Source organism: Crocodylus siamensis, chromosome 1, assembly GCF_052110815.1.
Source record: "Crocodylus siamensis isolate JL-2025a chromosome 1, ASM5211081v1, whole genome shotgun sequence".
NCBI lineage: Eukaryota > Metazoa > Chordata > Crocodylia > Crocodylidae > Crocodylus > Crocodylus siamensis.
Window position 1 is genome coordinate 351,810,771 of NC_143395.1, and position 144,179 is coordinate 351,954,949.

The following is a 144,179-nucleotide window of genomic DNA, read 5'->3' on the forward strand; positions in this document are numbered from 1 at the left end:
CCGCCTTCTTGGGGGGGGAGAGGTCATCTCGCTCCCGAGGTCTCTTGCGACACTCAGAAAGTTGGATCTCCATCTCACAAGCTTCCTCACCCAATTCGGTGGCCTGAGACGTGACCAAGATGTCAGCAGACTCCTCTGCTGCTCCCTGGGTTGGATCTCCAGAGGCGACACATTGTGCATATGTCTTCTTCCCCCCCGTCTCTGAGAGCTGGGACATGGGTGAGGCGTTAATGACCCCTGTCTCCCCCACCTCCAAACTGCCCTCATCCCCAGTCAGAAGGGTTGCTGACGTGACAGCCGGAGCAGGGCTGGGCTCTCCAGCAGGGACATCCCCAGCACCAGCTGCGGAAGGCCTCAGTGGGGACGGGGCGTCCTGAGGGGTCCCTTTCACTTTCCTCTCCTTGTTGCCCTTCTTCTTCTTCTGCTTTGTGGCAGATGACCCCTCCTTCATCAGAGGATGGGCCAGACTGTGCCTGGCCTGTCTCCCCAGAGCCAGCCACCTCAGCCAAAGCCGTGGTAGAGAGCAACTTGCAGGAGGTCTGAGCCCCGTCATCCGATGAGGCCTCGGTACCACAATCGCTGACTGCCCTGGCCTCGATCGGGGGGGTCAGAGCAGGCGGGGCGGAAGCGGAGGCATCCGCCTCTCCCCCCGGTGCCATCTCTGCACTGGTAGGAGTGGGCACCGTAGGTGGAATGGGGGGAAGGTGCTGGGGCCTAGCCCCAGCCCCTCCGCCGGACGACTCTCCCACGCCAGAGACTTGAGCCCCCTCAAATGGAACAGGGGCAGGAGGAGGTTGGGAAAGACTCCCCGCCTCACTGGGTGGGGCCTGCGTCCCGGAAGTGGATGGGCCGTCCGTCTGCGTCGCTGTAGTTGCCGACGCTTTGGCCGATCCCCCCCGTGGGCACTGGGCCGCTAGGTGGGACAAGCTCCCACACTGAAAGCACGTGGTCTCCCCACAAGAAAAATAAATCACATACCTCCGCCCGTTGGCCGAGAGGCTCAAGGACTGAGGCAGAGACCGTGAGCCCTCCCTAAAGAGCATGAACACCTGCCTTCGAAAAGACAGGACATGCCTCAGTTTGGGGTTTTTGCTCCCTATGGTCAACCGGCGAAAGGGACTCGTAAGCACCCCATAGGGCTCGAGTACCCCGGCCAGGTCTCGGTCGGTCACGTGCGGGGACACATTGGAGATCACCACCCTCACCGCTAGGGTATCCAGGGGGGTGACAAAGTAATGCGCGCCCGCAATGTCCAGGCCCTCTACGCACACCCTATGGACTAGGGTGGGGTCGCTCAGGTAGACCATCGGGACCGTGTTGACACGACCTGCGTAACGGATGGTCTGCTGTCCCAAGAGACTAGCCAGAGCATCCACGCAGACCTCAACCCCAACAAAGGGAGGGGTGTGCACCCTCAACCCACAGGTAATGGGGAGGTTCTGGGAGGCATCCTCGTGCCAGCTGCTGGCTGTAGGAGCAGCCATTCCTGACAGGACAGGGTTAATTCCCAACTCTAACTAAGCAGAGCAACAACAAAAAAAGTTTATAGTGACTAAAAAAGATAAGTGTCCGGGAAAGCGGCCACAAAAACTCCAGATGGGAGGAGGGAAGAGGGTGGGGAAAAAAAAGGGTCTGGGGTTTGAAAAAGCGAGAAAAAAAAAGACAAAAACAAAAGGGAGGGGGGAAAAGAGGAAATTTAAAGCACACCACGGAAGGCAAGCTAATGGAAGATAACTCCCCGCTACAAGCAAGCAGAAAAGAAAGAAAGAGAGAAAAAGAGAGAAAGAGCGAGAAAGAGACGGTAAGAAGGAAGGCTGCGAAGACAAGAGACCGGAAGTACGGGGGGATGGGACAAAGAGGAGAGAAAAGGGGGAAAAAAAGCTGCAAAACAGCAAGAAAAGAGAGAGAAAGCGAGATAAACAGAGGCTAGAGACCTTTAGACAGGTGGGAGTGGGAAAAGAAAAGAGATAGGAAGCCGGGGAGTCTTACGCTCGGGATCGCCCCACGCAGCTCCAAGCGAGCCTGGTCCGGTGCGTCCAAAGCGGAAGGATTTGATTTTTTAAATACTTTATTCAGGGGTTCAGGGCTACAACAATGGTGGCCGCTTGCAAGCGAAAGCACCAACTTACTACCAACCCAAAACCGAGATCGGACAAGTCTCTTTGTCCTCGGATCCAGAACCCAAATTGGGCAAGGGAATTCATGCCCACCCAAGTATTACAAAGAGATCCGAGCCACAGCCCGTCCGCAAGACTGCGTCCCACGCACCGCAAATCCCGGGCCAAAAGAAAAACCCCCGGGCCAACCAAACCACCCACACATCACACCGTGACAGACACCTTTGCTGCATTTCACGTCGTGTCTCACATGCTACGCGGTAGACGTGCCGGCCACACAGTCCTAAGCGATTCAGACCCTGCTCCATCCCCTCATACACGTCCCAAAGCCTTCAACTTCCACCCAAAAGACAGCAAAAAGGCAGCCTGGCGAGGGCCCAGGACGTTGCAGACCTGGAAGTCGCAGTTCAACCCCGAACCAGCCCGGTCGCCCAGACCGGTCATGACATCAGAGCGCGTATTTGAGACGGCCGTCCTCCACCCGGCACAGCGCGCCCTCCAGGGCCCAGTGCGCCTCAAAGGCGGGCACCGCCCGCCGGAGCACAGCGTGCTCGAACTCCAGCGAGAGGCGCGCCCGCACCAGGAGGCAGAAGAGCCGCAGGGCATCATCTGAGCCGGTCCTGGCCAGCCGGTTCCGGCGGCTCTTGAGGACGGCCAACTTGGCCTGACCCAGCACGAAGTTGGCCAGGCAGACGGGGCCCCTCTCAGCCGCCCGGTACGGGCAGGAGCACACGTAGGTGGTCTCCGAAAAGCTCCTGCCCAGAGCCCGCAGCAGCAGGCTGAGGGTGACAAAGAGCGGCTGCAGGCGGGGGCAGTCCAGGAAAGCGTGAAAAAGGGTCTCCTCGACATCCCCCGGGCAGAAAGGGCAGGCTGTCGAGGCGGCTGGGTCCAAGTGGGACGCAAACGTGCCGGTGGCTAGGATGCCGTGCAGCAACCGCCACTGCAGGTCGCCAGTTTTCTTGGCGCTTGGCGGCTTATACAATGTGCGCCACGCCGGGTGGGCCGGTGGGGAACCTGGCAGCCCCAGGCGCCGTGGCCATGGTATTTCGGGGCGGCCCGCCAGCACTTGGGAGTGGCGGACGTGGATCACCCAGGCGTATAAACCTCTACGCGACAGAGAAGCAAAAGAACAACCCGTGTCACTGTCAGGAGGCACAGGGAGCGTCAGTAGGGTGCCAGGGCCGCCGGCCAGATCGTCGGCCACGGCTGGGGTAACTGGTAACGCAGGGAACGCCTCGCTCGGGGCGTCTTCAGTGCAGGGGGCCTGGCCCGCCCGGAGATGGGCCTCCAGGGCGGCTGCCGCCTCCAAAGGGAGGGCGGCCCGGATGTCGCACAGGAAACGGCCCACGCTGCGAACGGAGCGCCTGCCCAGCCGGCTGCTCGAGGCCTCGGGCGAGAGCCAGGCCGACCGAGCGGGGTCCAGGAGGTGGCCCAGGCGGAGAACACGCGCCTGAATGAGAGCGGCCGTGAGACTGGCAGAGGCCAGGCTCGGCACGGGGCGCCTCAGCGCCGGGTTGTGCACCAGGGGTTCCCCCAGCACCCGCGGGAACTGAAGGCGCCGGGCCTGGGACTGGAGGTGGAACGTGGCTTGCCAGGCTCGCACCACGCTACGGTAAAAGGCTGGCAGCACGGCCCAGTTCAAGAGCGTGAGGTCCAGCAGGAAGAGCTCCCGGTCAAAGCCGAGGGCCCCCACCCTCTGCAGAAACCGGCATGCCAGGTGTTGCCAAGCTGGGCGCTCCTCGCTGTACAGGAGTCGCTGGAGGGCCTGGAGGCAGAAGGAGACCACCCTGCTCGCCAGATCCACCAAACTCTGGCCCCCCTCAGTCACAGGGAGGTAAAGGACAGGTTGTGGGAGCCAGTGGCGCCCGTCCCAGAAGAAGTCAACCAGGAGGCGCTGGAGTCTCTCGAGCAGGTCCTACGGTGGGTCGAGTTCGGCGCACCGATGCCACAGGCTCGCCGCCACTAGGTTGTTCACGATGAGGACGCGTCCACGGTAGGAGAGGCTGGGCAGACGCCAGTGCCACCTTTGCAGGCGGGCCTTCACTCCTTCCTCGAGGCCGTCCCAGTTGCTCGCCATGAAGGCCGGTGGCCCCAGGAGCACGCCCAGGATCTTGAGGCCCTCGCGGCGCCAGCTGAGGCCCCCGGGCAAGGCCGGCGGGGTCGTGGCGATCCACTCTCCAAGCAGCAGGGTATCACTCTTGGCCCAGTTGATACGGGCCGAAGAGGCGCGCTCATAGGCTCGCTGGCAGGCTGTCAGGGCCTCCACGTCCTCCTGGGTGTTAAGGAAGACGGTCACGTCGTCTGCGTATGCCGAGAGCCGCAGCGGAGGGGCAAGGGACGGGCCCACGGCTGGTGGCAGGGCCACACCGCTCAGGCGGCGCCGCAGCGCATGCAACAGCGGCTCAATGGCCAGGGCATAGAGCATGCCCGACAGGGGGCAGCCCTGACGGATGCCTCTTCACGCGGGGAACGGGGCACAGAGCACACCGTTCACCTTGAGCAGGCTGGAAGTGTCTCGATACAAGACCCGGAGGGCGCCGACGAACAGGGGCCCAAAGCCAAAGGCCTCTAGGGTCCGAAAGAGGTAGGCGTGGTCCACCCGGTCAAAGGCTTTCTCCTGGTCCAGGGAGAGAAGACCAACATCCAGGCCAAAGAGGTCGCTGGCTGTGAGTAGGTCGCGCAGCAGAAACAAGTTGTCTTGGATGGTTCTGCCCGGCACGCAGTAGCTCTGCTCAGGCCCAGTGACGGGGGCCATGACAGTGCGGAGGCGGGTGGCCAGCGCCTTGGCCAGGATCTTGTAATCCGCGCACAGCAGGGAGACCGGCCGCCAGTTCTTAATGCAGCCAAGGTCTCCCTTCTTGGGCAGCAGCGTGAGTACTGCACGGCGGCAACTGATCGGCAAGAGCTTGTCGGCAAGACTCTCCTGGAAAACGCGCAGGAGGCCGGGGCCGAGAAGAGGCCAGAAAGCCTTGTAGAACTCCGCAGGCAGCCCGTCGAGGCCCGGGGCCCTGCCGGAGGCGAGGCCAGCGGCGGCCGCCGCCAGCTCCGCCAGAGACAACTCCTGCTCAAGCTCGCCAGCCTCCGAGGCACCAAGGCGCGGCAGGCCCGCATGAAGTTACCGCGCGGCGTCGGGGCAGGATGGCTCAGCCGCAAACAGGTCGCGATAGAAAGCCACAGCATGCTCGCGTACTTCACCTGGGTCAGTGATGACCTGGCCCTCAGAGGTCTTGAGGTGATCTAAGACTTTGCTCGCTGCCCGCCGTCGCTCCAGGTGGAAAAAGAAGCGGGTCGGGGCATCCGTTTCGGCCAGCTCCTGGCAGCGGGCGCGGATCCGCGCTCCACGGGCCGCGCTCTCCGCGAAGTCGCGCAGGCACTTCTTCCGGAACCGGAGGGTCTTGCGCAGCACCACAACGCTGCCGGCTGCCAACAGGGCAGCCTCGAGCTTCACCACGTCCTCCTCCAGCTCTCTGACACGGCGGCGCAGTTCATTGGTGGCCAGCTGCGTGTACTGCTGGCAAAAGGCCCGGATCTGTACCTTGCCCACATCCCACCACAGCTTCCAGGAGGAATACTTTGGCCTTGTGGCCTCCCAGCCCCGCCAAAAGTTGGCAAAGAAGTCCCGGAAGTACGAGTCTTGAAGCAGGCTGACGTTGAAGCACCAATAGGGCGCTCGTGCACAGGTTCTCCCTGGCAGGCTCAGTTCACAAAAAGCTAGGCCGTGGTCTGACAGGCCCGAGGGAACGATGCGGCCGCTACGTAGGAGTGGCAGGTGGTGCCTGGTGACATAGATGCGGTCGAGGTGAGCCATAGTGAGACCCCCGGCACTTATCCTGGCCCAGGTGTACTGGCGCGCGTCGGGGTGCAGGACTCGCCAGACGTCGACGAGGCCTGCGGTCTCCAAGACGGACTGCAGCCTGCGGGCGGAGGGCAGGTGAGGCTCGGGCCCCGTACGGTCAAGCAGGGTATCGGTGGTACAATTAAAGTCCCCGCCTACAAGAACCAGGTCATCGTCCTCGCCGACCTGGCGCAAGAGACCAGCCAAGGTCTCAAAGAAAGTGACCCTCTCCTGGCCATCGGAAGGTGCATAGATGTTGACGAGCAGCAGATGGTGTTGCGCTAGGGTGACCCGAACCGTCAACAGGCGGCCGGGGACCACCTCTCGTGCCACCGCCGTGTCAGGCTGCAGCTGTGATGATAGGAGAGTCGCGAACCCGCCACTAAGGTTGGTGCTGTGACTCAAGAACACCTGGCCTTGCCAGGCGGCACGCCAGGCCAACTGGTTGTGCCTGTCGGATTGCGTCTCCTGGAGGAAGGCGACAGCCAGCCGCTTCTGGCGCAGGAGCTCCAGCACGGCCTCTCGCTTCACCGGGTCTCGACAGCCGTTGATGTTAAAAGTGCCGATGGTTGTGGCTGTCATGGGTGTGAGTTTGGGAGAAGAAGAGCGAGGCAAGGCGTAGATAAAAAGCCCCCAAAAGCTGAGCAAAGGCAGAGACAGGTCGAAGAGAAAAGGCCTATCGTGCCCTACTCTAGTCCAGGGACCCCACCAGGCCCCATTCATCTCTCACCCGCTGGGCGAGCTTCTCCAGACGATAGGCCATCTGCCTAGTGCCCAGATCCCGCTGCATGAGCTTGGCCGCCGCCCTGGTAGCCTTGACGAACACTTTAGGGTCCTCACACCACTGGGTGATGCGCACCGCTATGTTCTTTTGCCCTTTCGTCTGCTTGAGAAAGGTCAGGAGCCCCCCATAGTCAGGAGTGACCCGGGGGGGGCTGCCAACATGGGCTGCACATTTCCCACAGAGGAGCGGCGAGGGCGCACACTGGTTGGGAGCGCTACATCCACACCCTCGATATCCAAGCCCATCAACTTCCTCTGATCGTCCAGGTCGAGGTCTGGCTCTTGAGGAGCAAGCCCCGCCTTCTTGGGGGGGGAGAGGTCATCTCGCTCTCGAGGTCGCTTGCGACACTCAGAAAGCTGGATCTCCATCTCACAAGCTTCCTCACCCGATTCAGTGGCCTGGGACGTGACCAAGAGGTCAGCAGACTCTTCTGCTGCTCCCTGGGTCAGACCCCCAGAGGCGACGCATTGTGCATACGTCTTCTTGCCCCCCATCTCCAAGAGCTGGGAGACAGGCGAGGCGTTAATGACCCCTGTCTCCCCTACCTCCAAACCGCCCTCCCCCCCAGTCAGCGGAGCTGCTGACGTGACAGCCGGAGCAGGGCCAGGCTCCCCATCGGGGGCCTCCCCAGCACCGGCTGCAGAAGGCCTCAGTGGGGACGGGGCGTCCTGAGGGGTCCCTTTTGCTTTCCTCTCCTTGTTGCCCTTCTTCTTCTTCTGTTTTGTGGCAGATGACCCCTCCTTCACAGAGGATGGGCCAGACTGTGCCTGGCCTGTCTCCTCAGAGCCAGCCACCTCAGCGAAAGCCATGGTAGAGAGCAACTTGCAGGGGGTCTGAGCCCCATCGTCCGATGGGGCCTCGGTGCCACAGTCGCTGACTGCCCCGGCCTCGATCGGGGGGGTCAGAGCAGGTGGGGCGGAAGCGGAAGCATCCGCCTCTCCCCCCGGTGCCGTCTCTGCGCTGGTGGGAGTGGGCACCGTAGGTGGAATGTGGGGGGGCTGGGGCCTAGCCCCAGCCCCTCCGCCGGACGACGCTCCCACGCCAGAGACTTGAGCCCCCTCAGATGGAACAGGGGCAGGAGGAGGTCGGGAAAGACTCCCGGCCTCACTGGGTGGGGCCTGCGTCCCGGAAGTGGATGGGCCATCCGTCGGCGTCGCTGTAGTTGCCGACGCTTTGGCCGATCCCCCCCGTGGGCACTGGGCCGCTAGGTGGGACGAGCTCCCACACTGAAAGCACGTGGTTTCCCCACAAGAAAAATAAATCACATACCTCCGCCCGTTGGCCGAGAGGCTCAAGGACTGAGGCAGAGACCGTGAGCCCTCCCTAAAGAGCATGAACACCTGCCTTCGAAAAGACAGGACATGCCTCAGTTTGGGGTTTTTGCTCCCTATGGTCAACCGGCGAAAGGGACTCGTAAGCACCCCATAGGGCTCGAGTACCCCGGCCAGGTCTCGGTCGGTCACGTGCGGGGGCACATTGGAGATCACCACCCTCACCGCTAGGGTATCCAGGGGGGTGACAAAGTAATGCGCGCCCGCAATGTCCAGGCCCTCTACGCACACCCTATGGACTAGGGTGGGGTCGCTCAGGTAGACCATCGGGACCGTGTTGACACGACCTGCGTAACGGATGGTCTGCTGTCCCAAGAGACTAGCCAGAGCGTCCACGCAGACCTCAACCCCAACAAAGGGAGGGGTGTGCACCCTCAACCCACAGGTAATGGGAAGGTTCTGGGAGGCATCCTCGTGCCAGCTGCTGGCTGTAGGAGCAGCCATTCCTGACAGGACAGGGTTAATCCCCAACTCTAACTAAGCAAGGCAACAACAAAAAAAGTTTATAGTAACTAAAAAAGATAAGTGTCCGGGAAAGCGGCCACAAAAACTCCAGATGGGACGGGGGAAGTGGGTGGAAAAAAAAGCGGCTGGGGTTTGAAAAAGCGAGGAGGAAAAAAAAAAAGACAAAAAAAAAAGGAAGGGGGGAAAAGGGGGAATTTAGAGCACCCCGCGGAAGGCAAGCTAGTGGAAGGTAACTCCCCGCTACAAGCAAGCAGAAAAGAAGAAAAGAGAGAAAGAGCGAGAAAGAGACAATAAGAAGGAAGTCTGCGAAGACAAAGAGACCGGAAGTACGGGGGGATGGGACAAAGAGGAGAGAAAAGGGGGAAAAAAAAGCTGCAAAAAAGCAAGAAAAGAGAGAGAAAGCGAGATAAGCCGAGGCTAGAGACCTTTAGACAGGTGGGAGTGAAAAAAGGAAAGAGATAGGAAGCCGGGGAGTCTTACGCTCGGGATCGCCCCACGCAGCTCCAAGCGAGCCTGGTCCGGTGCGTCCAAAGCGGAAGGAAGGAAGGAAAGAATTTCCCTTTCTATTCAACATTGGTGATAGCACAATGGCGAACCTGAAATACTTGGTATTACAACTATTTTACCCATTATACACACTGACTAAATGTAAATGATCCTATAGGGAACATATATGTAGTTCTGTGGAACTTAAGATATTTAGAAATAATAATTAATCACAGTTGACTAAAAATAGAATTGGAATAGAATATAAAATTATTTTTAAAATATTGCAATAAAAATCTGGTATCAAATGCTACAGAAAATACCATTTTCAACCTGCACAAAAAGTACCTTCTCTCTTCATATCTCAGAGAAAGATTTTAACAATGCTACAGAAGTGTGGGCATTTCCTAGGCCATAATGTCATGAGCACTAAAAGCTCAGACCTTTATAAGTGGATAGTAGTAGTGTGTATTTTCCTTTTTCATCTGAAACTTCTTCTCTTTATACTACAGTACCGATAAAAGGAAGGCAGTTAAAAACCTTTCCCCCTTTACTTGCTGTATTAGTTTCTTCTTGTTCTTTTATCTTGTCACAATTGGCTCATTATTTTTGATCCAATGCTGAACTATAAAAGCGTAATACTTGAACACTCTACGAACCTTAGCTATTCATGTCTTTGTAACATTTGTACTTCAACCATATCTTCTGATGTTTAGAATGCATTCTGCAAAGATGAGTTAATGTCCAAGCAGGTTAGACAATAGAAGGCCTTCTGACTATGATACAAAGAGTAACATTGTCAACTTTTAAGTAGTCCTTATTATATTCTGTCAGAAATAGTCAATATAGATATGTGCACTGTTCAAAACCCATACCTAATTAGGATTTCAGATCTGAAAGGGCTTTCCTGGGTTACTAAGTTCAATCCCCTGCTGTTGCACATCATATAAGCTCTTTCATAAACATATTGAACTAGGTTTTAAAACTAGTTCTGTTTCTTGCCCCAAGTGATCGTACAGAAAGCTATACCAACCCTTACTTCTCTGATGGCTAGAAACCTTTTTCTAATTTCTAGACTAAATACATAAATTGTCATCTTATACTTGCTCCATGCATGTTTTAATCTTTGGTTTAGCTCTCCCTGGGACTGAAACAGAAATTTATACAGTGTATTTGGAGGTGGCTATTATTCAGTGCAATTCTTCTTGATAATTTACAGACAAAAAATGGAGACATCTATAAGCTGGTGAACAGAAACAGCAGCTGGGTGAGTTAAAATAAAAATGTAAAGATTCTAGAACTGAATTAAATAAGAGAACTGTTAGTAACAAACATGTTTTTAGTAACAATGAAGAGTAAAGACATTCCAGCTACACAACCTACTTTGTAGTAGTCTGCATTTCCTTATAAACAAAAACCTCAAATAAGTCATCACAAGCAGTTTAAAGATCACCTGTAGACCTTGTCTCATCCTTTCCCAGTAAGTGGTTGGCAGTGTGGTCATGGGCACTCTGTCAGCCAAAAATCAAAAGCACAGAGGTAATAATTATATTAAAGAGGTTCATCTTTCCCATCAATTCACTTTTAACTCTCATTAAGATGAGTTCAGACCTGCTAAAAAGAGAATGAGAAGAGTTTCATGAAATCTGGAACTTGCTTATTGATGCTACTTGTGACAATAACATTAAGCACAAAACTTGACAGCTATTGAATATCAAATGCAATTCAGAAATTCTGACACTGCAATACCTCATTCTTCAGTTCAGTTTCCAATAAAAGTCCTATAATTACCAACAAATACTTTTGCTCTGTTTGGTTTACTTTGTTTTTAAAAAGAAAGATTTTCTGACTTTCTAACTTCACAAATTAAAGCAAGGAAGAAATATATAATGTCATATATAATAGCTTTGATTTTTGGGGGGAGGGGAATGCGTGGCGGGGTGTTCATTTTTCTAGAGAAAGCAATTATAATTAAAATGAATCAACTCTTTTAGCATGTGAGGAACTTTGAGTACATAAATCAATTATCTCAATTGAGTTGGTTCAATTAATTGTTTTATACCTATGAAAAGTGACATTATGGTAAATTTTAACGTCTTTTTGGAAAGTTTGTGCAGATTCCTTCCTGAAGATTTTTTGAAGTCTCCTTGTGTCTTTTGTGTGCCCATTTTGTACCAGTTGCAACAAAGGTTGCATATAAGTGTTACATTTAGATTGGTAGAATCCTATTAGTCTAATAGAAGTGCTTGGTGTAAGCAATCACAACGTGTAGTCTGGTTTAAAAATGGACAGCACAGTATAGTTAGACTTCATCTGATGTGGTCTAATTCTAGACTGATAGGTGTCTACCTGGGTGGCATCTAAAACCCAAAATACTAAGCTCTGGCCGTGGCAGCAGGGTTTCCTGTGTCTGAAGCCCCAGCAGTACTGTGAGCAAAGGCCCTATGGCCAGAACCCTAGCTCTGGCTTCAGTGGCCTGAGTGCAGCCCCAGATGCCCACAGGGACAGTTGCCCACCTTGGCCAGAGCCCTAGCTGCAAAAGATAGCAGACCCAAAGACAGATAGCTGTCTGACAGCTTGACAGCTGGGAGGGAGAGGAGGGGTGTTGTGAGGACAGGGCTTGACCGCCAGCCAATCAACACTGTCCTGTTTCCTCTATGTTCTACCTGTCTCCAGGCAGGTGAGAACTGTCGAGCCTGCAAAGTATGCTGGGATGCATGCTCTGAGCCCACCCTATCTGGATGTATTCTGCCCTGTGGTCTATCTGTCAAGCAGGCTGCCAGCCAATGAACTCTTGCATGACCTTGAACTGGCAGGGTTTTCAATCACAATGTCCAAACTGTTTTAACTTCTACTAATCTAGTTGAATTCTTGCACGTACCCAAATTGCACAAAGTATTCAAAAAGGGCCATAATCCAAACATACCAGCTTACTTGTGATTTTTCCTTGCAGACAAAGTCATAAGCAGCCTAAGACCCAAATTCTGCCAGAGATAGTTATATGTAGCCTGTTACAATTACTGCATATGCATGATTGAGGAGCTAATTTTGCCTTCTGGGAGTAAGCCTGCACAGAATTCTGACATTCCATTGTATTAAGTGGCTGTTTCCCCAGAGCTTGAATTTTAAGTGTTTCTTTGGTAAATAAGGATATAAACTATAGAGCTGCTGTAGCTTTAACATTGAAAACAACCAAACTCCTTTTTTTTAAAATGCAAAACAGAATAGTAGAGTCATATACTTTATAGTGAATAAGACTAAAACAATCAAAATCTGTAGCAACTTCCGTACAACATCTAATTTGCTTTGTAATTAATTTTCTTAATGAATCTAGTTAGTCTTTAATTTTCAATAATGAATAACAAATTCTCAAACCTTTTGCCTGTAATGAAGAATATTCCCCTGAGCTCACAACTTCCACATGAAAGCATCATTATCTGTCTAAATCATACTCAGACAATAGCAAGTAGTCAATCTCATGGGAATAAGATTTTCTATGCGAACTGCTGTATCATGACAAAATTTAATTCCCAGTGTAAAAATTGGCTTATACATTTCTAGCTGATCCAGACAGATATTATGATATTATCATAAGACAAAAAGTTCCAGTGGATTTAGCTACAATGTCTACCAGTTCTCAGTTTGAAAATCTTAGTCACTTAAGTGACAAAATCCTCTGCACTTTGACATATATAGGAATCTGCTTTAAGGACCCTATATGAAAACTGCTTTATTTGATTCTTTTTATTGAAATAAGAGGACTGACTTTTACATTTTTTTTCATTCTCAATTATATAACTTCTTCTGATTTTAGGGGAGGTAAGACCCCCAGAAAGTGTATGTGTAGATTACAGTTAACAAAGAAAACTTCACATTTTAATTTTGACCTCATTGCTTGCAATGAAAAAAAATATTTTGACTTCTGTGGGGCCAAAATTTCACCCCAGTGGTTTATTCTAAAAATTTCCAAAATAATGGAAGACTCTATGAGTAGAAACAGACCTCACCAGGCCAAAGCCGATTAGTGGTGGCCAGAAATGTTGCCTGCTGTCCTGCATCAGGCCCCTACCAGATATGGAACAACAGGTAATATGTTCACCTTGCTCGTATGCCCCACATGTGTCCTGTATTGATGTGAATCACATAGAGGAATATGGTATGCTAAATCTCAGCACAGGGTAGTGCAGAGATTCAGGAAGGTGCAAAAACTGAGGAATTCCTAGCTCCTTATGCCTCCACTGACTCAAGCCTCCACATTAAGTGCTGGCTTGCATAAGACTTGGCCAGGATTCCCCAGCTCTTAAGCCACTCCATGCTAGAACCGACACTGACCCTGCTGAAAAATCTGAAAATTGAGGATTCTTTTTTATCAGAGAAAACCAGGATCAGTATGGGAGTCAGTGTGAGTACCAGCATGGAGTTTCAGGGTCATGCAGGTCCCAGTATAGTGGCTCTCGTATCTCCATACTAGGACCCACACAGGCTTTACCCACTTGTAGAGATGTAGTCCTCGAAATCCTGGGGTGGCTCTGCACAAGAGGTGAACTCTGACCTCCCCAACTTACAGATATCTCTCCCTGCCCCCCCTGCCCCTGGCATCTCTGTCAATGGAGAAAGTCAGGCAGGTGCTACAGCTGCTTGAGAAGTCCTATCTTTAAGTCTAGGATTGGGATCCTCAAGTTCCTGGAGCATCCGCTCCGTTTGGCAGGAGAGTGTGGGCAGCTGTGGGCTGTCCACACTCTACCACCATGGAGCAAATAGACAACCTTTGCAATGAACTGGCACACTTTATTCATGGGTTTTTTTCACACCACTGATATGGCATAACAAAGGGTAGGGATGTCTAGTTACTTACTATTTTGATGCCATTTATGCTGCCATAAAAGCTATTATGGCAGTACAAATGCAACATCAGGTGACTTCTGTTTCGACTCTATGAGCTGTTTTCTACATTTTCCATCATTAAAGCAATAACAAATCACTCTGCTTTAGTATGTTAAGCTTTTTACTCATATTAAAACAATATGGTTACATCTATTACATGTATAACATAACATTTTCACATGAGTGCCGTTTAAATTCATAATCTCTAATTTGGAATTGCCTGTATGTCACAATAAATGTGAACCAATCTCTAAACTCCAATTTCTTGTTGAAGCTCAAAATGGTGTGGTATATCAGTGCCTGTGTACCTCTGAAAACTGTTTTGAAAAATTTCAGACTTAATATTAGTTGAAGCATAGCACTGATCAAATTAAAACTGTAAATAGATTCTTAATACATTACAATTGTAGACCAAAACTTGCAAAACAGTGAAACACAAAACCAAAATCAGTTTATTTGAAATATATAGATATAATATATCAGGGTCACATTAATTCCATCATATTGATTATCAAATCACATTAGGGTCTATTATATATTAATGATGTTTCCAGATATTCAGAAACAGAATCAACGAAAAGAGCTTAAATACTGATAAGATATTTTTTCTTTGCCTGGTGAAATTAGAGATATCCAGGGAAAACAATACGGTGAATTAAAATATCTTAAAATACTTTTACATTTAGTTAAATAGAGATGAAAGCCATTTTTATGTTACATTACATCGAACATGTATAGTGTTAATTAAAGGGCTAGATGCAGGTGGCAGATAATATAACCTGTTTAATATGAAACTCTTTTCCTTCTTTTCTTCAAGTCATTTTTTCTTTGTTCTACATGTTTCGTAATGTGTTTGACTGTATGCCGACTATGAATGCAAATATGATAATTATGTATGCAATGTAAGGTAATGGGTTGTCTTTATTTCAATGTAGTATAAAGAACTCAGGATTACATATAAACAGAAATAGCAACAATGGAGTGATTTCAGAACCTCCCCTATGTGCATCTAAAATTATCACTCACTTTTCTTCGAAAGTTTGCATTTATTTGTATGGTTGTGAGTGGCAGCTTATTGCTATTTATTTTACATTAGGTAATGTAGGACCTGGCTTAGAGACCATGTAAACTATAAGACACATAAGATTTCAAGCTCAAATGTCTTTCCTATACAAAGGAGCTTCCCCAAAAAATCAAGTCAGTTTTAAAACCAATTAGAGTTGGTCAAGTTTGTGGAAGCCAGACCCTTTCAAAATCATTGGTTTATCTATTGATGTTCTTAGATTGGGACCACAGGAAGCCTGCAAGTGCAAAAAGGAAACTCATTCTTCCGAATTTATCAGTGACTCTTTACAAACTCTTATGCAAGGTATACTTCTTAAATTCAGCACTTGTTGTCAGGCAGCAGCACATTGTTTGAATTCAGGAAGTGCAATCCACTCATGGTAGATGCATGATATTTCCTCTTTTCGGTTCATTTTCTTCCCTTTGTTCTTTCTTTCCTTCTAGCACTGAAATCATTCACTCCTGACGCAGTAAGGTCTTATTCCAAGTTTTTATTTTCATTATTATTCTGATGTAGTCAACACCAAGAGGCCCAGAGAAGCATGATTACAGGTCTGTGAAACATGACTTATGAGGGAAGTCTGAAAGAGCTAAGATTATTTAGTCTGGAGAAGAAAAGACAAAAGGGGTATCTGATAAAACTTTTCAAATGCCTGAAGGGTGAAAAGAAAGTGGATGGAGAAAGACTATTTTTTGTGGCTACAGGGGACAGGACAAGAAGAAATGGTCTTAAATTGTGGGAAGGGAAATTTAGGTTGGATATTAGGAAGAATTTTCTCACTATAAAGGTTGCTAAGAATGGAAACAGGCTATCCAGAAAGACTGTGGAATCTCCACCAAAGGAGAATTTTAAGATCAGGTTAGATAAACAACTGACTGCGATTGGTTTACTTGGGGATGATCCTGCCTTGAGTACAGAGATAGATTAGATGACATTTTGAGGTCCTTTTCAGGGCAACTTTCCTATGGTTGCATGATACTATTGTTTGTAGTTACTACAAAGGTAAATTTCCTTTTTAGAAGTTCAATAATTTGGTAACAATCCATGTCACCAAATTCACGTTTGTTCTTGTGAGTAGAGAACCTTCAATATTTACTTCACATGTCTCTAATTCTGCAAAAGATGGCACATGGTCAGAAGTCAATAGATTTTCACAAAGGAAAAAGGGCCCAACACTATAGACCCCTATTCAAAAATCAGGGGATAAATTGGCTTCCCACACAAGGACTTATACATGGCATTGATCTTTATATAGGCTCCCTATACCATCTTATTTTAGGATATGAGAACCATGACTGAAGAAAGTATCAGAGTTACTATAGTTTAGTCATGGTTTTTTTTAAGAATTTAAATATTTAGTTAGATATCATTTTTGATTAAACTGGTGTTTACTTTGTATTCAGGGCTGAAGAAAAGTAGAGTCCTTGTATTTGTGTAAATAATTATAGTTTGTAGTTACAAATTTAATTAGGTAGGATTATTTACAGAGCATTTCATTTGCATAATGTAATATATTTCACACCAGTTCAAATTCTCCTGGTATAAAACAAAACAGAACAATCTTCTTTTATTACAGTATTTTTATCTGTTAATCAACACAATGCTCCAGTTACAAGACAGCAAACAGAATATCGAAGCAAACATATATTTGCACTAAAACTAACATTTATTTTAAAAAATCAACCCAAAACCTTAAAATATGTAATGGGAATAAAGTCTCTCCATGGATAGCAGTAATTAATAGATTTGTGCCAGTATTACCCATATGTTCCGACACAATAATAACCTTGATTCAAAAGCTCAACTGTAATGCATGTTCTTCATTAATATTAGTCTGCTTCCATAAAAAACCCTTTAAAATTAAGAATTATGCCTCTTTTATATAGAGTTACTTGCTTCAATAATTACCAGAAGCACAACTTAAAGTTCCATACTAACTATCATTCAGAGCTTGTATTAAAATGAGATAATATGAAGTATTTTATGGAAGTTACCATTACATATTCAGTTCACAACTTTATATCCTTCTTGAATAAAATTATCTATAGAAACTGAACTGCAGTTTTGTTTGGAACATTGATCATAGGACAAAATGCTTCTTACTGTGGGCATGTGCTATCTGTGGCAGTCTGCCTTGTCTCCTAAATACTTTAAATATATATGTGATAAGTTTGGACCTTTCTGGTTTTGAACAGAACTTGTCCTGTTGTGATTTATTTTGAGAAGTCAACTCAGAGTGATATTTCACATAACTATTTCATATAACAATGGAGCACATGTTTGGGGATTTGTACTGTGAAAACAGGAGACAAAATTTGCTTTTTTGGTCAGATTTTACTGGTTTTTTCATATTTTGTAGAGCTTAACTTTGATCAGCAGGGATCCTAATTTTCTCTGATTCAAAAATTTTTCCAATTTTTGGACTAAAAAAAGTAACTCAAAATCCCCATTTTTCCTTGATCAAAATATATCTATACTATTACGTGTACTATGGGCCATCTCCGTTAGTAAGTATGAAGCCTAACTGTGATATATAGAGATCTATAGAGATATATAGTGTTAGAGATAAACATAGAAACATATAGAGAGGGAGACAGAGAGAGAGAGAGAGAGATAAAGGTTGAGGTATATGGAGACAGAGATAAAGATAGAGATATATAAAGAAAGAGGTAGAGATAGATATAGAAAGAGAGCAAGGTAGAGCTATATAGAAATATATAAAGATATAGAGAAAAATATAGAGGTAAATGTGATGTTCAAGACAGCAGGAATGTCAACAGGAGCAGCAGCGAACTGCAGAGGCAATGAGACAATATCGTGTTCAACTTGATGAGGCAACATGACATCAGCAGCGACAGCAAGCTGCAGAAGCCAGGCAATGTCAGTATAGAGCGCAAGATGAATCAACTCATGTTCTGCAGCAGAAGCAGCGAGCTGCACATGAACATGCCTGCTTTAGCTAGCTTAGTGATCAGAGCAACCAGAAATAAAACAATTCCAAGAGTAGGAGTGTTCCTTCAGGATCCTGTCTTCACCCATGGACAACTATATGTGGCTGCTTCCAGAATTTCCTACCCAGAAAACATCCAATTTGCCGTGACTGCTGACTTGAGTAACAAAACCAGGAATGTTGTGTATACGGAAGTGTTGTAAAGCTCTTACAGTAAGAAAGTGTGATATGTTTCAGGATTTTGTGTATGTGAAAGTATTGTGAAGCTGGTGCAGTGCAATGAAATGTGATCTCAAGCAAAAATTGGCTCATTGGACTTTCATGCAAGCAATGCTGCACAGGGCATTTAGTATATATAATGTGTGTGTGTATTAGTGGCATTTCATATTATTAATGGAAAAATGTAGATTTTGGGGTTAGTTTTTTAAATTAAAAAATTGGGTGGGTTTTTTTTAATCGGAAAAAAACAGGATCCCTGTTGTTCAGACATTCAGGTAGCTGTAATGGAGGTATAAAGATGTATTTTAAAGCAGCAGTTTCCAGTTTTACCACATTTACATAATAGCTCCCTCTACTTCAAATTCCAGGAGTTATAGTCTCAGGCTGAAAAACCTCTTTCTTCATTACCAGTAAATCAGAGTTGACCTGTGCTAAATCCTGGAATATTCCCCTTCTCTCAGTGTGTTATAAATAGACGTGTTTCCTCGATCCACATGTTTTAAAGCTCCTAAGACTGGGTTTTGGATTGTCTCCAGCCATTCCCAGATGAAGACCCTATGTGTGACATCCTTGGGCAGTAAAACCATGTTGTCTGGAAACAGTGTCATAGACAACCTGCGCCAGGCAGACTGAGAGAGCTCTGGTTTCTTGTTAAATCTTTTGGGAACAACACAGCAAGAAAAAGAAGTTTAGTGAAGGAATTTCTTAACCATGAATATTTTACTTTTAAGCAGCATTAGTTTATACATATTTAAAAACAAAAGTCAGCAAGCAGTTCCTGTAAGCTTCATTTAATTTTTTGATAAGTTTTCTGTTTGGTCAGTAACGTGACCCAGGCAGTCCATTGGGGTCTTTTGGCCAGATCTCTATAAGCAATCTTGGTCTGGCTTCCGGTTTAGTGAATTCAGATACTCTCCCCTTCTTAACTGTATTCTCCAGATGGAGGACCTGCAGACTCTTCCTCCAGGTAACAGAGTTTTCTATTCTTGTGAATAGGGTGGCAGAAAGAATCAGCACAGATTGCCTTTGATAGGTCTCATGTTGTTAGCCTTTTTTGAAGACTAACGTAAGGACATATCAAGAATAGAAAGTTATGGTTGTTTTTTTTTCCTAACACAACCTGAGGGTTTTCCATCCAAAATGAAAATTAGGTGAAGAAAATGCAAGGTGAAGGTTGCAGTAACAACATTCTGCTCACAAAATGGGGAACTGTGGAGACAAGTCCCCAATATGTCAAAGCTCTGGGACTAGGGTGCCCTGGTTTAGTGGAGACAGTCTTGGATTTCAGAGTCTGGTCCTGGCCAGCTGCTGAGAATTATAATGTGTGTCCCAGAAACGCAGGGTTGCAGGGAACAGTCTGGATGGGAATCAGAGTGGTGCAGAGCATCTTGCAGGCAGGCAGGCAGGTACAGCCCCAGCAGGTACAACCCCTGCTGATTTATGAGAGTGTGGGGTGGCGGGGGAGAGAGATGGGGGAGAGGAGGAAGAGCAGTATCCCAGATTACCCAGGTGCTGTCCCAGATTTCTGAGATTTCCATGTGGTCAGCCTATCAAGGAGTCACTATACCTCTGAATCCTGTCCGCCACTACTTACTAGGAAGAATAAGGCAACTTCAGTCTGTGAAGACATAAGGTTCCTATTTCTGTATATAAGATAATTAGATCTAGCAACCACATCTTGGGTTTCATTCATGTTCACAAAAGGAACATGTACTACAAAAGGAAAGATGAAGCAGCAATAACAGTAAGATGACCAAGGGAACAGAGAAAGATCTTCTTCCCCCGCTCCATGTACTCTATGTACTTTAAGTCAATAATCACTGAACACACCAGTAAAAAACTGTGGTTTGACTGGGTTCATAAGGACCTAGTCATTAGAACGTCCTGATGATCTAACCAAATTCTCTTCTTACCCTGATTTCACTAAGATAGGGAATACAGAACAATTACTTAATACAGTGTAGTGTCCTTGTGTTTGATACTTTACTGCTATTGTACAAATAAAATATACAGTAGAAGGTGAAAATATTCACATTGACATTTATTCAATGAAATATTATGTAGGAAGAGATATAATTTCCAATCCACTTGTTTATGTTCAAATTTGTGACCATTTAACATTATCCCTATTTAGTATTTGCCCTCAATAAATTTTTCTGTGATGTTAATTTCTCCCTTTGCAGTAAGATATTTTTTCCCCATGACTATCTCTACAGAATAATTGATGATGTTAAGTACAATGGATGAAGAGTGCCCACTAGTGTCAGTTTCTGTTTATCAAAGCCTTTTGATGCATTTCCAAAAATTGATTCCAAGAAAAATAACCCATTGGTGGAGGAAACACAATAAAGAACACATTAAAGTTTATGGAAAAGTATAATTTTAAATAAATATCAAACTAGCTTTCTCTTAACATATCTGTGAAGAGTATGCATTTTAAATAATGATTTAAGTTTATAAGTCTACTCTCTATCTAATAATTGCATTTCTGTCTTTAGGGATCTGAAGATAAATGAAGTTGTGAGTTATGGGTGATCCCTTGCCTTTATTGATATCCAAATCATAAGATCTGGCTTACATGCACAAGAAAAAATATCTCAAAACAATTAAAGTGGGACACTTTCACATGTACATTGGCAGTTATAACAAGCTTTAGAAAGTACAGAAATTGATCAAGCAGGGTTTTTTTTGTTTTTATTTTCCATTTGTTACTGAGAAGTAAAGCTCATTGTTGGATACAATCTATTGTTGTAATTTGAAAACCATAATTTAGTACTTGTGCTAGAAAAAATGCAATCCTTCTATAAACTGTTTACTATTAAAGTATCCCCAAAAGGATTGAGCAATAAAAATAAATTACTCATTTATACTAATATACCATCATCTTAAAGTAAAAGATTAGAAAGATCTTCAATAGAGTTTGGTTTTCTAAATATGGGAAATTATTAAACTCTAAAATAGGGAGCAAATAGAGAGATTTGTGGCTATTCTATACTTTCCCAACATGTGTACATATCTTCCAGTTACTTCAATGGCAGTTACATAAAGATATTTAAGACCAGGAACCAGCCCTGTACTGCATTATCTACCAAATATGGTTCTGCTGACTAGAAAACATTTTTATTCAAGCAAAATTCCTATTGAAGATCTGTAGGATTGGCTGTGTGTTTAAGCTACTACTTTAGGAGAGTGGACATACTTTTCTAGTGTTCTAGAAAAATATTCTAGCACTATTTAGAAGGAAAATAAGTCTAAATTATTGTACCTGCATATGAACCTAAATTTACTATGTTCACAAGGCACAAAAAGGTGGTCTATAGACTTGCTTTTTGTTTTGAAATATATGCCATCATTCTGTATAAGCCAGGGCAAAAGAAACTATGCCTAAGAGATAGCAAATAACTTGTAAAAGTTCAGGCAAATATCTTTAAGGATTATTTGATTGTAAACTGCCCTATACCTGAATTTAACTAAAGCAGTTAATTTCAGAGACATAAATAAATGAATGAATGAATGAAAAATATTTAAAGAAATGTGTCTCTTGCAAACTCATTTTCTCTTCCTCATGGTTATGTCTATGCATGGGCATTTAATGTGCATCAGCCCAATATAAGGTGCATTAAGGGCAGGCATCTATACGTGTGTGGTTTGCTGGTCCCATCCTTTCTTGTTTCCTGGTGGGCCAGCTTCAAATGGAGGTCTGGAGAATATTCTGGACAATTCCTATCCCATGACCTGAGGATGAGAACCATATTACCAAAACCAGAGGAAATCTAGGGTCAGAGTCCACAACACAGTCCAGTCACAGTTTAGGCCAAAGTCTTGAAAAAGAAGAGAGTACTCTCTGGCAACAAACACCCAGTTTTTTAGCCACAAAAGTTTCAAGACGTTATTTTTAAAAATGGGCAAGAAGAATAATACAGCCATCTAACACATCCATGGCACATCTAGAAATGTTGCTGTGAAGAAAGCCCCACCCACCCATTCCTGATTTGTCTGGCAATCCCAGAAACAAGGCAATGTAGCCATTTTAGAACAGCCTACAGTACATGACAAAATGCACACACAAAAGAGATGTCTTAAGAGCATTTCTTAGTGGTGAGGACTGCTCTAGCATAGCTACATTTCCAGGAGTTGGTGTGTTACGAGTGGGAGTGTGGCAGGGCACTGTTTGTGCCTGCCACTTTAAAACCTGAGCCAAGCATCCAGCAGGTGCTTGATTGTGCCAGCCATTTTAGATCCCTGGCTACCTATATAAACAGATCTGTTCACTGCTGGCAGCCCAGGCAGCAACATTGCCTGGCTGTGAGGCTTCATGTATCAACCCTGCAAGGGTTGTAGGGGATGGCTAGGAGGCTTCTGGTTCTGGGCATTACCTAAAACTGCACCCTGCCAGGAGTGGGTGGCCTGGTGGGGCTCTCAGAGGTGTGGGAGCCCCCAGGCAATGCCAGGCCAGTTATCACCCCAGTTAAAGGTGCGTCAGGACACCTTAACCCCAGCTCTGACAACTGGGTGGGCCACCTGCTAGTAGGGTCCAGAGTGCAGACCAAAGAGAGAGAGCGGGCTAGAGGCTCAAAGGCCTGACATTAAGTACCCTTGACTGGTCAATGCTGGGGCCAGGACCAGAATGGTCAAAAGGGCCAGGGATCCACTGTGAGGTACACCCAGATCTGGAGGCCTGGGGTTCCAACTGGCTTGGAGGCAAGGCCAGAGCCTGTGTGGCCAAAGGTCCTAGAGGGGGACCACACCCAAGAGGGGAAATAATTTCAGGGAACTAGGCAGCCCCGAATGAGGGCAGGGTAGATGACCTGAGTGGTGGGATCCAGTTGTGGTCTGAACTGGAGGGTTCTGGGGCCCAGTGTGGTACTCGTGGAATTAACATCAGTGGATGCTCTCTGCGAGGCTTTGGCTGTGGTGTAGGGAAGGAATGGAGCTGCAGAATGGGGTAAGGGGAAAGAGGAAAGAATTGCATTTGTTATGTGGGAAATGAGTATAAATTCATAGAATTATAGAAAATTAGGGGTGGAAAGGACCTCCAGAAGTCATCTAGCCCCTGCTTGAGACAGAATCATCCCTATCCAAACTATCGTACACTTGTCCATGTGTAAGCTCTGCCCGTAAGGGGGCATGTCTTCTTGTGTCCCTATAGCACTGTTGTTATTGCACCATTATTTAGTACTTCCTTTTGAAAAGACTACTGATAAGATAGCAGCAAAAGCTGAAGCAACCTAAGTACTGGAGGAATTACTGGCAATGGTAACTTAACACTATGAGTGGAAGGGCCATGATACAGCAAGAAGGAAATTTTTAAAGTGATAGTATTCCTTTACTTTAATTCTGCTTGGACTTGTCAGTTGTTAGCCCAAATATGGGTAAGGAAGTTTTACTGGAGGTGGATGCTGATATTCCTTTGGATACTTTCATTTTTAGAGTTAAATAGTGAAGCTGGAACTCAGAAACCAGGACTGAAGGGGCTGAGTTTGGACAGAGAGGACCCAGCCAGAAAAGAGGATGGAAGCCAGATAAAATGGGATGGAAACTCTGCCATGTGTTTGACTGTCAGGAGACTCCTGGTAACATATTAGGACCAGGCATAGAAATACCAAGGAGGGAACAGCCCTGTATCCACAGATGCAGAACTTGAGAATTCTGAAAGTACTATTAAGTCATGGCAGGAATGAGTTCAGAGGCACTATAGGTACAGGGAAGTGTAGTCATGACCCACCATGTCTGAAGTAGCCCCATATTCTTGTGGCTGGAGAAGTGGAGTGGTTACAAGCCTGTATTGAGCAAACATACTGATGGGAACCTGCTGCAAGAATAGGTTAGTGTAGCCCATTGAAATGAGATATATGGTAGAGCCCATTGTGCTCAGTCCCCATTGTTGGGCTGCGGGGGTGCAACTTCAGGGTCACCACCGCCTCCCCGCACCGGGACTGCTTCCCGTTTGCCAAAGGGTCGCTCACCTGTAGCTTGCACGCGCCCGCCTTTCCTGCCATGACTTTGATGATAATCTGGTTCAGCTTAGATTGTCCGGTGCGCGTCAGTCCAAAGGTGAGATTCCTTAAGTTCTCGGCCATCCCCGACCCCATCTGACTGTCGAGGAACTCTGGGCCCTTAGCAGACCTTGGTTGAAAACCCTGAGGGCAGTTCCTGGCGATATGTCCTCTTCGCCCACATAAGAAGCATGTTAGGTCGGGAGGGCTTCCTTTTCTATTTCCCTTGCTCTCTTTGTCTTGCTTCACAGTTGTGGCCTGTCCCTTCATACCTCTGGCTTGGCGGCGATCTCCTTGGGCCATATTGAACTGTTCCACCAGCTGCAGGGCCTCTCAAGAAGAAGAGGGGCAGTGGCACCGCACCCACTTCTGTGTGTCCTCGTCTAGGTCGGTTATAAATTGTTCTAAGAAGATCTGATCACAGATTTCCTCTTTCAAGACCACCTCTGGTCTGAGCCACTTGTTCATTAGGTCAGCAAGGTTCTGCCATAATATACGAGGGGCCCTCGCTTCACTCGATTTCTCCTTTCGGAAGGCCTGGCAGTGCCTCTCTGACATAATGTCTAGCCTCCTCAATACTTCGGCCTTAACCTTGTCATAGTCCTGAGCATCCAGCCGGGTCATAGCCCTGTACACTGCTTGCGTCTGCCCAATTAGCAGGACTCCCAGATGGCCAGCCCGTTTTGCTCTCTCCTGCTGCCAGGGTCGCCTTCTCAAATGTCTCCAGAAAGGCCTCTGGGTCATCTTCCTTGGACATTTTAGGCATCCAGAAATCCCATGGACCCCTCTGTGCCCACACCTGATGCTGGAGCAAATGCTTCTGTAGGCTTGTTTGTCTCATGGCCTGCTGCTGTTGTTGCTGCAGCACTTGGGCCATCAAGTTCATTGCTTGTTGTAATGATTCTGTTCCTGTTAGTCCAGGCTGGTGCTCCATCTGGATCCTTTAGTATGGCCTGAGAGGCTCCTGTTGCTTCCCGGCCAATGCACCAGTGTTGGGGGGTGGGGGTACGACTTCGGGGTCACCACCGCCTCCCCGCACCGGGACTGCTTCCCGTTTGCCAAAGGGTCGCTCACCTGTAGCTTGCACGCGCCCGCCTTTCCTGCCATGACTTTGATGATAATCCGGTTCAGCTTAGATTGTCCGGTGCGCGTCAGTCCAAAGGTGAGATTCCTTAAGTTCTCGGCCATCCCCGACCCCATCTGACTGTCGAGGAACTCTGGGCCCTTAGCAGACCTTGGTTGAAAACCCTGAGGGCAGTTCCTGGCGATATGTCCTCTTCGCCCACATAAGAAGCATGTTAGGTCGGGAGGGCTTCCTTTTCTATTTCCCTTGCTCTCTTTGTCTTGCTTCACAGTTGTGGCCTGTCCCTTCATACCTCTGGCTTGGCGGCGATCTCCTTGGGCCATATTGAACTGTTCCACCAGCTGCAGGGCCTCTCAAGAAGAAGAGGGGCAGTGGCACCGCACCCACTTCTGTGTGTCCTCGTCTAGGTCGGTTATAAATTGTTCTAAGAAGATCTGATCACAGATTTCCTCTTTCAAGACCACCTCTGGTCTGAGCCACTTGTTCATTAGGTCAGCAAGGTTCTGCCATAATATACGAGGGGCCCTCGCTTCACTCGATTTCTCCTTTCGGAAGGCCTGGCAGTGCCTCTCTGACATAATGTCTAGCCTCCTCAATACTTCAGCCTTAACCTTGTCATAGTCCTGAGCATCCAGCCGGGTCATAGCCCTGTACACTGCTTGCGTCTGCCCAATTAGCAGGACTCCCAGATGGCCAGCCCGTTTTGCTCTCTCCTGCTGCCAGGGTCGCCTTCTCAAATGTCTCCAGAAAGGCCTCTGGGTCATCTTCCTTGGACATTTTAGGCATCCAGAAATCCCATGGACCCCTCTGTGCCCACACCTGATGCTGGAGCAAATGCTTCTGTAGGCTTGTTTGTCTCATGGCCTGCTGCTGTTGTTGCTGCAGCACTTGGGCCATCAAGTTCATTGCTTGTTGCAATGATTCTGTTCCTGTTAGTCCAGGCTGGTGCTCCATCTGGATCCTTTAGTATGGCCTGAGAGGCTCCTGTTGCTTCCCGGCCAATGCACCAGTGTTGGGGGGTGGGGGTACGACTTCGGGGTCACCACCGCCTCCCCGCATTGGGACTGCTTCCCATTTGCCAAAGGGTCGCTTACCTGTAGCTTGCACGTGCACACCTCACCTGCCACGACTTTGATGATAATCCGGTTCAGTTTAGATTGTCCAGTGCGCGTCAGTCCAAAGATGAGACTGCTTAAGTTCTCGGAGATCCCATGTTGATGAGGACTCTGCCACCCCTACACCCTCACCCAGTCACCGCCTATCTTGGCAGGCCAAGTGTTAGGATATCCCTCACAACGTCCAAGAAAGAAATGTAAAAGGTGAATGTAAAGGTTGCAGCCAGGGATTCACTAGGGCGAGTAGGCTGCTTTAATCCTCAGCAGACCTCCCTGATATTCCCCTGTATGCTGTGGGATTAGCACCCTTTCTCTAGCCCCTGATGAGCTCTTCAGCCTTCCCTAAGGCTCCCTGAGGCTACTCAGTCCTCTCGATTACGGGCGCAGTGGTTTCACCGTCGGTAACTGCCTCCGTATTACAGTCTATACGGTACACGGCTCTTGCCGGGTCCCTGCCGCTCCTGGTGGCGTCAAAGCATTAGCGGCCTCACTGCACCGCTTGCCTGGGCTCCCAAACCCCACTGGGGTTTTACCCTTACCCCAGAAGGTCTGGCCGCGTCTCAGAACAGCTCGCATCCACTCAAGGGTGCTCCCACTGACATTGGCTCCTCTGCGCCCTTCTTCCAGTTCCGCTGCCCCTCTGGCCATCTCTGGCATCTCTTTTATGCCGGACCTGGCCAGCTCTTCTCCTCCCTCCTCCGTGCACCTGTAAGAGGTGAGTTCTCACCCAGCGTTTTGGGTCGGTGTGCACGGGATTAGTGTGATTGCGTCTGGGCGAGGAGCCTCGGGGCCCATCGACTCCTTTTCTCCCTCACACTCACCAACGCCAACTCTTCTTCAAGTCATGGTTTATGCCTGCATTGAATACATTTCAACTTCCTCTTCACATCCTGAGATGCACCTTTCCCATTTCCAATTATTCTGTTTTTTCACCAGCCTTAAAAGTCTAACAAACATCACCAAATGAGGGTAGGGGGAGGAGGTTAAACAGCTTTCCCACAATCCCTTTCACTCACCAGTCCTGGATGAACTAAATCTATGACTACTCATAGTAATTTGTCTATATGCATGTTTATTGCATATTTATGCATTTTAAATGCATATTTATATGTCATTGTTTTCAAATTTGCTCTTTACTACCATGTGCTCAGGGATAGCAGGATGTGACAATAGGCAGGGAAAGAGGGTCACCTGCCCCCCCTCAGATTTATTTTCCTTGCTGCAGCAGTGGTGGGGGGACAAATTCAAGGAAAAACACCAATAAATAGATTATATGTCTGGAAAATTATAACAAACTTTTACATTTTCATATTTTGAATATAATTATTGGTGGGTTGTCTTATATTCCAGTAAATATGGTGTGTGTGGTATATGGTATGTGTATATATATTCTAGTGACAAAAGAAAGTTCTGAGGTTTGAAATTTGGATCAATGAAATTTGTATAGGAAAATTAACAATGTAAAGATGCTTATCTGAATTATTTTAGTTAATGATGGTCCTTCCAGCTTTTTATCCTAACAGGATCCTTCTAGGTTTCTATCCTCACATTCCTCTTTTATCAGATTCCTTCTTATAGAACTGCTTATATCTACTATGAAACGCAGGTGTCTTTTGAAGTTTGGTGACAGGCCCAAGTGGTTGTCCCACATATGGCCCCTCAAGTTTGGACCTTAGCTTCACAACACAATCCTTCCTCAACTTCTTGTGATAAAATTTTATGTGGCCACTCAAGTTGTCCTTTAAACTAGTCCAGCCTACTTCCTCATCATCATATATCAAGCCTAATTTTCAACTCATCATCTTCCCACTTCCTTCCTGTCACTCCCCTCCCCACTGGAAAGGCAGGTAGAGGGTCACTCCTTTACTAAATCTATAATAGTTTACTGACTAAAGATCCATGCTCTTCCTTAAGTATAGAAACTGGTATTGTGAGTGATACTGACATGGAGATGACAGGAGTTGTCTCTTAAATTTTGTGAACCATCATTTGGACTTTTCACAATATAGCTCTTACTTGTTGAAGACATACCTAGAAAGACTTCTGACTTAAGGGTAAAAGTTCACTTTTGCTGTAGTTTATGAAACAGAGCAATCTATCAAAAAGTAAATTAAAATATGATATCACCACCCAGGACAAACTACAAACAGCTTCTATACTGAAGTTGACTATAATTTACTCCTCTCCATCCTACAGCAAATTTGTTATCCCGAAAATTTTTATGTTCTTGTTTTTTAACATAATTATTCTATTGACTACTATTTGAATGAGTAGAGTATTGCAGAAATATTTGATGCCATGGCTCCTTGGGAGCCAGGAGCATCAGGGAGAGGAGGGATCCAGGCACACATGGCCCGCATGCACATGTGCCCCCTTACCAGACATGAGGTGGATGCAGACACAGCAGCAGCGGAGCCAGCAGCCAGTAATGGGGGCAGCAGGAGCTGATTCCCCAAAGTTAAGTGGGCAGAGGGACTGGACACAATTGAGCTGGATCCGGAGAGGAAGCCTCCCGTATCCCTCTTATAGAGTCGGCAGGCAAGCAGAAACAGCCAGGAGGGAGACTCCTACTAGGACAAGACGAAGGCAGTGCACTAAGCTAAAAACAAGCAGCAACACCTATGATGGTGTTGATGTGGAGTGCTGCCAGGGCCCCTGCCTGGTTGGAGCAGCCTAACCGGGGCTTGCCTGAGGCCTCCACCCAGAGAGAGACAATGGAGGAGCTGGTGTCCCCCCACCCCATGGCTTGTGGGGGTTACCCAGAAAGGCCCAGGGGGGTAGGGATTGTGGACCCCCACACCTGTCCTGCAGGCGCCTGACTTAGGGCCCTGGAGGCACAGGTCAGGGAGCTCCAGGAGGAGGTTAGCAGGCTTAGGGGAATCAGGGAGGTGGAGGAAGAACTTGACGGCTATTTCCTGTCCTTGCAGGGCCACACACCCAAGAAAGAAGCACCTCGGGAAGTGTCCTCCACTGCAGAGTAGCAGACAGTCACCTCCAGAACCAGGGCTGATCATAACACAGAAGTGCCAGTTCCTCCAGTCCATCTGGAGAACAGATATGAGGCCCTGGCAACACTGGAAGAGAAGGAGGGAGAGGAAGGAACTCCACACTCTCCACACTCCGAACAAGCCAAAGGAGCTAAGCAGTCCAGGAGGAGAAAGTGTTGAGTGATCATCATAGCCGACTCTATCCTGAGAGGTACAGAGGGCCCCATCTGTCGCCAGGACCCTTCGACACGTGAGGTCTACTGCCTACCCGGAGCAAAGATTCATGATGTGATGAGGATGATCCAGGCCATGATCCAGCTCACCGATTACCCATGGTTCTAATCCACTTGGGTATTAATAATGTGGCCGGGAGAAGCCCTGATCACCTGATGGCAGAATACCATGCTCTGGGGGGTGTGCTGAAGGAGATAGGTGCACAGGTGGTATTCTCTTCTGTTCCACCAGTGAGAGGACATGGAAGATGGCATGAGATGTACATCACAGAGACCAACTAGTGACCTCGGGAATGGAGTCTTGAGGCAGGCTTTGGCTTCCTTGACAATGACCCGCACATCATGATGAGAGACATGCTCACGTGGGATGGGCTCCACCTTTCCCCTAAAGGTAAGTGTGTATTTTCTTTTAGGTTGGTGGATCTCCTCTGGTGGGCTTTAAACTAGGCTTGTCAGAGGGGAAGGGGAAGATGAGGGAGGAGGAAGCTTTGGACTGCTAAACCAAGCAGCACTCACAAGTACAGCCCAGTCTAGACCGACGAGCAGAACATATACACAGGTAAGCAACAGGGGCCAGGGCAATGCTGTGATTAGGGGGCCAGTGCACACATCCACAGGAGGCCTCAAATGCCTCTACACAAATGCTCGTAGTATGGGAAAAAAGCAGAAGCAACTTACCCTCCTGCTAGCTGACACCAACCCAGACATAGTGGGGCTCACTGAAATGTGATGGGACCCAACGCATGACTGGGAAGTGAATATCAAGGAGCTGTAGGCTCTACAGGAGGGACAGGACAGGGAGGAAAGTCGGGTAGGTGGTGCTTTACATTAAGGAGGTATACACATCCTCATCAGGTAGCACAGAGTCAGAGGAGGGGCACTTGAAAGTGCTCTGGGTTAAAATACAAGGCAGTTGAGGAGAAAGAGACTTAACAGTGGGGTTCTACTACAGACCACCCAACCAAGGGGAAGAGCTAGACCAGGAATTCTTAAGTTAGCTCACAGAGGTAGTTAGGTCAATGGATGTGATCATTATGGGTGACCTGAACTTTCTAGACATCTGCTGGGAAAAGCAGTCAGCCAGGTCTGACCACTCACATAGGTTCCTGGCCCAAATGCAGGACCTCCATCTAAACCAGGAGGTGCACAGCCCCACCAGGGGAGATGCCTTGTTGGACCTGGTGCTGGCCACGGGTGATGACCTGGTGAGGGGGCTGCAGGTGCTCGACCACCTGGGTGACAGCAATCATCGCCTGCTGGAATTCACCATCCAGTGCAAGGTGGCAAAGGCAGAACAGCAGCCCTAGATTTCAGGAGGGTGGACTTCAATGAGCTAAGGAGAACAGTCAGGGAAGCACTGAGGTCCCGGAGGGGAGGGGAGCCAGGTGTCCAAGAAGAGTGGCTGCTCCTAAGGAAACGATCCTCCAATCCCAAAGGGGAGTAATCCCAACATGGGTCAAAGGGAGCAGGAAGGCACAAAAGCCCCCATGGCTCACCAAAAACATCCAGGAATGTCTCCTAGCTAAAAGGGAGGCGCATGCCCAATGGAAGGGAGGATCACCTCATCACCAGGGAGGATTATACTTTGGTTGTTCGGGGATGCAGGGGGGCAGTGAGGAAGGCCAAGGCAGAGATGGAACTGGGACTAGCTTCCCAGATCAAAGAAAACAAGAAGTCCTTTTTTAAATACATAGGGGGCAAAAAGAAGGTACCAGGTAACGTGAGGCCCCTGCAAGACACGCTAGGAAATTTGGACTTCACACCAGATGACAAAGCTAACATATTTAATGACTTCTTTGCCTCCATTTTCCTGAGCAGGGACCAGATCAGCGCCCCCCCACTGAGCCTCCCTCGGGCCCTAGGGGAGGCGCACCTAGGCCATTGGTCAGGGAGGATCTAGTCAGGGAAATTCTGGAGGGGCTGGGTGTATTTAAATCAGCTGGTCCGGATGATCTCCCCCACAGAATGCTGAGGGAATTAGCTGAGGTCACTGCGGAACCCCTGGCACGGCTTTACGAGCACTCATGGTGCTCTGGTGTGGTGCCAGAGGACTGGAAGAGGGCCAATGTGGTTCCCATCTTCAAAAAAGGGAGGAAGGAGGACCCAGGGAACTATAGGCCAGTTAGTCATACCTAGATCTTGGGTAAGCTTTTTGAGAGAAATATTCTGGCACGAGGGGCCAGCAGGAGAGATTATGCTTAGGGGCAACCAATATGTGTTCATTAGAGGTAGGTCCTGTCAGACCAACCTGGTGGCCTTCTACGACCAGGTCACCAAATCCTTAGATGCAGGGGTAGCTGTGGATATAGTCTTTCTGGACTTTCGGAAGGTCTTCGGCACTGTCTCTCACCCTATTCTCATTAAGAAACTGGAGGACTGTGGTGTCAACACCGACACAGTCAAATGGGTCACCAACTGGCTGGAGGGCTTCATCCAGAGACTGGTGGTGGATGAGTCATTTTTGACCTGGAGGAATGTGGGTAGTGGGGTTCGCAGGGCTTGGTCCTCGAGCTTGCACTGTTCAACATCTTCATCAGTGACTTGCACGAGGGGGTAAAAAGCTCAAATTTTCTGATGACGCTAAGATGAGTGGGGATTTGAGCACATTAGAAGAAAGGAATAGGCTACAATCTGATCTAGACAGGTTACAGGGGTGGGCGGATGAGAATAGGATGGGATTCAACACTGACAAGTGCAAGGTGATGCACCTCGGGACGAAGAACCAACAGCATACCTACAGGCTGGGGAACTCCCTTCTTGTCAGTACAGAGGCAGAAAAGGATCTTGGAGTCATCATTGATGCCAAAATGAACATGGGGCGGCAGTGTGGGGATGCAGTCAGGAAGGCCAACCGCACCTTGTCATGCATCCACAGATGCATCTCAAGCAGGTCCAAGGAGGTGATCCTTCCCCTCTATGCGGCACTAGTCAGGCCGCAGTTGGAGTACTGCATCCAGTTCTGGGTGCCGCACTTCAAGAGGGATGTGGACAGCATGGAGAGGGTCCAGAGGAGGGCCACCCACATGATCAAGAGGCAGCAGGGCAGGCCCTATGAGGACAGGCTACTGGACCTGAATCTGTCCAGCCTCCATAAGAGAAGGATGAGGGGGGATCTAGTGTCCTGTTACAAACTAGTCAGAGGGGACCAGCAGGTATTGGGGGAGTCTCTGTTTCCCCGAGCATTACCAGGAGTGACTAGAAATAATGGTCACAAGCTGGCAGAGGGTAAATTCAGACAAGGCATCAGGAGGCGCTAATTCACTGTCAGGGCAGCTAGGATCTGGAACCAACTTCCAAGCAAAGTGGTGCTGGCTCCTAGCCTTGGGGTTTCATAGTTTCATAGTTTGTAGGGTCGGAAGGGACCTGAGCAGATCATCTAGTCTGACCCCCTGCCATGGCAGGAAAGAGTACTGGGGTCAAATGACCCCAGCAAGATGTTCACCTAACCTTCTCTTAAACAACCCCAGGGTAGGAGCCTGCACCACTTCTCTTGGAAGCTGGTTCCAGACCCTAGCTGCCCTGACCGTGAAGTAGCGCCTCCTGATATCTAACCTAAACCTACCCTCTGCCAGCTTGTGACCGTTATTCCTGGTCACTCCTGGCGGTGCTCGGGGCAACAGTGACTTTCCCAATGCCTGCTGATCCCCCCGGACTAGTTTATAACAGGCCACAAGATGCCCCCTCAGCCTTCTCTTTTGGAGGCTGAACAGGTTCAGGTCCCACAGCCTGTCCTCATAGGGCCTGCCCTGTTGTCCCCTGATCATACAAGTGGCCCTCCTCTGGACCCTCTCCATGCTGTCAACATCCCTCTTGAAGTGTGGTGCCCAGAATTGGATGCAATACTCCAGCTGCGGCCTGACCAGTGTCGCATAGAGGGGGAGGATCACCTCTTTGGACCTGCTGGAGATGCATCTGTGGATGCATGACAAGGTGCGGTTGGCCTTCCATACTGCCTCTCCACACTGCCGGCCCATGTTCATCTTGGAGTCAATGATGACCCCCAGATCCCTTTCCGCCTCTGTGCTGACAAGAGCGGAGTTCCCCAACCTGTAGGTATGGTGCCGGTTGTTCCTCCCGAGGTGCATCACCTTGCCCTTGTCTGTGTTGAAACCCATCCTATTCTCATCCGCCCACCCTTGTAACCTGTCTAGGTCTGATTGTAGCCTGTTGCATCCTTCCAGTGTGCCCACGTCCCCCCACATCTTATTGTCATCAGCAAATTTGAACAGGGTGCTTTTTACCCGCTCATCCAAATCGCTGATGAAGATGTTGAACAGTGCGGGCCCGAGGACCGAGCCCTGCGGAACCCCACTGCCCACGTCCTTCCATGTTGAGAAGGACCCATCCACTACCACCCTCTGGGTGCGGCCTTCCAGCCAGTTGGCAACCCATTTGACTGTGTGGGTGCCTACACCACAGCCCCCCCAGTTTCTTAATGAGAACAGGGTGAGAGACAGTGTCAAAAGCCTTCCGGAAGTCCAGGAAGATTATATCCACTGCTACCCCTGCGTCTAATGATCTGGTGATCTGATTGTAAAAGGACAGCAGGTTGGTCTGACAGGACCTTCCACTGATGAACCCATGTTGGTTGCCCCTAAGCATGCAGTCCCCTGCTGGCCCCTCCTGGATGTGTGCCAGCATAATTTTCTCGAACAGCTTGCCTAGGATCGAGGTGAGACTAACCGGCCTATAGTTTCCCGGGTCCTCCTTCCTGCCTTTTTTGAAGATAGGAACCACGTTGGCTCTCTTCCAGTCCTCCGGTACCTCACCAGAGCACCACAAGTGCTCATAAAGTTGTGCCAGGGGACTTGCAATGACCTCGGCCAGCTCCTTTAGAACTCTAGGGTGGAGATCATCTGGGCCGGCTGACTTGAATACATCCAACCCCTCCAGAAGCTCCCTAACTAAATCCTCGCTAACCCGTGGCCCAGGTGTGCATCCCCCGGGGCCCGAGGGGGCCCAGCAGGGAGGTGGCTGTTCTGGTCCCTACTTAGGAAGATGGAGGCAAAGAAATCGTTAAACATGTTAGCTTTGCCATCTGGTGTGACGACCAAGTTACCCATGTCATCCTGCAAGGGCCCCACATTACCCGGGACCTTCTCTTTACCCCCTACATATTTAAAAAAAGACTTCTTATTGTCCTTAATCTGGGAAGCCAGTCCCACTTCCATCTCTGCCTTGGCCTTCCTAACTGCCCCCCTACATCCCCGAACAACTACAGAATAGCCCTCTCTGGTGATGACCCCTTCTTTCCACTGGGTATAAGCATCCTTTTTAGCAAGGAGACATTCCCGGATTCTTTTGGTGAGCCACAGAGGCTTGTGTGGTCTCCTGCTCCCTTTGATCCTCATTGGGATTACCTTCCTTTGGGCTTGGAGGATCGTCTCCTTAAGGAGCGACCACTCTCCTTGGACACCTGGCTCCCCTCCCCGCCGGGACCTCAGCGCTTCTCCAACTATCCTCCTTAGCTCGAAGTCTGCCCTCCTAAAATCTAGGGCCACTGCCTTACTGCATGCCTTTGCCACCATGCGCTGGATGGTGAATTCCAGCAGGCTATGATCGCTGTCACCCAGGTGGTCAAGCAGTCACAGCCCCCTCACCAGGTCATCACCCGTGGCCAGCACAAGGTCCAACAAGGTGTGGACCCTGGTGGGGCTGTGCACCTCCTGGGTTAGATGGAGGTCCTGCACTCTGGCCAAGAACCTAGGTGAGCGTTCAGACCTGGCTGACTGCTCTTCCCAGCAGATGTCCGGGAAATTCAGGTCCCCCATGACAACCACATCCTTAGCCTTCACTACCTCTGTGAGCTGACCTAAGAATTCTTGGTCAAGCTCTTCTTCCTGGTTGGGAGGTCTGTAGTAGACTCCCACCATTAAGTCCCTTTCCCCTTGACTGCCTTGTACTCTAACCCAAAGCACTTCAGAGTGCCCCTCCCCTGGCTCCTTGCTAATTAATGAGGATGTGTATTCCTCCTTAATATAGAGCGCCACGCCCCCACCCCTCTTTCCTACCCTGTCCCTCCTGTACAGCCTATAGCCTTTGAGATTGACTGCCCAATCATGCATTTCATCCCACCATGTTTCCGTAATCCCCACTATGTCCGGGCTGGTGTTAGCCAGCAGGAGGGTGAGTTCCTCCTGCTTGTTGCCCATACTACGAGCATTTGTGTAGAGGCATTTGAGGCCTCCTATGGGTGTGTGTACTGACCCCCTAGTCCCAACGTTACCCTGGCCCCACTCTCTTACCTGTTCGATTGCTTCTCTCATCGGTCTGGGCTGGGCTGTAGTTGTGGGTGCTGTTTGGTCTGGCAGTCTGATATTTCCTCCGCCTTCATCTTCCCCTTCCCCCGCCGAGCCTAGTTTAAAGCCCACGGGAGGAGGTCCACCAACCTAGAAGAGAACACACGCTTACCTTTAGGGGAAAGGTGGATCCCGTCCCACCCCAGCATGTCCCTCGTCGTGATGTGCCGGTCGTGGCTGAGGAACTCAAAGCCCTCCTCGAAGCACCATTCCTGTAGCCGCCAGTTGGTCTTAATCACCTTGACAATCACCTTGATGGGGTCGTTTGACCCCAGCACTCCTTCCTGCCATGGCAGGGGGTCGGACTTGATGATCTGCTCAGGTCCCTTCTGACCCTACTAACTATGAAATTATGAAACTATACCAATAGCAATATATTTTAGAAACATCTGATTTCATTTCCCCCACAGGGATAATGGACTACTGCTGCAAATTACATTGAATACAAATAGTATTAATGATTATATCTTGAACTGAGTGAATCTATTTCTTAATGAGACGTTTTTCATTAGTCATGATGATCTGATACACAATGGTGCAATGTCAAATAAGGGCAAGTGGTTTCATTTTTAAACTTTCCTCATTTTGAACTATATAATTAAAACACTAATTATTTGTTTAAATAAATAAAGGGAAATTGTTATTTGACTATAGCTTTTTTTTTAACAAATGTGATAAAATAGGGATAGTAATATATGCATTGTTCTATAATATCCACCACTGACTGTGAAGCGTGTTACTTTTGCAGCTAGTCCTTACAGCTAGTAGGTGTGTACGTGGAATAGAGGAATATTAATGCCCTCCAGAAGTGCACAAATACCACCTTATTTCAATAATGGTTTGCTTAGGTTTAATAGATTACATAGACATTAGGACTGGAAGGGACCTCAAGAGATCGAGTCCAACCCCCTGCCCAAAGGCAAGAAGTCAGATAGGGTCAGAGGATCCCAGCAAGATGAGCATCCAAATGCTTCTTAAAGGAGTCCAGAGTAGGTCCTTGCACCACCTCTGGAGAGAGCCTATCCCAGGCCTTGGGGGCTTCGGCAGGAAAGAAGTTTTTCTTTATATCCACTCTAAAATGGTCTTGGAGGATTTTGTGACCATTGGACCCTGTCATCCCGTGGGGCACTCTGGTGAACAGAGGTTCCCCCAGATCCCAGATCTTGATGCCACCAGGTCACCCCTGAGCCTACACTTTTCAAGGCTGAAGAGTCAGAAGGGGTAACAGAATTACTCCTACATTTTAATTGTACTCAGAGTTATTTTCAAACCTTACCTTGGTCATCCACTAGGTGATACAATACTTAACAATACTTTGTTTGGGGCTGGCATTAGACACATGACATTATGAAACAGTGCACTATAAGCAATCATTTTGGTTTGTGAGCTTCTATACCGATCTATGCATTTTACCAGATGTCTAAAGGAGTAGTCTATCTCATGTTCTGATGTATTTATTTTTAGCCTTCATTATGTTTGCACTTAGTAATCTTTAATGTATTTATTCTTACAACAGTCAACTAAGATGAGTCAGCACTGTATTAATGAAAAACATCCATTAAAATATGTGTAAAGACAAAGTTGCTCATTAAAAATGCATTTATTTAGCTTCTTGCCTTTCAAGAAGATTCCAGAGGAACACCTGGAAAAATATATTAGAGGAGGTTTGTGGGAGAAATAAAAATATTTTCTAATGTTAATCAATACTTTGTTGATCAGCTTGTTTTAAAAGACAAAACCAGTTCTTGGGAGGTAAAGAACCTAGGAGAGACATGAACTAGAGAATGATAAAAGAAGTAAATAAAAAGTGAAAAGGAAAAAAAGATGAATTTAAGACAAACAAAGTGAGAGAGAGAAATTAGGACAAACAACGTTATTTCCTTCTCTTGCTTTTTCTATCGGTAAATTTACTTTTTTACCATTTTTCATGTACTCTGTACTCCCTAGTGTGAATTGCTGCATTTTTTGTTGTCAGCTGCAGTTCTCCCTCTCACAATCCCAGGCTGTCAGTAATAGACAATTAGGGTCCCATATTTCAGTTTGGAGACATTTTCTTTTACAGTTTGGCTACTTTACAACTTCTTTCTATCTTTTCAACATTATTTTTATCACCACTACTAATAATAGCTGTATAGGTGTCTCCTTGAAAAGAGAGCAAAAGCCATTCATTGGCTGAATAACTACAGAAAAACAAAGTGAATTTTCAAGGAATTAAGGGGGAAATAATGATAAAAGTATGCCTAAAGTTAAACGTAAAGATTAAGCTCTTGGCACATAAAACGATAAATGCTTTTTAGAAGAGCCAAGGTCCTAGAAGTACCTAATTCATTCCCATTTGGCTTTTTACATTGTCACGCTGAACACCTATGTATGTGCCGGATGTCAGCTCTGACGTGGTAATTAGCATGCTCCAGAGCAGACTCAATTAATTGATCAAGCAGCCTCTGCATCACATGTATTCCACACTCAAAAATGGCAGTGAGCATGCTTTAACTAAAACACAACAAGCTTTAGTTAAAGAGGTACCACTGCCATTTTCAAGTGTGGGATGCTGAATACCTGTGACACTGTGACACTAGGGGGACTTTAATTAGAGAGGCTCTTGGAGTTGCTGTAATGAAAGTGCCCCCCCACCCCAGACCATGTGTAAAGATGCCCTCTATTTCCAGTCAGTCATCTAAGTTGGCACTGGGCACAGGGGTAAATACACTGAGTAAATACTAAAAATGCCCTATAGATGACTAAAAAATCACCATTTAGATGAACATGGAAGAATAGAATATCACCCATAGCTTACCTACAGCTGCTTACTATGACATCTTGTCCATATGAACCTAAAAGTCAAGCACTAGATTCCTTCAGTGTATACCTTGGTTTTGACATTTTCCCTCTTACTTGTAAGCGTAAAGATTTTTTAAGTAACAGTATCATCAAAGGCTTTTTCCCCCTATAAATTGAGCTGCTATGTATAGTTACATAATTCTGTAAGGCTTTGGAAAGAAAGCCTTATAATTATAATCTTATAACTATAATGTTATAGTTATATTCTACTGCCTTCAATATTCTTTTACAATATTTAATAATGCTCGATAATGCATTTCCCTTATTAAACTAGTTACTACAAAGTATGCTCTTGTACCTTGCATTTCCTTTTTAGTAGTTTTGATCTGTGCCAGACTGTTACCAGTAGATTAAAAGATTATAAATTGCTACCTCTTAGCATGGAGAAAAATCCATGTGATGGCTTTTTTAGATCAAAACTAAGTCGGTTTCGTTACTTATTTTGTTGCTGTCTGACTATGTATGAAATGGCACTGACAGAAAACAAGCTAGTTTCCATAGTCCAGTAAAAAATTCTTGCTTTGCTAAATGCAGTTGCTTGAAGTGTTCATGGTACTTACAGCAGAATGTAATATGATGTATCCTTTTCAAAAAGCCACTATGTAAGGTAAAATATTAATGCTAGTCCAAATCATAGTATGGAGATAATATGTATCAAGATTATATATAGCCTAAAGGGAACTTCTTGTAGATGAAAAGGAAGATAAGAGATATGAAATTTATGTTTATGACAGGAAAAATAGAGGTACAAACAGAACAACTCAAAACAGAAATAAGCATATTTTAAAAGTGGGATTCACTTCAAAGGATCTTATCAAAGTGGTTCAAAATGTATTTGACCTTAAATATATACATAATGTATGTTTGGATTTAACTTCAGCTTATTGATACTTTTCCAATGCTGTTTATTACTGCTAGTAAATTTATGTTTCAATTAGAATTGACCTGATCTGACACTCCTCTCTGCTTTGGCTTCCGGACTCTGGACCCATGCCTAGTACCTTTCTAATTCGAATCATTCTTCTCTAATAGGGCAACTAATACTTTGGTTTCTTTTATGGTAAAACCATTTATGTCTTCAGTCAAAGTAGAAGTCTTCCCCTTCTATATAAATCAAAAAGATAGTAAAAAAACAGACAATAAACATTTCCTTTCTCAATATTTTGTCAATTAAGCAGTTTTCCAGCCCTTTCATACCTACCAATGACACCTCACTCCCTTCTCCCTAGCCTAAATCACTTACTGTATTGATACAGGCCCAAACATTTCCATAGGGTGACTTTACATATGTTCCAGTGGGGGAGAGGCACTTTAATTAGAGTGTCTCCAAGAGCTGTTCTAATTAAAACACCCACGGTGCCTTGTATATAATCAGCATCCCAAGTTTCAAAATGGCAGTGGAGGTGATTTAACTAAAGTTTGTTCATTGAAGTTTAGTTAAAGCACCACTGCTGCTATTTTGAAGCACGGGGACACTGAATACACAGGATGTCGAGGCTACTGGAGTGCGCTAATTAGTATACTTCAGCAGACTCAATTAATTGAATCTGTTCTGATGCACTGTAATTACAGCGCATTGTAGGGGTATTCCTACTAATCTACAGGCATCCTGTGTTTTTGGATCTCAGTTTATGCACGTGAGCTGCTTTGCATGCGGTTATATAAGCAGAGAAATGCATATCAATGGGCAGAAAATGGTGGTAGTGATCTTTTAAACTAAAGCACCTCTGATGTAGTTTACTTCAAAAGCATGTCACTGCCATTTTCTCAGGGCTGATGTGTCTTTTACTGCTTATACAACTGCATGTGTCGCAGTGCTTTTAAAAGTCTTCAGAAGTTGGAGCTGTGGTGCAAGCATGTGTACAAATGCCCACTAGGACAGGACCGGCCAATGATTTTCCTTCCCCAAACTGAAAAGGAACACTGTAGTCTGCACTATAGTTTTCTAGACCAGGATTGGATTTTCCACCCACTTCGGTAAGTCCTCCACCCTCTGTGTTCTCAACAGATTAGTATCTACACCAGTGCTCTGCATCTTTTCTTACCTTGCTTCTTTCCACATTTGTCTCTCTTCCCCCCCCCACCCCCCACTGGTTTGCTGCTAGGCCTCTTCCCAGATCTTTTACCTCAGACTTAGCCTCCCCACACAGTGCTGCTTGTTTTTTTGTTCTGAAGCAAAGGGAGTTTTACATAAAGACCTGCTCACTTCTTCCTAGCATAACTTGCTTTGGAAACATTTGTTTTAGTCTCTGAGGGACCATTTTCCCAGGAATTTTTTGCTGGTAAGGGCCAGGCCCTAGTTACAGGTAGGTCTGCTTTGTTATACTGGTCTTAGAGATCAGTGTAACAATATGTCTTGCTTAGAAACTGTTCTGTCTTGTGGGCCTCCTGGTAGTTACCATGCTTCAGCAGCTTCACACATCGCATGTATCATGTCCCTATGCTTCAAAATAGAGGCATTGGCATTTGAAATAAAGCTTCTCAAATGGCACCCCTGCCACCATTTTGAAGTGTGGGGACACTGATACAGAAGATGCTGTGGCACCTTAGTTACAGCAGTTTTTGGAGCTGCTCTAATTAAAACACCACCCCTTAATCACCAGAGAATGTGCAAAAGTGCTCATACAACTGACACCTCAGATTGCCCCCTGTGCTGCATGCAGTATGTAACAGGGTCTCCATTGCTGCCCTGTTGCTAAGAGAATGGGGGAAGCTGGAAATAATTACCATGCGGGGGGTGGGCCCCTGCACTTAAGGAGCCAATGGTGACTAGTCTAAGAGGATAAGAAGAAAAGGTGAAGGAGGGACACCTTCGGGTACTGCAGAAGACAGAGAGAGAGAGAGTGAAGAGAGATTTCCAGAAGAGGAGAATCAGGGAAGGGAGAGCCTGGAACCCAGATCCTGTTGTGATGTACCTGGAGTCAGTAGGAAAGATGGAGAGTGTGGGGAGAGATGGAGCCGAGCCGTGGAGCCTGCACACTAGTCCAGTGGAGAGAGAGAGATGCAGGCAGCAGATGGCCCTTGCTCTGACCCTAAAGTGTCCAGGTGAGTCCAGAACCCCGGGAGGGGAGAGAGATGCCCGGGACTGAGAGGGCAAGACAGGCTGAGAAAGAACCGTGGAGCCTGCATGCCGGCCCTGCCCGAGAGGAATGCAGGTGACAACTGTAACAAGCCACTAATGATATAATTAGCGGCGGGTGCCACACAGGCATCGGTTGTAACAAACTGTTAATAGAATAATTGACTGCGGAGACCAGGACTGTGTGCAACCTCATTATTATTGTATTATCAAAGTGGAACCAGTCAGGAAACCTAGGGGGTCCCCAAGACCAATCTTTGGGACTGCAATCTCCCACAAGGGGAGTTTCCTGTAAAATAACAGAGACTAACTGAATAAAAGAACTGAGAAATAGATCTAAATCAGCGTGGTAATTCCCACAGGTAACCCTTAGTATACCAACCACTTCCTCCCTATTTCATTAAGATCCAAGCCGTGGCAGGCGGTAATTACGAGGATAAGAGGAAGTACTTGGCGGACCTGCTGACACAGTACATGCATCTGATTCAGCCCTGCACACTCAGGCAGCACACTCTGGCCTCAGTCTTGGGTTCATGCTGCAAGAATGGTCTGTAGGTTACAGTTCAGCCCCACAGTCCAGCCCTGGACATCACATATAGTGTGCACTCAGTTCAACTTGGTGAGCCACGTGCAGCCCATACTGGCCTAGTCCAGGGCTAGCTCACTCTGCAGCACAGTCTATGGCTCTGATCTGGATTAACCATGGTCCAGTCCCATGGTCCGGTCCCATGTATTACATTTAGCATGTGCCAGACCAGCTCTGTGCATGGGGCCAAAGTGTGCCTCATGTAGTATATGGAGTTGGTCCAAAACCTAGGGACCAGATCCAACTCATGGGACCAATCTTTAAAACCCTTGATTTATGGGATCTCCCCAGTAGATGTCACTTTTAAAGAATATTTCAGAGTAAGAAGCAGCAGAAGTTTCATCTCATGAATGTAAACATTTAGAGGCAGCATTTAATAGATCTATAGATACAGTAAAATGTTTCCTTTTCTCCCTGAGGTACTGATCACATCTATAGCAACAGGTGTGACAGACTGTGGTTTTGTTATAATATTTCCTGTCTTAAAAGTTTTCTTGTTGTAACAAGGTCTCACTTTCCTTGACTAGGTTGTACAAAGGGAAAGAAGAGTTAACAAGGTCCTTGTATGCCAGGACAGGATGAACATCCAACAGTGAAGAGGCTTTGTTGATTCTGTATATTTTAAAGGTTTCTTTGTCCCAGTGAGACTACACATGAAGCAACAGGGCAACCATATTTATTGAATAAAACAAAAGGCTCAATTAATTGTTCTTTAAGCGTAAGAGCAAGCAGCAATGAGAGACAAATACAACATGGAATATTCCCACTTGCTGGTGGGACTGCAAATATACACATAACACTCAGTGCTAATACCCATGCCCCCCTGAATAAGATAGTCTTTAAGTACTTAAGCCAACATAAAGAAAATTTAACTGCCTCCAAACAGCGCTTGCTAAGATTAAAGTTAGGATGCAGTACTCCAAGGAGTGAGAATACTTTAAGGATATAAACACCATGTGCAAATGTGGAGGAAACTTTCAGGGTATAGCATACCTACTGGCCTGTCAATGTGTGGGGGAACTTTCTACCAATGAGGAGCCCACTAAGGTTAAAAACCAAACAGTAATATGTCCCCAGTTCTGGACTCAAATTCAAACATGGTGATAAGACACAGGAATAAGTATGTATGCCAGCTAGTGACTCTCCTTGAGTAGTCCCTCTCAAGGATTGGAGTTGTCTTATCAGAAATGACAGCAGACTGTTTTTGTTTCTCTTGAGTCAATTAAGCATCAGGAAGATTTGACTGGCTGATTGACTCATACAAGCTAGTTCTGCTGGTGGTTCAATGAATTTTAGATCTATAGACAGTACGTTATCATTTAGCTTTATGAAGGATACAATGGGAATGGACCATGACAATCTTATTTTACTACAGACACCTGATTTTATACAACAGTTGATCTCTGTATCCATTGTTGGATAGAAGGCAAAAACAACATGATGAGGCTTCATTCCTATTAGTGCTATGGTTGGATTCAATGTAAATGAAAGTGGTGGGCCTTTGTACACTAAGCCTTGATTTTAAAATGTCACTGAATTTTTATGACATCTAAAATGGTGTTTGCCATAATGCTCTGCACTACACCTAATTTGATGCCTAGTGACTTGAAACATTCTCTGTCTAGAAAGATTGCTCACTGTCCCTTGAAGAATGAATTATGAGGAAAAGGACCTCTATATTCTCCCTGTAGTAGATGTTGGATGTGACATTCCCCCTTCAACTCGGGTATTTATTTATTGTCATTGACAAGTCTTACTTAATATGGAACCAGAGGAAGATAGTTTTGAGGCCACAGGAATTCCTAAAACTGACACATCTGTAACACTAACACAACATTCAGTTGTCACAATTGACACATCATGTGGACTACAATCAACAAACCTTGGAAGAGATGTTGTGTATAGGGTGGAAGGGAGGTTAGAGAAGGAAAATAGTGGAGAGAGAGCCTGAAAAGAAAGGAGTTTGCATGAGAGCAGGAGAGACTGAAAAGAGGACAGCTGAGCTAACTTTGGGAGGCTCAGACACTATGCAGTCTGTACTGAGGAGAGAAAGACTGCTTAACTCTTTGGAAGGAATAAGGACTATTTCCTGTACTGCATTGGTCCAATAAATGCTTATGTTGAAGAGAAGATGTCTGCTTTGCTGCTTGGAACATTTTCTGTCATGTTGCTGAGAATTCAGGGCTAAACACATCGAGCAAAGACTGACTAGCTCCTTTGGGCTGTAAGGATTTGGAGCTGCAGACACTTCCAGTGAGTAAAGTAACATTTGGGAGGAGTGTGAGCAGGAACCTTGGGTAGTCTTTGTGGAAATCTGACTTTCTTTGTACCTATTTTCTTTCGGGTTGAAACTTGTTTGCCTGCCAAATCAATGTTGAATTTAATTTTTCAGCAAAGTTTTTATTTTTTTTTAAAGTCATGATCAGGAGGAAAAATATGTCGCTTACTTTAAAAATCTATCAGTAGGATTGAAAGGGAGTGTTATCCGTTAATTACTCATGTCCAGGGATCCAGATTTTCTCTGATTTTAAAACAAATCCCCAATTTTCAGTTTAAAAAAAGTAATCCCAAATGCACATTTTTCCCTGATTAAAATGAAACACCATTAAATACATACATATCTATCTATATAAATCTATATAGATAGATATGTATATATCTATATATTTAATGGTGTTTCGTTTTAATCAGGGGAAAATGTGGACTTGGGGTTAGTTTTTTTTAACTGAATTTTGGGGATTTTTTTTTTTAATCAGAGAAACCAGGTTCCCTGGTCATTGCACTTGAATGAAGAACTTTTAGAATCATTGCTATTGCTAATATCATTTGACTACAACTGAAGTCAGTGATATTTGAAGTTCTGATATAAGATGGACTCCCAGTGGAAGGCTGGCCCTCTTCATTATCTTCATAGTTAATTCTCGTCTGAAAATGGCCACCAACAGTCATTGGCCTGTGATCTTTTTCATAGAACTGAATATATGTTAAAGTAAGAAATTTCTTTGCTAGTAAGGCTGGGAGCTTTTGTTGAACTAGGAGATTAACTCACAAAGAAGTGTGGGTTTGGATGTGTTTTACTCTTTCTCTCTCATTTAGGATGGTAATGGAACTGCCTTGTCCACTGTTCCTTTCCCATGTAGAAAAGCGGTTCCACTTTTTCTCTGGACTTTGGAGCCTGTATAGCTCCATATCAGGATGCGATAATGGACAGACTAGGGCCATAGCATACTTTGAGAAGTATGATAGAGATTTCCTTGCATTAATGGTATCATTTTGTGTCTGTTTTTTGTGCTCGCAGCAGGTGATCATGTAACTATATCAAGTGACTTTTCCTCTCATAGTTTCATAGTTTCATACATGGTAGGGTCGTAAGGGACCTAAGCAGATCATCAAGTGCAACCCCCTGCCATGGCAGGAAAAAGTATTGGGGTCAACAAACCCAGCGAGGTGTTCATCTAGCCTCCTCTTAAATACCCCCAGGGTAGGAGCCAGCACCACTTTGCTTGGAAGTTGGTTCCAGATCCTAGCCACCCTGAAGTAGCACCTCCTGATGTCTAGTCTGAATCTACCCTCTGCCAGCTTGTGACTGTTATTTCTAGCAACTCCTGGTAGTGCTCAGGGGAAGAGGGACCCTGTCAAGAATGGGAGGCAGCAGGGTCCCCTCAGACTAGTTTGTAACAGGCCACTAGATCCCCCCTCAGCCTTCCCTTGTGGGGGCTGAACAGGTTCAGGTCCCTGAGCCTCTCCTCATAGGACCTGCCCTGTTGCCCTCTGATCATGCGAGTGGCCCTCCTCTGGACCCTCTCCATGTTGTCCACTTCCCTCTTGAAGTGTGGCACCCAGAACTGGACGCAGTACTCCAGCTGTGGCCTGACCAGTGTCGCATAGAGGGGGAGTATCACCTCCTTGGACCTGCTCAAGATGCATCTGTGGATGCATGAGAAGGTATGGTTAGTCTTCCTGACCACGTCCCCACACTGCCGGCCCATGTTCATTTTGGCATCAATAATGATTCCATGATCCTTTTCTGCCTCTTCACTGACGAGAAGGCTGTTCCCCAGCTTGTAGGTATGCTGCTGGTTCTTCCTCCCCAGGTGCAGCACCTTGCACTTGTCAGTGTTGAATCCCATCCTGTTCTATTCCACCCACCCCTGTAACTTGTCTAGGTCTGATTGCAGCTTATTCCTCCCTTTTATCATGCCCACATCCCCCCACATCTTAGTGTCATCTGCGAGTTTGAACAGGGTGCTTTTTACCCCCTTGTCCAAGTCGTTGATAAAGATGTTGAACAGTGTGGGCCCGAGGACGGAGCCCTGTGGAACCCCACTGCCCACTTCCTTCCAGGTCAAAAATGGGAACCACATTGGCCTTTTTCAGGTTCAGAGGGCTATGGTGGCAGTCATAATAGTGGAGTAAACAACTGATGCACAGCCAGCACTTATCCTCCTGCCACTGAGGGCCCTGTCTAATGGGGCTTTGGTTCCCAAGATTTTGAAGCAGCCTGTAAACCTGCTGGACCCCCTGCCCTTGCCCAAAATTCCCTGGGCCACTAAGAGCCCCAGAAGCTGGATGGGGCACATCTGTGGGCTGGATCCTGCCCCTAGGCCATATATTTGACACCTTCATTTTGAATGATATTTTTTCAACATGTTAGCTTTTTGCTGGACTTTGTACCGCAGAGGAGCTACTCAGCTTCCATTTATATAAAAAGAGGTACAGCTTGCAAAAATATGCTCCCTATCTAATTTTAATGGCAGGTAACATGCTCAAGACGTAATTGATCTGCTTGCATCTATGAATCCAGTTTAAGGTCAAGGGAGATTGTAGGCAAGGGGAAAGGAAAGGAGTGTGAATATACAGAGACAACAATGTGGCATTCTGAACAAAACAAGATTGGATATTGAAGATTATATCAATTAAGATTAACTCTTTTACAGTGATCTGTTTCATGCTACCTGATTTTACATATTCTACTAAAAATCCAAGTTTAAAAGGACAGACTCATACCTTGCATTAGAAAATAATTGTCTGATGTTTTTGTTACTGATGTTTTTGTTTTCATTGTTGTTTTATGTCTCCTAAGGAAGTTTCTGTGATCCCTTGAAAATGAGAATAAAACACGGTTACTTCTGAAAGAATGTTTCTTTTATATCTTTTACTGTTTTAGACTGGTTAATTTTAAACTTTCCAAGCATTTGAATTCAATAAAGAAAGAAAAAACTATTTTTCTTTCTGCAAATGCTGCAGTTTTGTTTTTAAAAAGCAATCTACCCAGGGGGAAAAAAGAGGATGGTATTGTGACCCTTTTCTCACACAGCTGGCTTGAAATTAGTGTAAATGCATACACATTAGGGTCACAGCAATTCGCAAAGGTTCATCTTTCTCTAAGCTTTTGCTGTTACAGCTAATATTTTCTCAGCCCACATCAAACATTTCTGGTAATGCAGAATAACCGTCCATGCTTTATTGGATGGTTTAAAGAAGACATACAAAATAAGCAAGTTCAATTGTTTGGAAAACCAATTCCATCATATATATCAATATAAATATATTACAAGACCATTCTGGACTTCATAATTCTTTGAAATGCAGTTTAACATAATGATAAATTCCTGCATCTAGCTTCTGTCACCTGGCTACTTCAGTTTTTACCAAGCATCTCAGCTTCAAGAAGACATTCTAATGAGAGTACATGCTGGGACAATCTGCTAGGTAAGCTACTATATACAGAGCAATTTCATTATTTTTAATATGCGTGCCCTACCCATGAGTACTAGATGCTTCTTTTTTACCCTTATCTCATCAAATTCAGGTAAAGACTCATGAAAAAGTAACTAAGAAACACTCTGAATGATATAAACTTCTTCTTAGCTTTGGATTTATAAGGCACTTTTCTTAGTGTAATTGAATTTGCTGATAAGCACCTGGGACTTTTTTTTTTTATCCTTAGATTAGCAAAGCCTTCTCTTAACATAATGCACCACAGCAATTTTTGTCCATTATCCATCCCTTAGCTGGTAAAATAATCTACAACATAATACACTTTTTGCTTGCTCTATACTACAAAGTGGCAGCTTAGCATGAACAGGAAACACAGGAATCAATCAGCTTGATCGACTTGCTATAATTAGGAAGGGTAAAACACTATAAGCCACATATAAATTAATCTCACCAGGGCCCACGCGTGCATTTCACAATCTTAGGCATCTTGCCCTAGAACAGTGGGGGCCAACCTTTTAGGTAGGTATGCCACAAATTAGCTCTACCCCCTCCCTGAGTGCCACTCCCACCCCCTGTCCTTGCCTGATCTGCTGCTCCACTTTCTGCTCCCTGCCTAACCTGCTGCTGTTCTGCCCGTCCCTTCCCCAATCTGCCAGATGCCAGATACAGAGGCTACCTACTACCACTTGTGACATGCAGATTGAACAACATTGTCCTATAAAGGTGATCATACTTGACAGGCTTAGGTACACGTTATATGTGGAATGGGAATACCTATAAGCCTCTCAAGGTTGGTCCAGGCCGCTTAGATAATAAGCTGGCAAATATAAAATGTGAGGAACAGGGATACAAATTGCTATCTAAAGTAAAATGCATAAACTGTTCTGAGATCAGGTTTTCCCTTCACCCCTCTTCAATGGAATACATTTTCACCAGTCTTCTCTTCTGGCTCTAGCAATCTTTTAGTCTTGGTGGTTCAGCAGCCAAGCTTCAACAGAGATAGGGGATGCAGTTAGTCATCCAACCCAAGCCTATAGTTTGGTGATCAGGTAATTTTTGGTAAGTGCACTAGGTCTGATCAGAGTATGGGGACTTAGTAAGTGGATTTAGACATTTAAGTGTAGTCTTTTCTTGAATGTTCAAAACATGTTAATACAGCATGTGGGTGTGTACTTTTCCTCTTAGTTTGTTGCGACTCAGAGTTAAGGGTAAGATGTCATAACAGCAGATGTGTGTGTGTGTGTGTATACTGTGTTGCTTTGTAATATTTTTTAGCAGATTTTACTGGGATATTTTATATTTCTCTTTTAATTTCATAGAACTTGTAGAAATCATAGAAAATTAGGGTTGGAAAGGACCTCAGGAAGTCATCTTAGCAAACGTCTAAGCAAACGTCTTGCTTAGAGCAGCTCAAATTGTCCTTCCTTTACAAAGGGATATATATATATATTTTAAACAAACTATAGATATATAAAATAAAGATAATAATAAAGTATAGGATGATAATAAAAAGGGCATGACCTTTGTCATGTGAAAAGTAAACTTTAGCCTGTCAGTACAGACATGTAGTTTAGAGTGTTTGTTTTGAACTACTCACCATATTTGTTCAACACAGCTACTTTCTATTGTCTTAATGTGTAAGACATTATTCTGCTCCAAATGAAGTTAAAAGCAAATGATCCTATTAATTTTGGAGACATAACAATCCCATGATTTTTAAAAAATGAACAGAGATATAAGTACTATGTTGTATGCAGTTTCAGGTAATATTTCTAACTAGTGCTTCTCAACCACCCAGATAACTTCATACAGCTCTGTAAAGAGAAATATTGTGAGAAAAGTTTTCATGAGGTATGGCACCCTTGGAATGATTTTACTATTTTATTGATACTACTGTTTAACAAGAATATGTATTATTACATTCATTTTAAAAATTTTTTCCACTTACTAATTTCCTCCATGTGATTATGCCAAAATCATCTAAAAGAAAAACACCCAAATGCACTGTGCAAAATCTAAATCTTCTACAGGTCTTGATACAATGCTCACTGAAATTAATAGGTTCTTTCCCAATCTTTTTACTGAAAAATAATTTGTTCAAAGGACCGTCTTAGCTAGTCTATCCAATTTATTTTTTCATAAGTAATTAAAAAAAATTCTAAAATAGCCTCAGGCTAACAATTTTATACTGTGAAATGTATTAGCTGCATATTCATTTATTGACTGGTTTAAATAAGTATTCATTAAAATATTTATTAAAAATATTCATTGGCATTAGTATGAAGATGAAAACTAGAGGTGCACGAATACATCAGTTCGATATCGGATCAGCACTGATATAAAGAAAATTGACTGTTTCAGAAATCTCCTTTTTTTGTTTGATGTGCCCGATAATGTGGTTGGTAAATGTCCTGTGCATGTGTGCAGCCACAGTGCAGCACATAAGTGGTGAGGAGCACAGCCCAGCAGCTTGAAGAGGAAGGGTGGAAGGTGAGGGGGTGCTCACAGTAGTGACAGCCCCCTCCCCTCCCTGTGATCCCCAGATGAGCTGCAGCTCCATCCCATGCCTTGTTTCACTTTGGCTGGGCAGCTTGTTCCTGCCCCAGCCCCAGCCCCAGCCCCAGCCCCACTCCATCCCTCACCATAGGGCCCTCAATCTTCCCTTCCCCTTCCCTTTCCCCTTCCCCTTCCCCTTCCCCTTCCACCACAACAGACTTATCAGCCAGACACTACTCTTCAAGCTGCCAGGCTGCATATCAGAAATTGGATGGGTATTGGTGATATGCTTCCTTTAAAATTGGCTATCACTATCAGACCCAAAAATCATTATCTTTGCACCCCTAATGAAAAATATTCCAAGACCACCAGAACTAAAGCTTTTTTTAGCTAGACATTCAACTGCCTCACCTTAATCTCCCTCAAAAAAAAAAAAAAAAAAAAGCTATGCATAGTTAAGAAATATGTTCTGGGCTGATCAATGTCAGAAAAAAAAATTATCAATTAAGGTCTCCTTTAGGAAAATTCCTGGTTTTGATCCTCTTCTAATCGAAATAATATCTCAAATTCCCCAGATGATTTGATCTGCAATGATATGTTACAAGGACATATTGGGACTGTCTACACATGAGTAAAGCCACCTAGAGTAAAGCCACCCTGGGCAGGGGTCTACATGTGCAGAGAAGCAGGAGCAAATTTGCTGTTCATAGCAGCAGTTTACTCCTGCCCCAATGGCCTGACACCCTCCTCCCTACACCCCCCACAACAACCAGGGAGAGCTCTAGGCTCCCCCTGGATGCTACTCTAGTTGCTGGCAGGGAGCATGAGGCCAGGGGACATCTCTCTTTCGGTGGGGGCTGGAAAATTGTTCCCTACTCCCAGCAGCTGCCTACTGCCAGGGCGGGCTGTGCCACCAGAGTCTGTGTGGGGTCAATGTTCCCATCCATAGCAGCAGGAAGCTCCTGGGGGCAGGGAACAATCTCCCACTCCCTATTGCATGGGCGACCAGGAGCAATTTTTCTTCCAGTCAGCTGTTTACATGTGTCATACTGCTCAGTAATTACTCCCAAGTAAATGTGCTACTTGTATTTACAAGTAACAAATTTCCTTATAATTAGAGACAATTACTATACTGGAAGTGTCTTCACGTGTAGATGTAGATGCTTACTGCACAGTAATTAACTCTACTGTGCAGTAAAACATCTTGTGTAGACAGTCGCAGTAAGCATCTGCATATGTTGATGATTATGCTTACTGCACAATAATTTGCTCTAATCTTCAGTAAAGCATTTTATGTAGATGCACACATTAAGTAATTGAGACTTTGGTTAGATTTGGGGGGTTTTTTGGTTGAAACAGCTCAAATTGCCTCCAAAGCTAATTGGACATTGGATATTTTCACCCAGTGACTCTTTACATGCCAAATGCGTATCATAAATTGATGTATATTTGGAATAAGGCCACTCTAAGATATGTCACCTTACTAGGTCGCATTTAGCAAAAAGGGACAGGATCTGGTGCAGTAGATTTTAATCAATGTGGATATAATGGGCTGAAAAAACTGAGCATTGTACTTCTGTGAGAAATGTGGGTTTTCTTTTACTCTAAGGAAGGTTGAATATCTTGAGATTTTTTATTACTCACCACCAGGACTTATCTTGAACTTTCTAACCATAGGCACAATGCTCCTTCCTGTTAGGGATCTGTCTTGTAAAAGACCCTTCTTATATAAAGAGATACTGTGGTGAGGTTTTCCAGTAGGGGTACGTAAATGAATTCAAGGAGGTTAAAGGGAAATTAGATTGAGTTAAAAATAACCACCCATTCTAAGGTAAGTTAGGATAGGATGGGCTAGCAGAGGGGGCTTGTGGGGGATTGGGGAGGCTAGTGGAGTCTGCAGAGGGGTTGGTGAGAACTTGGAGGGTTTGATAGGCTAGTAGGGGGCTAGTAGGGTCCATGAGAGGGTTTGCAGGAATGGAAGGGCTGTTTCCCCCCATACTAGGGGCTATTTTTAGTATCCACATCAATCTTACTGTCAGATAATCCCCCAAGTGAACATATTCCCCTGATCCCACCTGCCACTCCCCCCAACCCCACCTTACTTCGTCAGCTCTCAGAACAAGTGAAAACTGGTATTGCTTGGATGTGGGGGAACTGGCTAGTCCATGGAGCAGGGGTGTGGGGGAACTGGCTAGTCCACGGAGCAGGGGCTGTTCTGAGGGTGGTGTGAGGGATTGGATAGAGGTAAAACTAGCTCAGTGATTGAGTGGGGGTAGGAAAAGCATAGCTCTGGGGCTGAGGCCCATAATTGGGCTTCTCCAGACCTGGAGCTATGCTGGGAAGTGAACAGAAGTTCAGTTAGATCAGTCTTGCCAGACCTAAGTTAGCCCAGCTCCAAGGTAACATTAACTTAGATGGGGTCATCCATTTTTAGACTGATCTAACATTCCTGAATATCTGTACAGTTTGCACTTACATAGACCTAACTAGGGATCTAAATGTAGGGTGTACACCTGGGAAAACTAAGTTAGATCAGGTGGCCATTTTAACATGCTCTAACCTCTCCCTAACCTTCCTGAACATCTGTATGTACCCTAGCAGATTCTGAAATATTCTAATTTGGGCATTTGAACCAGATGCATTGAATGAGCAGTTTCAAGCAGGCAGAACACTATCTGAAGAAGCCTGCTTTCTGCCCTGAATGTTTAATGTTAATTTTTACTGATAATTTTTTAATGCAAAACACAAACAACTTTAAAACAAAGAGCTTATTTTCCACTACAAGAGTAGTGGCCGCCTTTCTGAACCATAGACTCATTTGATATTTCCCTCTTGGTCATCCAAAGTAATAACTTTAGTAAGTTCTGTCTGGTCTGCAGCCTAGAGTTTAGGAGACTGCTCTGTGATATGATAGTTCAAATACTCTGGCAGAGGATGGCTTAGTTAGGGTTTCTTATACTATGGGCACAAGATGGACACTGCCTGCATAATAGAACTGTCTCTGGCCATGGTTTTTTGCTTGATAATAATTTAAACGATTTCATAGATTTCATAGACATTAGGGCTGGAACAGACCTCGGAAGATCATTGAGTGCAGCCCTCTGCCCCAGGGCAGGAAGTCAGCAGGGGTAGCAGTTGGCCAGTTTTCCCAAGAGGTGACCATGGGATACCAGATTGAGGCTTTTTTAAAGTCAATTGTGATGAAGTGGGGCCCTGCAAAGAGTGGATTTCCTCACTTGCCCTTGAGTACACCACCCACATGACTCATCTGCCATGCCTTGTTTTTAATTAATTACGATGTTAATTAAGGTGAGAGGCTGCCTATTCTTGCCCCGATGCCCGGGGATGCAATCTGCATCTCTGATCCTCCCCTACACCACAGCCCAACCCTCACAGATGGCATCCACTGATGTCAATCTCACCAGCCCCACACTGGGCCCCTGAATCCTCCAGATTGGACCCCAACTGGATTCCCCCACTCAGGCAGTCTACCTTGCCCTCATTTGGGCTACCTAGCTCCCTGAAATTATTTCCCCTCTTGGGCATGTTCCCCCCAGGACTTTTGGCCACATAGGCCCTGGCCTCACCTCCAAGACCAGTCAGAAACCCAGACCCTCAGCTCTGGGTGTCCCTCGTGATGGGCCCCTGGTCCTTTTGACCATTCTGATCCTGGCCCCAGCATTGACCAGTTGAGGGCACTCTATATCAGGCCTCTGAGCCTCTAGCCCCACTGTCTCTCTGGGTCTGCTTTCTGGACCCTACTAGCAGGTGAACAGTCATTCACACCATGACTGGTGTTCCAGGGTTTCACAGGGATTCTCACTCCCTGCCCCCTCCAGAGTAGCAGGTCATTGTGTTCTATTATAGCTCTCCTTTTCAACCCCACTCGCCCTCCCAGTGATGGAGGACTTACCAGGGTCATGACTCACCCCTATCTTTTGGACGGGGCCCCTTCACTCAGCCTCTGGCCCAAACTACAGTCTCAGGCATCCAAAAACTTACCTTGGCCTGCTCCCTCCACATGGGGCTATCCCCTCACTTGGGGCTTCACACCACCTCCTCACTTGGGGCGATGGGGATTCTCTTCCCAGTAGGCTCAGGTGGCTGCAGCCTTGCCTGGCCCCAACTCTCACTCCTTGGGGTCTTGTACCCCACCAGGCTCAGGTGGCAACAGCTGTGCCTGGCCCCAATTCTCCCTCTTTGGGGTCTTGCACCCCACAGGGCTCAGGTGGCTGTAACCATGCCAGGCTCCCACTCTTCCCCCTTACAGTATTGCACCCCACAGGGCTGAGGTGACTGCAGCCTTGCCTTGCCCCAACTCTCACTCCTCAGGCTCTTGTACTCCACAAGGCTCAGATGGGCACAGCTGTGCCTGGCTCCCACTACCTCTGATGTTATCAGACCCACCCAAAGGTGAGGTCTAGGGTTAAGGCACCCCTACCCACCTTTTACCAGGGTGATGACTGGCTTGGCATTTCCGGGGGGCTCTTGTGCCACTGAGAGCCCCAACAGGCCACCCACTCCCAGCAGGATGCAGTTTTAGGTTATGCTTAGGAACAGGAGACTTCCAGTCATTCCCTGTAGCTCCTCCCTTATGTCCAGGGTGTTCCAAGCAGACTTGCAGCCAGGTAAGGTTGCTGCCTCCCTGCCATCAGCAAACTGCCCTGTTTATATGGGCAGCCAGAGATCTAAAATGGCCACTGCAATTAAGCAACTGCTGGCTGCTTGACTCCACTCTTAAAGTGGCAGGCACCCTGCCAATACACCTTCCCCATTAAAATAGTTCCTGGGGGAGGCTTCCCTTGCTGCTCCTCCAAAGCAGGTTCCCCTTAGAGCCAGTGAGCACCCTCAAATGGCGAGCACCCCAGAAGTGCTCTGCCAGACACCTCCCCCCTTAAAGTGACATTTGGGGCCTTCACTTGGCTGCCTTCCCTGCTGGCTTTGCCCTAGCCTACTGTAGTCCCTACCACATGGTGAGCACCCCAAAGGTGCTCCGCCACATCAAGATATACAACACCAATCTCCTCTCCCTTGTCTAGGTAATAGGTCAGCTGGTCATAAAAGGAAACAAGATTGGTCAAGCAAGACCTACCCACAAGAAACCTGTGCTGGCTATCCCTCAGGATGTTGCCATCAGCCAATGTGTTAAAAATGGCCTCTTTGATAATTTTTTCTAAGACCTTCCCTTAGAAGTTCAGGCTGATGGGCCTGTAGTTTGCTGGATCCACTTTCCTCCCTTTCTTGAAGATAGGCATCACATTGGCCTTCTTCCAATTTTCAGGTACTTCACCAGAGCACCAGGAGCTCTCAAAGATCTGTGCCAGGAGCTGAGCTATGATGCTAGCCAGCTTCTTCATACTCTAGGGTTTAGACTGTCAGGGCTGGCTGACTTGAAGGTGTCCAGCCTCTCAAGGTGTTCCTTCACAAGCACAGCATTGATAGAGGGTAATGAATCTCCCTCACCCGGCCCTCCCTGTCCCATAATGGGCAGGGTCCTCCCATGGGACTGGTGAAAGACCAACTGAAAGTTGGCTTTTTCTTGGGTGTCAGTTATCAGCTGTCCCATCTGGTTTATCAGGGGTCCAATGTTGCCCTTGCTTTTTCTATGGCTCCCCACATATCTAAAAAAGGACTTTTTATTGTCCTTGATACTTGTAGTCAGCTGGAGTTCTGTCACAGCCTTGTCTTTCCCGGTTTGCTCCCTGAAGGTCTGGACCAGTGCAAAATATTCCTCCTTGGAGGTGGATCCCATCCTCCATCCTTGTAGGTCTTTCTTTTTATATGCAGGAGGTCTGCTAGTTCCCTGCAGAGCCAAGGAGGCTGCTGTGCCCTTTTGCTGCCTTTCCTCCAAGATGGAATAGACTTAGCTTGTGCATCCAGGATCGCTCCCTTGAGATGTAACCAATCTTCCTGAACTCCCCTCCCCTTTGGGTCGTGGTCTCTTAGGGTCTCACTGACAAGCCTCCTGAGCTTGTCAAAGTCAGCTTTCCTGAAGTTGAAAACTTCTTTATTGCTGACTGACTTGCCAGCTTTACAGCGGATGGTGATTTATCTGACATCTCTTTACATCCATGGAAGAGCTGACTCATATTGGAAAGAAAATGGATTTAGATGTCTTTGGAGCAGTAGCAAATCATTTCTTAGAAATCAAATAGGGAAAAATGAGCTGCATATAACAAAAAAAGAAGCTGCATAAGGAATTTAGACATCTTAGCCTAATTCAGGACTTTATGCAAGACGAAGTAGAATGTTACTAAAAATGGCACAAGTGTTATTAAGGTACCATATCAAGGAAATAAAATTCTGCCCATGGTGCTTCCCATGAAATAAGACTATAAATCTGGATGACTTCTGCATCACAACTATTCCCCTACAGTTACAGTATATAAAATGTATTTTTATGGAGTGCCAATACAAAGATTTATTACATCTCAATATACAACCAAACCAAAATTTTTCAATGCCTAACTCAAGGGATAAGCTTAGTGTGCTTGACATTTGTAAAAATTAGTCTGAGATTGTAGGTTATAGTGCTTGTCTATCATTACAGTAGTAAAGATTCTATAATTTGAGTCCACTAAATTATTCTGCTGAAAAACGAAGATACACAAATTTTTTAGAACTACTAGGAAAACTGGGGTGGAAAGGATGAACTGTTTTAGTTAAAAATATTCTGATACATAAGAGAAAGTACTAATACTGAAAATAAAAATACCATTTATTTCTAGCATTACTATTTGAAAAGTATTTTTAAATAAAAGTTTCACTTTCCAGAGCATATTCAATGGTATTGTGTCTGCTTAGATGGTTCTTCAACCTCTTATCTTCCAGGAAGTATCTAGAATAACAAGAAGGGTGGTTACAAACAGGATAGCGATAGACAATTTTCTGCAGCACCAGAGGACAAGATAAGAAGTAATGACAACAAGGGAATTTTAGTTTGGGTATTAGGAAGAACTTTCTCCATATGAGGTTGGTTAAGCATTGAAATTTTTTTAACCAGACACATGCTTGTCTGGGATAGTTTAGATAGTGGTGATCTTCCTTTAATCAGGCTGGGGTTGGACCAGATAATCTCCTAAGGTTCCTTCCAGACCTATTTATGATCCTATGACTAAAATAAAGTCTAAAAAAGGAAGATTTGTGTTAATGATGTTAACTTGTTTTGAGATTTCTGAATTGCTATGAGCACTAACAAACAAAAGCCAAACAGGACCAACAAACAAAAGGAAAATATGTAATGTAAATGGCAATTCACAGCTTGGATAGCATGTCAAAACCCTACCCTTTTCTTTCTGTTGCAGATATTTTCTTTAGTAATGAAAATTTTGTCAACAAAGTGAAATAAAGCATTTTGTGCAATTCCTTATGTAAATTTAATATCTACAATACAAATCCCTAATGATGGGAAAATGAGAGAGATTTCCAAACACTTCTTCTATCCTAACTTGATACAAAGGTAAAGATATTCAATATATTTTTGTGAACATAAAACTAAAACAAAGTTCAGTGACACACTAAATGTTTTGCTTGGGGAATTTCTATATGTTTTGTTTTATTTTAACTATTTTTAATAATGTAAATATACATTTCTAAATTCAAAGTAATCTTGAACAGGAAAACCAGAATTTCTAAATTTGATTTTTTTAAACTAGGATTATGTGACAATTTCAAAACTTTTCTCAATGTCTTGAGTTGATAACTTGTTGAAAGTAACCTTATACTGTAAAATTGTTGTGATTTTAAAAGGAAAAATAACATTTTTATAAGCAAATGCTTTCCTGAAAATTTTCCAGCAAGCTGTAGAAATCTTGACACAAGCCTCAGAGTGTTGTTTAGACTAGTCATATATGAGAGGTTTTTTTGTCCTGTTTCATTTTTAGATGGCACACTATATACTCTACACACATGAAGTCTCTGCCAATGTCTGACCATTCACTATTACTCCTTTTTTATAGACTTGAGACTCTCCTGAGCAGCACTTGCTGATCAGGTCAAATTGTATCGTGGTTCTGTGTTATGGAATAATGTCTACTAGGAATCAGGATATATAAATAAATGAACCTCTTGATTGTGGTGTTTGGGAATTTTGATATATAGATTGCATTATACCTGACAGTATGTCCCAGATGTTTGAGCTAACAAATGGAGTTGAAGATTGCTGGATTTTGTTGCCAACTCTCTTGTTCTTCCCACTGTGTACTTGGCTAACTTGTACTCATTAACAGGGATCCTGTTTTTTTCTGATAAAAAAAAAATCCCCAGTGGTATACACTGGGTTTTGATCAATTATACTGGTAAAAGTATAACATCTCTTCCTGGCTTAAGTCATTTTCCAAATAGTGGAACTATATGCAATGCAATAACTATAGGGAATGACTATCAATCTCTATCTGAAAATGTGTATAATCTTCATTATTATAGTATCTAAGAATCTCAAAACACCCCTTTGTGACAGGGTAGTACTATTACCACATCCTCTGAATGGAAAGTTGACACCCAGGTTAAATGGGAGGTAGATACCTAACTATTTTTTAGGATCTGCATCTAAGTCATTTGCTCAAAGTCTCTAGTAAATCGATGATTAAGCACAGATTTTAACCCAGCTTTCTAAATGTTCCAGTTTCCTAACTAGTGAACTATCTGGCTTCTGAAAACACGCATTTGTTTTTTCCAAGTCTCATGTTACATGACTCATGTTAGTCCAATTTTCTTGTCATACACATTGCTGCCCAACAACAATTCCCAAGTTTTCTATAGAAAATGCATATCCTATAATTTCTTTGTTATGGGAAATGAGTAACAGGTTATAAAAGGTCCTGAAGCCTTCCCTGAATGGTCAGTTTACCCTATTTGTATTACTATAATTGCTTCTGTTTTTTCAGAAGTCTGATATAATGACAGTTGGACCAGTGCTGTGCAACATCTTCATCAGTGACTTGGATGAGGTTGTGGAAAGCATTGTGTCCAAATTCATGGATGGCACCAAATTATGGGGCAAAGTAAACACACTGGAAGGCAGGGATTAGATTCAGGTGGATTTGGGCAGATTGGAAAAGTGGGCAGATCAGAATAGGATGCAGTTTAACAAAGTAAAAAGTGTTACATCTAGGGAGAAAGAATCACCAACACACCTACAGGCTGGGAGGTGACTTTCTAAGCAGCACAGGAACAGAAAGGGAACTTGGAGTCATAGTCGACTCCAAAATGAACATCAGTCATCAATGTAACACAGTGATAAGTAAAGCCAACCACACTCATTCTTGCATTAGAAGGTGCATCACTAACAGATCTCAGGAGGTGATACTTCCCATCTATGTGGCATTGATAAGACTGAAGCTGGAGTACTACCTCCGGTTCTGGGCACCACACTGTTAGAGGAATGTGGATAAGCTTGAGAGGGTCCAAAGGAGGGCCAGTTGTATGGTTAAGGGCCTGCAGATAAGATCCTATGAGGAGAGATTGAGGGACCTGAATCTCTTCAGCCTCAGCAAAAGGAGGCTAAAAGAGGATCTTGTGACCATTTATAAATTCATCGGGGGGAGTGGGGGCAGCAAGGAATATGGACACTCTGTGTATCAGGCTGCCCCTCGGGGTTACTAGGAACAATGACCATAAACTGATGGAGAGCAGATATAGATTAGACATTAGGAAAAATTCTTTATGGTGAGGGTTGCCAAAATGGGCTTCCAAAGGAGGTAGAATGGGCTTCCAAGGGAGGTGGTGGTTTCCCCTACCTTAGAGGTCTTTAAGAGGAAACTAGACAAGCAGCTTTCCTGCCCAGTGCTCTTTCCTGCCTGGGGGTCTTTCCTGCCCGGGGCAGGGGTTGGACTTATTGATCTACTAAGGTCCCTTCCAACCCTAAAAATCTATTAAGTCTATGAAATCTATGATACAAAAAAATGAATGAGTTATCCAAGTAACATACTATAGGTTTTCTGAAACTGCAAGTAGTATACTTTTTATGAAGATTATGGTAAATTTTAGCATATCTCTTCAAAATTGCTAATAAAATAAGTAGAGTAAGGAATTAAGGCCCTTAGATTATTATTACAAAGAATATTGGGTTGCCATTACTTAAATGATGACTAGATGATTCCTCGTGTTTTATTTCTTAGATAGTTAATACCAAACTTCATTTAATGTAGCTTCAACATGAAAGTTTATTTGGGAAATTTAACATTCTACATTACCTCTAAATAGCTGGTTGAATGTATGTCCTAAAATCTTAGAAATGCCAATACATTGCTGCTGTGCTTTGCATTATGTCTGGTGAATTAATCCTCACCAAATGAATGATAGTGGTTGCTTTATGTCTAAATCTTTGTTAATAAGTGTGAACATTTAGATGGATCAGAGGACTGCATTAATTATTTGGTTAGCCTATACCAAGATTTATGCTAATTCCAAACATGATCCTGTCACATAATACTAGAATTTAATTTCAGGAAGGATTATACATAGATTATCTGTCCTACACAATCCTAACTTTATGTATGATATACCACATTATGAAACCATCTTTCTTTATTAACATTGCCTGTGATGTCCTATAAGATGTAGGAATTAGATACAATATATTTAAAAATCACCGAAATATGTCTGTAATTTGTTAAAGGGATTTCTACTTGCATGGGTTACAGAAAACTAATAAAATTAGAACCAGGTATAAATGTGGAGAATAATGCAAGAAGAACAAGTATACGTTATGACATGTTGATCTGTAGGGTTAGTGATAGCAACAAAAGCAGATTAATATATGCTTTATTATGAAATTCTAAAACATTCATCCATTGTACTACCACAGAATTAACAAGATTAATCTCAGATTTGAACATAAGTGTGGGTGTAGGGATGATTCTACCTTTCTGCTAAAATGTTTCCATACTGGATATTACACTATACAGAGGTTGGGTAAACGGGTTAATTTTTAATAGCTCACATCCTTTAATACACCCTCTTATCTTTACGGGAAGTCCAATGGCTTGGACATGGCTCTGTGCAATGAGCTAATTATTCTTCAGGTATAGCAAACCTTCTGAACTTCCATTGACTTCTTTGGCCACTAAAAAAGAGAGAGAGAGAGAGAGAACAAAACCTGTCAAGAACTGCTTTTCTGGGTGCAATTTTCAGAAGCAATCAGAACTATCTTAAATCCACTCCCATTAACATAATTGGGAATTTCTGGGTATTTCACCATTGACTTATATGGAAGAAAAATTAGATTAATGCTGAATATTCTTCAAAACCCCACATTTATATATATATCTTTACTTCTGCAACCCAAGGCTTTTAATATATTGTTCACCATGAATTTAGGAGGATTGCAGAGATAGCTTCTTGTAAACTGGTTTATCACTTTATATTTCTGACAATTTTGTAAGGCAAATAAATCATACTTTATGCTGTGTATATATTTTCTATGTTTATCTGTTTTTAGCTTATTTTATGACAAATACCTAGAAAACCATTAATGAATAAGAACACAAGTTAAAAGATTAGTAGTGGGATAGTAATAATATTTATTATTGAAGTGTATGGAGAAAACAGCTTGTATGACCATGTAGAAATAAAATATAGATCTTTAATAACAAAATACAAATCTATACTGAATTTTTTCCTAGAATAAAAATCCCAATAATTTTCTTAATGGTTGTTTATAATCTCTTGTAGGTGAATACTTTCAGGATTCTAACCTTAAAAACTTATTATTACAGTATATAGGCAGTGTATGTTTGGAGGGAATAGTCTGTAACTCTAAGTCTATGACCAAGAAGTGAAGTAAGTTAGATGTCCTGTTGCATCCACAATTTTATCTTAATGTTTTCAAAATTAATGTTCTATTGTTTCTTAGTTATAGAAAGGAATATGCTGGTTGAGCCAGAAGCTTCAAACTTGATTCTAAATAGATTCATAGATTCATAGATTCATAGATGCTAGGGTCGGAAGGGACCTCAATAGATCATCGAGTCCGACCCCCTGCATAAATGTACAGTCAATGAGTTTTTCCACTAAATTCAGTGGGTATAAGATCTCAGTCTTCATGTGTAGTCATAAAAGACAGTATGAGAAGAGAAGGTAGTAATGGAACTGGTGTGCTAGTGAGATAAGCAGTGACTTCTGTGAGTATTTTACCTAAATGACCACAGAACTGGATCCTATAGCCTTTTTATTTCTTAAAGAGACAAGTGTTAGCAAATTTACATGTACTACAAAATGAAGAATGAAATGGCAGTTTTACTTTCAATGTCTCATAAGTTTAAACATTTTTTGCTTTCATTTTTATAATAGAGAGTGTACATTTTTTGTATATTTTATTTTCCTAGCCACCTCTGCATTGTTTGTATGCACCGTGGAAGCAGTGTTTGTGGCTAAAAACTGAATGATGGATTTCTATTGAATGGCAAAAGTGGTAACTGGAACCTCATCCCTAATCTCAAAAATAATGCAACTAAACTGTTAAACCCCAGTTATATATATATATATATATGACAACATGTACCTGTATTACAATCAAATGTTCAATTCCCATGTAGCTATATCCATGAGCAGTGATTCTATTAGTGATCACCAGGGATTCTGGTTTTCTCTAATAAAAAATCCCCAATTTTCAGATTATATATATTGCAGATTATACACACACACACAGAGGCATATATATATATATATATTTATGTATGTGTGTCTGTATATATATGTGTATATATGTGTGCACACATATATATAGGCTTCAGTCCACAATTCAGCTTGGAGAAGATATGGCCCAATTTGGAGGCTGAATCTCCAAAAACTAATTGAATTCGGAGAAGACAAAAAATACAAAACCCAAATCAATTCAGAGGCTCCAAATTGATACAGAAAAGATTCAGAACTTTGGAGGTGGTCTTTCAGGGAAACAGAAACTGAGAAGAAGGAGGGGGAGCAGGTGGGGAAGGACTTACATCTCTAGCTGGCCAGGGACTGTGATCTCTCTCTGAGTCACCTTCCAATCACAGTGCTCTGGGACATAGCAACAACATATAAATCTCTGTCTGCAGCCTTTCTGTGCCTTTTGTGAGCTGTTTCTGCCTGAGCAACAGTGTCTGAAAGGTACTGGACTGGGTTGGCTTCCTAATCAGTATCCTGCTACTTTTTGTTCTTGGAAAGGATTGAATATAGCTTAGCTTACTAACTAGAACCCTTCTACTTATCCTTATCCAATCCATTTCTTTCAATTTATAATTGTTCTTGGGTTTTTTTTCAAAAACTCTAAAAAAAGAAAGCTGTGTTTTCCCTGGCAGTGTGGTTGTCGCAGAGCACTTCAGTGCTCTGCTCCTATAAAGAGGGAAGGTGTGTAACAGGGTACTGAGACACCTGCTACTTAGGAAGCAGTAAGTAAGGAGCCCAGCTGTGGGTTGCCAGGGCAACCAGTAGAAGTCAGCTGACAGGAAGGGTCAGTGCCTGGCCCCTATATAATTCCGAGGCTGAGGCCATAGAGGAAGGAGCTCTGCCAGACTGAATAATGTGGAGAGGCTAGACTGCAGGTATAGCTTTGAGGCTGGGGAAAGGATAGAGCACCCCTGATGCAGTGGGACTGAGGTTATAGCCAAGCAGCTTGAATTTATGTTGTAGCCAAGAGGCTTGAGTTTCTGTTTACTTTTTACCACCAGAGGACCAGGTAAGGCTATTAGGGGTTGGAGGAGGCCTCATAGGGGCTCCACAGTAGTGTGGGGATCCCGGTGCCAGAGAGGACATAGCATTTGGGGGTGCACTGACCTCAGCCCCTAGGAGGGGAGCAGAGAATTGGAGGCCAGGTAAGGCTGAGGCTGCCTGAGCCCTGAAGGAGGTTCAAGACACCAAGGAGGAGATATAGGATCAGGCACAGCTACAGCCACCTGAGCCCAAAGGACCCTGCTCCGTGACAGTGATCCATCACTGTGCAGGGAAGCATACGTTACACACACTCACACACATACATCATAGAAGAATTCAGATATTATTACAACACAAAAGAAGTCAGACATTCATATAAGAAGAAGGAGATATAGTATATAGTTATTAATATTGTTAGTTATAGTTGCATACAGACTAAAACAACAGTAAAGAAGAAGTCAGGTAGAGATTCAGATTAAAAAAGCTTCTGAAACTTTTTGGATGATTTAATCAGAAACAAAAAATTAAATGATGAATTTAAAGCAAACAAACAAAGAAAACCCCACTGAGGTTGGCATATGCTATTTATTTCATTTTGCTAGTAAATAAATAAAATTTAAATAAAATAATAAAATTAAATAAAAAGATTTTTTTTAATACACAGTGAAACCTGAATATCAGCTTTCCCTTACCTTTATTTCAGCTCACTGAGTAGTTATGGCAGAGACATAAGAACAAGGTTAAAGCCCTTTCTCTGAATCAGGAGAGAGGAAATGTGTACCTATATCTTTTGCACCACAGGTGAATACTTTATAATGGCTAGCTATAGGTGAATACTTTATAATAAGGAGCAATGCCCATTAACCAGCTGGCCAAATGTCACCAAGGTCCAATTGTGACTCTAGTTCTTTGTTTGCCAATTGTATTAAAGAGGTATGAAAATGTCCCAAACTGGATGTCTGGAAGGCAAAAAGGAAAGAAAGAAAATAATTGTTTTGTGTCAAGGGTCAAATGAAATATTTCACCTTTTTCTATCATTTTTTCACATTTTCACATTTCTTCAATTTTCTAGGGGAAAAAAGCATTTAGACCAATTTAAAACATCATTTATTTGCATAGTTCTAGCTTGGGAAATGTTATCAGTGGGCTTCAAAGTGAATTTTACTTTGGCTGAAAAATATATATTGAAATGGCATGCCTTATAATATTTTTCTGAATTGAATGTGAATACAACATATATATATAAAGCAAACAAAATGTCCAGGATCACTGATGTATTTACTGTAGTATTTTACCTAAGGAACTCCAGTCAGGTTTTGGCTTTTTAATTCATATAATATACATTTGAGTCATATTTTACTTTTTCATTTCTGTGTGCTAGAGAACACAAGTGAAAACATTTAAAAAAAAAAGAAAAAGAAAAAAAGATTTAATGTCTAGCATTCAGGATTTTTTAAATTTCCTACATAAAACAGCTTATACTGTGATCTCATAGCCATCACGTTTATGTTACCTCCTGTCCCAGGAACATGTCCAAATCTGACAGAAATGCAGAGACTTTATTTATGTTTCCCTTCAGTGTAATTGGTTTCAACAATACATCTTCATCTTCAAACCTAGTTTGTTGTGTATTGTTTCTTCAGGAAAAAAATACCTTTCTTCCTTAGAGATAGTGTTGTTTGTTATGCAGACTTTTATCGACTCTAAATGAAAGGTCATGCTTTTATTGTCTGTTGTTGAAAGCTTCAGTATAGAAAATCCATTTTCTCTTTTCAGTTAGTATTAGTTGTAATTTACAGTTAAGACTTTGGGAAAATTCCAAAATATGAATGATCTCTTCCTTAAAAAACTAACTTAAAAATAAATTGTGTTTAACAATGCACTTGTTTTTTGAGGCTTACTATTCAGGTTAAATTTCAGCAACTTGTGGTACAGAGCAGAATTCTCTGACTCTTAGGATGTACCACTACTTTTATTCATAGATTTATGTTTCTGCCAAAACGGCATCTATTTTTTCTGTTAGATTTTTTCCTCACATGTTTGGTGTAAATGAAAATAGACAGTTAAGATGTTCTGCCATTTTGATGAATAACTTCCTACAAACTAAGACAAGAATAAAATTTTGGGGAATAAAATTTGGGGCATTAAGCATGTTATGAGAGAGACAACTAAGTGGCAATATTTTACATAGCCATATGAGAGATAAATTTATTATTAGGAATGATCTCTGCTTATAACAGAGATAGAGGAACAGATATCCCACATCAAGATCTTCTGCTGGCTATTTTAGGAGTGTCATCTGGTCTTTTCAGAAACTGGTGAAATTTTGTGTAGTCTAGATAGGGGAATATATTTGGTTGAATGTGTAAAGAGATCTTGGTTCTTTTGATGGAAGAGTAAAAAGAGGACAAAGTGAAGGGCATGATAAAACCTACAGGCCACAGTCAGATGAATGAGCATGTGCCTGTTGCGCTGTCTCAAAAAGGTTTGAGATGCCACAGGAGACAGGCCACAAATGAAAAAATGTTAATGCAGCAAGGAATCTAAATTTGATACTAGGAAATCCTGGTATTAAAAAAAAAAAACCCTGGGAAAAAACACAGGGTGCACTCTGGGAGTATGCCCTGAAGCAACCAGAGGTGGGTCCTCTAAGGAGATTATCTAGCAACCACCAGAGCATCTCTATGGCTGGTCCATGCCCCTGCTGTTCCAGTACACTATATCAGCATGCTGAAGCAAATAGAAGTTGGGCAAGGCTGCAACAACAGCTTAGACCCAGGCTCTGTACCCAGTAATCAGGGACATGGGAGTGGAGGGGATTGTGGAGTTTCTGTGAGGGATTGTGGGTGGATATGTGCAGGGTGTGGGAGGATGTGGGTGGGTATGGGGAAAATGTGGGGTTTGTGGGGTGATTTGAGGGGAAGCTGCCATATGCCCACCCCCCCACCCCACTGTGGTGCACAGCCCCTGGCACTGGCAGCAGTACCCAGTTGGGGTGTGAGGGTGCTCATGGCCTGCTACAGGCCCAGCCCCTGGTAGAGGGGTGCAGCCTGAGACCCAGGGGCTGCACATGGTGAACAGAGCTAGCTTGGCCTGGCCTGCTGGCACACATCTTTGAAGACAACCAGAATGGCTTCTCCCATCTCCATGGTTCTCAACACTGTACCTGGGGACCATGGGGGTGGAGGGGAGCCATCCTGGTTGTGTTGGAAGGCACGTGCCAGTGGGCCAGAGCAGGCTGGCTCTGGTAGCCACGTGCAGCCCCCAGGTCTCAGGCAGCACTTGTCTGCTGTGGGGCTATGTCTCCAGTGGGCCATGAATGCCCCAATGGTCTGTCTGGCTACTGCTGCCAGCATCAGGGGCTGTGCACCACAGAAGGTGGGAGGCAGGCATGTGACAGCCCCCACTCAAACACCCTCCATAAACCTTACATCCCCGCATGCCCACATCCTCCAGACACCAACCTACAAACCCCACATCCTCCCATACCCACAAAACCCACACACCTTTCCAACACCCTTCCCATGAACCCACATTCCTCCCACATCACGCACCCTGTCTACCCAGCCACCAGACAAGATGGGACCTTCTGGTGGGAGTTGTGACTGCATGGAGAGCTGTCCCCACATCCTGGTTAGCAAAGAGGTCAGGGAGAGCTCTAATTTTCCTATGTTAAAAAAAAAAGCAAACACCAATGCATATTTAGAATTTATTTTATTATGATGACAGAGGCATAGGTAGGCTTCCAAATTGTTTTCAAATGGTAATTATATCATTAAAACATTGCCTGACTGCTCTGTGTGTGTGTGTGTGTGTGTATGTGTGTGTGCGCGCGCGCACGCGTAGTGGCATTTCATTTTAATTATGGATTTCATTTTAATTATGGAAGAACACAGATTTTGGGGGTTTTTAATGAGTGAATTTGGGATTTTTTATCAGAGAATTTGCAATTTTTAAACAGGGAACACCAGGATTCCTGCTAGTGAGGCAAGCAGCAGGACCCCAGCAGAGGAGCCTGCCTAGGGCTGGTACCAGGGACTCAGCTGGAGGGCAAATGAGGTGGCTGACCTCCTGGATATTTGGGGCCAGGAGGACATGACTTGACAGTTCAAATTGGGTCGAACAAAATGAGTGCATCTTCCAGGCGGTAGCTGCCCAGATGACAGGATGGAGGTACTCATGGCAGCAGTTCTGAACAAAGGCCAACTGTGCAGCCACAGTCCAATAGCATCTGGCTCAGAGGTGCAGGAAACTCTACTGCAGTGGCCATGGTACAGTCCTGGCAGGTATGTAGACATGAGGCTGCAGGTCAAAGAGGCCGTATGCTGTTGCAGGTTGCAGCAGGTCACAGCCAGGCAGCAACCTTCACTGCCACCCTCACCGCCAGAGGGTGCAGGGGCCACTGTAGGTGACTGTGAAGCAGTCCAGCTGGCACAAGGGGTTTGTGTCTCCATATATCAACTGACCAGATCTCAGAAGCTCCTGAGGACAAGTAGTTCTGAGCTACTCATCAGGGCAACTTTTTATACTGCTGGGGCCAGCACAGCCTTTATCTCTCCCAGCTGCAGATCTGGGAGGAGGTGGGCAGGGTCAGTTTTCCCCAAGTGGCACAATTTGCCCCACAGCAAAGTGCATGTTCAAGTGCGTGCACAGAGGCACAAATCTCCAGTACAAATTTGTGTTGCTGCTACTTGAGCTGCAATAAGTGCACATGAATGTATGTGTGGAAGCAGCCACAAAGTTCTATTAAGTCTATTTTAAGATGACCACATAATATATTATTTGCTTAACGCATAAACTGAATATTATCTTTTCCAGATAAATAAATTAGAGAGTAAAAAATAGGGAGAAGAAAAAGTGTTGAAAGTAGTTGGTAACTGTTAATTCTATAGTTTTCCAAAGACTCTCTGTAGAGTATACAGCAGAGTATAAAACCTTTCTCCTCACAGTTTTTTTGTGTTCTTTAATAAAATTTTGAATGTTGGTAAGTATGCCAGAAATAGAGCTCAGGCAATAAAGTATCATTGATCCTTCTTTTGATCCTTGCTATAATATTTTGAAAACCAATTTTTGTCATGAGTTTTAGTAATTCAATGCCACTAAAATCAGTAGAGTTGCAGGGGTGAGAGAAAACTTTAGTTTTATATATAGTATGTATCTGTGACAAATTTATGTTACCACATACAGATTTCCAATAGTTTAACTAATGTGGGTGTAAGATGAGCACCAGTCCTGGGCACTGACTTAGAAAGGGTGCCAGTGAGGTACCTGTTAAGAGTCTTAGCTTTGCCAGGAACAGTCCCACACCACCCTGGCATAGGAGTTGGAGCTTTCTAGTACATATCAGGGTGTTTTTAAGTCCTCTCCAGAGTCATTGGGTGTTTGCTACAGCCAAGGCTGTGGACTTTGATTGTGGTGAGCCAATTCTACATCTGGGACCAAAGCCAAAGAATCCTGGTGAGAGGGTCTTGCCCCTCTGCTCAGGCTCAGACCATTTTAGGACTGTATTTAGAGTCAGGAAGGAATTTTAACCCATAGTCAGATGGGTACAGACTATAGGGGTTTTTACTTCTTCTGTAATAGGGGATGTGGCCTTCTACCTGGGATCTTTTCAGGATATATTGGCAACATTTTGTAGAAGCAAAGCATTGGCTCTGTGGTTCCTTTGCTTCTCCTGTGGCAGGCTAGGGGTTAAGACTGTGTTGTGTCAGAGTTCATGGTAGTCTTATACAGAGTTTAGAATATGTTTTGTATGGGTGGTTTGACTAGGGATGAGCCTGTGTTTGGCAGGCATTTGGCCTAGATGACCTCTGGAGGTAAGTTCCAGCCCTAGTTCTGTGTTATTCCATGAATTTCTATGATTCTATGTCTCTGCATATTTTTATTTATCCTTCAAGTACTCTTTCATACACTAGAGAAGCAAAAGAAGTAGAGAATGGAAGTGATGGTTTTCAAGGATAATTAAATGAGGATAAAATGCAGTGGCTCAAATTCATTTCTGCCCGATAAACAAGAACCTGACATAGAAGGTTGGAAGTAAGACACAGATCATGCAGACCAGCCTGTTTACCTATATAGGAAACTCTTGCCATTTGTGGGGGATACATTCTCAAGATCCCTGTGAATGGTGAAATCCATGAATAAGGCACTGCGTTCATCAACGCTGTCTGCATTCATGAACACAGTGCCCCCGGTAGCTGGAGGAGGGCCATGGCTGTGCTTGCGATGGCAGAAGTGCAGTGGTAGTGGTGGGAGCCTGGCAGCAGCAAGACACAGCTCCCAAGGAGCTCCTGTAAGTGTATTTAAGATGCAGGTTTGACATTCACGCATATTTAAAACTGCAAATAACAAACCCGTGAATAGCAAGTAGTTTCTTTAACAATGGAATAGTGTGTATGATACATGATCCCTTGTGTAAGAAGACCAAGATGCAGCCCGCTAGCGATCATCAGAAGATAAAGCAGAAGGAAAGCCTTGGAGATGGTGCTGAAGTCAGCAAAGAACCAGAATGAACCAGTGACTGACCGAGAGTACCTAGGTTCATGGCCTTATGCAGGCACTCTTAGCAGAGAGACATGTAAATGAACGAAATGCATAGGCAATTATATACTAATGAAGTAAACCATAAACTGAGGTGGAACTTGAGATGGGAGGAAAAATTGTTGGAACAGGAGGAGGGATGAAAGCAGGAGGATGTTAATGAGTATGAACCAAGGTGTATAAAATGTGAAAATAACTAACGTTCAATGCAGGTCCCCTGATTCACAGGCTGTGTGTCTGTGAGGGACTCTTGTTTGAAGTTGTCTCCATTCTTAATAAAGCTGTTGCGAGCAACGCGTGCTGGTGTTTGCTCCCTGCTTGCTCTGGCTAATTAGTACCAGGATCCATGAGCAATTGGAACATCATCTACCTAGTCACTGGGCACCACATGGAGTTGCGGTCTCATATTCAACATCCCCCAAAACAAAGAAAAAGCCCATGTTTAGAGTAACAGACTACAGTTTTATGGGAAAAGTACAATACAGTTTAAATATCTCTGACAACTAAAGATTAAAAAATAATGGCATTGACTTAAAATTGTGTGCATGTGTGTGTGCGTGTATAATTATTACAAAACTAATTTTAATTTGCTCCTGAAAAACTGAAATACATTGAGAAAGAATATTTGAGCTTTTCTCTGCAACAATAAAGACTAGAAATTGATTTTATTTTTAAATAAAAGCAGTAATTATACAAAATAAAATAACCTCCGAAAGTAGAGCTTTAAGAAAAACACAAAATGCCAGAAGTCTCGTGAAAAAATCATGAAAGCTGACAATATGTATTGAGTATTTTCAAATAAATGTCATTATCTTTTTCTTCATTGAGAGACTGAAATATCTATTCAAGTCATAGCTACAGCTTTCAAGAGCCGTACACATCCTACTACTAATTATCCATAATATGATATTTACTTTACACAATAAAATTATATAAAATAATTATGTATAATTATATATCTATACACACACACACACATACACACATTATGTAATAATGTTGAAATAAAATGTCCTACTGTACAAAAATTAACATGGAATTGCATTCAGTTTTGCGGTGATCATTTAAATGTCAGTTCTTTATTTGTTTAAGTATCATTTGTGGGCGCTGATAAGGCGATATCACCACACTGTGGACAACCACATAGGTGAGTGTATCACATAAATAAACTGAGGCTGCATACCCATGTACGTACATCTCCTTCAGGATGTGTACCGGTGTCTAAAGGCAAAATGTAGGTGGCCTAAAACCAATGACAAACAAGTATTGAATGAAGGGGAACACTCATATTTTAGCTAGAGTACTCACCAAGGAAGTAGTATACCCAGGTTCTAGGATGGTCTTGCCCAGATGGGGTTGGAACTTCCCATTATATTGCTCTAACTACTATGAAATAGGCCAGGCTTAAGCTAGGGCCTGCTCCAGAGCTCCTTGTAAGTTACTGGATAAAATGGATAGGAGTTCAGTCCAATGGAGGAACATCTACCTCACTGGAAGCAAGGATCAATGCTAGAAGCCCCACTTCCTTCTAGCCATTTCCTAGCTAGGTAGATTTCCTATATCTTATGGTAAATGCATGGTAGATCTTATAAACTTGTAAATTTATTAATACCCCTTCACTATTTCATTATATCATGATTGGGTTGCTTATGTTCAATGTTTCCAGTTGATACAGTTCGGTCCATGAATTTTCATAGTATTTTTGTAAACAGTAAAAACACATTACTTAGCTTTATGGGAAAAATAAGACTGACCTGAAGCACAGAGGACTTTAACAACGATTAATGCATGCCATCTTTTTATTATCAGTGGGCAATAAGTGGTGGGTGGAAAATTTCACAGATTCATCTTCATACCTTCTTTCTCTAGATTATCTTACTGCTCTTGAAAGCTGTAGCTATGACTTGAATAGATATTTCAGTCTCTCAATGAAGAAAAAGATAATGACATTAATTTGAAAAATGTATAAGACCCGTGTTTCTAAAACTTCTAATATTTCAAAAAAATATATCCTCCTAGCTGATTCCCTTACAGCATTTTTTAAACTTTCAGTGCTGATATTGCCATTAATGTAATTGTCTGGTATATAAATTCAGCTTTTAGAGATTCTGATATTATTTACATAACTTTGGTACACTACGGATGTGTGAAGCATATCTTTTGGAGTGTAGAAATTATATAAATGTTAATTGTTGTTCATTTTAAATAGGTTCTATCCTGATAAAACTAAAACGTAATTTCTTCCAAAATAAAATCATTAAAAGAGAAGGTGTTCAACCCATGTCCAATTCCTAAATATAGAAGTTGCTGTAAAGATGCCTTGCTAATAAAATCACAAATTAGTCATGGGTTGTCCAAATTATTTTTAAATCTGCTGATGGATGAATGAACATTAAGATTCTATATGTTGACAGATGGTTTCAAAAAATAAAAGTTTTCTTGTTGGTTTATTCTTAGGGTTTCTTGTTTTTATTTGTTTGTAATTAATAACAACAATACCATTTATAAAACAAAATTTATACTGAGTCACAGTTCTTTCAATAAGTAATGTGGAGTCAGAATTTGTGAAGACTCCAGTGGATATGATCAGGTCAACTTATATCCTTAATCAGCTCTGAACATTTAATCTTTGAGTTTCATATTAGAATAATGGTAACTTGCCATTAACAGCAATCAGGCCTACTTTACTCTGTAGATGTAAATTATGAATCCATGGCTGAATTGTTATACTGAATTATAGCTGCTGTTTCTTAAAAGAAGCCAACCTATCATTCTATCAATTTGTTGCCTTTCAGTCTTGTTACACAGTAATTTTAGCCAGCTCTTAAACCCTGGACTGTCAAAATATTAACACCAGGAATTAGTTTTAAGCACACTTTAGGCAGCTTAAAATTATGCCATTCCAAGGCAGGTTTATCTCTGATCTATGTTATCAAGCTCATCATAGGTACTGACTTTTATTTTTGCTGGGGGCACCTAAGATGATGTACATGTGCCCCCTGCCCTCAGACCCTCAGTGTGTACCCCCTGCCCTCAGACCCCAGGGAACAGGGTGGGTGTTTGGGGTAGAGTGTGGGCACAGGCAGTGAGTAGGGGGGCTTGGAGAGAGCACAGGTGACTTGATGGGGGAGGGAGGGGCACATGTCTTCTGAGCTTTCTGTATCCACAAGGGGGGGGGTGAGGTGCACATACCTGCAGCCAGGCCAGACCAGCTCAGGGCAGGAGCCACTTGTGTGGCCCAGTGGATGAGACCTGGTGTGTGTGTGTGTGAGGGGGATATTACACCACCATAGCTTCCAAAGTGACGGGCCCCCTGCATGCCTGGAAGTAGTGAGGATATAACTCTACACCGCCACCACTGCCACACCTCACTCTGGTGGCTATGGCAGAGCAGTGCTCCCTCCTATACTGGGTCCTGCCCATTGGGCTGCAAAGGCAGCTCCTCTCTGAAGCTCTACCAGCCCAGCTGCAGCCCTGTGCCCCACACCCTGCTATAGGTGCAAAATCTTGGGTGGCATGTGCCTCCCATCTCTCCACCACATCACCTTGGCTCCACCATGCCAGCTGTGCTCCCCACCCCAATGCATCACCTGTTCCCCTTCCCACTGCCCTAATGTGTTGCCTGTGCCCCCACCTCCCCACTCCCTATACACTTACCTGGAGGTGGGAGCTGATCTCCATTGCTGCTTGCCTGCCATGTGCATAAGCATGCTCACAGTGCCTCCTGCCATGCATGAGCATGCACATGGTGCCCCTGCCTCTGATTGCCCTCCCAGCTCCCCCAGCCCCAAGCAGTCCTTTGCAGGCTGAAACTCTGCCAGCCTGCAAGCAGAAATCCATTGTTTCCTGCATTTTTCTCTTTTTTAAAGGAAAAAAAATATCACCTAATTTTCCTCCAAGGGAGGCCAAGGTCTTCAGATCCCCATGTACTCAGTGCCTATGAAGCTTGTGTTACATTAATGCGTGGCCACTTCTGACAGATAAGCCACCCAACTTTCAATCCTTCAGCATCCCAGGATGCAATGTCCCCTCCTCCACCCTTCTGTTCTATGTGGACAAATTTTCCACTCCCTGAACTCTAAGGCATCTTTACATATGCTCTTGGGTGAGGTGGGGGCTCTTTAACTAGAGTGGCTCTTGGGAGCCACTGTAATTAAAGCACCTGCAGCAGTTTCTGTATTCATCATCCCATGCTTCAAAATGGTGGTTGGAGTACTTTAACTAAAACTTATATGATGGGATCTATTTAAAGCACTCTGCCAGCATTTTGAAGTGCAGGGATGCTGAACAGATGAGCTGTTGAGGCTGCTGGAGTATTTGGTAGGTGTGTAGATGCCCCTGCTGCCCATGGTGTGGTTCTGTCACTAAACCAACTCTCTCCCTCTTTCCCCTGGGGATATGATCTTCCTACTTCCAGGGGTGCAACACCATGGAAACAGCCTACAGAGCATATTCTAGCTCACCAGGTCACAGGGCATAGACAGGTCTGGGAGTGGAGTCTAGAGGGTTGGTGGGGAGAACAAGTTAGGGAGAAAGATTGGGTCCCCATGATCTGGGGATTTCTTCCTTGAGCAAGGGCAATAGCTCCTCCAAAAGCACCTTCATTCACCATTCCCACCTCTGAGCCACCCCAGAAGCATGGGTGAGTGGCGTCTCCTGAATCTGTGGGGGCACACGATCACTGATGGGGTGGCGGGGGTTCCCAGTGACCGTTCATTGAGCCAGCAACAAAATTGGAAGTGCAGTTTCATTGGCACTTCCGCTTTTGCAGCTGGTTCTTCCAGGGGATGCATGGCCAATCTTGCCCCTACACATCGCCAATGCCCAGAAGCATGACTGGCACCCTCACACCTAAGTCTCAAATTCCAGTTTATTAAAACAGGAGACTTCATTGAATTTACTTCCTCTTTAGTTATTTTTAAATTCTTTTAAAATCTTTTTTACTTATTTTTATTTTATTCTTCAGTGAGTGACTTCACTTTCCCAAACCCCATTTTCTTTACACCTCCCATTTTGTTACCCACCCCCTATCCCATCAAGTCTCTAGCTCCCAGCTTCATGTTCCTGCATCCATCTCTCTCCCCCCACCCTCCCCCAAACAGGGATAGAAGCCTGCCCTGGTTCATCAACCCTGTAGTGGCAAATGAAAGTTGTAGCTCCTAGTCAGGCTCTACTTCCCAGTCCTCTAGTGGAAGTCACAGTTATGGAGGTGGGGGATGGTCAGAGAAGGCTTTTAGCTTTAAGATGTTACTGCTCCAAACTCGAGCTAGCACTAACTCTACCCAACATTTGAGCAGCTCAAAGTGAAATGTGTAACAAGGCCCTGAGAATTTGAATGCTCTTTTCTGCACTTTGCTGCTCAAATAGATCTGCTGTTCTACTTCCACAGTACTTTTTAAAAAGCATTTTCTTGCTTCAGAACCTCGTTCGTAAATTTTTGTTTTATTTTATTTTATTTTTTTTTTTGAGTATTGGGCCCTGTGATTTTACCATCCAGGTACACAGATGAAAAATCTCTCATATCTGAACAGAAATAGTGTCTATGGAGAATCTGATAGCTAATGGTTTTCCTGCTCTCTGAATGTACTTAAAAATACCACATTTTTTTTTCTCCCCAAGTGTTTTAACCTAAACTATTTATGATTCACCACAAATAAGCAAGCAGATTTTTTTCTCTGGGAGTTCAGGCCATTAGTGATACAGTCTATCATTTGATATAAGAACATAAAAGCTCAACATCCTTTTTAACATAAAGTACATCCACTACTGAAGTAGGAGGAGTGTGAAAAAAATGAGGGAAATTAGTTAGCATACTTTCAACATGTATGAAAGCTGTAAAGTTGCTGACATGACACTGACAGGAGATTAATCTTATTTTATCATAGCCAACAGCAGGGAAGGCAAATAACAAAGAATGTGTCAAAAAGGCATAAAATAGCAGTTTGCAAAAATTTGGGTACTTTTCACTACAATGAATGTGCCAATCACTTAAAATGAGTACAGTAACAAACATTATTTTGCGAAGAATTTCTACGGAATTATGATGTACAAGATAATTTGTTCTTCCAGTCAAAACTTTATTTATTTAGGCTTAGTCAGGCACATATGCTAGCTGAATACTAAGTATCTTTCTTTAGGGAGATAAGGATCACCATACAAAATCAAACTACTGGAGCATTTAATCACATATCTGGCCTTTGACAGTGACCAATACTTGATTCTTCAGAGGAAATAAAATGAAAACACGCACACCCACACACAAATACATGAACTACATCCTACCTATGAAACTGTAAGATGATTCTTACTGCACTGTGAGAGACTGACCTGCAATAGGTGATCAAAACCAGACTAAGAAACATAAAATGTAAGAAACAATATCATTACTTTAGCTTAATTAAACCTATTATGTTCTTACAGGCTTCACTTAGAGCCTGTAGATTCCATTATTTGATTTTTAAGGGACTTCATATACTGGGAATAGTGTGTGTGTGTGTGTGTGTGTGTGTGTGCGCGCACACACACATATGCATGTGTTCAATGCACATATTTTAGTTGACATTAAGCAGCAAAAAATGTTTCACTAAATTCACCTAGTGTGCAAATATGAGCTTATTGAGAAACAAAACATGAGCTTAGTAACACTTTAGTATATGAGAAAAAGGAGGGTTTAGATGTTCAGCAAACCCTATTTCTGCAAGATTTCTGGAGGCAGCACTGGATAGAGTGAAATGGCAGGGGTTATATAGAATGAATCATCCATGTTATTTATGTCTGGGAGCAAAGGTTGTGCAGCAAAGCCTCCCAGCATGACTGATAAGCTAGCTTAGGTTGGCACCTTGACTCCATACAGTAGAGCATTTGGATTTAGTTGAAATTCAGGACCTGAGATGTGGATTATCAGGGCAAGATAATGCATTGCAATTCTAGCTATCAATCTAACAGGAACGTCTTCCCACATTGCCACTACAATTGAAGATAATTTTCCTGTACTAGAAATTATGGCCCAGAACATCTTATGCCTATTAGAAGCCTAAGCCTATATGGCTATTTAGCCAAAGAAATACATATTTCACCTCAGAGGGCTGATTCTTTTCCAGATACAAAGGTGTACTTCTCTCTTTTTCTAGCTCCTGATCCGTATGCTTTTTATGCATTTTATCTAATGGCTACTTCATGCTAACATACATAAACCGCATTGAAAGCATTACATAGGGCTCCTTCTGCTCCAGGCCATGGAATCCCAGTGCATTTCACATTTTTTCTTCTGCCACTAAGACTCTTTCACTCTGAACTTTTGAGTAGAACAACCTTAACAGGACATATTTAGAACATTTTCAGCCCTGTTCATCCCATAGCCTGGAATTTAGATCCTCTCCTGTGAAGTAGATGCTGGAAAGCCTGTAAGGCAAAGGCTTAAAATCCAAGTCTTTTACTTCTTGGTCAAGTGTCTTAGCATCTGTTAGGCAAAAGGTGGGTGCATCTTTCCTGGACCTTTTATGACATGCATTTAATGTGAAGATAAAGGTATGTTAAAAATTAGATATATTAATGACTTTTCAGTAACTTGCAATTCCATTACCCCTGCATACAATGACAGCAATAATGTATTGGCTGGGCAAGCTCATAGCTACATAGGTGTCCAATCACAGTGTTTAAGTACATGTAAGCTACTGTAAGAGGAAGGCTGTTATATTTTAATAACAGCTAACTGTTGCATGGTTATGGGCCCTTGCTCATTCAGTAGTATCATACTACTTTTGAAGTTGGCACTCTAGGCACCTGGGGGAGGGAACATGTAGGGACAGAAGTTGTTTGACTTAGTGATATAGGTGCTGCCCTGAGTGGAATGGGATTGGTCTCTAGCCTGGACTCTGTCTCCCAAGGGGCAGAAACTTTCCCAGTACAGTGCTCTCCATCAATGTTATCCAATGACTATTGAAGTCAAAGGGCAGTGGCTCAGTTTCAGAAACAGCACTCAAGATGGGATTCAGTTAATACCTAACCTGTGGCATGGTGTTTGGAATACTGTGCTGCATAATCAGAAAAATACATGTTCAGTCCCTTCTAGCAGGTTTTCCTGAAGTTATGCTCAGGTGCAGAATACCAGTGTGTAGCCAACTGAGTAATGCTTAGTGTACAAGTGCATGCTTATCGATCAGCAATTCAGGGATAAGTGCCCAAAAAGGCCTAGTGCAGAGCTACAAACCTGCCATTTAGCCATACAAAGGAAAATAGAATTCTTCCTTTAGATATGCAGAAGCTATCTTAATTGAACTCACACGTCTTGAAAGCAGAACAAGATCTAGGCCTATACAATTATATAATTTTTACCCATACCTCACTGATGTGGGTTGGGAAAGTTACAGGAAGCTCTCAACAAACTCTGGAAAAAGTTCCTTCCAAATTGAAAGATGTTTTGAAATGGTCCCCTTGTCTCTGATTTATACCTTTTCTATAAACCTATTTAATATGACCCAGAGAAGGTTTGCCTCTATAACTGAATGACTGTAACCACTGCTCTGGGATTTGATCCCCAGCCTATTTCTTGTTTTTTAGACTAATGAATGCCCTGTGTAGGAAGCATAAAATTAAGGAAGTTGGGGAGGAGGAGATCTGACTCTGAAGTCTAATGATTAGGATCCTCTCCTAGACCAGGCTTAGGTGGCATACATAAGATATTAGTTTTCAACATACTAGCTTTGAATTTAGGTGTCTAAAATCTTCCTAAATCCCATTTGAAGCATGTAGGCCCTTTTTTAGATCATCCTCTTAATCAAAATGTTTTATGTACCCAGTAAAATGCCCAGTGGAAATACAAATAAATTACATGAACATTCTTATCTTCCTCAACTAAATGAGCAATCTCACTGGAAAAGATTAATAAATCTAATAAATGTGGATTATGGAAATTAGATCAAATATCTTTCTGTCCTTGTATTCTTTAAGTACCACATCACATGTTTCATTATTTTACCTAGTATTGATATCAGACTGGTGGGCCTATAGTCAGCCAGGACACACCATTGTTCCTTCCTAAAAGTTTTTACTCTTGTAGAATGTCCTTGATTTTTATCTTATCTTTTATGAAAGGACTGAAAGAAGCACTAGAATGCAGGGCCACCTGGAGGAATGAAAGGGATTGTAAGGAATAACTGAAGTGGTGTACCACTTAGCTTTCTAGTGCCAGCAAACTTCTGGCTCCCCTGAGGGCTTGAGACAAAATAAAGGCTGTTCAGACCCCTCTTTCTATAATGATGCCCTCCTATGGTCATGTGACTGCCTCATCAGGGCTGGCCCATACCAGTCAGCTACCCTGCTGCCTGCTCTGGCCCTTAGAGTGGAAGGCACCCAAAAGTGCTCTGCTGCACAACTTTCCCTTAAAGATAACTACTACAGGAGGGGATGGGGGGGAGGGGACAGGGGGAGAAGAACTACAAAGCTTTGCTGTCAGGCTGTTGATTCCCAGCCACTGCACCACTGTGACACCCTGACAGGGGTCAAGTGAGAAGGGCAATAAGCTGCTCTTCTGACCAGAGACTCAAAGGAGTCTCAGCATCCATGTGTGTCCAGTGAGCTGCCAGCAATAGGAGAGCTGAGAGGTCCCCAATGCCTTGCTGGAAGAAGAAGAAAAATGAATTGTGAGTTGATTTCTCTGGAAGTGGGTAAAACACTAGGGACTCTTAAATGAAAGTATCCATTTTTTAAAGAGTAACAGTAAAAAGGAACTATCAGGATTAGCCCAATAGGATGTAACATACTTAACCTCCAAGGACTGAGTTAAACAGGGCTATTGACTCTGTGTGTTATAGTGTGAACCAATTGTGAGAACAGGTATACTTTCTATTCTGATGAAAGAAGACCTGAGCAAGATCTGTAAGATCAGGCTGGCACAGGAATGGGGTGAAAGGGGAGGCAGAGCCCTGAGGAACAATACCCAAGAGTTGCAAGTGAATAAGATCAAGGATCCTCCCTGTTTTACATATAAAGATCAAGACATGGCCAGAAAGACAGAGGGTGCACACCATTAGCAACTACCTGCCAGGTCAAACTGTCAGGCCCCAAACACTGGTGAGCAGAAGATTGATCCTCAAAATGTAAACAGCAGGTTTCAATGAAGCCCAGACATTAACAGGTCGTTATGGAATTTGCCCAGGAAGTAGAAGATATAACTCATGTCTCCAAGGGGAATATAAATCTTAGTTTGACCCAGTGAGATAGATGCTGGCCTAGAAGGCAGACTAAAACTACATGCTAAATGTAGGAGAGCTTTCTCCACTGCACTGATCTCCATCTATTTCATCTAATGATTTAATGCCTGAGGCTGTGTCTCAACTTCAAAAAGGGTATGGGAGAAGAGTGTGAATAACCCCAATACCTAGCCCTGTAGCATGATGGTTAAAGCACTCTTATGCAAAGCAGGAACAATGCAGATTCAAACTGCTCTGTCTGATGGAAACCTAGAACCTAAATCTCCAGCTTTCTAGAAGCCCTAGCCACACAGATTTCAGGGCTAATGTATGACAGTTCTGTTCTCTCTTCATGCCTTTTCCTGAACTTACATGCAGATGAACATCTTGCTGGGGTCATTTGACCCCAGTATTCTTTCCTGCCATGGCAGGGGGTCGGACTACATGATCTGCTCAGGTCCCTTCCGACCCTACACACTATGAAACTATGAAACTATATTCTCCTATTGTGCATGCTCAGTTGACATATGTATGGATAGGTGTCCACAAGACAAAGGCAGATCCACAAACAGCCAGGCCTGTGGTAGGAAAACTGTCTCTTAGATATGCAAAAGAAAGTATAATTCTACCCCAATTATATAAATGGTCACTTAGACGTTATCATAGCTGAAGACCTAAATTTTTATCTATTTGTAAAACTGAATGGATGTATACCTAACTTTAGATTATATGTTTGAAACTGGAGTTTCCCACTGTAAATTTGTCTTAGGATAGAAGCAGATCAGGTCACAGATAGTCTGTATTTGCTCTACATGTCAGAAAAAGAATAACAAAGTGTAAATTGTTTAAATTAAGGTTTGATGGCAGATGGAATATATGAAGTGTTCTATTAGCACACAGGGAAAAAAGTAAAAATATGAAGTAAGAAGGATTTTTGGAGTCTGATCCTTAAACATTCAGTGCTTTAAATAGTTTTACTCATTATGTTGACAACAGGTTACTGGACAGTATGCTAAAACCACTGTCTGTCCAGATTACGGACATTATAAGATTATTTCTTTGTGCACTAATATTGTGTGTGTACACTTACTATCTTATTTTGTATTATATTTAGAGTGTACACTCACTGAAGCAGACAGCATATTTTTGTAACATTTATATATATACAGCACTTAGCACACTGAAGTCCTAATCCATGAATGGCAGTCCTATTTACTACTCACATTAAAACATATATGTAATAACAACAATAACAATAAGTGTTCTTGTAATACTCTCTGCCCTGCATTCAGAGATACCACAACACTCATGACATTTCCTTCACATTAGCTTCTAATTATTTTCTCAGGCTCTTTTATTAGAATTACTTTCCTTCAGTTTTCAAATAAATAACTCACAGTTAATTGTTACAAAATGGTTTATGAAAGAATGAAAACATTAATATTTATATGATGGGTAAAGAGCCTGAGCCTACCTATTTAAAAAAGAAATATTGTATCTGTGATTATATTAATAGAAACTGCTGAGAAAATTAATTGAAGTCATATTCATAGAGTTCAAAATAGTAATCAATTATTTAGACTTTATCACATCAAAGTGAATATTCAAGTTTGAAGCTGATACACAATGTATTCTTGCAAGCTTTCCCTCTGTGGCATACCAAGAACGTATAACCATCAAGAGAAAGAAAATCATCCATGTTTTATATGAGATATTCTAATAGATGTTAAAAAGTCTTTGCATGCTAAGCAGTTCAAATTGAGGGCCTTGAACATAAATTACACACAAGCACACTTGCACACACAATGACTAATATTAGAAGAATATTACTTGCAAACTAAAGGATAATATTTGGAAATTCTATAAAATAAAATTTTCTGTGAATCTGTAATTCAGACCCCTTGTGTGAATGGATACAGATACAATATTTAATTACTTGATTATCATTTTGCCCTGATGTATTCATTAAACAAAATAAGATCGTTCTCACTTAGGCCAGGTACAGAAGTTACATTTATTGCCTTACAAGCATGCAGAAAGCCCTCTAAAGCCATAACCAAACAGACAATCAGGGCACATAGAGCACTATAAAAATGATGGATACTGTTCTAAGATAACCCTCAATGGATATGGTATCAGACTTCAATGCTGAAGGTTAGAGTGCCATAAGAAACATCTGAAACAAATCCCACTGTGACTTATGTTAAGTCATATTCTGCTAGTAACCCATAGGACTTTGCAGCAACCTGCTCACCCTGTTTCCCAGGGTAGCACTCTAGCCTCAGCTGGAGCTTGTGTCATTTTCCTGAGTGCAAGGCCACCCCATCACTGACAACATTCACTGAAGCTCCCATTTCCAACCCCCTCCCCACACCCCACCTTATCCCAGCCAGCCAGCCATAAGCCACTGTCTGATATTATTACTCAGTGTGTGGATTCCATTTACCCCATCTGACCAGCCCTGCACAGCTCACTGACAATGCCCCCCTCCACATGGTACACAGTGCACAGCCCCCTCCACAGGACACACATGACCCTTCGCAGTCCCTCCACATCCACCAAACCCCCCAAAATCTACCCATAAACCCCACACCCCCGAACAACCCCCACAAACCCCTCACCCACATACCCAGCCACAAAACCCAACCCCCCACACAAGCCCCATACCCCACAAACTTAAGCCCATAAAACTTTATACCCAGCCACAAATCCTGCAAACCCCCACACTGCTTCCCAATCAAAACCCCACATCCACTCCACCCTGCATGCCCAGCAGGTCACATGGGGTGGGATGCGATTGGACCTGCTGGTGGGAGCTGTGGCTGCAGGGGTAACTGCCACACTGCAACTCTTTTCCATGCCTACACCAGTGCTGGGACATAAAGCTGCAGCCTGGAGGGGCTCCTGGTGCCAGGAGCCACTGGGGGGGATGTGATAGGCTGGTAGAAGGCAGGGAGGTGGTAGCAAGGGTGTGTGAGAGAGAGATGGGGGTGGCTTGTGGGGGAGTACTTCAGGTAGGAGAGGCCTCCAGAGACAGTCTTAGAGCAACACCTCTAGAGCAGCCTGTGCTGGGGAGGCTGTCCTGAGAGGAAAGGGCCCAGGAGGCTGGCCTAGAAGGAAAGGGCCCAGCTCACTCTCTGATTCCCAGTTGAGGGCTTTCCCAGGAACAGCATGGGACAGGGAGTGGAACAGCAAGGGATGGCACTGCTCAGAACCACAAAGCAGATGAGACAGCTGCAGCTCCTGAGGGCAAGTAGCCATGAGCTGCTCACCAGGGCAGGTTTTTATATTGCTGGAGCCAGCACAGGGCAGGTTTTTATACAGCTGGGGCACCCACAGGTGCTGGTCCCAGCCTGTAGCTCCCCCTGGCTGAAGATCCAGGGGGAGCTGGGCAGGGTCATTTTGCCCCAAGTGGCACAACTTGCCCCACACCAAAGTGCCTGTCCAAGCATGTGTGCTGAGGCAAAAATCTCTGGCACAAATTTGTGCCACTCTTGTTTTAGTGTGTGTGGACGCACCCACTGGATGCATCTACATGTGCACTTTGTGGTGAGCCAGTAAGGGGTGGTCACATGCTGAGCCACCCACCTCACTGTGCCTGACCACCTTCCAGGCTCCGAGTGCCTCCCTGGGGGTGCCTGAGCTCTAACCAACTCCCTTCCTGGAGCACACCCACTAGCCTGGGGGTAGTGCCACCACCACCCAGCGTCTGGCCTGATCCTGGCACTGTCCCCCTGGGAAACACAGGCCTAGTTGTCCTTGAGGGTACTCAACCCACTTCAAGAATTTGGGGTGCTTCCCTCAGACTGAAGCACAAACAGTGGTCTTTCTTAGTCAGCCAAACCAAGGGGACCCCAAAGCATAATCTAGTCCCTCTCCCAATAAGTCACCCATGCTAGGTAAAAAGGAGAAGTTTATTGGTTAGAAGGAGTAGGTTTGGAATAGGGTACAGGGTAGAACAATATCAGAAAACAAACAGGGTGGCTGGGTAGCCTTTGATCACACATCTCAGTTACTGCAAGCTATGTTATCTAGTTAGATCTCAGGTGGCTTACTCACGAGTATCATACAGAGGCAGGTGGAGATTCCCTCTGGAGTTTCAAGACAGAGAGCAAGTTTCAGATGGTCCAGCTCTGAGTTGCATCATGGCTATTGCCCTCCTCCTGGCAGTATAGACCTTATGACATAATTTACCTGGTCCAATGAAGGCTAGCACCTTTTGGCCAATTTGAAATGCATCACTGGTTGTTGCATAGACTGGCAGGGTCTCTAGCCCCCTGCCTGTCAGGTTCACATTGCTTAGAACAATAGGGAGCATAAGCCCCTCACCCAGGTATGTGATGCCAGTTAAGTAGGCAGAGGAAGCAGGTTTCCGCCTCCCTCAGGAATGTATCCAACTCAGGTTACCTAAAGAGTTGGGATGTCTGCCCTCTCCAGAGCCCATGTTAACCAAATTGTCACAGAGCAGAGTTTTTGGGGAGAGACAGGGATAGCATTCTGCCACACACTTTACTGTGGAGTTGAATTGGATGAGTAGGGCTGGAGTGCTTTGAGTTGGATGAGTACAGCTGGAAGGCTTTGAGTGCCCCCACACTGGCACCAGGCCATAGATCTCCTCTGGCCCCACATCATGGGCACCACAACCCAGGCTAAACCACAAAAAGTACTAAATAAATGCACAGTAACCAGATTACTGTTAAGTAGTGTCAATAAACATATTTTGAATGATGCTAATGCTCAGTAGCCTAATAATACTGTGCAGTAACATACTAGCACTTTCTGTGCTATGATGCACTACTGTGCAGTATTTTTCACCTACACAGCGTCTTGTGTAGATGCATGCAGTATCACCTAGCCCTTCAGGTCCTTTTGTGATCTCAGTGTTTTCTCCACATGATTCAGCATTTTCCACATGAAATTTAAGGAGATTTTTAACTGATACAATCAAAATATTCTTTACTGAGCATGAGGGAAATGGCATTTTTCAAAGGCTTATAACTTGGCCACATGTTAGTGGATTTTTGCAAAGATGGCAAAGTTACATTACTAGCACAGAGTCCATCAACCTGCCAAATATCAAGGCCATTCTCTCAAGTATGGAGATTGATAAATGCTATTTGAGGAAAAGGTCATCAGAATCTGTTATAAGAACAGGTATTTTCCTCTAGCTTTGTTTTCAGGCGAGACTGAGATCTTTTAGTTGAATTTAAAAATATATATATATCTTCCTGAGGCAGATTCCCCCCACGAAAAATGTTAATCCATATGGTTGACTTTTGGTAAAGTTATAAGCAAATGAACACAAATTGTTATTGTGCAAATAGTCAAGTAAACATGATAAGAGAGAGCACTCAGTCCTGCCTTATGTCAAACTATTTCAGGAAGGCTTTTTATTCACCTGAAGACAGATTTGGTATGTCATAAGGTTTTTGGATGCTTTTACTACTGTGTAAGCAAATGTTTCTCAGCTGTGTGAGTGGAAAATGATGTTGAGTGAGTGGTGTGATGACATTAATAGAAACAAATATTTTTTTAAAGATTACTATTGCATAATTTGGATGAATTACAGTAATCTATTGTTAATATCTTTCAAAAAAAAATTCTGATGCATCTTACAAGTTGTATAAAAAGACTGCTTCACCTTAGTCATTGAACTGTATCATTATTTAAGGGTAACATATGATAGGCATACAATACAAATAATACTGAATATAGCTACAAGGGGAATTTATAAAACACAATATAATCAACCAAACTCCAGTTTAGCTCCAAAATAGAAAGGGTACTTAGCCTCAGTGCCGTAATGTGTAATAGGTATCTTGCTGTCTCTTGAAATGCCCAGCCTTGCGTTAGGTGCCTGTATCACGCAAGAGAATTATTAGGTGCTTAAAGGAGTGTTGTAACTCAGGGATCTGGACTCCTTACTCTGAGATGTGCCTCCTTCCAATCAGAATTCATAACTAGAAATCATAGTTTTGGGATTATATGTCTTTGCTGGACATTTATTCCTTATAAAGAGCAAATTGAGGATGATAAGGCTTAACAGCCCCTTCATTTTTTTAAACTTAATAAATACAAGCTTTAAAGCATTTTTCTGGGATGTGGAAAAAAACAATTTCAAACCACTCTCCCAGATTTGGAACAGGAACCTGAAGCCATATCTCCTATCATGAAATACCATATTTTGTCACATATAACACTCTTCCAAATCAAACATACTTTGAAGCAGAATGTAGGGAAAAACAGACTTTTCTAGAGTTGTGGTCAGCCATGTGACATAGAGTATGTCTATGGAAACACGGATTGTCAAAGAAAGTGTGGCAACAGGAACTTCCTGGTGTGGCCGATTGTATTCTGTAATTCTACAATTCCTGGACACTCTAGAAGGAATTATTCTATGGGTACATCTACACGTGATGCCATGTCACTGTAGTGATATGCTATGGCAACGTAGCATCCACAGGTCTACACCTGACCAGGAGCTACTTTGCCGTAGCAGTGTGCTCCCCAATTATAGTGTGCTGCTACAGTGAAGTAGCTGCCAAAAATAACTGTGCACAACACATACAATGTTCCAAAAGGAAGTGCTAAAGCATGGAACAGTAACAATGTTTCCATAGGGCAATGTGTAGATGTACTGTATGTCACACAAGGCTAAGCCCCAGATCCTGGCAAAGCGCAGTGAAAAGGTTGTTACTTCTTCACTGTAAGTCATTCTTTGTATAAATTCCTGTAAATAAAGTGTTATTTCCATTTCACAAAACATATCAAGATACAATCAGGAGCTCACTTTCTGATTGGACAGAAGATACAGTGCTTGGAAAATAGCTATGGATTAACACAAAATTCCACACCTTCAATTTCCTGAGCAAACCCAATTAGTAGTCATCTTGAAAAGTGCATAACATGCACAATATTTCTAAGAGTGCTTCTTTTCCGTTGAAGAAAACAACTTACCTATTCAAACAGCAGTGTAACTCTGATTTTGAGGGGCTGGTTTTGTGTGGAAGATGTGTGTTGTATATAAGAAAATACAATAACTATCTTAACTATTCAGTTAACACTTTACTTAATGCTTTACGCTCTGGTAGGGCATACTCTGGGATTGCCTACTCTGAGAATGCCAATAGGCAAAATAGGTAGAGGAGGTCCTACTTACTGAATCCTACCAGAATTGGGCAGTAACTTGGGCAGCAGTGACCATGTGATGATTGAGTTCATAATTCTGAGTGAGGAAAGGAGTTCCAGGAGAGCTGGTTGTATTTTAAAGAAAACTTGCTGAGGGCATGGGAGTAAACCATCCTGATGTGCAAGAAGACTAGCAAGTATGGCAGAAGACCAACTTGGCTTATAAGGGATCTCTTCAGGGACCTAAAACACAAAAATGAAGCTTACAAGAAGGGAAGACTTGAACAAATGATTAGGGAGAAGAATAAGAGTATTGCTCTGGCATGAAGGGATGAAATCAGGAAGGCCAAAGCACAATTGGAGTTGCAGCTAGCAAAGCACATGAAGGGCAACAAGAAAGGTTTCTACAAGTGTGTCAGCAACAAGAGGAAGATCAGGGAAAGTGCAGGTCCCTTACTAAATGTGGGAGGCAACCTGATGACAGATGATGTGGAAATGCTTGAAGTACTCAATGCCTTTTTCACCTCAGGCTTGACAGTTAAGGTCAGCTCCTAGACTACTGCACCTGGAAGCACAGTTTGAGGAGGAGGTGAGCAACTGAGAGTGGTGAAAGAACAACTTTGGGACTATTTAGAAAAGCTGGATGTGTACAAGTCCATAGGGCCAGATATGATGAACCCAAGAGTACTGAGGGAGTTGGCAGATGTGATTACAGAGCCACCTGGCCATTATCTTTAGCAACTTGTGGCGATTAGGAGAGGTCCAGGATGATTGGAAAAGGGCAAATGTAGTGCCCATCTTAAAGAAAGTAGGATTTGGGGAAGGATTTGGAGAACTGCAGAGTGGACAGCCTCACCTCAGTCCCTGGAAAAATCATGGAACAGATCCTCAAGGAATGAATTTTCAAGCATTTGGAGGAGAAGATGGTGATTAGAAGGGATCCTGGTTTTCTCTGATTTTAAAAAAATCCCCAATTTGGGGGATTTGGGGGAGTTATATGTTTTACTGGCAGTTAATTTTAATCATGGAAAATGTGGACTTTGGGTTACTTTTTAATCTGTAAAATAATACACTAATTATAACAATGACACCACTCCAATTATAACAATGACACAGTCAATGACACCACTTCCAGTAACATTTATATAGTAATATTAATATTACATATTACATATGTAGTAATAATGTAATCAACATTCAGACCCAATTTTGCTTATGTTGGGATATGATTTCATAGCCTGAGATTGTCTAATTAGGGGAACAAAAACATGTCAAAGTGAATTTCTACTATAAAAAGGACAATGTGTGACTGAAAAATTGTCAAGTCTAAACAGGAGAAGACCTGGCTGCTTTACGATTAGATGTTATGCTTTGGCACTTTTCATTTTATAAAACCTAATGATTGTAAAGAAAATATCAATTCTGAGTGTGAGCAACAGCTTAAATGAAACCAATAAAGTCTAAATAATCCAATTTGTGCATGTTAGTTGTACTTTTATCTTACAGAGTTAAAGTAGATAATGACCAAGACTTGCAACCTAAAGGACTTATCTGTTAGAGTGAAAAGGCTGATAATTTTGTGGTGCATGTCTAGGATATCAGAATGACATATGATTAAATATGGGAGCAATGGCTGATGAGAGATCCTATGGGTTATGAATTAATACTCTGTGAGAGAACAAAAATAGAGTTAGTAGATATTCTTTTCCCTCTTTATTTCAATTAGAGATAAAAGTCAATTCCCTTTTCTGCTTCTAAGTGTCTCTAAACACATATCTCTTAAAAAGAAATAATAGAGAAAATCTGTTGTTGTATGATACCAGTTCACTTAGAGGAGCAAAAGTGCTTCATATTAGGAAATTACCTGGATAAAGACCATAGAGTTAAACACTGATAATCTGATAACACTTATAATGATGCTTATTTTTCAAGAGCTACTAATTCTTTAAGAGCTTTAAAATGCAGACTAAGCAGATGGATAGGAATGTTTCTCTGACAGGAATCATACTTCCTTTCACTCAACTAAATGACAGTAGCCTAGCCATATAAGTGTCATTTTAAGTGTGTATGTGCAGTTTTACATTCTATTCTAGGCACAGCTGAATGTGCAAGGTCCACACAGCAGTTGAACATACAGGAAGTCCTTATGACTTTTCCAGTTATAACAAATGGCACTTAAGTCACTTATAAATTGATACCCTGCTTCGACCTTTGGACTTTATGATGCTAGATACAGCTGTGTCCAGCTGGTAAGTATGGTGTGGTGGAAGGAGAGGGGTAAAGGATGGGGTGTGTGGTGGGGGCAAATCAAGGCTCCCCATGGTGAGGGAGAGGTTGGGGCAAGTTGTTCATCTGGTGGCTCATCCAGCAGTTCCCACCGAGCATGGGTGGGGGGGCAGATCTGTCCAGGGTGGAGCCAGGTGGGTGGGGCCAGGTCTGTACCAGGCTGTGCTGAGAGTAGGGCTATGCCCTCCCACTGCTCACCCAGCTGGGACAGGGTGGGCATGAGATAGGGCCACTGCATAACCTGCAGACAAGCTGCGCATAGCAGCAGGAGCCAAGCCATTTCAGACGAGCCACAACTCCATCCCGTGCCTGGCCTGACCCATCTGGGCAAGCAGAAGGATAGCATGGGTGGGCATGTGCCCCTGGATTGGGGTGGGGTAGGCGGGTCTGGGACTGCCCCATCCCACGTCCATCCCACCCCAGCTGGGAGGTCATAGCCCCCACTCCCAGCACAGCCCTGTGGAACCTTGGTTCTGCCCACCCTGCCCCACCCCATGCAGATCCAGGGGCCCAGCCCCCCACCCCGTGTCCTCCTGGACAAGTGACAGGAGTTTCCAGATGAGCAACTTGCCCCAGCCCCAGTCCCAGCCCCTCCCACACTGGAATGGGTCTTGATTTGCCCTCCCACATCCCTTCCCTTCCCCCTCCCCTTCCACCACACCAGACATACCAGATGGACACACAGCTGTATTAAGCATCGTAAAGGAACCAATCCCCCATTTATAACATTGTTCCTATGGGAAAATTGGTTCTGAGTTACGATGTTCCGATTTAAGACGTAGTTTTCAGATACCAGTTGTGTCATAATTCTGAGGACTGCCAATAATAAATAGTGCTACACTCCATATGGGCAGGTATCTACCTCAACCTTCTTCTCACCTAGATCAGTAGCATAACTAGGGGTGGTGAGAGAAACACCTGCCCTAGGCACCAAGGTGAACTGGAATCAACCCCCACGCCCACAGATTCTTCATTCTATCAATATACCAATTCCAGGAAGTCTAGAACAATCCCTCGCTGCTGCTTCTGCTGTTGCCACTTTAACAGAACCAGCCAGGGCAAAGAGCATCGAGCTGCTGCTTAAGATTTTGCAGCATGGGTAAGGCTTCTACCCTTGCCGCCCCCCACCCGTACATCTGGGAACTGTGTGGGCACCCCTCCACGCACACGCAGGATACTCAGAGTCTAAGCCCTTGCTACCCAGACAAGACTTGAATCTGCATTTCCTGCTTCCTAAGAGACCAGATCCCAGGTTAGGCATCCAGAGCTCTCTCTTTCTAGCTTGATAAAGGGTGTCAAAATAAAATCCTAAATCCTTATTAGGTATCTAAGTAAAAGTATTAGTACTCAGCAACTCTGAAAGCAGATGACTTGATAAGTTTCTAGATATGGATTTAAGAACCTAAATCTAGACATTCAATTTTGAAAAGTAAAAAAAAACCTGGGTGCAGTTTTATCCATTTTAATCATCTTTTTAATATTTGCTTTCATTATATAACTTCCTGAATTTCTGTACCTCAAGGGTCCCTACATACAAATTGCTATAATGATAACTGTAACATTATGAATTTAGAAATAGAAGGTCTTCTGATGTCACTTGTTTTATTTACTAACTTTCAGCCAAGGCAATATCCCTAAGAGTTCTTTGCTGGTAGAAGTTCTCTTTTAATAGACTGTGTCAGTAGCCCCATAGTCCAAAATGTATTACCAATTAGTAAATCTGGGATAAGATCAGGATAGGTAACTTTGACACAAAAAATAATATGTCCATGCCAAGAATAGATACAATAAAGATTACCATATTTACTCAACAAGATGAGGTTATCCCCCTGCCCCCATCAACACCGGGGGTGGGGGGGAGTCTTGTCTTAGATTCAAGTACCAGCTCAGATCAGGCAGTGGCTCAGCTGTGGCTTTGGCCCTGGGCCTAAGGCTGAAGCTTCAGATGAGCTGCCTGTTTGGTTCAGGCAATCATGGCTTATGTGGCAAGGGAGGCAACATGTACTTGTGGGAGCACAGGGGAGAACTCAAAGTGTGAGGAGGGCACAAGGAAGATCTGCAGGGGGGGAGAATGGCGGAGACCTGCAGCATGCATCTCAGGGGGAGTCAGGAAACACCACACAGTCTGCCCCACTTTTCTTACCTTCTGTTCCAACTCTGGCCCCTCTAACCTGACCTGGATGGGCTTAGAGTTGCTGCCATTGCTTCTGCCTGGGCAGGATGGGGCAAAGCTGGGCTGGGGCCACTACTGAAGATTGTCCTGGGGCTTCAGCAGAGCTGCAGTGGAAAGTAAATAGTAGGGGCATAAGCACTGGGAAAGGGGGCATTAACTACGAAGCACGTGGCAGTGGTCAGGCTTAAGCACAGCAAAACACTTGCAAAGGGAAGTAAGGGGCGGGGGATAGAGAGTGGTGTGTGTAGGCACAGCAGCCAAGGGGTGTCAGGGGAAGGGGGCACATGGTGGAGGCAGCAGGGAGGACAGGTGTCAGGGTGACAGGCATAGGCATGGGGGAAAGGGGTATAGAGGACAGGTAAGGAGGGAAAAGGCTAGGGAAGCAAGAGGCTCTGGCCTCTCACCTCCCCCCACACCCAACTGCTGTTTTCCCTGTCACAGAAGTAGGGGGAGTACAAATTTAAGACAACCCTAAAAAAATTAAGTTCTATATCATATCATAATAAAGTTATATACCTATACCTTATAATTTTCCAGGTATAGAATCAAATTATTGGGGGATAGTCATCTTAAATTAAAATAATCATGGATTCAGTTAAAATATAGGCATGTGTATACAAAACAGGGGCCCTAAATTGAAGTTGTAGGTTTTTAGAAACACCATTTCAATTTAGGGCCCATTAAACCCCTGTGTTGTGCACACACCTGAATGTACCTGCCTCTCTTGCAGCAGGGAAGGGAGGGCAAGCTGCTGGAGGGTGGAGCAGTCTCTGGGCTCTATGTGTGTGTATGTGGGGGGGTGGGGATTGGTATTTCCCTCCATGGCAGCAGCGCCCTCCCCCAAACAGCACCCACCCACAGGTACCTGGCTCATGTGGTCCCAGGGGGCACCACAGCTGTGGAGGAAAGCACTGGGCCCCCGATGCAGGTCAGGCAGGCAGGTTCCATAGGACAGGGAGGAAGATCTTGGGTGAAGCCTGCCTTCCCAGGCTGTTGCCAGGCTGTTGCCAGGCTGCCTGCATTGGCTTTCTGCAGAGCCCCTGAGCTGTACGGAGCCCAGTGCTTTGCTCCACAGCTGTAGGACAGCAAACTAAAACTTCTCAGAGGAATTTTGTGCCCTATGTCATTTAAGGTGCATTATGCCGCTGAATTTTCTACAGCAGCTGCAATTACTGCACAATATGCTGCCAACGCATGTAACCACCAACACCATTAAAGTGGCACAAAAGCATTTAACCCACTTAAAAGTTCCATGCACACATGCCCCTCATTTAGTCTACACACAGCCTATGGTACTAATTCACAAAAAAAATTAGACTAGATAATGGAACTGTAGACTATGAGGTGCAGAGACAGTAGAAAGAAGATGAAAAGAAGAAAAGAACAAATTCTTATGGTATGCTACCAGTTTGATGGCAGAAAGTAAAGAAGTACTAGAGTTTTTTTAAGGACTTGTCACTTCAGTCATACAAAAAGAAAAGAGAGAGAGCATATAAAAGAAATAGAAGTTTCTGGAACCTAGAGAAATCTCAAAGATAAATAATTTCTTAAGAGGGAAACAACCACTGTAAGTGGAAAGTGTTACAATTTATGTACGACTGACATGAGAACATGGCAAGTGGCTAAAAACTCAGATTGAAATTCTATGTTCTTTATAAATTTTGAAAGCAGCTATGATTAGCATGATTCTTTGAGTACTGTGAAGTATACCCTAACTAAATTCTTCTTGAACAAGGCTGCTTGATTTCAGTGGCAGTGCTTGAGAAGACATAAGCACAGAATGCCATCTTTCATTGAAACTACTGGGGCAGATTATACCAATTTAATACCAGCTGTTTTAATTAATTATAAAACTAGTGAAATACTTCATGTATATTGTGACAAAAGCAGTATAATATGGAATGAATTTTATTATTTAAAGTGCCCTGATGTTTTGTGAGCCATAAAACTTTTTTTATTGACAAATATTTCATTTTCTTTAAAATGTTGTTGGATGAGCAAAGTCAAGAAGCTGAAGGTTATGATAGTCACGTAACATTAATTTTTCTTTTCCCTTTACACAAGCAGGAAGTACCTGAAGATTCAAATATTTTCTTTCCCATCCTATTATGAGGAGATGATTTGAGAGTTTATGGAGTTTGAACTCCTCTTACACTGCTCCAGCAACACTTGAGAGAAACTAGCTGCCTACAGCCATAAAAGCTATTAAAAATTTACAAAAGCTCAGCTCAGCAATAGCACTCATCAGTGTAGCCAGATTTTGCTACCTGCAAATTGCAAATATCACAGGGCTCATGGTGAGAATTGGTGCCTCTAGGTAGACATCCTGCAAACTGTACTAGCTGTGTAGCTCAATATTAATGGGCTGTTAGGGAGGCTGGGGTTAAATTTTCAGCATACTTAAGTTATTTTTCCAAAGTCATGAAGTCCACAGCTGCTGAACCCTTAAGTAGACTAATCACACTGGCTGCATCCAGACGAGCATGGGCATGCATTTGCAGCAGCAGAAATAGTAGCCGCACAAATTTGTGCTGGGTCCATGTGCTGTGGAGGGGCTGGCTAGGGCACTGTATGCCTCAGAACGGGGGCTCTGCAGCATGTGGAGATGAGGGAGCAAGCAGCCATCTCCACATTTGTCCCAGCACATGCCTTTTTTTTTTTTTTTTTGCATTACTAGCACACTTATGGGACTGGTTCACTCACAAAACAGAGTAGTAGGTACTCTCTTTTCAAGCAGTAGCCCACCTTATATATATTACTCTAGTTATTAAAGCACTCTCCAGGAACATGGAAGATCTGGGTTGAATTCCCTTTTCATTATGAAGGGTTTCAAATGCAGGGGTCCCACTGTCAGGGACTCGAACTCCAAATTCCCAGGTCCATTATCTGACCGCAAGAGACAGGCAACACCAGCAAAGTCTTATCTCTAAGCTCTTTATTGAAGTATGCATACAACAACAAAGAGCAGCCTGTCTCCTCCAAGAACCAGCCTCCCTTGATAATAAGTAAGCAAATTTATATAGACAGTTTTGCGTCACAAATTCTACACTTAATTGACTTAACCTCTATGGTTAGTTAAAAACTTCTAGTGCGCATGACACGATATGCGCATAGGTGGGAATTTCCCACTGTAAGAGAAAGCAAGATATCAGGTTAGTGTGAGAAAACTTCTAATTAGTTCAAACTGGCTTTTGGCTATATACTTGTTTTGATATGCTAAATTAGGGAGGAGGATTGCATCTTTGATTGTTTCAGCTGTGTCTTTGAAGCACTGAGTCTGCTTTGTACACAATAATAGGCTTTGAGCAGTTCTTATGTATAAGCATCTTCCTTATCATCAAATATGCAACTTGCTTTTCAGCACTGTTACTTATGCTAGTGGGTTCAAGGTAGGTTCAGTTTGTACCATCCCTATTTATCAACTCACATTCCAAATGTCATCCTGCATACAGAGACTTCATGATCATCCTGTTTATGGCCTCTCAGTAGTATTTTTCTTTGTTGGCTTTTGGGCCTGCTCTCAAACATCATATATATATCACTACCTTCCAGAAGAGTACTCTAACAGCGGCTAGCCTGGGTAGATGAACCCATTTCTCTCACTGAAATTGTGTTGTCAAAGATCAAAGTCTTTGATTTCAGATGCCGATGGCCAAAAGCTCAGACACAAAAGGTCAGAGACTAACACAACAAACTCTGTGGTTGTAATTTATCCCTCTGTATTAACAGTGCTGCATATACACACCCCTATCTGTGCCTCATTTCAAATCGCTTGAGCTTTTCATATGAGAGAGAAAAACTGACCTTGGCAGCCCAGCACAAAAGATAAAGTACCTATAGCAACGAGATTAGCTGACTTTAGTAAAGTTGTAAAATTAAATATACTACGCGTGCCATCCTGTGACCAAACAGAACCAGTACCACCCAAGTAAAAATAACCCCCCTTTTTTCTGAAACCTGAGCAAACAAAGAAAGTACAAGTGCCAACTCATTAATTATTTATAATTGGCGTATAGTAATTGGTCACCTGCGGAAAGTATAACTTTGAAAGAACTTCCGCCCAAAGCAGAGAGAGAGCAAGCAGAAAATGGAGAACTGTGTATACTCTCAAGAAGAACAGATTGTGCACAACGAATGTTATCTCTTCTGCCTACGTATTTTTTTATTTTACTTTTTTTTGGCGTACCTCGTCTCGTCTTACCGGTCCGTTTATCCCTTTATCTTTGACTTTATCTTTCTTATCAAGAGCTCTTAGTAATCTGCAGACTGCAACGGCTTATATGAATCGCTCGGAAGCAACTGCCTTACCCACCCTGTAAATACTGGGTAACATGATATCTGCAAGCTGTAACTAAATCAATCAGCTCCTCTGCCTACGCTGCAAGCCATCAGAAGCGTAAGTAAAATAAATCTTTTGTGAAACCATCACACTGTGTTTAAATCATACTGACTCCTGCTCACCGTTATCACCCACCTGCCCGGTCATAAATCCCCCTCCTCGCGCCAAGCCGGTCGTGCCGACCCAGGCTCGCAGGTCAAGGGTGCACCGGCGTTGGGGGCGTGACGTGTCACTATGCATACAGGATTAATGACTCAGCAAGAGAGAGCACAGGCTTAAGCATGCATCTGTAGCATAGGGTTACTCTTCTAGGCTACTTCTAGGACAGCAGATTCCTGGCTTTGAGTCCCAGGGCTCTATATGCATTTATATTAAACACTCACTGGATAGAAGACAAAAACAAACTTAGTAGGTAAGAGATATGAATTTTGGGACTTCTTGGGCTGAAGAGGAATTCCTAATTCCTGGGTAAATATTTTAACTACTTGTTACTATACAAAATGTAGTTAGTGGCAGAAGTACTTCTTATTTGAGTGACCTTGCTGTTAATAAATAAATAAAACTTGTCATTTCAAGAATTAAAAAAATTTTTTTTTTCAAGAGTAAGAACCTACCCTGAAGTTTACCCTCAAGGGTAGAAACCTACCTACCCTTATTCTTGGCATAGAAAGGTATTTGCCTGCTGGATATGAGTCAAGCACCTAAGCTAGAGAGAGCTGTAGGCTTCAGACATAACCCTCTGCTTAGTGCTTTCTATTGGTTTCTTCAGTGTCAGGCAAAATCACTATACCCAGTGAGGGATTTACTTTATATTGGGTGTCCTAGGGATTAGGGTCACAGGCCAATACGAAGGGACAAATACAAGTACATAGGCATCCAAAGTATAACAATATACACTTACAAGACAAGTAAATAAGTAGTGGTCAGTACCGCTGGGGTACATACATTCAGCACATAGGGTCCCATGCACACCTGCCCAGCTCCAAGAATCAGCCTTTAGTCCAGAGTCGCTTTGCGTAGGTCTGTAGGTTGAGGATCATGTGCAGTCAGTCTGTGGCTCATCTATGCTGTGCAGAGGCTCTCTTCTCCTTCAGTCCATCTCACAGCAGGCAACACAGCATCTAGATTTCCTGGCAGGTAGCCAGCGAGGGCTCTGAAGTCATCACTTCTTGCTGCTGCCCCCAAGGTTTTTCTGGGATTTGCAGTCCAGCAGCAAGACTCTGAAGGGTTTATTGTTACTTCTTCTTCCTGCTTCCAGGTGCCTCTGGGATTTGTAGTCCATGGTCAGTTAGCAGGCCTCTACGTGGTTGCTCCCCTTTTGTCACACTCATATCACATTTTCAGTGCACCCAATCCATTACATTACACAATACATACTTTACAAGGGGAACTCTTGTCTTACTCCAGTCAGACTGCACTGGTTCTGGGCAAAGAGGATGACAAAAGTGGGTTTCCCCTCCATGCCTAGTCCTCCTGTGTGTTTCCTGACACCGCAAATTGACCCTGGCCCCTGTAAAACTGAGTTGAAGTGGTTCTGAAGCTCCCCACACTTTGAGACAGTGGCAGTGGCATATGGAGGAGGAAAGGAAGGGAGCAAGGAGCAGAGAGAAGGAGAGGAATTCTTACCTGCTCTCACGGTATGGTCTGCCTGGCCTACAGTGAAGGGTGGCTAGGAGTGGTGGGTGCAGCCATCTCTCCAATGCTGGTTGCTGCTTTCATACCCCACTTATAAAATCCTGGATTCACTTATGCCCATCCCCAGTCCCTAACAGTTTCTGGCTCTGCTCCAACCAATTTACAGGTTTTCATTCTAGCTGTTGAGCTACTTTTTGAGGATATTGTTATTGGCCTTTTCACGGTATGACAGAGGCCAGCTCCCAGGCCCAGTGGTCACATCAGCCTGCCTCCTGTCCATGGGCAAACCACTCACCTACTCACCTACCACACTATGTTGTTAAGTAATTAGGACCATAACAAGGCGGGAGGCTACCATTCATGCACCCCATTGTCCATGGGTGATACGTACACGCTCCTATCATCTCTATACATCACATACCTCACAGATGTCACACTGTGTGATAACACTCTGGCTCAAGCCTGGGTCAAAGTGGGTACGCAGTTGGATCATTGTCATATTGCCCCCTTGAGGCCACACACATACCACCCCACTCTTACCAGGGGCTCTCTCACTCTACCGGCTCTCACCTGGTCTCTTTCACACTGCCGTCTTTGGGGCCACACTCATACTGTCCTGCTCATGGAGGTCAGCAGGTTTAGCTCTCCACTCTTTGGTCAGTACTGGCATAGTTTCTTGGAATCTCCCCAAGCCCTCACCTGAATGGGACTGAGCAATTACTCAACTATGGGCCTACTGTACCCCTGGCTCCTCCCTGGACCACTATACCTCTCTCTCAGGCCACAAATCTGCCCCCTACACTGGGACCTGGGACTCTCCACCCCAGCAGGTTCAGGTGCTTCTCTCCCTAAGTGTGCCTGACCTTCACTCTACCCTTTCATCATGGCCTGGGGTCTTATAACCTTGGGCTCAGGTGCCCCTTCCTGAGCGTACCTGGCCCACCTCCAGGGTCCAATACTCCATAGGACTCAGACAATTTTCCTAAGCTTACCTTGCCCCCCATAATCTCTCTATAGCCCACCCAAAGGTGGGGGGAGGTGTTTAGATGCCCTGGCTTGCCTTACACCAGGTAGGTTCTTGGTCCTGGCATTTAGGTGGGCCTGTCTCACCACAGGCCGGTCCATCAGGCCTCCCTATCCTGGCGAAGTAGTTTCAGATCATATCCAGCATCATGAAGCCTCCTCCTTCCCCATTGCCTCACTCTTACCTCTGAGATGTCCCACAAGCAGGAGCTCAGTAAGGAGATATTTCTCCCCTGCTGGCTGATCTCAAATTGCCCCTTTCAGTGCTGAGAGCTGGGCATTAAATGGCCGCCCTATTCAGGCACCTGCCCACTCACTACTCTAGCCCTTAGAGTGACAAGCACCCAGGGGGTGCTCTGTCACACAAGGAAACATATTTGTTTGTTTTATTCTTGTTTGATTTTGTTACTTTTCCTGCATGAAAGAAGTTTTCCACAAAGTTAAAATTGTCCTCGATCAAATGTATGCCTATCTTTTGTATACTATGTATTTTGGGATAAATCCAGAGATATACAATTGTAAAAAGATCCAGAAACTTTCAAACAAACATTTTCTCTCTTTTTTTTCTCCCAATCTCTTTTTCCTGAGGCCTGAGATGGAGAAAAATGAATTTTGTGAATTTTTCTAGAAAATTTAATTTTCATATAGATACATAAAGAGATTTATAACTGCATCACCCAGTTCTTCAGTGTCCCGACACCTGTAGAATCCTCATTCCTATTTTAACTGCCTCAGATCCCTAAATAATTTGTGGCATGACTTAGGCTCCTAAGAATAGGATTTGCAGTCACAACAAACCAAGTGAGGAGCTGCTTAATCTAGTTGGTGGGAAATCCCAAAGACTCTAATAAAGATAATTAGGCACAAATCTCTGGATTTGAGGATAGTACTATTTGAAATTCTTAGCTCTGCACATGGTCAGCATATAACCATGTGAGGTCTGGCCATTAAATATATATATATATACAGATATACATATCTGCAAGGGGATAGATCCAGAAGAAGACCTATCTGTCATTTTAGGTGGCTAAGTTCAGCAATGCTACTGAGATACAGAGCTCCACAATGTCCCAATTCATTAATCAGGAGGAAAAGACCTATTTACAAATCTCTGATGTGCCTAGAGACTTGGATCTACATCTTCCACCCTTTAGGTAAGCTCTAACCATGACACAAAGCTCTCTATTTTTTTATGCTGAAGCTGCTCTGTTTTCATAAATGATTAATTGGGCCAGAGACTTAAGCATGGTTCTTTTCTTTGTATTAATCATGGAACAACCTTCCAATCACCAGACTATGAAGTTTATTTCTTTCAGTCTGGCTCTTGTTTTTGAATCTTGTTTTCTGCACAATGAATCCTGCTGTTGTGGTATGTAGGTGGCATGGCATGTCCCTGATCCAAATCAGGCAAAGAGCTCTAAGACTGGGCTATTGGGTAGAATGATGCAGATATCCCCATAAAATCTTGTTCCTAAATTTCTTGTTTGTGTAATGCCCAATCTGTATGTGTGCTCTTATAGTGTGCACTGGATTGGTCTCTTAAATTAAGATAGCTAGGGAATGAACCAGTTGGCAAATCCTGCCAGGATCTAGTAAGAGTTAGGTCTCCAGGCACCTTAGTAGTGTGAGGACATAAGCAGGTCAGTTGCCCATCATCAGAAAATTAAATGCCAAGGGGACCTTATTAGTGAAGATTTAAGTGTCTGCATGCTTTCTTTGGCAATTGCTTAGAATAGCGCTGCTCAGTCATTTGGCCCTGTGGACCAGACGAGTGGCTCAGAGACAGTCTGCAGGCTGGATTGAGCCTTGTGCACCAGGATCAGGCCTGGGCTGCCCCTACTCAGCCCTGAATGCCTAGCTTGGACCCTCACCACTTCTGCTCTGATTAGGCCCGCACTACTCCAGGCCAGTCGTACTTGCCCTGATCAGGCTTATGCTGCTCTGTGTGCGCTGATCATCTCTGGCACCACCTCACCTCAGCCCTATGCTATCTCTGGCCAGCCCCCAAAATGAAGATCAGTGCAGTGCTGCCCATACTCAGCCCTGCCTGTCCCAGTTGGGTTGGTTCTACAGTTACCTGGCCCTGTGTGCCCCAGTTAGGTTTTGCATTTCTTCCACTCAGTTCTGCATGGGGCGCTCAGATCAGTCATGTGTTGTTTAGAATGGGCCCCCAGCCACCCCCACCTCAGTCAGGTTTTCCTCTGCCTCAGCCAGGCCTTGCACACTGGGGTTGGGCCTGATATCACTTTGCACACTCAAATAGGCTCCACACTACTGTGCATGCTCAATTTAGCATGCAGTACCATGTTATCTGGGCTTCAGTGGTCCCACAAGGCCATAAACTTGGCAGCAGGGGAGTGGTACTTAATGCTATCAACTCTTCCCTGTGCACCCCACCTGGATTACATGGCTTAGTGTGTAGATCTGACCCATAGGCCTGTGTTGAGCACCTGTGGCTTAGAAGAGATCTTGAGAATCTCAGTAGCACTGCTGAACTTAGCCACCTAAAATGACAGATAGGTCTTCTTCTGGATCTATCCCCTTGCAACTTAGTGGTCAGACAGGCAGAGAAGATTTCTCTTAAGCATTATTAATTCAGGCTGAATGTAATGAATGTTTATAGGGAAGTCAAGAAGAGGTGCAAAGCTTTTTTGGATTCTCAATCATGATTCCAGTAACTGAGAAAGTTGTGAAACCCTGTTTAACCAAGATCCAACCCAGTGCTTGTATGGATGGGTTAACTGTGACAAATTGCTTTAGGTAACATTCATTTAAACAAATTGGAACATAACAACCAAAATTGTTTATAGTTAGATAAAAGGCTGTTGTAGGGACAATTTAGATTATTGCAAATAGACAAGCAAGCATCAAATTTACAGAATTTCAACCCTAACTTGTCACAGTCCCTGCTTACTCGTGGCAGTATTGAATGTGTTCCACTTCATATTTTTTCTTATGTGTACCAGGCCTCAAGCCAACACATATACCCACATATGGGGAATGATCGGTATAACCAGATGTTAAGAGATGCATTCTTCTAGCATTGGCATCTGGGCCTGTGTCTGTTCCCTTGGCACATTCTCTCTTCAACTTCTTGATTGGTTCCACTGCTGGCTGTTGTGACAGCTGTTCAGCTGTCTGTGGGCTTTGTGAAATGTTGCAGTGCTTCTTTATCTTTCTTGATGTCAGATTTCTTTGATTCTCATAGGGGCATGTATAATTTAAATTTTATTCCGTTGTGTTGGTTAATAGGGCAAAGTGAGGATTTGCTAAATGATCCATATGAAGACGCAGGGCTCTCATACGAGGAAGGAGCGGACTTGCTCCCCATGTCTCTATTTGTTCAATGTGAAACTGTAGAAACTTGTTTATGCATCTATATTTTCTTACATAATTTATATTAAATTTTTTGTACATAATGAGTAACAGCCACTGAATCTGCCTTAAAGAAAAACACTCATTACTTAGGCTGCAGCTGTAAAATCCATCCCTTTAAAACAGGACCCACTGTGATCACCAGTTTAGTACTTAAATCAGTTCCTTATGAACAAATCTCATTTAGTTATGATGTTGCATTATTTGGTAGCATACTGTAATTTTAAAAGTGGAAAAACAAAAAAAGAAAAGAGTTCTCACAGCAAAAATGCAGTGTAATTCTACAACTATATCCACTATTCTATGGCTAAGCTTAGCTGTTATTTATTATATACACCCATCTATGGTCTCACACTTATCTTCAAGATTTAAAATACAGTCAAAATTTGTGAGTAAATTAAAATGCAATATTCTGCATGGAAAAGTAGCATTTTAGGGTTCTTCCAAACTGTTTCTGGACAAACTGAATATCCTTCTGGCAGGTGTGATCATCATGAACAAGCAGTATTTTAAGAGAAAAAAAGTATGATCACATTTAATATGATAATATTGAAATGAGATACTACTTCTTTTCATACATACTTCCTCCAATTACAGGCCTCATGCCTACCCTGCTCTCAAAGTTGAATCCCCTACTCACTCTACTTTTAGATGGCTTTCCAACTTAAAGTACCCCTCTTTATACAGGTTGGTTCCTCAGCAGGTACATTTATGTTTGGCCCTAGCTATGGATTTCCCCCTTGAAGCAGTGGTTAAAATGACAGAGTATAAATCAGAAGGTCTCCTTTAAAACAAGTATTATTTGTTGTTCTACGGGATTGTAGTAGTCAGAGAGGAAGGGCTGCACAAGTAAGGCAGAATCCTCTCGTGCATAATATGCCCAAATGGCAGTTACAGAGCCACAAAAGTGTTGGTTTTGACAGTTATGCACAATCTGTGGGTGCATACCATGTGACAAGAGCACAGCCTACTGCACATGTTTAGTAGTTGTGTGAGCACTTGGTGTGTCCACACTGAACATGAAACAGGATCCCAAACTGTGTTTAAGTACCAAAAACAGCAGTTATGGGACTGCACATTTACTACTTGGGCACTTAATTAAAATAGGATTATGCCTTTTTGTCTGAGGCTTTGGATTCTGTTTTATCTGATGTTTTGGTTTCCCTATGAGACTTAGGCTGATCCAGCTGATCCCCATTACCTATGCTGTTTCTGGAGATGTGACCATAGGCTGTGGAATGGGGTGGGCCACCCAACCAAATTTTAGCACGTTAATTTATATAACCCACAAGTGCACAATTGTCATTCCAGTTAAAACTGTATAGGTATTTTTTAACTTCATAGTTACCTAAATTAATGTGCTAAAAGTTGGTTGGGCCATGGCCCAGGTGGCCCACCCCTTTCCACGGCCTATGGATGTTGTCCACAAATCTTGTCTCCCAACTTATGTCTTCAAGACTGTGAGTGTTCTTATTTTTCCTCTGATGCCAACCTATCCCTTTTTCAAGAGCAGGTCTCCTTTCAAAATTACTTTGGAACAATTTGTGTCTTCTTATCTTTCCACTGAACTAGTCCTAATCTTTTGTAAGCTGCAGCATCCAGCCCTCTTTGTGCTGGATATGTGAAGTGTTTGTTAACTGTGACAGTGTTTGACAGTAACTGCTATTGCCACATCAGGATAAGGGTTAGTCAGTTGCTGATTACCAGGGAACCTGGTTTTCTCTGATAAAAAAAGAAAAATCCCAATTTTTTAATGAAAAAAGTAACCCCAAATCCATGTTTCCATGATTAAAGTGAAACAGTAATATAGATATATATTAGTGGTGTTTCATTCTGAACATGGAAACATGTGGATTTGGGGTTCATATTACACCCTTCATCCAAAAATTGGGGATTTTTTTTTTAATCAGAGAAAACCAGGTTCCCTGCTGATTAGCTGCTTCTTCAGGAACAGACACCTAGGTGCCAATCTTCTTTCCCTATAGAAGAGCCTATTTTATCTACTACACTTCCTCAGCAAGTCCAAATGCCAGTAGCATAACTGGGGCAGCAACTAGGGCAGTAGTTCTGAGCTCAGGAGGGTGGCTCAGAAATAACCGCAACCATGCTGATGGCTAAGCATGCTGCTGTGTGGCACTGGGGCAGCTGAGTGCAGAGTTGACTCCATATACCTCTGCCAGTTGGGTATGGCCCTTGTAATAGACTTTCCTTTGGCCCCTGTGATCAACATGAATAAACAGCATTTTAGCACAAAAAGAATCATATGATCTAATATGACAGTAGACAGTGAAAGTTGTTATAACAAAGAAGATGTCGAACAGAAAACCATAGAAATCAAAAGGAATTTTAACAGTTCACATAGATTCCAAAAATGTTAAAAGGCTGCAGACTGAATCACTCAATTGTAAGGAAATACTGAATCATGGGTGTATATCTAACCTTAACTCTGACCCTGGTATATTGATACTAAGTTTCATCTTCATTATCATGTAAGATTTTAATAGGAACTCCTGATGTCACAGCAAAACTAGTCCATATGCAGAATTCCTCATCAGGTTTAATGCATGTCTTATGGTTTACCTAAGCCATACTTTGAGGGCTTAACTGGAACTTAAATGTTTTATATAGAATTTGCATGGGATGCTGCACAAGTGTTGAATTTCACAGTCAGTGTTTAGGGCATGAGGCAGCTGAGCTATTCATTTTTATTCTACTTATTCTATCATTACTTTACATTACATTAACTGCATACCATCCACCCTGCACACTTAATCAGGTATGGGTCCTCTAAACCCCTGCCTCATTAACTACACACCAAAAAGTCATTACTATCTGATTGCTGTTCAGCAGCCCTTGTGAAATAAATTGGAGGTCTCAGGCAATTGTCCACAACACAAAAAGCTAGCACCACAGTTGGCACCACCATTACTAGATGACTTGGGAAGTAGGTCATAGCTTGGTACAGCAGACACTAAATTCTAAGGTAGCATCCTAAGGTAGTTTTCATCAGCTACATATAGAGATTAACACAGGAACAGTGCCAATAATCTTGCAGTGCTCAGTTTCTTCTGTACACAATGAAAGGATTTTCAGTCTTCTGGACTGTCAGTCTGTCATCGTGGGCATTACATTGTGACACATTAAAGAACAGTTGAATCAGGTGAAGACAAGAAGACAAGGTGCGTGTGCCACAAGGAGGTCTAACAGAGTGCAGCGTGAAGACTGAATCCTAGAGTGTGTAAGGTGAAACATTTTTGAAAGGGCTTTTTTAAAAATAAAAGCAGTGCCTGAAAGGTCACTAATGGGATGCCAGGACACTTACGGGTTTTGCGATCAATAAAACCAGAACTAAAAGGGAAAAAATGCTTCTTCTGTGTTCTATGCATCATAGATATAATACCTCTGTGAAAGCAGGGATGAGTGACTCAGAGACAATGTTTTGTTGGCCCCAGTTATAAGCTGTTCTGTAAAAAACTTAATTGCCTGCTTAGGAAATTTAAATAAAACATTAAAAGAGTTTCTGACTGAATTTCATTGTTTATTGTATGGGAGAGAAATCGTGGGCCATGTCCAGATGAGCGCAGAGGTGCAATATGTGGCACTGCAGACTCATCTGTGATGCCGCACATACAGATGTGCCCTGCACTGACACCTTACAGTGAAGGATGGGGGGGGCGACCTCAGGAGATCCTGGGATGAAAAAAAAGCCCACGCCAAAAAAATGCAGGAGGCACATGTGGCAGCAGCGCATGTTACTCAAAACCAGAGTCTGTCTGGCTGGGGCCATGCTCTGGATGCCAGCCAGGCTTCCAGCTGCAAGGGAGCCATAGCTGCAGCTCCCCAAGGCCCCCAGATAAGGCTACTGGGTCCAGCACAATTACTGGCCCCAGCCTCCCTTACCCCACCTGGAGTAACCTGCTGCACACTGGAGCGCATGTGGCATGGGCATTCCCCAGGGACAAGTAGCAGTGGCACAAGGTGTGCTGCTGCTAATTGTCCCCAGGGAAACAAATGGCTGTATGCTCATCCGGACATGGCCATGGGAGGAAAGGATGCCATTTCTGCATGTGGTATAGATTGTGACTGGGTTTTAATGCAGCCAGACTACTAGGGGTTTCAAAAGTGCACTTTCCATATTTATAGTTCTGAGATCTCCCTGAAAATCTCCCAAAGTACTAAAATGGGGCAAGGTTGTATGGCCCTTATTCATATACTGAGCACTTTTTTGTAAAAGTAGTACCCGAGAAGTCAATGGCACAAGTTGCACACATGAAAATAAGTGCTTACTAAAGTGAGGGATGTTAGTTTAATAACCGCTTACTAAACTAACCTCTACAAAGTAAAATAAGGGGGGGTTGTTTGGTTGTTTTTCAGAAAGCAATGCTCAACTGCAGTCAGTTTAATCTCCATATACCATTTTTAAATGTCATGGGTGTTATATTTAGCTATACATCCAGTGAAGTAAGTAGTGTAGTAATTAGGAACCCTAACCTCAACCTACAGAAATCAGAAAAGGCTGTTTTGCTATTGACCCAGATCATAGAAGCATGAGGCCTTGGGAATATAAACCTTCCCATTGTAACCGCCTCTTATGTACTTTAAAAAAATCAACTATCTTTTCTTTTTCTTTACTTTTCTCTCATTTTTAGGTTACGCTTTCTCCCTTTTGCTGGAGGGATTCTAAACATCCACAGCCTAAGGAAAGACTATTCTTTGAGAATTTATACAGTTAATTCATTATGGGGTAAAAGAAAAAAAAACACCCTGTAAATATTCTAGGCTTTATGTAGAAAACTCACCCAAAATATAACAAAGAAAAATTACATAAGACTGCAAGAGTAAGATAGATTTAAAAAAGGTTTTGATTTCTTCTCCATGAAACATGCTAGTAAGAATGTACATATTAATTTAGTTCACGGCTCATCAAACTGTGGGAGTTCAGATTATAAAGGGTCAAAATGCCCCTGAACAGTTGGTACTTAACTAATGGTGATGCTAGTTAAGTATTATGTAGATATTCATGTTTCTGTATCATTGGAGGTAATGTTGTAATATTATATATTGATGTCATGTCAGTACATAACGATATTCTAATACGAGATGATACTAGGAGCAGAGAATCAGATAGAACTTAAAATGTATTTCCAGTTCACTTCACTTCAGTTATACTATTTTGAAGGACTACATTGCTTGGTAGTAAATGATTCACATTATGTCATCTTAAGCCAAAATATTTTAGGAAGTTATTCCCCCCAACCCAGAGTTAAGTTCACATTCAGCTGAAATAGACCTGTAGTATATGATATGACCAAATGCTTCCAGGATGCATAACAAGAGTGACATATTACTTGGCTATGTGATAGATGACATCTGTGTTTCAGTGTACATTATAGCTTTATGGAATCTAATACTAAATGTAACTTCCATTACAGTTCATTCAGAAGCAAACAGTATATGGGGCATTTCAGCTTCGATACATTTATGGAAATGTGACCAATTATCCAAGAAGCAGCTATCCCTCAAGCATTCTGTGGATACATTTAAATATTTCAGTGACTTCTTCCTTCCTCACATTTTAACCCTGCATGGATATTGTTTCAGGATAGGGTACAAGTATGGACAAAAGTTGTGCTGCATGCTATAAAGGATGATAGCAAATCTCAATTGTGTCGGAGGCCATACACTTCTGTGTACATATTTTTTTTTCATACATTCAACAGTTAAACTGACTATAAGTTTTATATTCCCTGTTATTTATAGGACTTTCAAAAATATAGATCTAGTGCTTTGTTGCATATAAGAAACTAAAGTTTTGATTTCAATAAGGTCCTGGGATAGCACAAAAGCTTGACATGTCCTGCCTAACACACTGAAATCTGAGATAAAAGAGAAATATGTTATGTTTTCTCTACAGATATGTACAATTTTCACTGTACAATTTACCTTGTAACTTCAGCTCTAACTTGTAGCTCATACTCTTCTGATACAAGTTCAAAGCAGTAGATTTTCCAGGGCTGACAGTTGTGATGGAGTCAACTGTAGACTCAGCTCTTTCCTTATGGAATAATCAGATGAGAATGTTGGGTTGTTAGAGAGAGAGTAAAATATTGCTGGAAACACTTTATACACATATATTTACTGAATAGAAACACCCCCTTTCCAACAAAAAAAGAAAGAAAAAGAATACAACTCAAACAACTACAAAGAAGACATTAACTGCAACATCAGAGAATAAAATTGTGTACACTTGAAAGGAGTATGTATGATAAATGTGGCAATTACTGTGAACAGACAAGGCAACAAATGAAGGACTTAGAGAATAGTGTAGATAGACATTCATGACAGATGTTATGAGGATGCCGATGGACAGATTGCCAGACAAGTAAGTCAGAGAAGACACTGACAAATATACTGCAAGGAATAAACATTCAAAGAAGGTCAGAAAAGAAGAAGAATGAGCCTATTTAATGCAAATCTATAGCAAGCCTATTCTCAGCATCTTAAAGAATTATTAAGAAGTGCTTCACTAAAGAACGGTAGAAGAATATCAGATACAATTCCTGAACTGTAAGGACAGATGCTTGATTTGGATAGCTACCTCTTTTACTATGCTATTAAATGAATAGTTTCCAGGAGCAAAATCACAAAGAGACATAGGCATTACAAAAACATTGCAATGCCTAAATTTTTAGGTGGCCTGCTGACTGCTAGAATCATCAATTCTGAGTCTGGCATCCATGCAAGTGCATAGGGAGTGGTAAGTTTCTCAGAAGAATCTCAGACCCTGTCTACACTACAGTGGTAGCATGCACAGCCAGGTAGCATGGAGCACATCCCACCATACACAACATGTACACATTTCAAACCAGGATATACATGGGCCAAGACACTCTGAGGTCACCACTAATGGTTAGTGTCAAGCAAATTACAAATGGAGGTCTTGACAGCAGCATCCTTATTGGAGTATTTCTGAGTGTGGACTTTCCCTGTGGGAGTGGGTAGGCAATTCATGCTAGAAGGAATCACAACTGGGACCCAGAAGGCAACAAGCTGGACATCCTAAACCAACATTTCAGAAATGCTTCAACTATAGAAAGGGGTAATACCCTCTACTTCAAAGACAATTAAGCATTTCCCTCTGTACCGGAGGTGAGCAACTATTTAGCTCAGAATTCTCAATGGAAAATGTTCTTGATATTACACATGTAAGCCACATCAGAAGAACAAAACAAAGTCAAAACAAGACAATGATAAAAGAAAACTCCCCAAACAATCCCCAAAACAAAATAAACACTAAGCACATAAACCCACTATAGCAGGGTCCCCTAACTTCTGCTACTTGAGAGTTGGGGAGCCAGCACCAAAAGTCTGCAGTTAAGTAGGTGGCTGGGTAGAGGCCAGCTGTAGAGCTCCATGCAGGCAAGGAAACCCATAAGGGGTTAAAGAGCAGCAGGGGAGAAGGTAGTGGCTGCAGCTCAGGACTTAAGCTGCAACACCTGAAAGCTGGCTGAGCCATATGACCTGAAGGTGCCACAGCCTGATAAAAGCCTGGTTCCTGAGCCAGTCAAGTTGGCCAAGTTGAGCCCAAGGAGGAGTGGAAAACCACAAAGATTACCTAGAACTCACCCACCCGTAAGGATAATGGCAGCAGAGCAAATCAGTCACTATTATGGTGCCTATAGGTTGGGCTTAAGTACCTAAATTGTTAATCTGACACCTAAGTCCCTTTTTTGGATTTAGCCTCGGGTGTCAGAACTTGAAAAGTCTTCAATGAGTAAAATTAAAGGAGTAAGAAAATCACTAATTCCAATGAAATACACAGAAAGACATGGAGGCAAAAGGAGAAATGACTGGAAAAAATACCCTTCACATTAAATAAGGAACATACCAAATACACATAACAGTATTATTTATGGTGAAGGTATAGCTCTTCAGGGTCAAGGAAACGTAAAACCATAGGGTCAAGGAAACGTAAAACCATAAGTGAATGGGTTGTTTTGAGAGGACACAAATAAGGAGGAATTCAATAAGAAAAGCAAAAATAACAAATACTGTAAAGAAAATAAGTCATTTCTTTGATCTACCTTTCTCATAATGTAAGGGAGTGAAGGCAAATAATTTTAAATACACAAAATAAAGAAATAACTTTTTATGACTAGAATTCATTTTCTAAGGAATAATCTCTCATGTTTCAAGGAATCAGTCTATCTTTAATTGGCAGGTTTAGGATGCAACTTCCTTTGTAAATAGGAAAGTTTCTCCACAATTTATGTTGTATGGATTTCACCTTTCTCTAAATCATTTCCCAGGGATCACAGGAAGGGACAAGATGCTGCTTCATCAGAAAAGTCACTGGCTTGATGTAATGCAGCATTTCTGTGCAGTTGAATAGAGATCAAGTGCAGGAAACCAAGTTAATGAAAAGGAACACGACTGTTTAATTATTTGGTTTCATTTTAACCAATAAAGCTTTTCATTAAGGGAAAAAAGAGAGACTAAAATACTGTCTGTTACATTTTCTGTATAAATGAAAAATGAAATGTCTATCATAGTATAATTAAATCACTAGGTGCTGTTGGATTAGATTTACTGTATTCACCTTTTATAGGCCTTGGACATACAAAAAAAAAGTTACAGCTAATAAACATTGCATTCATTAACACAACTTATGTAAGAAAGAAATACCTCCCATTTAAAATAAATGGCTATTTAATTCTTTGCTTTTAAATCTTATCTTTGCTAAACCACTTTTTATTGACTACAGAAAATATATCCTGAAGGGAGATGGCAAAGTGCTTTAAAAAGTGGCCTCTAGGTAGAGGGTCAGAATAAGTCACATTTAATAATCTATTCAGTGAACATAGTTTCTTTATCTGACGGCAAAATACATTTGTTAAATCACAATTTTCATAGATATTTATTATATGAATTCTACAGAGTCTAGTCTGCCACATATATGTGAGAACCCAAGTCCAAAGTGTTGTAAAAGGCATTTATCATAGAATATGGGATTCCTCTTCTGGAGTGAGGTTACCAACCTCTCAGTGAATCTCTTTAAATAAATAGTGATCATGACTAAGTAGTTATGCTGTATTAGATATCTCAGTTGATATGACGCACATGCCAGCACTGGTGAAACAAATACCTGCACAAACGTATTTCCAATATGAATAGTCTCACATATCTTTTCAATTCATTTTGCATAAACATTTTAACGCAAAAATTCATCCATCCAAAAGTTTATTGCATGCAAACACAAAAGGGAAGAATTAGTTCTAGGGTGAAACTTTTTTGTTTTAAAGTTCAAGAAATATATAGAAAAGCCTTCTCTTTATTAATTGACTACTTCAAAAATTGCATATAAGGTGACAGTTGCTGCATGAAAAATACATTTATTTATTTATGTGTTTATTTCTTTGATATGTTGCCACCCAAAAAGAGGTTTACATCCTGGGCAAGGATGAAGGCTGCAGCTCCTATATTGGATGAAAATGAGGGATAGAGCTGGTGTCATAAGCATGCCACTGGAACCTCATTTCAAATCTCTGCATAATCTCACTCAGTTATCTCCTATACACTTTGGACATAAATGGCAACAAGGTTGAACCTTGATGCACCTGACAGGGAAGGTCCTAAGTGGTTGACAACCACATACTTATTACTGCTGTCTGGGACCTTCCTGTTAAGAAAGAGTGATCAACTGTATCAAAGACCCCTGAAGGATTTAATATGATAAAGAGAGTACAGTTTTTCTCCTCACCCTCTAGGAGATAAAGTAGAAGGGTCTTCAGTGACCTTCAGTGACCAAAATGGGGAGTTATATAGGGTGATAGTTAGCTGGGGATTCAGCATCAAGAGGAGTTTTGGTGGGGGGGGTTGGATATTGGTGGGGGCCACAAAATTGTAGATTTTAAAACATCTGGCACTCTGACTTTGCAAAAGGAGACAATGACAGCACCCACTAATACTAGGCCAAATCCCTGCTGGCCGGTTTTTACAAGCTGAGATGGGCCTGGGTCCATCCAGTTTACAACTGGTCACCTGCTTCCCCCAAACACATTCTCTACATTGCTAGGCAGCAACCAGTAAAACTTATTTACACAAACTGAACTAGACAGAGCTGTGGGAAGGAGGAAGAGAAGCATTCATATGGCCTTGTTGCTATTCCAATTATTCCCAGTGATGTTATAGGATGTAGATACTACAAATGAATGCACAGAAAGGACAACTGGAGTGAAATAGAAAAAAACCCCATCGTTCTATACTCACCATTATAAAAGCTATTCAGCTTAGCTTCCTGCAAAACTTCTACAATTGCCATGTATTGCACAATAAGGCTAAGTATGCACTCAGCTAGGGTCTTCATCTATGAGGGCAAAGGCTTAACAGTCAATTGTTTTCCCTCTTAGCCAAAATCATTAAAAAAACTGAAAGAGTACTTTGATTTTTTTCAGTCCATGAAAACAGCAGTTTATTGAATCACATTCTCATTGAATGCTCATCACTTATTTTACTCTCTAACTAACTCTCAAGGTTGTCTAAATCCTACTTTATATTGCAGAATAAAGTAATCTTCAACCAAAAATGTGGATTTGCACAAAAGATAACAGTCTTCTCTTGTGAATGTACCATTATGTGAGCCTTGCGACCAAAGTAAGTGCCTTAATGTAAATTCTTGAATGGAATAAAATATGGCCTTGAGGAGGTATAAGAATGTGTTAAGGACAGCAGGTCAAGCTTCCTTAGATTTCCTTTTGTTTTTGTCCCAAAGTGTGTTGTGTTCTATTCATATTTTTATACTGTCCTTCTCAACAATTTTATGATTATTCCTCTTATAATACTCCCTGAATGAGGTAGTGTCAGTGTAGAATATGTAGTGTAGGTTTGCACAATCAGAGACAACAGCATAGTATATACACATAGAGAGCTTTTACTTTAACTTTTGAAAACTTGGCAACTCTATTTTTTTATTTTAGAAGAAGATTATATTTCTGTGTGTGGGGATTGGGGTGAGGTGTATGTACATTTGTTACCTTAAAAGGACATCCAGGTTACAATGGCAAGAATTCAAAAGTTAAGATGTCAAAACTAATGTTACCTGTTCTATTTTAATGTTGTCCCTTTGTATATATGATTTTTTTTCTCCTACAGCTCCATGCCTCACTTATTGCCAAAAATAGAACTGCATTCTTGTACCAAGGTGGGGAAGAGTGTCACCTTCTAATTTATAAACTTTCTTAATCAGCAGTTTGCTTCATCAGATGTTTCTTCATAGAATCTGACTAAGTAAACTGTTGCTTATAAAATCATATGCCTCTCTGAATTAGTTTAGAAGATGTCACCCTTCCCTGCCTTCTCCCTGATTTGACGCTAATACAGTTAACTACCTAATCCTGGTAGCAAGTCAGGGATATGCAACAAGTGAAGGACTTGCCTCTAGAACCTCTTCCATGCTTCTTAACAGAAGCCGGTAGCATGTAATGCATGAAATAGAAGAGAACTCCAAAATTAATCTTTATCTATTAGGATAATACCACCTAATCTCACAGTGGTTTTGTGAAAATAAAAGTGTGAATGGTTGTGTTTTGTTCATGTACTGGAGCAGTGAGCAAGGATACTGGTTTTCACTGATAAAAATCCCCAATTTTCAGATTAATCTGAAAATTGGGGATTTTTTTTTCTACTCAGGGAAAACCAGGATGTCTCTGGTGGTGACTAAAGGATTACTCCAGTGAAAATAGGAAAGAAGCAGAAATTGAAGTTAGATAGGCAAACAATCCCAAAATATCTCTTTACTTTTAGATCAGTTGACTTGGAAATATTACGCTTTATTTAACTTTTGCGTAATACACACACAGAACGTAGAAGCTCTCAGCTGTCAAGGAATTAAAAAAAACAAACTAAATTCACAGATGATGGATGACAGAAACATGCAGCAAGCTTCACTCATTTGTAAAAATGATTACTTTTAGGCATCAGGTATCAAACTATCTTGACAACCATAAAGTGCCAACTCCTGAAAAGCATGCTGGGGGAAAAAATCCTATATAAAGGCAATCCTACTAAATGGATGGGCAATAATTATAAGAAATTACAAGGGAAGAAAAAAGGATATTTTTGCATGTTACCAATATGTTATACGTACTCTGTTCTTCTTTGAAGCATTATCTCTAGAGATACTGGTTTTCTCTGATAAAAAATATCCCCAATTTTCAGATTTAAAAAAGTAATCCAAAACCCACATTTTCCCATGATTAAAATAAAATGCCTCTATCTATCTATCTATCTGTCTGTCTGTCTGTCTGTCTGTCTGTCTAAATATAGATATAGATATATAGTGGCATCGGTGGTGTTTCATTTTAATCATGGAAAAATGTGGATTTTGGGTCACTCTTTTAATTGGAAAATTGTTCTTTTCTTTTCTTTTGTTTTTTTATCAGAGAAAACCAGGATCTTTGGTAATCTCTTAGTCCTCATGCGATGAAAAGCTTCTCTCATTCTTTAGGTCCCCATGAAAACTGATTTATTCTACAAATCCTTCAGTAGCCCAGAACAGATGCACCAATTAATAATTTCTTTCTTTCTTTTGTAAGTATCAGTTATGTCATGCTAAGGTTGATTCCTCCAGCTATGCATCGTTACTGTCTGGAACTGTATCATCTGTGCCAAAAGTATATGGGTAACTGCAAGGGGTTTTCATCACTGTACCAGTACCTGCTGGACCAGGCTGTTAGTTTTGAATTTAAAAAAATAATAATTTTACTATCATTAACTACTTGTCTGATGCTGAATGTACTAAATACTTGTGGTAGAATGCATTACATATATGGTTATGTACAGTAAGTTGCATTCAAGTCTCAGGACTCAATTAAAGAACTTTCAACTCACAGATGCAACCATTACTAAATACAGAATATAATGCAACAGCAAGTGATTTAAAAAGAAAAAAATATCTTCCCCCCCCCCCCATAATACAAATCATACCAAAGTGCTTTCATACAAAGTACCCTTCCGTCCAGGGAGGGGCAGGAGAAAATTCCTTTTTGAACAGAAGAGATCTTCCAGGTATTAAACACAAATATTTAGTTTGTAGATAAAATGTCACTCCAAACAGAAAGGAAGGCAGGAAAAACAAATATCCCAGCTAAAACAAGCATGAAGGAAACAATTAGAAAATGTCACCATTGTCTTGTGCCTGCATGAGGCAAACGTGGGAAGATTTTTAATAACAATCTTGATGAGCCAGTGAAGTGAGTTTAAATGAAATGAAACCAGGCTCTGCACTTTGAGGTAAAAAGAAGCATTTAGTGCCTTTCATCTGAGAATCTCAAAGCAAATATCAAAGCATGTCAAGTAATCAAGGAACAGCGGCTTAATCCTGAAAAAGAATGATTATGTCCCAGCCTGTTTTTGCCTGCTATTAATCTTGTTGTGTTGTATTTTTGCCACCTCTGAGCTGTATTTAGACAATCTATTTTGATTTCCTGCATTCTTGCAAGGACTTCCTGATGGGACTCACACAGGACTCACACAGGCTATGTACAAGCATTTAAGAAGCCTGAAGTGATAGTGCTCCAAGTTTCAAGCTTTACGCTAAGCACCCAGGGTTAGGTCAGGCCTGAATAGATCCCCTTTCAGCAGTGGGGATCTCAGAGCCTGCCTGCACTTGCTTAGACTAGCAGGTGGGATGTGCAGGCTCTCACATTATTCCCAGCATACCCTGTGGCCTCCCTGGGCTGTCAAAAACTCCAGAGCACCCTGCCATCAGCACTTGCCTCTGTGCCCCAGCCTGCCTCTGCCTGCACACACCCTGCTATGGCATCCTTGCCTAAGCAGTTCAACCTAGGAACTACAGCAGGTCTTGTTGGTTACCCTGTGTGAGTCTTGCCGGAGGCTGTGGGACATTATGGCTGCCCACCTAGACCTGATCTGGCAGCAGCTTGCTGTAGCATATGCCCTCATGCCCATGAGCCACCGGCTGGCTGCCCCACGCATGGCCAGGCAGTGTACCCTGATCCTGGTAAGCATTCTGGACTGGGCCACCAACTTGCACACAGCTGATGAGGATAAGGTCCACATCTTGCACAACTTCCTGCTCCTTGGGCCAATGGAAAATAGGCACTATGCTCCAGGATCCGGTTTTGTCATTGGCAAGGTCATCATCCCTCCAGTCCTCATATGGGCCCTAGCTTCCCTCCTTCTGCCCTGGCTGATGAACCTCAATGTGGGGTAGCTCGACCACTGGAAGGAGTACATCAGTGCCTTCAGGTATGCTGATGGGCTCTCAGAGTGCATCTCAAGGTGGATGAGGAGAACTGGACTTGACTGTCACCACGTGCATCCTCCACAACATCTGCAAGACTGAGAGGAGGTTTTCTATGAAGCTGAAGCTGAGTAGGAATGGTGTGTGGACTGGGCTTGGCACCATGAACACACATGGCACAGGGGTGAGGGAGGAGGGCATGCCCCCCACCTATGTTGGGGGCCCTGGCCCGACACGGTGGCACATTGTTGAGATCTGTGAAGCCCTGGCCAACTACCTCCTCACTCTCATCCACTGAAGCCCTCCAAGATAAACAGGGCCAGAAGACTTTGAGTTCCCATGCTCTGGCACCAGGCCATGAGTCTCCTGCCACAGGGTCCTTTGTGCCTGCATCACGGGCAGAGCTGTTCATAATCCAGAATGCCCAGATACTGTTCTTCTTCCCCTCTCCTTCCTTAACTCTTTTCCTGCCCCACCACTGGCAAACACTGGGGTGCAGGGTATATGGCATGAGGAAGATATGTGCTCGTCATCTTAATAAAATATTGCAGCTGCCAAACTTTTCATGTGTTTAATAAATAAGACCTGTTGAACATTGTCTGTGACACAAATTAGTCAATTAACACAAGCTAGCAAACCTTTGGAGGGAAAGGGTTCAGGAATTGAGAACAGGGTGAAAGAACCTTGAAGGGGTGGTTGGGTTGGAAGTGGAGGTGGGATTAAGGGGACTGCCGCAGTGGAGGTGGGATTAAGGGGACTGCCGCAGGGGCTAAACTCAATAAATATGAAACCTTGAGGGGGATGGCAGGCTTTTGGCTTAGTACCCTACTTTCAGGGTTTCTGAGTGAAGACCAGAGACTTCTCCACGTAGGAGCTGGACAGGTGTGTGATCCCAGACCCGCTGTCTGTCCAAGAGTGCTGCAAGGCAGAAGGTTGCTGTTGGGCCAGGGTAGGGGGAGGCTGCAGGGTGGGAGACATTTTCACAGTGCCGTGGACTCCTGCCTCTCCCATATAGGACCCCCAGGCCCAAAGCCCCACCCCCAGAGCCATGTCTCCCTCTTCAAGGGCCCTCAGCCCTTGCCCATGCCTGGTACTCATGTCAGGCAGCTGGCTGGAGCATGGGGACTGCCTATCCCCCCCAAAGCTTTACTACTCTCCCCAAGCATGACCCAGACCAGGTGTGGGGTCACAGGGAGCAGAAGAGCTCCCCCTCCCAATCCTCCTGGCTGATGAGTAGATGAGCTGGGGCTAGCAGTCTCTCCTGCCAGAAGCTGTTCCAGTGATAGCCTGTCCCAGCAGGCTGGCAGGCTCTTTTCCCCATTCTGAGTACTTCTTCTCCTCTTTAGGATGGGCCTAGAACTGCTTGGGGGCAGTGCAGATGGGGTGATTACCAGCTGTTGGCTGTAATGAGTTGCATTTGGATGAAGGGCAATGTCTCTGATAGCCTTGGTATCAGGTCTCAAACAGCCTGGTGCCTCTCCCCTCATTCCCTTCTGTTCCCAAGAATGGGTCCTTCCAGATGCCTTTCTGCCTCCTTGGACCATGGGTCAGAGGTTCCCATATGCAACATCTCCTGTCACAGCTCCCCATCACTCCTCAGCACCTCCAAGTCATGGCATGGTAGGGAGCATTCTCCCACAACCACCATTCTGCAGTCCCCCCTTAGAGACCCTCATTCATGTCACCCCTGGGACAAGTCCCTGGAGCAGGGCACAGCATGCCATGGGGGAATGGGTAGCAGCCTGTTTTCTACCAGGGAGGGTCATGCATGAGCCAGTACTGGGGCTGGTCAGGGACCTCAAGCAGTCCAGGACACTGTGCATAAATTCTCTGTCCTGGTGCTGGAATTTTCTCAGCTCCATTGCTGCATGGGTTGTCTTCTCCAAATTTTGGGTGGCCACCTGGAGTATGACTCAGCAGCCTGGGTGTAAACACCCCACAGCCTCTCCCTTACCCTACTACATGTCTCAAGTCATTCCTTGAGGCTGCTCCAACATGCTGTAATTACACATTAAATATACATTTAGTGTTTACTAAAGAGTTACACATCAAGCATGATTCACTGAATATACTGAGAACAATTCATAGTAACAAATGTATTTAAGAATATTGTAGTAATTATAATTATTGTAATTGTAAAGTAATTTACAATTTATGTAATTACAGCACATTGGAGTAGATATGGTTAATCAAGTCTTCTGGACCTCGGTAATTACTCCAGCATCATGTGTATCGGTGTCCCCATGCGGAAAAATGATGGTGAAGATGCTTTAACTAAAGCTGGTTCAACAAGCATTAGTTAAAGCAGTCCTGGTGCCATTTTTCAGCATGAGGACACTGGTACACGTGGCACTCTAGGCATGTTGATTAGCCCAGCTCCTGAAGCTGCACTAATTAAAGTGAACCCCTCACTTCCCACAGCATGTCTATAAATGCCCACAGCTCCTAGTATCAGAAGTCTGCAGTGCATGCCCTAAATGCAGAGCCTGTGACCATGTAGCAGAAAGCTCCCTTTGTACATTTCCCTTCTGGACATTGATATAACAGAAGGACCTTCTTGCCTGCAAACCCCTTCCCCCAGTTTTGTGCATTTCTTTTCCTTCTCAGCATTGGCAAAGACCTAGCATGCTCTTTGCATGGGCTCAGAGAGAGCCAGAAAGTGGAAGTGACTTTTTGTAGAAGAAACCTACAAACTACATCTACATATCAATTAAGCTCATGGTCACTAAAGAAAACAAAAGAACTAAAATATCCATTGCAAAGACTGTAAATATATTCTGTACAAGGCCAACTCACTCACTGTCCCCAGTTGCCTTTGATCCTTACATTACATTTTTATATATTACTCACAGTGCATTTTCATATTTCACATCTCATCTTTACCATGGCATTTTGTATTTTCTATTTTATATTTTTAAACTCTTAAGGAAAGTAGTCCCTATAGAATGAAGTTACACCCTGGACCATTGTTAAAACTGCATTCAAATTGTAACTGTAAAGTGATGAAATCTGTTGAGTGAATGTGAGTGAATGATGATCATCAGTAGACAATAGCCTAGCCAAAGGAACTCCATTTTAAGCTAATCAAGCTAAACAATTGATCCTTGGAACTGAGCACTCGCCCTATGGACTATTCCTGTAACCCATGACAATACAGCCATTAAGTCAGTAAGTGAAGAGTGGACTCCCAAAATTTCAGGTACCAACAGGCAGAGACCCCTGTGACTAGCAGCGGTCAGGTGCTATGCAAGACCCATGTGGGACAGCAACATCTGGATTGGGTAGCCAAGATGATGCTGGGGGATCACACTAGTCTGCCAGAAAGGAATAAAAGGCAGTGAAGTGTGACCCTCAGTGGCACCCTCTCATTCAGCATCTGACCTACTGAGACAGAAGGACAAGCAGGTAACCTGCTTCTGGAGGAGACATCGCCTTGAAGGAAGCTGACCATCAACAGCAGACTTTAGCGCATCAGATAGGTGCATATACTGAGACCAGTGCTCTCACAATCATTACAGCAGCTATTATACACTCTACTACATGGATTTAAATGAGTGTGTGTGTGTGTGTGTGTGTGTAAATGTACTAGGGTGACCAGTGCCACCCGTAAGTCAAAGTTTGCATTTATGATTTTATTGGTATCTTCACATCCTGTCCAATAAACTAGAATTTATTATGATCCCAGGAGTTGGTCCTTTGTAGCCAACAACCAGAAGCTTCTTTACTTCACCAGAGACTTACATGTGCTTTGCAAGTGTTCAGGTGACAACCCTAAAACCATCAACCGTGCCACAACTAGCTGGCCTTCTGTGCACAGATGTGAAGCCTGAAGACAAGGGAGACACAGGGTCTTTGTGTGAGGTAGCAACTTTTAGTGATAAAAATTAAGTGTAAAGAGTAGCATTTCAGACCCTCTTCTCACTCACCTGAGCACCACCCAGACATACCAAGGGAGCAATGGTGACTCCCATGTCTGGTCCTTTCCCACAGCTGGGGCCATGTCCTAAATGGCTGCTCTCCATTTGGTATAGTGGAAACCATGGGTCCTGGCTGTGCTATCTTGATAGGAAGGTTGCCAGGGAGTAACCTTTTTCTGGTGGGCATTGCTCTGTTCCTGAATCAGGGTCTGAGGACCCCAATTCCTGCAGTGACTGGGCCCATTCCCAAGGTGGGCAGGGACTAAGCACTCAGAAGAATGTCACCAGTGCTCTTGCAATCCTCCCTTTCCCCATTCTTCCCTTATAGGAAAGGTGTTTCAGGGCTAGGTCCCTGTGGAACTGGCACCTGGGTCCCACCACTGCTAGGGTGAGATGTGGCTAGGGCAGCAAGGCTCTTATCCACCCCTCCCATGCTTCCCTTTCATGAAAAGCATTTTGGAGGGATGAGCTTTTCTGATTCTCCAGGGTTGGAGGGGGCCTGTTTTGGGGCCAGAATGTGGGAGTGGGGTTTGGGGTTGCCCTGACGGGTTGGTATAGTGAGTGCCTGTGACATGAAAATCTGAATCAGACAGCACCTATTGAACTTCACTCACAGATCAGATCACAGGGGATGGGAAAAAGTGTTTTTGGGCCACTTGCAGCCTATTCAAGTGCACAACCTGGAAGTAACTCTGGCATCAAGTGCCAAGTGGCTGATATAGCAGCTCCCATGTTCCCACGTGTGTCCCTTTCCTGGACTGGGAGGGAGAAAGGGCATGCCGGTGGGTTCTTTTGCAAAGGGTAATTTTTCTTCTTCCTACTGTACTGTGACTGTAACAGTTTTCTTACCTAGTTGTATGTTATCTCCTGTCCCTGACCTAGAAGTTCTCTCTGCAAAAAATGCTTTTAACCCTTTGCTGCTGAGCTCAATAAATGCTATTTGTGCCTTTCCATGAGTGCATTAGGGGAAGGGGGAGCTCTTTTACAAGTGTTTGAGGTAACTGTGCAAAGACTCATGGGCGACTGATGCCTCCTGAGTCTGTGGGGGCACCAGATCACTGATGGGAAGGGTGTCCCCCAGCCACCAATCACTGGTGGGGTGGTGGGTAATTTTAGCAAAACCCCCAGTTTTTCTCTTTTTAATTCCCTTCCCTTGCCCAATTATTTTGGGCTTCTCTTTCTCTCCCTCTCTATTCCCTATAGACAAGCATAAGCAAACTCAGACTTAGGGTAAGCTTTAACATTTTTATTTTGGTAGCAAGTTTTTGGTTTTGGATATCCACTGTTTTATATTGTATTATTATTAGGTTTGTATAGATTTTTAGTGTTGTATATTGTATTATCATCATTTTTGTATTGATTGTTATTGTTTCATATGGATATTGTATGGGTTAGGCGTGTGTTTGTAAGTGAACCAAAGTAATGTCAAGTTTCCATTTTGTATGTCAAGTCTCCATCTTGTGCCCTCTGCCTGGGCATTCCCTGTGTTGCAACTGTATGATTCATGTACCCCTCCCATGTAAATTGATTTACAGATGAATGAGAGTGATTGGGAATGATTGAAATAAAATGGTAGCAGGCCTCTACTGAATGGGCTGTAATGACCAAGCCATCACCTTGCATTGATTCATCCAGGAACCACAGACCTCACCCAGGAACAGAGACAAGAACTCAGCATTTGAAAGACAAAAGACCCTGCAGAACCAGCAACTCTACCATTGTACCCCATCATTACAGACACCCAAAACTGCACATCCCTATGTGGAGCACACATGCTTAGTACGCCAGGGGCTGACCCCTGCCTGGGAGTGCCTCCTGTCACTAGGGTCACACAAAGTGTGCCCCTATAAAAAGGGGCAGTGAAGACTGACCCAGTGGGACTCCCTCTCCATCTGGACCAGTACCATGCCACACTACCTATCCACCCAAAGGCCCTGCCGGCGACCCCCCCCGGACTACATCTACTGGACAAGGACCCCTTTCCAGCCTGGGTAGGTAGCTATCACTCCCCACCCCCTCTTCAACCAAGGTCTTGGAGTCTACTTCTCTTCCCCACCTGGACTCCAGCCCTTCCACTGAGTCTCTTCCTCCTGCTGCCATTGTGAGTGCTTGAGTGTGTGTGTGTGAACCAATAACTTCATGGGGCTGTGTAGTGTGTTGTCTGTGTAATAAAACTGTTATTTGAATCCCTAAGTTGGGTTTTGCTTTAGTATGGTTTGGCCCGGCTCCAATCTCTGCTCCTCACCCCTTTAACTTCTGTCTCATTTCTCCCTCTCCTGCTTCTGGCTCACCACCACCTCCAACACCTGAACTGAGCTATTCTCTGCTTTTTTCCTTTTCCCCTGAGCAACCAGTTTTCTGCCTCAGTTTCTTTCATGGCTGTCTTCTCCTTGCCACCACTTATCTCCACCCCCCCCACAATATCTCAGCTGTCTGCCTCAGTTTCCAGCCCCAGTCTACCTTAAGTAAACCCAAGCCTCAGTTCCTCAGCCAGCTTCTATATAGTCCACCATTCTAAACCCAGTTCTGGAAACTTTCACTCCTTACACTTTAACTCTCTCTCTCTCTCACTTAAACCTTCCCCCAATTATCCCAGGTACCCCAAGCACACACATATACACTGTATCATCCAAGTTAGGAACTTACCTGTGTGTATGTGTAGGTGGGTTGTACGTGTGTGAACTGGTGAGTGTGTGTGTATGTATATAGATATATAGATATATAGATATATGGCATTGTGTGCATGATATACAAATTAGTGATCTGTGTCTAACTTTTGGTGTGTATCATGTATGTGGTTGAATTGGTGATAGGTATGCATGTGCCTAGGCTGGTTTGGATGTGTATGTGCCTGAGCTGGTAGTGTATGCATCTAATTGATTTGTGTGTTTGTGTATGTGCAATTGTGTCACACCCTTTTGTCTAACAGCACAATATTGAGATCCCAAGAGTTGTCCTGACCCCACAGGGCAACATACTCTAGTGGCCAATAGCTTACCAGGGGGTTGTCCCCTCAGTGACTGACTGCTGAACCAGCGGCAAAACTGGAAGTGCACTTCCGGTTTTGCAGCTAGCCTTTCCATGGAGTGCACAGCCAATTTCAGGGGGTGCACATGCATCCGTGTGCACCCACAATGCATGGCCAATGCTAAGACTTCATTCCACTATGGAGTGCATCATGGCTCTGAGAAGTAGAGCAAAGAGGTGTTAATTAGACAAATCCCCATGCAATATGTGGGATGCAGCTGTCTATAGAATGGAAAACACTGGTTCTCAGAGCAGTGTGAGTAAAGCAAGCATATACAATGTTATTCACTATGAGAAACTTTAAGACAGGAACACAGAGAAACAAAGGCTGTGTCCTTGTTGACAACCACCTGTGTGTGAAAAGGCTGCATTTTTAGTTGCTAAAAATGAATGGCTACTAAGAGCAAAATTAACACAGTGATTGGCATCATGGTTCAGAAATGCCAGTGGAGAGATTTCTAATTTCTGATGCCAAGAGGGTGAGATCTAGTAAAGGAATTTTAAATCCCAGGAAATAAAGCTATGGAGATAGATAGATAGATAGATAGATAGATAGATAGATAGATAGATAGACAGATAGACAGATAGATAGATATTAGTGGAGTTTCATTTTGATCATGGGAAAATGTGGATTTTGGGTACTTTTTTAAATCTGAAAATTGGGGATTTTTTTTTTTTTTTATCAAAGAAAACCAAGATCCCTGGATATTTCTACTCATATAGCCAGGAAAAGCAACTACTGTAAAATGGTACCTAATAAGACAAACAATGTGTGAGTTTGACAAAAAAGAGTCCCCAGACCTAGTTGGTCTATATATCTATCTATAGGAGTCCCAGCAGCATACCTCAAGCTCTGTAACAGATTATCGAAACAGATTTCTATGAAAAGCACATGATTCCAAACCATTACTAGAGTGTTACTAGCACAGTTCTTTACCAGGGCAAATGGGGCTGACATGGCGAGTCCCAAGACAATGGGACTGACTCAGCAACTTGTCTGATATGATACCAAGCAAGTTTTATTAATACTGTACAGAAGAATAACTGCACGTGACCTGACAGGTGGAACAAACTTCATAGCGATGGTCTTTGATATAGACCACAGAATTGTATATCCCTTGGCATATCAGCAGTTCCTGCACATGGTCTGTGGACCGAGGGTCCAGGAGATTGTAAAACAGGTGAACTTTTACCTTCAGTGAGGTAATGACCTATTTTTCTAGTTGTTGGCATGCACAGTTCAGGCCTAGAAACAGTGGTATTCGTTACCAAAAATGCAGCCAACACTTTCTGACATGAGCCAGATAATGACTGGCTCAGGTGCTAAAAGTAGATAAGTTTGTATCAAAAGGCACGAGTGACAGGGCATGCTGTGCCCTGATTGGTTGCTGGAATGATTGATGGATGCCAGTGACACTCAGTTATGAAAGGACTCCGATCAGGGGAATCTGGGTCTCCTGTAAAATGAGTGTTTTCTGTCTCTTCTGAGTGGAGGTGAACTTCTGTCTGTGTGGTGGGCTGAGTGTGGCTGGAGAGCCTGGGTGGCCAAAGGCCAGTTTGTGACTGCAATAAACAGGGGATCTTGGAGGCTGTTTGAGCTGAAGAAAGTGAGTGAATGAGGAGTGAATGAGGGCTGGGATGGCCAATATCCCCTCTGTATATAGCCAATATCCCCTCTGTATATAGCCGTGGCAGCAGGCTAATGAGGGAATTAGGTAGCACCTGTACCCAGTCAGTTGATGAGCAGAAGGCAGGGCCCTTGGAACATATAAGCCCCAGGGCTGGGACTGAAGGCTGTTAGTGCTCTGGCAGTTGCCAGGGGGAGTGGAGTTTGAGCAGAAAAGCTCTATGGAGATACCTGAGTGCCTGCTCTCCTGCTGATGGGACTTATGAACTTTAGGAGCTCCTAAAATATCTGGGGCTAGGAGGCACATTGTTGAGGGAGAAGCTCACCTCCTTAAAGGGGCAGAGTGTGACCTCCAGTGTTATGGTTGCTGTTATGTTATGTGCCAGGGACTTGTATTTACATTGTTAGTTGAATCTGGTGGACCAGGCTGAGGCTATTGGCAAGGAGGAGTCTTCATTAGGTCTCCCTACCATGTAGAGCTCCAGCACCAGAGGACACAGCAACAGGGCTGCAGAGAACCCAGCAACAATGACAACATGCAGACAGGGGCCAAGGGCCCAGTGACAGCAGGAGGCCAAGCTAGACTAGGGTCTCAGAGGGACAACATTTGAATACCACCTGCGAGGCATGGGGCATGGTAAAGGGGTGGTTTTGCAGCCATGCATCTATCCCATAAAGCTCAGGCTGTCTTGAGAGGCACGGACTTGAGTAAGTTCCAGCAAGCGATCCAAGGGCAGCAGGATCTAGTGGGGTTCAGCAGGACTGTGACCACACAAACTCATGGGCAGCCTCCAAACTTACTATTTCAATCAACATGACATGGCAGGAGAGACTAGAGGGAGCCTGCAGGGCAAAGCTGGCACAGGGCCCTAAAGACATCACAGCTGTCTCTAGGAACCCCACCCCATCACAATGGATAATTAAAGAATTGTAAAAGAAGGTAAAATATTTTATTTTCTATTCCTATTCATTATGAACAGCTCAGTTCTGCACCTCCACTCATACACATCCATGAATTCTCCTTTTAGTAAATATTGATGTAGCATTGTAAGCAGCTAAGTATTCCCACTGTCACTACTGTCAATGACAGTGTTAGGACTGAAAACATCTTAAGCATTAACTCAACTTATGTAATAATAAAAACAACAACAAAACAACAATAACAATGATAATAAATTATTATTAATAATAATAATATTAGGGTTTTAGGTTTAATCTCTATGAATACTGTTTAATGGTTTGGTAACTCAAATGAAAGTAAAACATTAATAAGTGAGTTTGATTGCACAACGTTGTTGACAATGTTGCTGCATATGCTGACAGAATTAATCCTGTTAAGAATAATTTATTTAATTGACCTTTGGAAATTATAGCATTTTTTTCTTAGATTTTGCCCCAGGATCTCTGTTTTCAATCTATTCATTTCTCATTGTAGCCTCTAAACACTAAGCACACAAGACTCTAAACAAGCATTCACATGGATTTACAATCCTAACAAACTTTATGGACATATTATTGGCATATCGATTTACTTTATGTTTTAACATCGTAAAAATTAGCTTCACCTTAGTGAGATGGTGCCCTAAGAACTGAGTTTAAATTGCAGAAATAATTAGGTCTTCAAAAACAGAATGTTATCAAGCTATCACAGTATTGAATTAATGAGCTGACAGATGGTCAAAAACATTATTTATGTCCCCAAAAAATTAACTGCATATATTAAGAGACTGGACGGGGATTTTAATTAAGTCACATTAATGCACTGCCTGTAAAAGCTATTATTTTTTGTTGAAGATCTGGTCCTAGATAAAGCTATTTAAAATATTTTTAAGTTAAGATTAAAGTCATTCTATCTGGCAACATATAATGTAGATCAATACAATTAAATTACATAAAGACAGTATGAAATACATTTCTGTTCACAAAGCTACTAGATTAATTTGCCAATTCTGTTTAAGAATGGCACATCTAAGTGTAGATATGACTAGTGAGAGGTAAGTAACATTTTAGAGAACACACGTATTGAGACAGATTATATCTACAAATTTCCACTGGATTCTGTTCTGGACTGACACAAAGGTCTGCTCGGATGGCTCATTAGATCATGGGAAAATAGCTCTGGAAGGGACCTAAGGATATTTTCTAGTCCAACTCTAGATTTGACTAAACCATTCCAACCAATCATCCAAACGTGTTTTTGAACATTTCTAGTGAAAATGCCACAACCACTTTATGTAGCTTAGGGTGGGCAAGTATTGGAACAATACATCTCTAGGTAGCCTATTCCAATACTTGACCAGCCTCATAGTCAGAAAATTCTTCTTAATCTCTAACCTAAATTGCCTCTGTTGCAGTTTGAGATCCTTGCTCCTAGCCCTGCCTCCCACAGTTACAGAGGACAAGGAAAATTCTATTTTCTTTATAGTCTTCTTTAGTATTTGTAGATTGTATCAAACGCCCCCCATCCCCGTCTTCTCTTCTCTAATCTAAATGCTTACCTGAAAACATCAAGCTTATTTTAATAATTGTTAACCTGTTCTTCCACGACCCTAGACTGTTTTTCTCTTTTCCTGTATTTGCTTCCAACTGCATTCATCATCTCATTTTTCTCCTTTCCTATATTTGCTGTTAACTGCATTCATCATCATTTGCACTCATCTTCATGCTTCATAAATTTTATTTGTGAAGCCTGAAGTAAAAAGACATTAAATACAGTAACCTTCTCTGTATCAAATGGAACTAGATTATCTTCTGCATTCTGTAAGGGACATACAATTTATTTATTCTTCCTCTTACTTACGATACGCATTTTTAAATTATTATTTTACTACTTAATAGTTCCTTTTACATTCCTTGCCAGTAGCATCTCAAATCACTCCATGGCCTTCACATGATACTCTTATACTCTTCCCTAGTAATATGACCATGTTTCCTCTCTTTTTGATTTTCAACTCACTGAGAAGATTGTTGTCTAGCCAGCCCAGTTACACAATTATTTTGTAGCATCAGGTGGGCTTCTTCTGAATAATTCTACTTCTTAAAACACTACCCCAGGATGAAGTTATGATTTCAGCATTGCATAAATAGTATCTGGAAAAGTAACATCTGTGTTTAACATTTTAAGATTCTTAAGTTCAGGGAGTTTTCATCTCAGTACCAGCCACTGGTGGACCAAGCTATTGGTTCTGAATTAAAAAATAATAATCTTACTATCATTAACTACTTGTCTGCTGCTGAATTTTCTAGTTCTAAGTAAGTGTGGTAGAAAGTATTTGCAGTGATGGGGAGATTAAACTAGCAGAGAAAGCACCACACAGTAACATGGCTAGTAACTTTATTGTTCTGCACAGAAACCAAAACTGAAAGTAAAACATAGTGCCTAAGGAGGCAAACAGACTAACCACATTTAGAAAAACAGTACCATATATAATGAATATACAATATATCACATTCTTCCCCGCAACCTTAAAAATACTACATTTTAAAATAATAACACAAAAGCAACAACAAAAGGAAATATTCAACTCCTCCTTACAGCACATCAACTAGACAATTTAGAGGTCGAGGTCCATGACAGGTTTTCTCACCTTCTTAGGATAATATGGTCAGGATAAAGTGGTGTTGCTCTGTATCACAGGATCAGCTAGTGTTAAGGAATCATTAGTTTCTGGCACTTCAGTCTCCTCAAATCATAGAATCATAGAGAAGTAGGACTAGACGGGATCTCCAGAGGTTATCTTGTTCAGCTCCCTGCCTGAGGCAAGATCACCCTTATTCAAACCAGCCTATAAAAACCACAATCTAAACTTTGCATAAGACTAGCATCACCCCTGAAACAACACAAACCTAACATCCTAACCTGCCAGGTAAATCAGGGGGCTCATGACAGCCAATGTCCTGCTTCTATGAAATGCTTCCAATACATGCTCAAGAGGTTCTTGGTAGACAGTAACAGCCCTTGCTACAAAAGAAGGCAAAACCCCCCACAGTCTGTACCAATCCGACCATGGGGTAAAATTTCTTCCTAACCCCAAATATGGCTATAAGTAAAACCCCCTAGCCAGGAACCTCTGGTTTTGGTCCCAGTAGTAGCAATGGCACACCCCAGTCAAAATCCCCAGCCTTAGCTTTAGCCAACACCCAAAGCATCTGAGGAAGACTTGAAAAAAACCCTGACAAGTATAGCAGAAAAAGTTGGGGTGGGGGAAAAAATCATCAAAGCCTAGAAGAATGAGAAATACCCATGGTGGGACATAAGCATAACCATGCCTAAATCATCCCTGACCAATAGACACTTCTTCTTGAACACCTCCAGTGGTGGAGGGTCCATGGGCAATCTATTCCACCACCTCACTATTCTAACAGTCAAGAAGTTTTTCTGGATATCAATCTTACTTTGTTGCTACTTCAAGACATTTATCCTTGTCCTCCTCTCTTCAGCTTTCCTGCTTCTTTATAGCAGGCCCTTAAGCATTTTTTTTCTAAAAGGTGAACTTGCCTAGCTCCTCTGCCTCTCTTCATTTGACTTGCCTTCAAAACCCTTGATCATCTTTGTTGCCTGCCTCTGCACCCTCTCTAATTTTCCAAATACTTTTTAAAATGTGGAGCTCAGAACTATACACAGTACTCCAGATGAGGCCTAACTAGCACTGAGTAGAAAAACACTATCACCTTCCATGTCTTGCAACTAATGCTTCTCTCTATGCACCCCAAAACCACATTTGACTTTTGTGTGGGTGCATTGAACTACAGACTCATACTGAGCCTGTGATCCATCAAGATTCAAAGTATTTTACAATAGTGTTGCCATTCAGCCAGGTGTCACCTGTTTTATATTTACTTTTGGTTATTCCTCCTGAGGTGTGGTACCTTGAATTTGTCCACGTTGAACTTCATTCTATTAGCCTGAGCCCTACTTTCCAATCTGTTCAGATCCTTCTGAATTGCAACATGTTTAGTTCCATGTCATGTAAAAACTTGCTCAAGAAGTTTTCAATGCCAGCATCCAAATCATTAATAAACATGTTGAACATCACTGGGCCCAGGACAGACCTCTGTGGTTCTCCACTCAAAGCCTTCTGCCATTCTGACATGGACCTGTTAATAATTACCCTTTGCTTGCAGCTATTGACTCAGTTATATATCCACCTAATCATTGTTTTTTTCTAGAGTACATTTCTCCAATTTGCTTATAAGAAGGTCATATTAGATCTTGTCAAAAGCCTTGCTGAATTCTGGATACACTATATCCACAGCATTCCTTTCATCCACCCATATAGTTAGTTTGTCAAGAAAGGAAATCAAGTATGTTTGACATGATTTGTTTTGGGGTTTTTTTTTTCATAAATTCAAATTGTTTGCTTATAATCAGCCTTTTTTCCTCCTGGTGGTTGTAAATGGCTTTCCTTAATATATTCTCCAATAACTTCCCAGGAACTGATGTGAGGCTAACTGATCTGTAATTCCCCGAGTCCTACTTTTTTACTTTTATAAAGAGGGGAATTATGTAGGCCCTTTCCCAGTCCTCTGGTACCTGTCCTGTCTCCAACAACATCATAAAGATCACTGCCAATGGTTCTGAGATCTCCTCTGCCAGTTTCTTCCAAACCATGAGATGAAGCTCATCCAGCCCTGCTGATATGAATTCATTCATATCCATAAAAAGCTCTCTCTTTGTTTCTTTTGCAGAGAGAGCACCACACAACTCATATGGCTTGTAATTTTATTGTTCTCCACATAAACTAACACTGAAAGTAAAGCATGGTGCTTAAAGAGGCATACTGCCTAACCACATTTAATGAGATGGTACTACACCTAATAACTAAAGTACAATATATTGCAGGCCCACCACAATAAGTCACATTCAGCTAAATAATTTTTAACTGATAGATGGCATCATTAATAAACCCAGAGTAAAATGCACTAGCAAGTGATTTGAAAAAAAAAAATCCAATTTTCATATTATTCCAAAGGGATTTCATATAGCACCATCTATGCAACTGTGTGTTCATCTGCAGACCCTACCTGAGCCTTTCTTACTTGGGATACCATACTCTTCATACTTGTACCCAGAGCATGTAGTCATTTTTGATCTGCTCAAGGTTGTCCCTGGAGGTGCTCACCTAGATGAATAGCATGAGATTGTAGCTGGAGGGCTAGAGTCTCAGCAATTTTTCTGTGATATCTCCAATACTGGTTCCTGACAGGCAAGACCTCCTGAGCCAACAGGTAAGGATCTGATGGTAGTGTCTGTACCTAGTTTGGAAGCATTCTAGACTCTGGTTCTTGAAAGCATGTATGACATCAACAACAGCAGCAATCCCTCAGAGTCAAGGATAATTGTCTTCCATGATTGTTTTATCTGTGCTTCCAAAGATAGGTGACAAGGCATATCTGAGATTGTCATAGTGGGGAGTGTCTTGGGATATGTGGGAAGGGGTGTGGAGCCTCCGGGAGACAACCTGAATGAGAGGCGGGACCTGGGCATGAGCCTCTCTTCCCATGCCTCAACCAAATACTTACTAGCAGGGCTGTCACCGGTGCAGATGGCAGAGCCTTGGATGCAGTGGTAGCTCCAGTTTATTAGCTTGTGCTGGCTACAAATTGGCCAGTAGCAGCCCTGATGAGATCATAAGTGCATGTCCCAAACCACATGGAGAGGAGCCTGGGAGACACAGGTGACAGAGGACATAGCCTGGCCATAGCTGAGTCCCAACAGGGGCAAAGTGAGCCATGGTAGACCCACTCATGAGTAGGAATCCTGGTTTTTGCTGATAAAAATTTGCCAATTTGGGGGTTAAAAAAGTAACCCCAAATCCACATTTTTCTGTGATCAAAATACACTGCTATAGATACATTTATGTATTAGAGGCAGTTCATTTTAATCACAGAAAAATGCGGATTTGGGGTTGCTTTTCTTAACCCCAACACTGGGAATTTTTTAAGTCAGAGAAAACCAGGTTCCCTGCTCATGAGACTGTAGGCTTGGAGGAGCTTTCAGTCTTTTGACCTTCAGTTTTGGGACGGAGAAGGAGGAGCTGCCCCTTGGTGAGGATCCTGAGGAGGCTGTGGCAGCAGTACAAGTACAAAATGGCACAACAGTTACTGAAGTCAAGACAACAAGGGTGAGGTACCCAAGCAGTTGATGCTCTGGGATTAGTTACAGGGAGAGCTTCTCTTTTTATTTTGAGTTGAACTTTATTTTGTATGTGGAGTGGACTGGTCCAGCCCAATGTTTGGAAGATCCTGGTCAGACAACATTAATTGTGGCCATTACAGGAGTCCAGGGCTGTGCCTTTATATTAACAAGGCACCCTTTGGGACCAGTATTGAATTGGAATTGAACTCAACTGTGAACTAACGCATGTACCAGTTAAAGATTCCATTCATGTCAACCTGAGGCACCACAGGAATACCCTGCAGCCTGCTGACGTGTCCCATCAGGGTTGACTTGTGGTGAGCTAAAATCATCTTTGACAAGGTATCACATCCCAGCAACTCCTTGGAGTATAGGACAGACAATCATGGACTGTAGATCTGGTCGGCATGTGGATGGCATATTAAGGGGAAGAGGAGTCCCAAGGACCATCTACATGAACCACTCTGAGGGATTAACCCATCTGATTTAGGACCCTCCCATTTTCTTATAAAATCAAGGCATGGTGGGTGAGTAGGAGGGCATATCCAATGAGTGTGGAGTGCTAAGGGCCAGACTACCCAGTCCCAAGAGCTGGCACTCAAAAAGTTGGGGCACACAATCCAGGTGACTGATCCAGCTTGAGTACATCCACTCACAGGGATAAACAGACTCTGTTACAGCTCAGGCACATGTTTCCATGTGGGGTGCATGGGTCTTGGCTCTTGGTTTGGTCCATAAGGTGCTGTTTCTGCCACTCCAATTTTTCTGCCTCCTGTTGTCATAAATTTTCAACATACTGAGATCCTTTCAGCAGACTCTTCTTCCATTTGTGGTGGTCCTGAGTTAGGGTGGTCCTATATGTTGCTATCGGTGTTGTGTTTTTTCAAGCTGGTCTTGAGGACATCCTTGACATCACTGAGTAAATGAGTAAGTGATCAGTCAAGCAATTGTCATCTCCTAGTATAGCTCAGGTGATGGAGACATTTTTGCGATCCCAGGCATGAACAATAAGATAGCCAGTCAAGTGCCAATGCTTGGATTTCAGGTGTTGCCATGGTGTCTTGTGCTCATTTTTCTGACAGAATGGGGTATTGGTGATAGTGAGTTTGTGTTCCACGCATTTAGTCAAAGGAGGATGCTATTGGAGTTTATCTCCCCCACTCTTTTCTTGCTTATGGTTATGCTCCAGATGATTTAGCCCCTTCCAACACCTTCTGGTGTTGAAATTGCTGCAAAAAATAAGTTTGTCTCCCTTTGGATCACCAGAAAGGACTTGGCCAAAGTTAGTGTAGAATTCTTCCTCAGTGTCACTGGCAGCATCAAGAGTCTGGGCATATGTGCTGATGACCAGGGTTCCTGATTTTCTCTGATTAAAAAAAAAAAATCCCCCATTTTCAAATTTTACAAAGTAATCCAAAGTCCTCATTTTTCCATGATCAAAATATCAATGATATCAATTATATATATATATATATATATACACAGAGAGAGAGAGAGAGAGAGAGAGAGAGGGGTGTTTCATATAGAGTGGTGTTTCATTTTGAACATGGGAAAATGTGGATTTTGGGTTACTTTCTTAAATCTGAAAATGGGGGATTTTAATTTTTTTATCAAAGAAAGCCAGGATCCCTGCTGATGACAGTGGCATATTGGCTTCCTGCCATTTTAAGACAGAGCATCATGAGGCACTTATTAATTCTAATAGGAAACTTGCTGAGTTGGTTTATGAGTTAATTTTTTATGACAAAGCCAACTCTGTAAAGCCAGTGTTCTCCTTCTTTTTTACCCTTCCAAAGAAGGTACAGTTGCTTCCTTGTCCTTTGAGCCTTCCTGCTTGTCAGGTCTCACTTTGGGCAGTTATGTCCACATTGTGTCACCTGAATTCTGGAACAGTGATTGTGGTGCGGGACTCTGAGTGTTCACTATTAGGATTGTCCATGAGGGCCCTGATTTCACAGTCCCAAAATTCATTGCATGTCTTTTTTGATTTCGACCACAGTAAAAGTGATCCCACTAGACATGGTTATCCAGTTAGGAAAAGGGTTTATGACCTAGACAAATACTAGATACATTTTAACTGTTCTAATGAGTTGAGATACTATTTATTGCTCTTCTGTGTTACTTGCAGGTCTGTGAGCTTTTATTCTGAAATTATATTTCTTTTTGTCCTAGGAATAAGTAAATAAATATGCCTATTAAGTGGATCACAAAACAATATGCTTTTGTTTCCCTGAATAGTGCCTTAGGTTTATTTTTTCATTTCCCTTCCTGTACCCTTTACCCTATTTCTTATTTTAGTCTGTGGTTTAATTAATCTTCCAGAAATAAAAGAGTATTTCAAAGTAGTGAAATACAGGCCAGGCTTATAAAGTTCTGCATTAGTCATTTTACAAAGGAGATTAAATGATAAAATATCTTACATATTATAGTCATATGTTACACAAGAGCTAAAATAGCTAAGAGACACGCCCCCCCTGCAAATTATGTAGTGAGTGTGCTCTGATTCCACTGATGACAGAGAGATATAAACATGTTTTCAGAAAGCTTTAATCATACATCTGCATGGGCCAAAATAGGTAGAAGCAGAGGCTGCTATGCAACACTTGAGTTCAACATTGGCTTTAGAATGAATTGGTTATGTTTAGATTCACACAAGGCTTCCTTGTACTCAGCATCTTTCAGTCCTTTCAGGATGTCATTGACTGTGAGAAACTTAAGATAGCATTTGTGGCATTAAGTAAATAAATAACAATAAGGAAACTAAAAATGAATGCTGCCTGCCTTCCAAGACAAACAATCACTTCAGCTCATAACACTAAAAATCTTGTCTTTTCTGCTTTTTCAATCCTATACTGTTAAAATTGCCTGATTCTGGTTTAGGGGTTAAGAGGCTTGAAGTCCCCTCCCACTTACCATTTTTACAATAAATTGTGGAATGTTTCCTCCTTCCTGTTTTATCTCTTGGGCTATGTGATGTGACTACAGTCATTGATTCTCTGATTAACTGTTTCCGTTGTTTTCCTGCTGTTCCTCTTAAGAGGTGAGAAGAGGGAAAACTCCAATACTGATTTACACTTTAAAGAGAGGCTAGGGATGCAGCATACATAAAGTGCATGAGCTTGTACAAACAGCCATCTACGTTATTTGTATATCAATAATAGTCAAAACTCTGATTTAACTAATAAATCAGGTCACAGTAAAAAAATCTTGCCACCCTTTGAGTTCTCCTCCTACCTGAATCTATAAAACAATATTTTAAATTAACTCTTTTAATATGGTGAACTGTGATTTACCTTTTCCCATACTCCACCTCTTTGTGCCTATTGGAGGATCAGCCAAGAGTGCAAGTACTTTCCCCTGCAACAAGGTATTCTTGGCACTTTAATGTAAGGAATGTCTGAAAACTGTATAGACTAGAAAGAACATCATAAAAAAAACCAAGGCTTTAGGATCTAAATTTCCATAGTTGTTTTACTACATTTCCAAATGTCTGAACATTTACATGTATTGTCATTTCCAATTAAGATATGTCCTTATGTCTTTTCCTATATTTAGCACAGTATGGGCTTGCTTGGGATTATCTGGAGAGATAACACCAAAATATCTTAAGGAACCTGTTGTGTTAAATAATTTAGAAAAGTAAAACAGATTCTTTCTCAGCTTAAAAATGGAAACCATTCTGGGGGTACTCACTTTATGTTGGTGTTGGCATAACAAAGCCTCTGAGGATGTAGCTTTTTGCAATCCCTATTTTATTAAATGTCAAAAAGTGTAATGTTGAAGGCTCATGTTGAAGGCTCATGTAATGTACCTTGCCTTACACACATAACCTTCACTAAAACATCTTCCAAAGCCACTTGCTGAAAGATTTATAGCATCATGCAAGTTTTACACCAGTAAGTGCACTAATGGCTTTCCCTGATGAACCCCACTGGAACCATTCTGCCTGGAAAATACCAAAGTACAGAGCTCCACAACAGTATGCTAGTTGGTGTAAAAATTTCTAGGGCAGCACAGAAGATAAAATATTAAGACTTATGAAAATCTCAGGTTTAAAAGTTTAAAAACCTTATGCCTTGAGGGATACTTAAACAGCATTAACATTCATAGATTAGGTCCTGGTGATGACATATTTTATTTGTAGTTCAGCTCTGCACATTATCAGGGTTATTAAAATGATTATATATATGTCATGGGAACATAAATCATACAGCTTAAAGAATACAATGTAATTGTTGCAAATCAATAGAAGTTGAGATTGTTAAGGCCTCATGGAAGTATTAGGTGTTAAGATAGAACTGACTTTCAGTGGCAGTGGGGTGACCTCCTGTGTGAACTCTTGAAAATCTCAAACATAAATAGAAGATTAATTACTATGACCATAACAAGGAATTTGTGGCTTTGTAAAAGGTTGACAAGTACCTGGGGCTACTAAACAAGGTAAAACAATGAAGGTATATGAATTTGTCCTTTCAGAAGAGGGGCAAACAACAAAAGAAGAACATTGGCTTTCTCCACACAGTGTACTGGTGTAGACAAAGGTTATTGTCTATAAGACATTCTTACAAGTTAAAAGTTGGAGCGAGTTTGACATAAATTATAATATACCCCTATACATACTCATTTCATTTACAACAAAACTTTCCATGGCAATTTTGCTTATCTCATTAGTAGAAGTAGAATCATTAGTATTATCCAGGATTGGTACAAGCATTTTTGACAAATGTAAAGATATTTTGTAATTAATATATTTTCTACATTTTCAATGCATACTACAAATTTCAACTGAAACTTTGGCATAAGTACTAATGCATAATGAAAGTAATGTTTATAATTTACTACAAGTAAGGAGAAGGATTTCATAGGTAAAATACATAAATGATAAAATTATATATATGTTCTTCACTTCATTTACTGAAAAAAAAAGAATTTCTGAGGAATGAAATAACTTGAAAGAAAGTATTAAAATAACAGATACAGTAATGGGCAACAGTCCTGAAATAAGGTTTAATAATAGTGAAACCTCATTTTAACTTGCCTTCTCCCTCACAGAAGACACAATAGAAGTAGAGAAACAAAGATGTGCTTCTAATGACAGAGTTTTGGAAACTACAAGATATGAAAAATCTTTGTCTGAAATATTTTTCACTTTGTTTTCCTTAGTGAAATCATGAAAGGGACAAAGACAAATGTCTCAACTGAGGGGGCAAAGTCTTAACCTGACATATTTTTACATGTATTTATTTATGTTCTTTTTTATTTTTGCCATTTACTTCTCTTCAGAGAAGCCAGTGGTATAGGACAGAGTTTGGACAGAAGACCATTCTTGTCAGTAAATGTATTAATTGACCTTTAATTTAGAATGCTTAAAACTTCTGAGATGCCAAGTCAAGTACTTGAGTGTTTTGGATCAAATGTTTTGCAGACCAAAGTAGTTACCATATAATTCAATTTAGAAATGTTTTTAAAAGGACACAAAACCAGTAGAGCAAACTCTGCTTTAATTTATTTAAAGTTACATAACTCAGTTGATGATGTCATACTAATAATTTAAACTGGCCAAAAACCCTCTGGGTGACCTGCAAAGGCTAATACAAAACTTCCCCAAGTGCATAATAGCAAAGGCCTTAACTTCTACAGAATCTAAAGTTTCAGTTTTTTCTAATAATGAAAAGTTTCTGCCCACAGGGTTTTGAAACAAACTTTAAACACCTGCATCCAGAGGAACCAATGCTGCAAGGGCTGTGTAATGTTAAAATAGTCTCTGCTGTTATATTGATGGGACTATAGGGACAGCACTACTAGCTGTGCATCTGCTGAATAGAAGATAACATGAAGGAACAGCTGCAATGCTTCTCCGTCCTCAACCACAGTGAATCACTGGAATTCTGGCTCCCCTAGCAGGGACTCATGGGCTATGGAAGTAAAGATCAATAACTGCTAAGTTCATCTTCCCAAGAGTCAAGTCTTTTCTCCAAGTTCACACCATCTGTCTGGATGAGTAAGACCCAGAATACTACTCAGCAGTTCTTGTTTTTTTCTTTTGTTGGGACTCTGTAACTTGTAGTTGAAACTGGAACAGAAAAAGAAGTGCCAAGAAATTGCAGGAAGTATATTTATTGGGATATTTCCAAACTCACTGAAAGCAAGTAAAATAAATCTTTTTTGAAAGTGTATGAGATATCTAGCACAATTTTCAGTATTCAAGAGATGTGGATGAGGCTCGGACAAAGACACAAACTTATGGCTACTTATCTGAGCTCAATCAAAGCTTTGATGTTCGCTTAAGATCCCTCTCTGGTTGTAATTGTTCTAGTATTCTGGCCATTAGAGTCATAGACTAGGTACAGATATTACACTTCTAAGTATGCAGAAAGCACTCTATGTCAATAACAGAACAGACATTCCCAGCTCATAGAGCACTTTAAAAATGGTAGATTTCACTCTGAGTTAATCCTCGATGGATGTGCTTTTAGACTAAAGTGTTTTAGTTTAGAACAGTTTTTTGAATATCTGTGCCACATTCCATCAAGTGTTAAGCTAGGTCACATATTCCAGCAGCCTAAGGGCCCCTCACTGGGTGGCATGCTTGCCTCAGGCAGAGCTCATCTGCTCTGTTTGAAAGCCAGGCTGGGCCTGCCCCATCAGCTGTCCCGAGTCAGTGATGTTGGCTCTGGATTTAGGACTCAGATACCTTGTTCTGGGCATGCTCTGTTCCAGGAGGGCGGGGGGACCCACCCTCAGACTGACAACAACTTTTCCATTCGATAATAGGCAAATTTATTGATACACAGTGATAACAGAAAAGAAACAATACAAGCAATTCTATAGCTACCCACCCTAGGACTGTCATCAGAGTCAAAGTACATCTGCCCAGGACACAAGCATCTTTCTGAAGGCTCCGTCTTAGGTTTACACTGGTCCCAAACAGGGCTATGGTTTGGTGGGTTGGGGAGCAGAGCCACTGCTTCTGCTCCTGCCACTAGAGTTTGCTGGTGTGCAGACCTTGGCGGGAGTGGGGGAAGTATCCATGTCTGTATCTATGTCCAGCCTGGCCCCAGGTAATCCTGCCCTGCACCTGTGGCAGAGCCTAGCAGGACAGGTGTCCCCAGCCCCCATCACAGCTAGGGAGATACTGATGCCCAGCTTGCTGCCTCCAGCACTCAGCAGAGGGGGTCCCTTACCTGGATCCTGGTCACTGGGTGTCCCAAGCCCAGCCCAGATGTCCCTTCTAGCCCAGCTTCTCTGTGATTCTCTGATTCCTGTCACTAGCAGAGCAGCAGGGTGTGAGACTGCTCCCTGCGGAAGGCAATGTATCAAGGATAACTCCGCTCAGGAGTCTCTGGCATGCAAAAGTTCCCCCTACCTGCTGGTGTCTGGCAGGGTGAGACTCCCCTGCTCCCTGCTGAACAGTGAATGTCTGTTTGGTTCAAATGTGCTCTAACTTATAGCACTTCAGGTAAAGCATGATAGGGTGCTTTCACCACAGGCTTCTTGAACGTCTGTACTTAGCCGTACTATTGTTCTGAGGAGTGCCAACTTGGAATATTTGGGGTTTATGTAATTAGATACAGTACCTTAGCTCAGGGCTGTCCAACTTGGAAGTGGTTACCCTATGGACTGCAATAGGGTAAACACCTCTGCTGGGCTGCATACCTTATGAATGTCCTTCCCCATGCTACACCATATGCTGGTGGCTCCCCCACTACATGCTTATGATCCTTCACTGATGTACCATGCACCTGATATCCCTTGTGCTTCCTGATTGTACCAGGTACCTCAGCTAACCCTCAACTCCCCCTGCTGTCTCCCTGCCCTAGCCTCTGGGGCAGACAGGACAATGTGGGCAGTGATGGCCAGGCAGGAGCCTGGGGACTGCAATTTAACCCCTTACCTGCTACATGTGGTATGTAGGCCATGAGACGACCCTGCCTTAGCATCTGAATAATATAATTGAGGATAATAAAAATAATAACTACCTAACAATTTCTATCTCTTTCTTCTTAGAAAGGGACTGAACGTCTGATTCTTGACAAAATAAAAAAATCATTTTCCACATTATTTGCTTCTTACATGTAAGAAGACAATAAAAAAGGTTTGCTTTTTTTATTTCAGCTCTGAAATTTTTGACCAGATCTTTTTATATATATTTAATGAGAAAACATAAATCCTAGAGCTCTTCTCAAGCATGCAAAGAAGATAATAGTCTGACAACACACACAAGAGAATATAATCACAAAAAAATTACTGCACTTAAAATTGAATTGTTCAATATTTTATTTGAGCTTCTCTTTCCTTGACTATACATAGATATAATAAAATGTAATATACTGATCTGACATATGAACACATGTCTATATTAGACTATAGCCATTATTTTGTAGCTTTTAGCGACAAAGTAGATTGTTACACCCAAGTCAGCTCATCACATGAGTTCAACAGCACATAAGGGATCGCTTTCTGTGTGAGCTCGATGCCGAATTATATAAGGACTGAATTAAACACAGGCTCAGACCTGTTCAATTTAAAACTTTTATTGTTTCACAAAGTCATAAACTAAAGGGGGTCTGTTGGTTCACGAGGTTCCCAAATGAAGCCCTTGCTCTCTACCCCGGAGGCTAGGTGCAGCTGCCTGATTCAGTAGTCTCAGAACTGGTCAACAGCTCATTTAAAAGGAGTCCCTTATCTTTTTTTAGGCAAAAGATACAAAACTGTCCCCATGGTAGAAGTGAGGCATCTAACATAACTTTACTATTAGTTATATATGATAACACTTATACATATGCATTTCTAATTCTTACTTCTATTGGTTATTTAGTTAACTTATCTATATTATAATATCAGGTGATATGCTTTGTATTATACTTTTTACGCTTCTTATGTTAATTCTTAATGACCTTTATATTTCTTATGCTAATTTTCTATAACCTAAATACATTATTCATCTATATGTTTTGCTGGTTTTTGCAGGGTTAAAATGTCAAAACTGACATAATATGCGGTGGTTTTTTCGTCATTGCGGTTTAGCCATGCAGTTCCCTATTCTTAACAACGTAAGCGTTGCTATTTTTATCATTGTTCAAAGGTCAGAAGTTCAGCATTTTCATCTAAGGGTCAGAAAGTGATTACCAGAATGTCAATCGCTGACTTCTCAACCTCCTTGAAGCATTCTGGGAGTTTTAGTGCATTGTCTAATGCTAGGCCTTGCTTAGCATAAGCACTCTCTCACACTTCCATTAAATAGAATGAATGGTAAATATTAAGATATATCAGAAAGCTGTCTTTGCATTGAAATAATAATCTTTCATTCTGATTTTTTCTACTGAATAAACAAATATAAAAATCCTCATTTCTACATTTTATATTTTGACCCAAGTCTTTAGATTGCATTTTTACTTTGTACCCAGTGAAACATGCATCTAAGTTTGCAAATTTATATTGTAGCAACTGCTAACTACTCTACTGTAACCTTTCAGTACAAGAGTAAAGTCCTTTACCTGACCTTTTTATAGAAAGCACTTTAGCCTGGCTCTACCTGAATGAAAGAGTTGATTGTCACCTGTACAGATAAACCTAACTTGGTTCAGCAAATTAATTGGCATATCACATACTGATGTCTCCTTATTTAAAGATCTGTGCTGAACTACACTATATTGAAGTGGTTTAGGCCAGAAATAGCCTAAAGTTGTTGGTAGGCAATATGTACATTTATCACAAAATCATTGCTCCTTCTGAGAGGCTTTTCCAGTCCCCTAAGTGCACAACTTAAAAGTGTTCCCTTCTCTCTGAGGTGAGATCAAAACTATAAAACCATTCTCTGACACATGGTTATACTCTCAGGGTTGCAAACCATATTACTTTGAAAGGGCAATGGGCTAAGCATTTACAACAGTTTTCGTTCCTCAGCCTGTGAACATTAATAGCATTCACTGACACAAAAGTAACTTTCTCTAAAACAAACTTAAATTTTTCTCTTATTTTTTCTAAGGAATGCATAGTACTTAGAGAAATGGATTTAAAATAATAGGAATCTATAGATATAAATATAGATATATATCAGACTTTTAGAGATGTCTTGAAGAGAATATATATATACTATGTTACCTACTGTCTTCAAGACATTGGAGCTTTGGTGCTTCTTTCCCTCTGGGATGACCTTACAGCTTGGTTGCTGGATGCCCTATGTCTCAGTCAGTGTCAACAGACAATAAGTTATCGCCATCCCTGAAAGGCTGATCTTTTAACACATAAGTGTCTTTTCAGTGTCTTCTCAACATTGGCCAAAAAATGCTGTCATCGAGGTTGTGGCCAAGGAGTTCCTTTTCATGGCTCCTGTTTGCCTTTCCATTTTGGTTTCTTTAACACCCACTTCAAAATAACTCCATAACAAATAACCTATCAAAAAGACACATAAGCAAACAAAAAATATTACACAAGGTTACAGAAGTGTTTGAGTTCTTTTCATTACTGAACATGTATTTAATACTACACATCAACATTTTTTTCCAATTTACTTGACCACTGATACATGTTCTGGTGGGAGTTCTTTATTGTTTTCTATTAGCTGCAATCATTTATATCAAAAGGTGGAATTATTATTTGGTAATATTCCACAAATATTTCAAACTTGGCTTGGTGAAATTGATCTGCAATGCCACAATCAGCACAGAAAGAAAGGTGCTGTAAAAACATTTCTGTTTCTTTTTATTTGGGCTTCTATGCTATAAGGTACAGCATCTTCAGGGCCTCAGGGGTATAACTAAATTTCTCTGCCTGCAACAAAGCCATGATAATGGCTTTGTGCCACCCAAGGAAATCTCTGTGGCAAAGGGAAAACTCAGCTATTCTTGTAGGCTAGCATCCTAGTTGCTGTGCTTACCTTCAGATGAAGTGAATAATTGAGCCAAATATAAAAGCTGAATTTACAACGGGGGTGTCATTATGGTCATGATATCTTGAATGTGTTCTGAAGGTTTATTATCAAGGGTAGCTTGACCAAGCTCTAAATACTTTCAGACTTTTCTAATGTTGGTGCAACAAGAAGCTTCACTAGCTTATGTGGAGACATATATGATCAATGAGGCTTCACATGAACTTTAATTAATCACATTGCAACTTTTATTCTGAGGTTAATATGCATTAATAATAAACAGCATTTGTGTCTTATTCACTAGGGTTTCAACTGTGATAGATGACTGCCCTTTTTTGTACCTTTCTCTCCACATACAATTTTTGTGAGAGTATAGTAAGCCAGATGAATGTAATGAAGTATCTATCTTGATATTTGCTCTGTGAGTGGAAATACCAAATGA